The sequence below is a fragment of the Pocillopora damicornis genome, chromosome 14 (genome assembly GCF_964200805.1).
Source record: "Pocillopora damicornis chromosome 14, jaPocDami1.2, whole genome shotgun sequence".
NCBI lineage: Eukaryota > Metazoa > Cnidaria > Anthozoa > Scleractinia > Pocilloporidae > Pocillopora > Pocillopora damicornis.
Window position 1 is genome coordinate 17,061,361 of NC_142683.1, and position 116,388 is coordinate 17,177,748.

Consider the following 116,388-nt stretch of genomic DNA (forward strand, 5'->3'; position numbering starts at 1 on the left):
GCAGTTAAACGATTGCATAGGAGCCTTATTACATTTAGGACCGAACGTTATTTCATTTAGGGCTTTATTACATTTAGGACCAAATGTTATTACATTTAGGACTTTATTACATTTAGGACAGTTGTTACATTTAGGACTTCTACAACCTTATCATCCCAAAATCTGCATGGGCGGGCCCCGTTTCCTTACTGCCTTTCCTTGAAATGTAACGAATAGGGATAGAGAGCACAAATCAACCGATTTCGTAGACCTCAGACTGTGTGCTGGTATCCAAGAAAACAATGCCATATGCTTATTTTGTGCCTTCTACGTCAGTTTTTCCTGAGTTCCGCAGATAATGAAGAGGTTTAATACCCCGTGCATTTTATGTCGCCCTTGCGTCTGCACACAGTTGAAATTTATTCAGCGGATTTTCTATTTTTATTCTCACCAAAATCTGAGAACTTGAAGCAGTGGCAACAAGTTAAAGACCACGTAGTCCGCGATGGTAAGCTGAGGCCAAATTGTTCTTTTAAGAATAAAGGGTTCATTTAAAAAAAACTGCATTTTTGCTTCCACTTGCCCCCTCCTACACACACGCATCCCTCCACCTTATACCGTCAGGGATACGAGTTCATGTGATTTTCTCAAGGTTAAGGATACGGTGAATAACGCCCAGAAAAACGTTTCGGGTTTCCAATATACCACTCCGGGTTCCTTTACTACTCGCTTTAAAGTTCGTACTTATTTGTTATAATGAAAGGTATTTTATGTAATAAATTAGGCACTTTTTATCATAAATGAAGGCAGCAAAAAAGGTTTTATTTTTAGTTCATAATAAAGCAACAAAGATCAGGAGGGATTATTGATCTTTGTCTAAGTGTTGGTTAACTTTGATAATTATGTACCCAATTAATTTTTTTTAATACAGTTTACGTTATATTTATTTTGCGTCCTTGTCTAGGGCGTGATGTGTAACCTTCCAATTGCTGCAAGTACTCCTTGTTCGGTGGTAGCACATGACTTACTAGAGCAAGAAACGTCATTATATTTACCATCAACCCTCCTAGAAGAAACCGAGACAAGCACTACAGGAATGAAGTCGGAAGAACCTATTGACCACCTTGGCGCAAAGCCAAGCAAGCGGTTTCAGCTGTTCTTGGTGAAATAGCGCCTAATGATCTAGATCTTCTCTGGGAATCTATTATGTCCTCAGAACAAAATGAAACTGGAAATCACACTTGTTCTAGTGGTTTGGATAAAGAATTGATGTACACGCTGGCAAAACGCTACAAAAATGCAAACGAAAGGGATTCTCGCAGGCAGATATTGTCCATAATGGCTGATAAGGTTAGCTTGGCAACAATTCAACGGTGAATCCCAGGCCTGACAAGTTATCGGTTTAAGGTCGCCAGGCAGCATGATGCAGTCCATGGCAGTGGAAAACTGGTGCCTACCAATGCACAAACGAAGTTATTCATACCTGATGCAAAATTAGCGCATTTCCATTTCCGAGCATGATTTCACACCCATGAGTCGCAGTACACTGCTAAGAATTCTGCATGTTTGTTCCGCTTCGACTCGCAAGTCATTGCAAGGGTTAGATTACGTAAGCTGTTCTGGTGCGCAGGCATTTGAAGATCTTGTGAACGTTGTGCACCAGCTCGGGGAAAACGGAATGGGTCTTACATAGGCAAAAACACAAAAGGAAGCTTTAAAGGAGGCAAAGCGGTACCTCAAGACTGATTTCAAGGTAAAATAAGAAAGTGAAAAAGGGAAATAACTTTGTTGCGCGCCTGGCGTAGGTGTATTATGAATGTTACTCGACTGCCTACTACAGGAGTGCTCTCTAATTGGTTACTGCTCGCGTCTAGGTAGGTGAATAAGGGTGGATTCCCACTGTCGCGTAAATTTCACGTGCATACACACGTAGCTTTTAGGCGCGTAATTTAAATAGAGGCAATGTTTGAAAGGTCGCACGTAAACGTAAAAGTTGAGCGAGGTTTAGCTTTTACGTTTACTCGTGGCATTCCATACGTTCTTCTATTTTATTCACACCCTTAACCCTATTTAGACCGGGAAAGGTTTGAAGCCCCCTTTGCTTAAAAGTTGATCAATTTCGAAACCACTCAAGCTTTGAGCACCAAACCCAGCGACTTTTCCTAAAAATCATCTGGGGACATTTTAAAGTCGTCGTGACTTGTACGTCAGCATTGACGTTACCATGGCAACCGAGTTTTGAGAGCCATATTTTCCAAAACTTGCTGTTTTACTCATTCAATTATACCCTTACACTGTTCTCATACGCCGTCAAGAAATGCATTGTCATTATTGTGATTCCGTGACTGATCGACTCCCCACTATCACGTTTAGTCACGAAACAAAGAGTTTAGCGTTTCAAAATGGCCAAAACTCACCCAGTTTGGCTTTTCTATCTCACTCTTTAAGTAGAAACGCAACTTTGCAACTGTAAAACCTACAAGGATTAAGAAAAATGAGTATTTGGGGATCAAATATCCACTTTCATGGATTTCGAAACTGGAAGTGTTTACACAATTACCGTCGACCCACCATGAAAATTCCTTAACTTCGATACCGCCTTATAGAGATTCCTTCAATAACCCAAGCTAATTCCCAGGTATGTTTTAGATGTATGTCTAAATGTGGGATTTAACTAGAATGAAGTCAATTTGGAGTTATACCACATGTGCAATATTGCCGTCGAAAATCAATAACAAAACGGAGTTTTTGTTATCCATAAAACCTATTCCTCATTTTTGAATAATTTCTGCTCAGCGAGTGTCGCTTTTGCTCTAAAAGAATCTTCTAGTAAAAGAAGAACAGTGATTCTGTGGAAATAAAGTGTCCAAATTTCTCCGTGCGACTTTGTTTGCGAACGAGAGGCAAGTTGATGTAAGCATATTTCACGTAAATGATTAGCCAATTTTGTGACTCCGACCACAAAAACCGATATTCTAATTTTTCTAAAAAATAAAAAGCTTTTGGCGGGAACAATCCACATCAGGTATCTTATCTACCTAAAAGCTACTTATGGACAAAAAACGAAAGAAAGCGATTTTTCAACTCTTGCCACGAAATTAAGATTTTGGTCGATATTTCCTGACCGTCGCTCTTAATAGCTTCAAAATAGAAAAAAAAATGCATATTAAAGTTCTCATTATCTTACCAAGTTTAGAATGTGCAATAGCCCTGTTGTTGTGCAGTTTGGCCTTCAGTTCTTTGTCATTGCAGTTCATTTTAATTCCTTTGGTGTAAAAATGAATAGCATTGATGAAATCTCCTTTCTTGAAGGCCTCATTACCCTCATTCCTACAAACATCAGCTGTGGCTGCAAAGAAAAAATAGAATAATTCGAAAAAAAATTAAAAAATGGGTGTCAAAGTCTGTGGTCGTAGTTAATAATTATTCGTGTATAGTCAGAGCTGCCAAGATCTGGAGATTTCAAATCTGTAGATTTTCAATAGTTATGATAATGCTAACAATGTAGGTGACAACATGGGTAAGAATAATGATGAGAATTATAAGCATCACTCAACTTGAGACAAACCCCTAGAGATGAGGATTTTGGAGATAGGCTTCCTAAAATTCCTATTCCCTGGGAAAAATTAATAAAATTTTCAAATGCCCCACACAATTTTATATTGCATTGCACGGGCTCAATGGAAGAAAGCAAATCGTGTTGAAATTAGCAATTTCACTTTCAACTAGTTGATCAAGCTTTAAAAACTAATTGACCAAGCTTTAAAACCTAGACCTTGAAGCCTTATTTCTTCTGAGGCATTTGTTAGTGAAAGTGCACTATCTGCCTTAAACACCTCCATATTCAATAATAATTAACACTTGTACTCTACTGGAAATTAGATGCGACAGTTTTTATTCAAATTCCCTAACGCCAGGCAGGCAGGGTTAAACCCCCTCCCCCCCCCCCCCACCCTCTTTGGCTTGGATGAAGATCAAATGCCTGTGAGTTGCTCGAGGAGAAAGGAGGGAATGTTGAAGGTTTGAAAGTGATTATGTTTCATTAAAATAGAAAGATGATGGTGATGATGATGATGGTACCTATGATGCAAACTTACAATGGATTTTATATGATGATCAAATAAAGTCTTAACTTATTATAACTTTGTGTTATTGCTTTGAACTGTTAGAAAAGAAAATAGCAAAAGTTTCTGTGTCGTAGATCTTCTCAATGAACAGCATATTGTAATCATAGAAGAGAGTCATGACTGGTCAAGTATCCTTTAAAGTGGTCATACACTGTATATATCCTTTTCCACATCTGCTTGCATTCCTGAAACTGATCGAATAGAAATTGTTCTAACAATAACTGAAGCCGAAGTTGAACCTAGCTCACCTCGTAAAGTGTCCTCGTCAAAATCTGGTGCATTTTCTTTGTCAGGTAAGTCTTCATTTTCACATGGAACTTTAATTGAACTTCTTCCTGTAGCCATAGCAACTGTAAGAAGACTGACGCTTCTTAAAAAGTTGTTCTTTTAAGTCATCCTGGCCTGAAAAAAAGGTGATTGAAAATGGTTGTAAACATCAGCTCAACATATTACCCAGTTGCAAAATAAATATCTTTTCCCTCCTGAGAATGGGAGGGATACATAGACACAAAACCAGAAGCAAGTTAAGAGCTAATGTCAACATGCATCAGACAAACAGCGGCAAGTCGCCCAAATTCGTTTTCTCTCCTACTTTCATATTTTGTAGCCCAATATGTCCCGATAATTGTGGTGTAGGTTTTTTGTGAAAATATATTTTAGTTTTTGAGAAATGATTTTTTTCATTCGACCGCTCAAATATGCAAATTTTCGCTCTGAATAGTATCCGAGTTGTGTGACCTCATGTAACGAATTTACTCGACCTCCGGTATTTCTCTAGGCATAATCCTTTGTTTTATCATCTAAACTTAATCCCCTGACATTATTGAGGCTGGCAAAAAAATATTTATTTTTTGGTGAATATTTTTGTCCGACATACTTTTTCTATGTCGAAAAGTAGCATCAAAACAAAGACAGTTTTAACAATGAGCGATATGACAGAATCTACTGAGCTTCTAGCTTTTAAAAGACAAAAGGATGGTTGTAAAGTTATTGTAATATAACACTCTTACCTAGTTTATTTATGATTTTATAAGACCAATAAGCTGTTTTGGTCATTATATTACGCTTGGGTATTACTTTTTGCCGAGAGCCCAGGTTTTACGTTGTGTTTTCCCCTATTCCAGTTTTATCAGAAGCTAGTCACGCAATAATTGACACCAACACAAATGAATATTTACCCTATGTGAAGATTTTTGTTTATGTTGAATTGACAATATTACAACATGTTACTCTTGTGGTCACTAATCGTTGTTTCAGTGGCAGCGTAGCAGTTCAAAGCGGGTTGTTGCTTCAACGCTATTGAAATTTATAGTGTTCTGGCAGGAAAGCATAGCATGATGCGCTGGGAATAAAAACTCTTAGGCCTAGTTCAAACGTCGATCTTTACATGTACCGAACCTAATTGCAATTTGGGTCGACTCGAATAATTAAGAGCGACAGTTGATTCAAACGTCGATCCGAATTTAGTCGATCCTAATTGCAAAACTGAACATAACTCCATTGTAGTCAGCGGTTAATGCCTACCAAAATGGCGGAAAAAAATGCGGGAAGCACAACTTGTGGAAATGAAGAGCTTGTTTTTCTTGCAAATGCGATTAAGGAGGGTAGAAAAAGGCGACTCAAGATGCAGTTAGCATTAAACAACCTTGCTGCCAGGAGAAGACGAGTTTGAATTTGGCTTGCCTTCTATTATTGCTTATTTCCCAAAGGAACATCACAGTTCCTCGTCCAGTTCGTTCGTGTCGTCGACTGAAAAGAAATTCTGACTGGTGGGAAAATGAGACAAGAGGAGCACGAGCCTTCCTCCTTTCCCGTCATATTGTTTGAATGGTTCGAAGGCTTTCGCGCATGGCACGTAAGCGAACTTTCTTGAATTGTGGGTAAAACATAATTATTTTAACGTATGTATAATGTATACATTAAGTTCGGTACATGTAAAGTACGACGTATGAATCAATGCCGATCTTTTACCGTTCTATCCGACTAGCCGAGTCGGATAGAACGGCACTGTCGATCCGAATACAAATCTGCCGATCCTAATTGATTCAAACGTCGATCTTTACATGTACTTAATAGAAACGTTAGGTTCGGTACATGTAAAGATCGACGTTTGAACTAGGCCTTAGGGGCCTTTTACATGATATCGGAATGAGTTTTGTTCAAGAATGAGTTTATCTCGGTTGCCACATGATACCAGAATAAAACTATTCGAAACGAGTCATTTCTGAAGGAGTTTATTGAGGTTTTCATTCCGGAACGAAACACTAATTCTGGACGACCTTTGGTACCTGTGTAAAGTAAACGCGGTACGACACTCATATTTGTATGAATCCTCTTTAGGAGCGAGGGAAGCATAGAAAAGGGACGTAAATACTTGTTTTTACTACTTGTTTTTATAATCTAAATTATCTTGCATGTAAACGCGGCATGAAATTCATTTCATTTTAGAATAATGTAAAAGATACCTTATTGACGGACCATTAGATTTTTGATGCGGGGGGGGGGGGGGGGGGGGGTCTTTCGCCAATTGCACGATTTGTTTTCTTCCATTGAGCCCGTGCTCGATTTTTTCGGGGGTTATTGCCCAACATCCCAACAACCCCATTTTTTCCAGTGGGGTTGGATACTGCGGATGGAATACGTGATTAAATGCAAATTGTTTACAAGGAAATGACACGTGATGGAGTGAAGAAAAGTGTGGCAAAATTTGCAAGAACTTTGAAGATCCTTGAAGATCCTGGCGAGAAAATGAAAGATCCTTGAAGATCTTAAGAAGAATTTTGAAGGTCTTTAAAGGTTCTCATTAAGATCTTGTAGGTACGTTAAAGATCCTTCAAAGATTTTCACCAGGGATGGCACAACAAGGCGAAAAATATAGAAAACGCTCACCGCATCGGCACTTTTTTTTCGTTGTTTTGGTAGCCACTTTGGAAATTTAGCAAGGTATTTTATGGTAAGTAATTCAAATGTGATTTATCATAGTGTACACACAAATACGCTCGTCGTAAAATCAGCTGTCCATTGTTTGCAACTCTGCACAATTATCAAGACAATATGCGAAACTTTGTTCGACGATTTCCGCTTGCTGACAAGTCTTTCCACTTGATACAATTTTACCCCGGGTTTATATTTCCTATTGTCTTTAGAAGCACGATCTTTACTTCTTACCGATCGCGCCATGTTGTTTTTGAAACCAAACACCTTCGGGCATGCTCCGTAGAACTTTGAGTACACCACAGTCAGGAGGTATGGCACTAACGTAATGACTCGGATTAATAGTAATGTTTTCTTTCTTTCATATTGGACTATTTCCTTCTGTCATTTCAAACTAAACTAATAGATGAATATCCGCCTCCCAAAATGCCTTCAATGAAAAACTCGAACGGGTAGCACGTGATGTACTCATGATTTTATGTGGAACAAACAAACGCAATTAGGTAATCTTATTTCAAATTTTCGTCAAATTTTCGACTTGAGTTATGACGAACAAGAACGAGGAGCATGTGGTTCACTCGTTAATTTATGTAGGACAAAAGAAAGGGCAAAGAAGACGATCATTTATTCCAAAATCTATGTGCGAGTTGGATTTAGGCTTATTTTCATTTTCCACAGGTGTGCTGATAAATATTCAGTTACGCTGTGTTCTTAATATAACCTACATTTGTTCAAAAGAAGTCAAATGATGCGTTAAAGAATTCGTTTTTTGATTTGTCGCCTTAAATTTTTCTCTGACTGAAAATACCTGCCAAGTTTTTTATCATTTAATAAGCAAGAAGCGTTTTACATCTTCCCCTCGAAACGTGTTTATGACAACTGCTTCCTCTTTCAATTTCTATAATGCGAACAGGATGTAACACGTAGACGGTAGTTTATAATCAAAATAAAAAGGAAGAAGGCTTCAGATTATCTCGTAACACTCAGTTTTCTCGGTTCTCACTAAATATTCTTCTAAAAAAATAGACTAAGCAGGAACGCAGCACTTTAGATCGATAACATTTTCATAACTTGCTCTTGTCTGCGATCATATGGCCTGGTGTGTTGTTGCCGGCTCACTTTGCTGAAAGACCTATATGAAACCAAGACCCCACGCCTCATACCGGATTATCTATATTTTACAATGTAGAAAGTTTTTCTTTGTTAATACAAACTGGCAATGTTACTGATGGAACACTGCGAGTGGGTGAGACAAAAATCCACTTAGTTTAATTAATTATTTCAGAGCTTACCTTAAAACGACGTTTCGTCAACGACGGAGCGTGGAATTCGTCCTTAAGAACCTGATAAATTTGTAAAATTTTGCAAGACCGAAGATATTTTGATGAGTTCTTCAGAAGGTGACTGATAACAAGAACGGTGTCGAGAGGGTACTCTTTTCCTAGTACTCGACCGCGACAGGATGCAAATGACTCACTTTTTGTTTCACGACCATACTGATGTTTTTACCATTGCGTGACATTCTCAGGAAAACCAAAAGTTGATGATACATTGTTAACTTTCCCGAGGAAATGAGTCATGAATAGTGAATAATACCCGGGCGCGCGTAAATGTGAATTTGGTTGGTGGAATACAATTCAAGCACGTAAAAAATTGACTAATGTTCGTGTAGTGCAATGATTGGGTATGTTCTAGCGGACTTCGGACGTTGTTTTTATGGTACGTGATGGAACGTGAGTTGTTAGGCATGTAACAGAAAAAGAGCATGACTTTCAGACGGACGAAAATATCCCGTCACTTCACCTTGAGAGAAAAAAAAACTTAACTTATCTGAACTCAAACCACAGGCAGCCCAAGCTCCAGCCGTGAGATGATTATCTTGCGAAATAAGATTCAAGGTGATTTTTTCGGATTTTCTTTATCTGGCGGTGACATACCTGAGTATTTTTAGGAGCTTTGCCGTATTTTGACTTCCCCCACAGGCTCGTCGAATTCAAACAAGGAGTCAAAATACTAGGGAATACTACACACCAATGAATAGTCTACTAGGTTATTTATGATCCAAGTGCTTTTTTTTTTCCCGCCAAGTCTTTCTGCTCATTTCTCATAAGGCGAGAAAAGCAAAGTGGATAGAGAAGCGCAGCGTGCGCAGCCAGCCTGTTAAACGGATTTTTTTACAGAACAAAATAACCAACTGTACACATGTGGTATATACATATTTTCGCGTTATTTGAACTCTACCTTGTGCAGTTGGATTATAAAATCAAATTATCTCGTTGTACCCCTCACCGATGCAGCACCACAATTTCCTTAGAAACTAAACCCATTTATTCATACGTTGTTAATTACAATGCCTGCAGCTGGTGCGAGGCCAAAAGCAACCAAAATATACTTAATAGACTGCGCTTGGAGTAGAAATCTCCCAAAAACTTAGCATACTTCGTATACACATACCTTAACATTACTGAATACTTCTCGAGCGCTTCACATAACATTATTCTCTCACTTTCATACGATTTAATTAGCTATACTTTATGTAATTACTTTTATTATTTTGACATTTTTTCTCAGTATTTTTACATGTTTCCTTGTTACCCTAAACGCTTAACTTATGAAGTAAGTCTTAGAAACACAATCCACAAGCATTCCTCATGTTCGAAATGAGAGAAAACGAGTAGCTCCTAGGACGAGAGTGGGCACCCTGTGATTTTTCTTTCCTTCCAAAGTAATGCGGTTGCAAAGGATGTTCCTATCGTCATTGAAAAGCCTTTCCCAAAAGAAACTTATTCCCCAACTACGCTCCCTGACACAAATAAAACACAATTCGCTTTTCGGCACAGAGAGAAGTTTATTAAGAATACGAACGAAAAGTAAACAACAGCCAATGATGTGCTGAGTAAACCTCTCTGCCACCCTATGACATCACGTAAAATCACCGAGGGTGGTAGGGTAGGTGGGAAGAAAAACAAAACAGTACAATACAAAATATCTGGCGTTGGCTTGAGGTGAAAAATGACGTGAAATGAAACACAAAACTCCTGAAGCCTGATACTAGAGGGCGTGTGTTGCGTGTGAATTAAAGTCCTTTACCCTGCAACTTACCGGATTTGTTCTCGATTGCTCGAGCTCAACTCCTTGGCTGCACTTTGTCTATAGCCGATTGGTTTGCCTCCGGCCAATTGAGATTTTTAAACTCTACGTTTACCTGCATTGTTTATTGACAATTTGTGTCAGTGGACAAGAAGAGCCACCTCGTAGAATGTTTTACGGATCAGGTAAAATGAACCATGATATCCAAAGTGAAATACTTTCTAGAAACCTTTCCAGTTTTTGGAAGCTACGTACTCACTCCCAGCATCTGAAAATGGATGTTCATAACTGGTGCCCTGTATGTATTTCCATGCTTTTTGATATCGACAATTTGTTGTGATATCAAAGCTTCAATCCAGTTTAGTCACTTTTTGTCTTTTCATTGCCTGTCCTTCAAACTGTGTAATGAACTTGTGGCCAAAATTTACTTAATGGTCACTTCTTGTTGTCAAAGGTTTAATATCATCTCTTTTCTATCATTCACGGGTCGGATGAGCGAAGCTTACTTTTGGCGAGGAACGATCGTTAATTTATAGCCAAGTGGTTTCATGCTACGTACCAAGCAGAACTTAGCACTCATATGTTTCCCTCATTTTCATAAGTTCGCAAGCAAACTAAGCATCAACTACAAAGCAGCTTGCTTGAAGACTTGGCTTTCTTGCGGGAGGACGCGCTCTTTTCATCATTTCCAGAAAAGCTCCCGATCTTTCTCTCATTCTTCTCTCTAGAACCCTTCATTTGCGAGAAGTCTGTGTTAAATTTTCGCAGTCAGTGGTCAGCGCGTCGTGGTGGCCAGATTAACCGACAGCCCTACACTGGTTTACATGCGGAACGATGCACCCCTTTATTTTTCCTGATAAGCTCCCGATCTTTCTCAGTCTCGTTTCTTGGACTTGTCTGTTGCTTTTGCAATCGCTTTGAGTAAATTAGAGCCTGAGGTAGTCAATGGGCGAACGTTTATTAAAATCTGTCAATAACCTCCTCTCCAGCAGTCTGCACACTCGGGCATTTTCCCGCGCTTTCCTGAACCAGAGCAAAGGCGCCTGAAAACGAGGCAGAAGTTACGTATACTTGCTAATCTGTTGATTGTTTTATTATCTGGTTTGTTACGTCATCACGACGCGCGAAAATTACAACCTGTCATTATAACTTTCCGTTGGTTGGAGTTAGGCACTTCATAAGTCATTCGGAGGAAAATTCAAGAAAGTGATGGAAGCAATCAAAGAGATGAGCCCTGTAGACGTGAGTACTATTCGTTGTTCATTTTTTTGTACTTAGGGTGGTTAAAATAAGATCCTAGCTTTATTTCGTAGGACACATTCGGAACTTGTCGTGTGCCAGGCCTTTGGGCTCCTGCATACATAAAGTTGATTTGTCTTTAACTGAGAAGAAAAAGAAGTGTTGGAAGAGGAAGCCAAGAGACAAAGCGTAGGAAATGAAAGACCAGATGTAAACGCAAGGAAATTTGACGCCAAGAATAAATAGCTGAATAATGGAAAAGGGTTAGCTAAAAGTAATATATAATAATGTATAATAGATAAAATCAGCATTTTGCACGGTGTTTGTAATGTTACTTTTGCGATCACTTAGCTTCTCATTGAACAAATTCTATGCATCACGCAAATGTTTTCATTACTGTTTTTCGATTGGACTCATATCCCCAAAACTCAAGTGAAAAGTGACACCGTTTGAAATGAACACGGAGCATGGAAAAAAAACGGAGCTGGAGACCAAAAAAACTCCATAGGGCGAGCACCAAGGCAAGCGCAAGGAAATCCTATTCTTACTTATTGACAGCTACAGCCAACTAATAAACATAAACGTCTGCGAAATCAAGATGCGCAGGTCTTAGATAACCAAATTGCGTCTTTTGTACGAATAAAACAACAACAACCATGGCAACAACAACAACAACAAATACAACAGTCTTAGAGATCGACGGAATAGCACCGCTCCGGATGGCCTTGTTAGTAGTCCAAAATGGCGCATGGTCAGAACAAATCTGACTAGGTTTCGATCTTTCAGCGTTTTGTGTGGTTAAGAACCATAAGAATTCGGAAAGATTTTGTCGCGGCAAGTGTATCTTTTCACGCGTGAAATGAGAATAAAATGCGCGCGCTTCATTCATGAGCAGAGTTGTAAAAAATCTCGGGCTGCAAATGGAAAGGATACCAGGTAAGTTCAGACAAGGGATAAGCAGAAAACGAACTATTTTCAAGACAACATAGCACTATGGAAAACATTGCAAGATGGAATATCTGAACAAGGTTTTTTTCCTATTCGTGCAATAGTGCGGTATTTTTGCGCGCGCTTACAGGCTGGAGACTTATTTACTAGCGAGGTTTCGTTTATACTGAATTGCTAATCTCAGTCGTCATTATTTTTGTTTGAACTAACTTTTTCAACATTTGGGGATGATCGCCACCCTTTGCTGAAAAGGAATCTTCTCAAGAAAAGTGTCAGGGCACAGCGTGGATCCTGGTTACGAGTCAAAACACTGTCTTTACAGGGGAGGGGCAGGGAATAAATTTATGGCTAAATCAGGGCGAACTTTTCTAACGATCCCAATCGATCGTTTGGCAGACGTTATGAAAGGAGAGTATTAGAGAGTATTGGACAGAGTATCTCTGTCCAAAAACGTGAAGGAGAACTCTAAGTGATCGATAGAGAGGAAAGCAATCTTCAGCTGCTCGTTCGTTTTCTTCAAACGTTCTCTTTAGTATGGCGGCCGTTTCTTTGTCGAATTGCTTGACACTCAATTTATATGGTGAGGGTCTTATTGTCATAGAAATGCAATAATCTACCTTCTTTAAGAAAGAGCGCAGTTGGATTATTTTACACATTGCAATGGCGCACGTTTTAGCTTATTTTCAACATTTCCCAATTTGAAACTAACTAACCTTGTCTAAAGTGCACTAGATTCTCCTTATTTTCAAACCCTGTTTATCAAATCTCTTTGAGTCCACTATGCATGAACCTATAAGGATTTACCAGCTTTTGGTTTACCAGTCTGTATATTGTGACAGAACTCTAAAGAATTAAGATTTAGTGTGTGTATCATACATGAACTACTTGAACCTCTAAAGGAATCAAGACCAGGGTAATAGTTTCTACTTTACTTTTCTAAAGTGACTTTTCTCCTTTTAAATATGTAAAAAAAATTTAATTTTTTTCATTTTAAACCTGATGCATTAGCTGCCTTAAAGCTAGGAGCCTATTAAGTACCAGGTTCTTGAGTTTAAATATAGAATTATGTATGCACCGGCTGGCTTCAAATGGGGTTTCAAATAAGTGTAGTGCATGCTGTGCTTCAGGAACAATTTGTATCAAAAGAATCAATCATAACATGCAAATGCCTTTTTTAATGAATCATTGTCATTAATATTATAACAGCAAATAGGAAGTTTATTTATACTTTTCTCTTTTACAGTTTTTCAGCTAAGAAATGTAATGATTTATTACTTTCAGAATGCTACTCCCAGTTCTAGGGAGTCAATGAAAATCGGAGAACAGCAGCTCGACCTTTACATTGGGAGCATAATAGAAGCAGCCGCATCAAGCTTGCAGGACATTGTTGTAAGGGTATCAAGCAACACTAAACAGTCAGAGAAAGAGTTTGGTAATAGAAGTGCATCATCTTTAAATGTGTGTGGAATCTTGACATCATCCTATAGTGAAGTGACACCAAGTGAGAGTCTTACTGCAGTCTGTGAGCCTGAGGGAAGAACTCCAGTCCATGTCCCCAGTCAAGAAGGTAATTACTGCTGTTTCATGAGTATGCTCCATTGCAATAAGTTCAGCCATGTTTGCCATTGGCCTTTTGTAACCCAGGTGGAATATTATCCCAATCTGTTCTTACTTAGGATAGTTAACTTTTTGTTTTAATGCAGTCTTTGAGCCTGGAGGAGGAACTCCAATCCCAGCTCAGAAATACAAGGCCTCCCCAGCAATCAATGCCCCCAGTCAAGAAGGTAATTACTGCTGTTTAATGAGTATGTTTTATTGCAAGTAGTTCAGCCAAGGGCTGCAGTTAGCCTTTCGTATATTCCAGTTGGAATATTCTTTCAATCTGTTATTACTTAAAATAGTTAACTTTTGTAAAATTTGCCAGTGTTTTAACTCTTTAACTTAAATATCTGAATATTAATTCTCCCCACTGGTTGCTACATATTTAACCCTATAAGCAAGTAGTTCAGCCTGAGCTGCCATTAGCCTTTTGTATCCCAGGTAGGATATTCTCCCAATCTATACTTACTTAGGATAGTCAACTTTTTGTCTTACTGCAGTCTTTGAGGCTGAAGGAGGAGCTCCTAATCCAGCTCAGAAATATGAGGCATCACCAGTACTTGATGCCCTCATCAATTGCTGGTGATGCCCCAAATTTCAAGGTAAAAAGTTCTACCAGATAAGTTTGGGTATTCTCACTATCTGTTTGCCAGATGATGTGTGAATATCACAGGCAGAAGTAACATGTTAAATAGGGTTAAGCTGAAGAAGGAGTCATTTGCAATTATTATGCATTTGTAGACTCAGTGTAAACCTCGCCATGAGTGAAAATTAGTTGATGTTCTATCATGGGGAGTAATCAAGGAATTTTATGTGAATGTTTAAATATCTACTAAACATAAAAATAAACATTCAAATTGTCAACCATTTGACTTGTTCATAGTGCTTGTTCAGAAGAGCTCTGACCCCCCTATTCATCAACCTCCCCAGTCCCCATCATCATCTGAGCCTAGTGGAAAGAAGATTGTAAGTAGAAAGTTCAATGGAACTTCCATTTGGTATAAAAGAACCTTTGATTTATGTAATGTTGATATATTCATTCATTAAATTTAATTGATTTTATTTTCAACTTCATTTGCCAAAAGATGATGTAAGAGTGTCCTTTGGCAAGTGGTGGCTGTTGATTTTCCTTAGGATAACTAAAAACTAAACTAAATTAAATCAAAACTAAATTATCAGTGGGCACATCAACAGTCACCCTTGGCTTATAAGAAGGAAAATGTGTAATATAGAATAAATAATGTAGACAGTTAACCTGTTTAAAAATCAAGACAGTGGTTAAGAAGTTCAATCAACATGGGCTGATCATTGATTAATGATTAAATGATTTTATTCTTGAATAGAAATCCTGCTGGTTCACAGGGCAGCAAAAGTCTTCAGCAGTTATGCCAACAACAGAGGACACTGAGAAAGGTAACTTGTAAAATGTAACTTTATTTGTGGTGAAGAAATTAAGGCAATAACATTCTATCATGCTCAGGGTTTTACTGACAGTAAGCTCTTGTATCTGATGAGTATTTTCCTATGAATGATAGATACAATACCTTAAGGTGAAAGGTTTTTTTTGATGTTAACCATTTTGTATTGCATGAGACTTCAACTGCAAGGTGTGTGAAAAGTTGTGTGATTGTCTGGGTTGAGATAATTAATGTATAATTAATTTAAGGATTTCTTCTGATTAATTAACTACAGTTGAATTAAAAAGAAAATGTCAGTATTAAACAAAAATTTTTCAAACCATGCAGACTCATAGGTTGAAGTACATCGCACTACTTTTGAACAATCTCATCTTACTTGTGATTAATATGATGTCAGCTCTTTCTTCACAAAAAGTGGTGAGTGATTGAAATTCCAAGGGCATGAGTGTTTGGTTCATGTAGTTTAAGAAAATAAGTCTTAATAGTGGTATGATAATCTTTTCTGAAAGGAGTTTTCAATATTTCTTTATTCAGATCACTGTGATGAATCAGGCAATGATGTTTTCCTTTTGAACACTGGGAAGGTACCTTTGGTATCAAAACTGTTCTGGAGGTCAAAATAAAAGACGCTTACTGACAATCTCTGCTCGTAAGTGAGAGTATTTCTTTAATTCTATGTTAATGACTAAACTACTGTTTGAATTTTTTTTTTTTTCGTTACAGCCACTTGACTCTGTAAATGGAAATAAAATACAGAAAAATGATGGTAAGGAACAAGTTGCTTGCTCTCTAAAGTACTGAAAGTAATTTGTAACTCTCCATGTTTGTTATTTACTGTTGACATGCTTTGCACAGTTGTTGTGTAATAAGTGGAGAAGTTAACTGTATTTAAAGGGCATGTAAACCCAAAAAACGTTCATTTTCTTTTCACATGGATGTTTAGTAAATATATCAAGTACACCAAAGGTACCATTCGTTTTTTCTCAAAAGTCCATTTTCACTTTGTAAAAGCTCTTCCAAATTCGAAACATTCGCCATCTTGAATGGCGCCATCTTTCCTGTGACGTCACGGGTGGATCCTCCAAAGTCTCGTTTTATAATCGCGTGAGGCACGAAGGAGTCTTTTCTACAGCCGTTGTTTGCTGGTCTCGTCATGATTTTTTTACGTACAGTTTGCTTCAATATAATCAATTTTTTCGTAATGGTGAAGCGTTGAGCCGTCCAGTTTTGTACTGATTCAAACAAAACTGGGCATACAATGCAAATATTTCCAAATGACGCAAATTTGAAGCGACAATTTGTGACATTTGTTCAAGTGAAAATAGCCGATTTCGTCGAGCCGTTCGAATGTTCTGTTGTTTGTAGCAGTCATTTTTATTCCTGGTGCTGTACCGACGATTCAGGCCTCACCAGAAGTAAATTATTCGGAAGACGAAAAACGACCCATACAGTCGGCAGACGACGAGGATTCGGAAGTGGCTGACCAAACTGAGAAAGAAGTTGAGCTCTTCAAAAGTTAAAGGTCAACAGAGAAAGTACAAAATCGATTTACATGAGAACGTTTCGTTAATTAAACAACAATAGCTTTATTGGTTCTCTAAAAACATCTTTTTTCTCATTTAATGAAAGATTATGGGGAAGTCAGTTGTTTGGGAGCCAGCGCTGAGCCCGTAAAAGACACTGACATGTCTGAACCTTTGCCTGTCGAAACACGTATCAAAGAAAGAGAATTCGTTGATATCAGTGTGTTATAACGTGATCTGGAATTTTGTCGGTTCTATACAAAGAATTCTATACAGGATCCCATAATCAACCCTTATGTTCTATAAGAAAATCCATGCCAGCCCCACTTAGTGCTTCCTTTGAGAAACCCTGCAGAGAAACAGCAGAAGAATTTGTGTCACGGTTTTCACAGCAGTGAAAATACATTCAAAGGTCAGTAGGACAATATTCATCATTTTGAGTACAACTTAAAAGATCCTGATTTCAGCTTGCAAAACTATCTTTTCAATAATGCAAATCGAAGCAAACACAAACAGGGTTGGATAATTATGAAGGCCACACAAGGAAATGCACATGATACAACTTGTTTTATCGATGGAAATGCTTCTGAGATGAAGGATATTGTTACCGCACAAGATAGCACAGCGACCCTAAAGTGTTTGCTGAGATATCCCCAACACCAACGAACAAGCTATCTGTAGGCAATTTAGCGAAATTTCCTGCCAGGAAAGAAGCGAAAAACAACTAGCTCTAGTATTGTATTATTAAATCAATGGCAGAAACAACTCAAGTAAATCGATCTCAAAATGTAACAAAACAGATGAAACAGAAAATATTTAGCTTAGTCGTTTCTGGTGTGATTATCTGTGCTTTACTGCTGCCTGTAAGCGTACTTGGCCGTCTCCAGCACCCAGAAATCGAGGCAAATTGACTGAAAACCTGGATGCTCAGTGATACAACTTATCTGGGTTTCAGGCCATTTTGCCACAATTGCCCGATTTCCGTACAACAAACACTTTCATGAGTTTTCGGCATTGGTTGACAAGTTCCACACTCGCACTTTTGATAATTTTATATAAAACACTCTCAGAAGCTCAAGTTTAAAAAAATTCTGTTGCATTCCTTTAGATTGTACCCTCGCTGTATTGCATTTTCATGTTAAATACAAATAAATCACAAAGTAAATTAAATACCAGTCTGAGTTTCCGAGACTGTCGCATCGCTGTCGACATGTTCTGTACTGTCTTCGTGCGGATCGCTTCGGTGAACCCTACGCGGCTCATATTGTCAAGGACGTGGCCCAGACTCTCCTAAAGATTCTGGATTATCCCCAGCGCTGTCATGTACTAAGCTTAAGGCATTCGAGTCGCTACCTTCTGAAAAAACATCTTCCGAACTACCGCTACTTACACGAACTCCCACACCAGTTCTACTGGGGAATATGTGTTGCGCAATATTTTGGTTCCACCGCTTACGTCACGACTTCTCGCTATTGTTTTTACCGGAAATGGAATTTCAGTTGATAATGCCGATTTTCTCCTAAAATAAGTCGAATTGGACAAAACTAATTTCAAATTCGTTTTCTACGCCACTTGTTACATAGTATAAGAAAAACATGTATTTTTGGGTTTACATGCCCTTTAAAATATTAAATCACTTTAAACTGCATTGAAAGCTATTACTTTTATAGTTATAAAAGTGTCAAAGGTAACCCCTTGGAGAACCTTCCCTGGTTCTGTGTTAAAGAGGTGTCCACTAAATAGAGGTTAATGTATCAGGAAATGCGGGAAGAACAGTATGAAACTAAATGATGCAAGTTTCAGCCAGTTGAAGGTTCTTACTTTTTTTGTTGTGGTGCTAATGGTGTCTCAGTCAATTGCCAACTGAGTATTTAAGCACTAGTTGTGCTTGTCGATTACAGTATATGACTTTCCCTAAATGTTTTTTATCAGTGGAGCTAAAAGAAAAAGTTGGTGAGGCCATGCTTTAAAAAAATGAAAGGAAGGCCTTAAAAGGTTACTCAGATCTTTATAAAAATGGAGGGTTATTTTATTGGCAGTTACATGTAAAGATAGGTTGCCAGGGCCACTTACCAGGAGTAGGTTTATAAGTTAAAAATACTACATTTGAGGTCAAATTTTACACAGACATTATTCAGGTATTATGGAAATTTAAAAGCACATTCTTGTCTCATTCATAAGTGATGCTACATACTCCACAGGTGTCAATTTATTAAATTTTTATGTTCAAAAAATTACTGTTGGCCTTGATATTTCCAACATCATGTAACATTTAACATTATATAACATTACATATCATTGTTTCCAACAAACAATTAAATTTTTTAGTATTGATCTGAGTAATTAAAAACATTATTGTCTTGTTTCCAAGGTTTCCAAGGAAAGTTTCTTGACTTCATGCCTGGGTCCTTATGTACATTATTCAGTTTTTATGGAAAATAACAGTTAACTTGAGCAGGAAAACTCCAATCAGCCTAGAAAGGCTAGAAAATAATTGTGCTTAGAAATAACAGTTACCTCCAGCTGGAAAACAGAAAAGACAGAACAGCTCACAGGGGCTGGAAAATACAAGTAAGTACTGGAAAAGAATAATTATTTATTCCCTGCTGGTAATCTCAGAACAGCTGTGTGGGGCTTGAAATTAACAGTACTGGAATACAACAGTTGCCTCCTACTGAGAAACTGAGAACAGCTGAGAGGGGCTGGAAAATAACAGTGCTGGAATACAAGAGTTATCCACTGCTGGAATTCAGAAACAGGAAACTTTGAAATACTATCATGCTACAATACACTGAGCATGCAAAAATATTTTCCATTGCCTCAATTCCAGTTACTTGTAGAGAGGTCATCACAGAACCATTAAATAGGATCTGTTTTTCCAGTGATGTACAGTTTGCAATACATTAATGAAAGAAAAAATCTTAACCCTTTAACCCCTGAGAGTGACCAGCTTCTAATTTCTCCATACAATATCACCCCTGAATCAAGCATTAAAGTTACAAGAATCAAGGATATGACCAACAACTTATAAAGCTCTTGATTTTTAAACAAATTCTCCTCATCAGCACCTTAGGAAATGTATAGAGAACAGTATGGAGAATATGCATACTGATGTCAGAGTGTAAAGGGTTTATCAATATTTGTATGGTTAAGGTAGCAATCTTATATAGCTATTACTTATTGACAAGAACTTTATTTTATTTAGCAGATTGTAGCTTCAATAGATGCCAGAAATATGTTTATGATAAACTGGCAAATACTGTTTTGTGCATTGTGCTGGTGAAGACAGTAGTGCAAGAATAGGCAAAGATGGAATCAATAAATGTAGAACAGGAGTAAGTCCTAAAAAAAACCATGGAAGAGGTTTCTGCTGGTTTTGGTGTTGCTTTTCTTGGTAAGTATGAATCAGGGGATTTTGAGGAGGATTATGAAGATATGGAAGATGATCCCTCCTCTCCCCCTCCTCTTCCCCTTCCTCTCCCCCCTCCTCTTCCCCTTCTCTCCCTCCTCTCCTCCCTCCTCTTTCCCCTCCTCTCCACCTCCTCTCCTCCCTCCTCTTCCCCCTCCTCTCCCCCTCCTCTTCCCCTTCCTCTCCCCCCTCCTCTTCCCCCTCCTCTCCCCCTTCTCTCCTCCCTCCTCTTCCCCATCCTCTCCTCCTCCTCTCCTCCCTCCTCTCCTCCCTCCTCTCCTCCCCCCTCTCCTCCCTCCTCTCCTCCCTCCTCTCCTCCCTCCTCTCCTCCCTCCTCTCCTCCCTCCTCTTGCCCCTCCTCTCCTCCTCCTCCTCTCCTCCTCCTATCCTCTCTCCTCTTGCCCCTCCTCTCCTCTCTCCTCTTCCCCATCCTCTCCTCCTCCTCTCCTCCCTCCTCTCCTCCCTCCTCTCCTCCCTCCTCTCCTCCTTCCTCTTGCCCTCCTCTTCTCCTCCTCTCCTCCCTCCTCTTCCCCCTCCTCTCCTCCTCCTCTCCTCCCTCCTCTTGCCCCTTCTCTCCCCCCTCTTCTTCCCTCATTAGACATTAAACAATTGGACAAAGACACAGAGTTGTCAAATGAAAACAGTATTCAAGGTAATTAATATGTTGACCATTTTCACTCTTTGTCTCTTTGATTTTGCAAAATGAGTTTTTTGCTATATTGTTCCATAACTATTCATCTATATAAACCTTTTTGTTTTTTGTTATTTGCTAAAGAAAGCATTGTTTTGCTTTTTTACAGCCAGTGGACCAGATGATAAAGATTTTGTCTTGTATGAGCTCCTCAAGCCTCCCAAAGATGCTTCTTATTAGGTATGCAGAATTTGTGAGTGATTTATGGTTTTCTTCTGTTTAAGTTTTCTCTTACTTTATTGTTATTGTTATGATTATTATTATTAAATATTATTATTATTATTGTATACTATGCAGAGATGTTCTTGTAACATGTTAAGTAGTTTAGGGGAATATCATTATTATTTTCATTATTTTATAGTATGCAGAGATGTTCTGCCATCATTATGAAATGTGGAGAGACTGGAAATGGAGGCAACTTGAGGAGAAATACTTTTTTTAATTTTAAACAAAATCTGTAAGGCAAGCTATTTGGCACAGTGTAATACTAATAATTAACCCTTTCACTCCCAAGATCTAATTAGTAATTCTCTTCACTATCTGCCACACAATTCTTATGATGTTAGTTCAGAGAATTTGGTATTGGATCAACTAATAATCCTGTAATTGATTTTCTTCTCTATTCTCATCACCTGCCTGCTTGATATTGTATTGATATTGTAAGGAGAAATTCTGTCTTGGTCACTTGTGGGAGTGAAAGGGTTAAACACCTAATGGGTCATGTGTTCACTTGAACAGTTTTGACTGGGTTTTGAAGCATGCTTAATTCAAGTTATATCCAAAATTCCCCTGCTCCAAATTGTGAATAGTACCTAGACATGGCCATCAACATGTTAAGTATGTTCACACCAGACCCATGAATTTGTCTACAAAACCTCCTTTGGAATTGTTAGAGTTTCACATCAAGTGCATTTCCAGAGCAGTAACATGTTAAAAAAAACACAAACATTTGAATTGCAAAGAATTTGTTTAAAACCTTGACATTTACAGCAACCCATATAAAAAAGAAATCTTACCAACAATTACAAATGAATGGGTGAATAAAATAGCCTTGACTCCTCAATCTGGTGTCAACTGCTTTATTTTATTCCAAAGTATATAAGGGCAAATTGGAAGGACAGAAAGAGTTACTTTCTATAATCAGTGAAATAGTATTGAACAATTAGAGCCAAATAGTTGCAAGTAAATAAAAGATAGAATGGATTTATTGTATATTAGTGCACTGTGGTCTACTTTATATTTCACAAATTCCAAAAAATCACTATTTCACCTGAAGTTATTTGCTTGAATTATTTGTACTGAAGATGTTGACCATAGAAGTGTTGCATGCTCAAGTACAACTGGAGGAGTTCTTTTTTTTTTTTTTTTTTTACTATCCATTTTTTTTCGTTACATGAGCAATTTAGGCTTGAATTTTGAGTGAGATTAATTATGGTTTGCTAGTGCACCTGGTAATTAGAAAAAATATTTAACACCAATCACTCCTGCCTGAATGACACAAAAAAGTGTTAATTTGTTCCATACACCTACTTATCAAGAGAATTTGTCAACAAAGGACATCATACAGTAGCAGGATAAAGGTAACCAAAATTTATATGAAACATTTAAAAAGGAACAACTAGAGTGATTTTAATGAACCCATGAAACAGTATGTGAACAAACCTGTATGACACCAGCACGCATGTTTGATTGTTGGATCACCCCGTATTGTGTATGGAAAACATGACATAAACCAAAAATGTTTGTAATGCATAGTAGTTTATGACCAATTTCACTGGTTGGATAAAATCACTCTTTATCTTCATCTACAATATCTTGTTGAGAAATAAACTGTGACAAAGCTTTGACTTAGCATTAGCATGAATAATAGTTATTGCTCAATTGTCGTTCGTGATGCATGTTAATAATGACAAGAAAGTAATGCTTGTTAATGTTGTCTGTTAAAAATTTGATTAAATCTGAATAACCTGAGTTTGGTTTTCTTTTCTTTTCTCGTATAAGCATCCCACTTTTTGGTTAGATGTCTATCTTGAATGAGATCCTTTTGAAATGGCTTCTTTTGCACTCAACCCTTCAATTATTCTGTTGCGATGTTTTATCTAACGGTGCATAGTACCCGTAGGCCTCTGCGTAGATGTTCACTTTGCTTGTCAAGCAAAGATAAATCAATAGTTTGCCGTCGATATATGCACATGCATCTGCGTATTCAGCGACTTCTGGGAAAATTTCCCATTGCCTGAAAACATTTTTAACGCTAAATTGACTTAAATTCCAAGGGTGTGGGTAATATATGCAGACCCTTCTCAACAATCAGAACATCACAGTGGTGAAACATAACACCAAAACTTGTAGATTGATCAATATTTTATAGGGAAGGCTACATTCTCTTTTCCAGCTAATAATCTACATGGAGAAATTTCTCAGTTCTGATTGGTTAAGATAAATGCAGTTTTCAGGTAATTCAGTGCAGAAGAGGGTTAATTCATTGCAAAGAAAGAAACAAATCAAACATTCTCATTGGTCAATAATTAAAGAAACTCGCAGATAGCCAATCAAATGCGAGCCTTGGATGTCGCAACAAAATTTGAAAATTTGCGAGCGAAACAATGGCCGGCGTTTTAAGTAGGTTTTCTTTCGCCACCGCAGCTGATAAACAGCTTAAACAACGAAAATACTGTAAAAAGCACTGGTTTTTGGTTGTCGGTTTGGAAAAAGTGGTGTTTAGAGAAGGGAATTGCCGAGGAAATCGAAAATTACGAACCGACCCAGCTTAACACTTTGTTCGAGCGATCCAACGCCGAAATTAAAAACAAACATGGTAAAACCTCGGAAACGACGATTCCATTTCATCGAAAGTGATTCGGACATAGACTGAACAATTCCTTGAACTGTTTAGCCGGACTTTGAACGTTTTTGCACCTTTGAGATGTGAAGATATCATTACATACTATTGTCTTGATCGTACGCGGTTGTTTTGACCGAACGCTCGGTTTGAATAAATTATTTTTGCGCTTGATGTGCGCGCTTTGCTTATGTTTAATTACGATAAGCCATCTCGTATTTTTCTGAAAACAGGCTAAATTGTGTCCATTCATCTTAAAATTGGAATAAAATATAACTCGGGACATCCCTGATTTTCCGTTTTTTTCTAATTAATTCCAGAAAAACGGGTTAAATTCTGAGAATTCATCCCAAAAGTGGAATAAATTTTAAGTTTCCATATCCGATCTTAAACCCGATCCTCTATTTTTATTTCAATGAATTCCAGAAAAACTGACGGGGTAAGTTATGAGAATTCATACCGTAAGTGGAACATATCCTAAGTTGTCATATCCAATCTTCTTTACCCCGATTTTCCATTTCCTAATGAATTCATTCCAGAAAAAGAGGGTAAACTCTGAGAATTCATGCTACAAGTGGATAATACCCGAAGTTTCCAAATGCCATCTTTGCTCTTATTTTCCATTTTTTAATGAATTCCAGAGAACCGAGGTAAATTCTTAGAATTCATCCCACAAGTGGAATATAACCTACGTTGTCGTGTCAAATATTTCCTGATTTTCCTTTTTTTATTTTCCTTTTTAAATGAATTAAATTCAGAAAAACAGGGTAAAATCTGAGAATTCATGCGACAAGTGGATAATACCCGTGGTTCCCATATGCCATATCTATACCCCCGATTTTCCATTTCTTTTTTTCAGCAGTGAATTCTACGATTAGCGCGAATCGTTAGCCCCCCAAAATAAAGCAGTACGCAATAACTTAATATGTATTTAGGTGTTTTTTATGACACCCGCTTTCAGTTATTATTATAAAATAATTCGAATAGTACGCGCGCTCTGATTGGCCATAAAACCATTTTACATGAGCGTATGTAAACACAGTTTTCGTTCCTCTTTCATTAGTTATTTTATAAAAGAAATGTAAAATGGTTTCCGCGTTTACATTGCCTGAAGTAAACACTTGGGAGGTTGGGAGAACACTCGATAAGCTGGAAACCACTCTGCTTCACGACGTGGTTTCGCACGCTTATCTCGTGTTCTCCCATGCAACCTCCCGCGTGTTTATATCACGCTATGTAAACACGGTAACCATTTTACATTTCTTCATTAACTTCCATGGAAATTCAAAACTTAAGCACACCAACGTGCTATATAATATACTGTTCCTCTTTAACTGTAATCACTCCGTAAAGAAGTCTCAATTAAAGACGAAACGCGTCCGAGATAAATGAGAAACTTACAACTACAAGAAGTGTTTCTTTGTGCGGCTGGCCTGTCTTAGTTAAAAAATAAAAGATAGGAAAAATTACAAATTTTAAGAAAAGTGTTTTGGTGAATTCTAGAAAAGCGGGGTAAATTCTGAGAATTCGTCCTACAAGTGGGATAGATCCTTGGGTGCCAAATGCAATCTTTAACCCGATTTTCCATTTTTTTTGCAATGAATTCTAGAAAAACGGGATGAATTTTGAGAATTCGGCCCGCAAGTGGCTAACACACTAAGTTCCCATATGCCATCTTCACCCCGATTTTCCATTTGATCAGTGAATTTTAGAAAAACGAGGTAAATTCTGAGAATTCATGCTACAAGTGGCTAATAGAGGGTCTGAATGGGGGTACTTCGATAACACTAAACACTTATTTTTTTAGCTATATAACATTAAACAGTTAATTTTTAGCCATTTTAACATTAACATTAAAAAATTCTGTGAAACATTATTTTTTTCCCATAAACAAACAAACTACGCCATAAAAGGAGAAATATCTATGTTGGGCCTAGGTTTATTGCATCGAAGAAGTTTTTTTGGCCATTTTCCAACAGTTCGGGATTATTTCAAGACTTCCGAAGACTGAGAAAGATATCCGAAAGCTGCCGAAGATGTCCGAAAGCTGTCGAATATGTCTGAAGGCTGCCGAAGATGTCCAACACTGCCGAAGATGTCCAAAGACTGCCGAAGATGTCCACTGAGACTGCCAAAGATGTCCACAGACTTATGACCGACGATATTTGAAGACTACCGCAGATTTGGCTTCTATAACTCATAACAGTTCTATTCTTTAGCGCTTTTACAGCGAGGATACACCAACCGTGACCACTTAAAGAGAATATATCAGTAACAAATCAGATTACGATATTCAAATCAAACGCCAATGGGATAGAACATCGAAATAAAAAGTAACATTAAGCAAATTTACGGATTGTCATCTTTTGTATGAATACCTCAATATAATTGGTTAGCTTTGTGAGATGGTCCCAGTTAGGGTATCCACACTGTAAACAAAAAGAGAAAATTACAAGGAAAATGAAAGCTAACATAAATTAGTGTTTAAATTTGACTAGTAATGAATGCAATAACAAAATATTTCTTTTACCAATAAGATCGGCTACATTACTCACAATGTATAATGGTCAACAAAAATAACAGACATGTCACTCCATCCTGGCCAAAAACATTTAATCATATTCCATACCTGAATAGTCCTGATTGTCCTGATAGTCCCAATTTTTTCTAGAGTTCAAGGCGGAAATGAGCGCGGGTGGTGCGACCAAATCTGCTGAACGTTATGTCTGTATCATTGTCCGCATCGCTCTCCGAGTCGGTGTCGAATTCATCCTCTTGCTCGAGCAGGTCTGTCACGCCACCAACTGCGACAACTCCGAGCATGCTTTTGTCAACAAAGGTGATTCTCGGTACTTCGTTTGTAGCTCGTGGAATATTTGTATCTTGGTCGACTCGTTCTTTATTGCCTGTCCCTGGATCGTCTTGAACATCCTCTTGGAATGTTACTCTAGTACACGATGACGTACTGGAATATACAGCCAGCGGCAGGGCTCCCGCTTTGTCTTACCGTCCTTTGCCTGACAGGTCGATACCTGTTAACCAGTTCCTTCATGAATGCCTCAATGTTGGAATCAACGTTACCAGCTGGAGGAGGTTTCATCAAATCTACGTCCCGTAACTCCACACCGGATTTGGGCACTGGATAATAAGACTTCCAAATACTTGAGCATACTGAAGAGCAGTGAAAGTCTCGTTTTTGAAGTGGGAGACTGCATGAAGGTTCTCCACCTGAGTTGTTAACAGCGTACACAGGTCAATGTCACCAAGATAGTCCTCGTTTACATTCTTAACGTTATCTCGTAGCTGTTCCGTATCTCGTTCGAGAAGTACCAATGACTCCTGTGTTTTGCTGGAAACAGTTCCTTCAGGGCCATCTGTTGCTGCCGTTTCTTTCATCTTATAGTACTGCCTTACTTCAGCGACTGTGTTTTTAATATAAGCATTTACAGATGAAACATTGCATACAGCATCTTGAAGAGATAATTGGACCGCGTCGATCGTACGTGCACCAATTCCAAAACTATCATGAAGACATCCGACGTTGCGAAGAAAGGACACTGTGCCAGTAAGCCCCGAAACTAGTCTGATTGTTCTAGCAGCTATATCAGGAAAAAAATAGTGTTCTGCAAGGAACAGATTGCATGAACTTATGTAAATGAGCAGCTTTCTTCAGTTCCATCAGCGGTTCCTTCATGGCCAGTACCCAACAAGGTCTTGACTGTTGCACTTAAGGGATTAAAGGTCTTACCCTTGTGATCTTTGTTTTCGGTGAAAACGATGCTGCCCTCATAACCATACAGCCTCTTGATTTCCTTGCGAGAATCTGAAGAATTCCGCAAGAGTCGCTAAACATTGACAGAATCGAGGTTACAACCATATAACCCTCCAGCTGCACTAGTTGCAGCCAAGTATGCTGATTGCCGCAGAACATTAAGAGATTCAACACTTGTCACGTCATTGGGGTAGTTTATCTGTCTCAGCCTACTACCGATGATAGCCACTCCATTGTACTCTAATTCCAGCTGCATTATGCTCCTCTGCTCATCATCTGCACACAAGAGGATATCCTTACATGCCGCTCAGATGGAAGTTAGTTTACTTAAAGGTGGGTTAATCTGGACAATTTCTTTATTCTCGACTTGTGCAGCTAAAGATCTCAGATGTGTCGTCAACCGCTTCCGTAGAACTGTACCTGTACCCTCAAGTGACAAGCCGATACGACTAAGCTGCGAAAGCAAATCAGCTCGCGATTTTAGGTGTTCGGGTTTTATAAGTACTTCTCTTTTCAATTCAATGAAACCGATTGCTGATGAGCCTCTCTCTGCAACAAAGACTACGCCATTGGTAAAGCATAGGTCCCGCGCATCCTTGAATACTTCCTTTCGAACATTTACATCGACTGGTTGGTGTAAACGCAGTTCTACGAGGCGAGACTCTCGAGAGTCGAAATCGTAGTCTAACACCAGTACTTTGCCTTGGGGCCTAATTTCAAGCGCAATTGATCTTTTGCAAACACCACTTTGGATGGATTTCCAGAAGTGATACTTTTCAGGAACTATTGTGTGGATTACCAAACGTATTCCCTTAAGTACATCCAGTACTGAGGGTCTAGTAAGACGCACTATCAGTTCTAAGGACAAGAGCATTTCAGCTTTAGCTCATTGTTCGCGACTGATTTTCTTGATTTTCTTGCAGAATTTAAAAGAGCAGTCGATAAAATTTGAAATGCTAAAAAGACTTTGGGGTCTCCTTTCAAACACTAAACAATATTTTTTTTCAAGAACAGTAAACATTAAAAAAATGGCCAATTTAACAGTAAACACTAAAAAATATGGGCAAATAACACTAAACACTAAACCCATTAAGACCCTCCTAATACGCTAAGTTCCCATATGCCATCTTTACTCCGATTTTCCTTTTTTTTAAAACAAATTCTAGAAAAACGGAGTAAAATCTAAGAATTCATTCTCTAAATGGAATAGATCCCAAGTTACCATATCCAATCTTCAACCCGAGCCATTTTTTTTCAATGAATTCTAGAGAAACGGGATTAATTCTGCAAATTCATCCACAAGTGGCTAACACGCTAAGTTCCCATATGCCACCTTTACCCCGATTTTCCATTTGATCAGTGAATTCGAGAAAAACGGGGTAAATTCTGAGCATTCATGTTACAAGGGAACAATACCCGAAGTTCCCATATGTTATCTTTACCCAGATTTTCCTTTTTTTTTCAGTGAATTTGACAAAACATCGAATTCATCCGCAAGTAGCTAACACGCTAAGTTCCCATACGCCATCTTTACCCAGATTTTCCATTTGATCAGCGAATTCTAGAAAAACGGGGTAAATTCATCCTTTAGGTGGAATATATCCTATTGACTTGCCATAGCCATCTTTACCCCGATTTTCGATTTGATCATTGTGTGAATTTGTCGTAAACGGGGTAAATTAAGACAAATCCACCCAAAAGTGCAATAAATCCAACGATAATTTAGAAACAGTACTAAAAAAAGAACAGCTAAAATCAGCGGAACCGCAATAAAATCACATCACAATCTACTACTTCAAATTTTACGGAGGGCTCGGTGCGATATAGCAAAAACCTACAATATTCAAAATAAACAACTGAAGGCCAAACTTCTGTGATTGAAAGAAGACTTCGTGACGCAGACAAATTATCACAGCTTTGACCTCTCGGTAGATCTCACCTCCGGCAGATCAGCGAAGCGTCAAAAATATATAATTTTATGCCGACGAACCATAATCTATGATCTTCAACTATTAAAGAAAATAAAACAATTGTGATATGACGCCACATTGTGCTTTTGTCTCAGCTTGTGGGTAAAATGTTGTCAGTGGAGTCGCAAGTCGAACAATGAAGACAGTAAATAAAGCAAGACTGCAAATAAAGCGTGAACAATAAGGCATCCTTTGGTCGAAAGTCGCTTTGTTATTTACGTAGCTAGTTATTCTTCCACGTTTAGGTTATAACAACGATGCGATCACACGGCGCTAACGAAGGAACCGGATAGAACTTCAAAGAAAATAATGTGAGAGGCCAATGATCCGGTTCGCAATGATCATGCGAACAGCATGTTTTCTTGAGATCAGTTACCGGAAAATACTGGTCAAATTTTCCACTTATCCCGACCCCCCTTGAATGAGTACTTTTGCTTGAAAACATTACTACAACGAAGTCTCTTAACCAGTCCCGAGCCGCGTGTCGCTAGATAGATCACAGGATATGATTGGTCACTGTATCACATTACGTCAGAGGACATATCTGCAATAAGAGGACATAAGTGCAACGGTACAATGTGGATTGGCCTGCCGCCATCTTGAATTGGTGGACCCTGGGCGAGAGTTTGACCCATTCCCAATCAGATGATAGAAGAAGCCTTAATTTGGACATTGAGGGACTCGTTTCCAACAAAATGCACCGATTATGTGGTCGAGACTTGAAGGGAGCTCTTCCGCTTTAATTTATAACTGCTATTATGGTGAGAGGACTGAGGAGAGCGAGCACTGGCACCCTGTAGACTAGGAATCAATGGAAAGGAAAACTGAGATTTCACTAGAGATGACTTTAAGAGGACACCATCGTAAAGTGGACAAAATAAACATAATAACAACTACTCTGGGAGAGTAACGAGGTATATGAGTTGTAAGAAGCCAGACGTTGCGCGAAGATCGAGACGAATGAAAATTGAAACAGACAAGGAGATAGTCGCGTCCTATGAAGCGCGCAGAAGAATAAAGTTGAGGATAAAAGAGGTGCGCGTAAAGATGGGAATAAAGGAAAATTGCAACGAAAAAAAAGGAAGGAACCAGAGGAAGGGATGCGCAAATGTGAAAAGGTGTAAAAGCTTGTGTGAGGAAAAAGATAAAAAAAGGCGCAGACATGTAACAGTATGAACACGTCCGTTGGCGCTCAAAACCGTGTGGCAATACGGAGAACGATAGACAGTAAAAGAGATACAATCGAAGAGATGACGCGCTTTTGTTAAGTGGGCGGGAGTTTGAAACATGGAATGTTAGTACACTGTTAGCTGCACACAATTATAAACCTGGCGCGCGGGTCAAAACAAGCATTGAAGTCCCCATAGGATCTGCTTTCTCTTCATCTTACGTGCATCCTAAGAACATGGAGACAGACACTGTAAATCAACGCAGTTTTTGTATTTTATACACTCTATATTTCTCTTACACAAAGAAGTAAAAAAATAAGCACAATGGAAACTGCATTAAATCGTTCAAGGCATTAAGTAAAATACGCGCTAAACGGAGACGCTAAAATGAACCCATTTACTCCCAAGACTGATCATAATTTAAATTCTCCTCACGGTATTAATACACCGACAAACATGGTGTCAATAACAATTAGAGAAAATCCAAACTGGAGGATAATCTTTTACTAGAAACGTAATGTTACATCGAATTCTCGGAACAAGCGACAGCAAAGAGAAACACATTCTTATCAGTTGGGAGAATTTTTCTTCAGAACTTGGGAGTTCGTGAGTTAATTAATACAAACTAAGATAAATGAACAATTATCTTCAACTTAAAATAAAATAGCTTCAAAACACTTCGCACGAAATACACTGACATTATACAAACCATGTTTAGTTAAAAACTGTCCCAGCATGTCTTTAACACCCTAGTTACATTGAACCAAGTGTGAGGTTAACTATTACATTTTATACCAGCATTTACCAATGGTAGTTACAATAATCTGCAAAACTAAGATTTATTTTACAAAGCTTTCTTCTAAAACAGCATTGATACAGTATATCTTAAAACTTTTGACCACATAACGGGTTCTAATTACAAAGTGTGCTCTAAATACCAAACTATAAATTCTTAAACCTAACAAAGATATTATCTGACATCTTCAAATCATGCTGAGGGACATTTAAAGCGATGAAAAATTTTGAAGAGGTGATTTTCAACAATTAGAAGTTTTATCCTGAAGCCCTGAACCTTTTCAACTACGCACTAGGTTTACATTAATTAATGAGCCTTTTTACCAAAATAATTCCCATTGAGGACTACATGGCTTACGTTAACTGCTTCTCTCATTTATGAGCGTAAATATTGTCCTACTAGAAAAAACAAATTCCATGTCACATACATTAAAAGTCACATCTATGGAAACTTTAATTATAGTGAACTCTGCGTCCCTCTTTCCTAGTTTAGATTACATGGACAATTTCTAGCCTCTCTGTCGTCGTTCTTTAAAACAAACGGATCAATGTTTGGTAAAACGGACAAAAATTGGCCAGACTCGTTTGACTGAAAACAGGGTTGTAGCCAGCTTTTTGACTAATTGTAAGCCTCTTCCCTCACAAATTTCAATTTTTGTTTCAATATTTGCAAGAGTCATATTATCTTTTAGTAAAAGTCAAGCGGGCAGAAAACAATTGTAGGCCGGGCCTACGGGACTAGAGGCTGGCTACACCCCTAAAAGTAGGTGTAATGTCTCTAACATATGGTTAGTAAATTTAATAACATCATCTCTGATGTTTACTTCTTCAAAATAAGCTTAGAATGGCAATCTTGGCACTGACAGAATTAGATTGCATTAAAATGGATTGAGCTGAAAATGGTAATCAATTTTTTTTGTAAATATGAAGGTAAATTGTAACAAAGTAATTTAATATGTAGAAAACGGTCTAAGATCAATTCACATATTCAATTCACATACATATTCAATTAAAGTTTTGGAAATAAAAATTCGCCAACTTTTGCAAATGAGGAATTGTTTCTTTGCTTATCAAAAGCCTAGAGCATAAAGGTAATTAAAATCCGGTGGAAAAGCCCCTGGTTGGGTAAAGAAATAAACTTTAAATTATTTTCCATACAACTGATTGTAATACAGGAACAGAGCTGAGTGACATGTTGGTGGAAATGGAAACCTCGTTCATAACAGAGGCCTTGTTGCATTTCGTTCTCTTCGCAAGCATGTAAATTTGTTAAAGTAACAAAAAATGACAATTCCACTAATCAAAATATAACGAAATAGACTGGTTTATTTCTTCACCATAGTAAAGTTGCACATCTCAAGTTCCATTTAACAAAAAAATAAAAAGTAAAGAAAAATAGCCAAAAATTGTTTAAAATAGAGAAACATTCAAACCTTCCAAGTTCCTACTTCATTCTTTTGAGATGAAAAATAAAATTTTCTCATTTATTTGATTTTCTTTTCAAATTTTCTCTTTCCTTTGCCATGAAGTCAAACGTGAGGTCATCTCCAATCAGCATAAAGGGCGCCCAGTATTTGATTTCGTGGAACTCATCTGATTCTCTGAGGCTTTTCATGGCCAGGTTCAGTGACTTGCTTGTAGGTTTACCTTCTGCAAGGTGTTGATAAAAGCATTTCATGAACTGGAGAGTAGCCTCGTCATCAATCGCCCACAGGGACACCACAACAGACCGAGCACCAGCCCCCATAAAAGCGCGCGCAATGCCAACCACACCTTCAGCCTTGATCTCGCCCCGACCACTGTGGCAGCAACTGAGCACAACAAGTTTGGCGCGAAGTTGAACATTCAACACATCTCTAATCGTTAAAATATAATCCTCCTTCTCCGTAGGCACAGTAGATATTCGGTCTAGGTCAGGTGTAAGAGCAATTTCGCCAGTTTCCGGACATCCGTGTGCCGCAAAGTAAACTAAGGAAACGGAACTGAGTCTTTTCAACACCTCACGTTTCGTGGCTTGTCTGCCAGTGATTGGCGTGATATTCAGAATTTTTCCGATCATTTCTACTTCTTCTTTAGCACACGGAAGCTGCTCGAGGACTTTCTCTCCCTCGCTGTTAGTAACCTCGGATACCCACGGATCTCCTACAAGTAACGCACCACTGCTTTTGTGATAATCATCTGGGCAATCGGCAATGAGTCTAAGACTTGCTAACGATGGAGCGACTCGGATTGTGAACGATTCACACAGGTATTTAGAATTACCATCCTTCAATGCAGCGTAAGGAGCGATCCACAGGGGTCCATCAGGAATAATGAGTAGCTCATCCCCTTCAATCAAGTCAGCCACCGGCTTCATAACGATATCATACAAAGTGCTCAAGCATCCGTCTTGTTGGATGTGAGGTTGAGGGTTGGCTTCTTTGGTTTTCTCATCCACTTTTGAACGGCCCTCCCTCAAAGCATCTAAAGATCGATTCTCGCATCTCACATTAGAACGAACACCAAGTTGTGTATAGACACTGAGCATGAACGACTCAAAGGGCTGGCTAGATTCACTATTCTCTGAAACATAACCTTTGAGTTTACTTTGTCTTAACCGAACTTGTTTTCCTTCGGACACAACCCAAAGATTGACGTTAGCTTTGTCCACTGCCTGAAAGACAGTGTTTGATGGAACGTTTTTTAAAACTGCGCAATCTTCATCTTCTCCCTTGTGGTGACTTGTTCCACCACAAAAACTGGATTCCATGAGGTCGGTCAGAGCTTGAGCTCGTCCTTTCTCAGCAACAAATAAGGCTTCATCTACATTACCTTGTTCTACGAGAACTCTCCACAAACCCGTATACGCCATTTGATGCTGATTTCGAAAATTAACTTTCCACTCATCTTTAGATTTTAGAAGTACTCTCAAGGAATTGAATAAGTTTATGCTAGCTTGGTAATGTTCAACGGCTTTTGGCAGTCCACCTTGAAACTCAAAAACCCATCCTAATGAACAGTAGGCCATTGCCTCAAAGGATTTGTCTCCTACTTCTTTAGCTATTTTAAGATTTAGGTTGTGGTACTCTATGGCTTTTTTGAAATCACCCAGACTAAAATAAGCATTGCCAAGATTGCCATAAGCACCACCCTCCCCATGCTTGTCTCCTACTTCTTTAGCTATTTTAAGATGTAGGTTATGGTACTCTATGGCTTTTTTGAAATCACCCAGACGGTGATAAGCATTGCCAAGATTGCCATAAGCGTTACCCTCCCCATGCTTGTCTCCTACTTCTTTAGCTATTTTAAGACGTAGGTTGTGGTACTCTATGGCTTTTTTGAAATCACCCAGACTGTCATAAGCATTGCCAAGATTGCCATAAGCTTTACCCTCCCCATGCTTGTCTCCTACTTCTTTAGCTATTTTAAGACGTAGGTTGAGGTACTCGATGGCTTTTTTTAAATCACCCAGACTGTCATAAGCATTGCCAAGATTGCCATAAGCACCACCCTCCCCATGCTTGTCTCCTACTGTTTTAGCTATTTTAAGATGTAGGTTGTGGAACTCTATGGCTTTTTTGAAATCACCCAGACGGTGATAAGCATTGCCAAGACTGCCATAAGCGTTACCCTCCCCATGCTTGTCTCCTATATCTTTAGCTATTTTAAGACGTAGGTTGTGGTACTCGATGGCTTTTTTGCAATCACCCAGACTAAAATAAGCATTGCCAAGATTGCCATAAGCTTTACCCTCCCCATGCTTGTCTCCTACTTTTTTAGCTATTTTAAGATGTAGGTTGTGGTACTCTATGGCTTTTTTTAAATCACCCAGACTGTTATAAGCATTGCCAAGATTGCCATAAGCACCACCCTCCCCATGCTTGTCTCCTACTGTTTTAGCTATTTTAAGATCTAGGTTGTGGTACTCTATGGCTTTTTTGAAATCACCCAGACGGTGATAAGCATTGCCAAGATTGCCATAAGCGTTACCCTCCCCATGCTTGTCTCCTACTTCTTTAGCTATTTTAAGACCTAGGTTGTGGTTCTCGATGGCTTTTTTGAAATCACCCAGGCTAAAATAAGCATTGCCAAGATTGCCATAAGCACCACCCTCCCCGTGCTTGTCTCCTACTTCTTTAGCTATTTTAAGATTTAGGTTGTGGTACTCTATGGCTTTTTTGAAATCACCCAGACTGTCATAAGCATTGCCAAGATTGCCATAAGCACCACCCTCCCCATGCTTGTCTCCTACTTCTTTAGCTATTTTAAGATGAAGGTTGTGGTACTCTATGGCTTTTTTGAAATCACCCAGACTAAAATAAGCATTGCCAAGATTGCCATAAGCACCACCCTTCCCATACTTGTCTCCTACTGTTTTAGCTATTTTAAAATCTAGGTTGTGGTACTCTAAGGCTTTTTTGAAATCACCCAGACGGTCATAAGCATTGCCAAGATTGCCATAAGCGTTACCCTCCCCATGCTTGTCTCCTTCTTCTTTAGCTATTTTAAGATGTAGGTTGTGGTACTCCATGGCTTTTTTGAAATCACCCAGACAGCCATAAGCATTGCCAAGATTGCCATAAGCGTTACCCTCCCCATGCTTGTCTCCTATATCTTTAGCTATTTTAAGATGTAGGTTGTGGTACTCTATGGCTTTTTTGAAATCACCCAGACAGCCATAAGCATTGCCAAGACTGCCATAAGCGTTACCCTCCCCATGCTTGTCTCCTTCTTCTTTAGCTATTTTAAGATGTAGGTTGTGGTACTCCATGGCTTTTTTGAAATCACCCAGACGGTGATAAGCATTGCCAAGACTGCCATAAGCGTTACCCTCCCCATGCTTGTCTCCTACTTCTTTAGCTTTTTTAAGATATAGGTTGAGGTACTCTATGGCTTCTTCTCCCCGATTATAGAGATCTATGTCTTTCTTGACATCACCTGAACTTGCACTACCATGGTCATGACTAATAGGATCTTTTTCCTCCATGGACTTATTTCCCACTTCACTGACAGACTGAAGTCTTAATGACAACAAGATCCTATTGTTTTTGTCAATCTTTTTTATGTTAAGGGTAAAAAATGTGGAAAAAAACAAAAAAGATTATGTTTCTGATCATATTGATATGTAATAGTCCATTTTAACATTTGCGTGCTTGGTTCCCAAGCCTCTGAACAAGAGGGATGATAAAGGGTGACCTTGTTATGATAAAAACATTGCTGCTTTTTAAATGCAAACTACTTTGTTATTATCGTTTCTAGACAAATTTGGTCTGGAAATTAAAGGATTATTTAAACTAATGTAACAGTTATTGGCATGGATAGTAGAACTAAGTCAAATTGGCTAAAAGGAGTAATTTCATTAATAAGTCATGAGGTAATAACGTCTCCTATATTTTTAATCACACACACTTAAAGTATATGAGCTGACAAGTTCCCATCATAATTAATACCCTTCTTTGTATTTTCTCCCTTGAAACATCAAATTGTGGAAACTTTTTTTTTATACCCACGGTTAAAAATGAACGATTCCTTCAGAGGATACAACTAGTCCCTTATCACACCAACTGATTGCTTCTTCAAATCTCTTCAATTCAACACAAGCAGCGGCTCCTGTGGGCAACAACACAAAGAAACATACTAATACTGTAGCTCAATTCTGAGAAAAGAACCTGAAACCATTAAAATCATTACAGACCAGGGCTGGGTTGTTCAAAGCTGGGTTAAGATAACCCAGGATTAGTATAAAATTTGATTTAAGATCTGAAAGCTTGAAGAAAAAAATTCAGCTGAAATCTTTTTGTCTTCAATTTTTTGATTGAATGCTCTGAAAATAAATGGAGAAAATTATCCTCAAACAGCTTTTGAACAAAGAAAAATAGAAACCTAGATTAAAATTTAACCCTGGGTTAACGCTAATCGGCCTTCGAACAACTGGGCCCAGAAGAAAAAAAAAGACAAAACAAAACAAAACAAAGAAACTAAACGGAAAAGAAACTTCTTCTTTCAGTCGTTTATTACTTTCAAGATTTGCTAAAATCAGGACATAGGGCTCTTGTACAGAACAAAACAGTCATTAGCCTATACTTTGATCGTCTATTATCATTATCGCACAGTTTACAATAAGGAAACTGTAACAGGAGAGGAGATTTTAAAGTCACATATCGCCTGCTTGTTGACGTACAAGTTCCCGAGTGTAACAACTTCGGCTTTTCCATACCGCGCATGACGGGAAACTCTGCCCCCCTTATTTGATAGAAATAACAATAGCCCCATAAATTCATTAACTACGCCATGTTTCCAGAAAATAAGACTGGAAAATGTTTTTTCCACTTTCCCCCATCAAGAAATTCCACGTATAGAAATAGTATTTGTAGGGTTACTGCGTGACTTTTCATGAGAAGTAAAAATTGTTCATCTTTTTTTTTCAAGAAGATACTTCTAGAAAGTTCTTAATCCTTCTGTTATCTTATTTTTCTGTTTTTTGACTGCAAATATCATTTGCATTTGCTATTATTTTCGCTGATTGTCATGGCCTTTCCTGCGTGCACGTGCGAGCTAGTTCATATACAGGACTCTTTCGAGTTTCTCTGGGTGGTGTCGGGCTTAGGTGTGTAGGTCTGGCTCAAAAGATATCTGCAGGCTGCAACACGGCTTCCTATGTTTTCTCCTTTTTCTTCATTTGGATTTTAATTCTCTTGCTTGCATTATCACACATTTATGTTTTTTTATTCCCTCAGCACGTTCCCTCAGATTTGGAAGTAGGCCGTAAAAAGTCAATATTGACCAGAACTGAAATCCTTTTCTATCACTATTTGTTTCAGAGAACCCCCGTCATTTGTGACTTTATTTCTCAAGAAAATGCGTTTTTATTTGCTATTTATTTCCATTAGAACACGAAACTAGGTCCTGATAAGTTTTTTGTCTCGTGACTCCCAAAAACTGTGTTTGCGACAACATCAATTGAGAAATCAAAGGCAATTACGCCTGAGAAATTCGCTTGTAGCCTTCTACCCGCAGAAGGCAACTCCATATAGTAAAACGTTCTAAGACCTCTGTAAACTAGAGACATTGGGCGATGTTGAGGAGTGAAATATTTACACTAAATCTGTGACCCTCAAACGGATCACGTACTCGTACATGTAACGTCCGGAAAATGTCACGCATGTATAACACCGTAGGAGCACCTGGCGTATTCTATCCACTGACTTTAATAGTAAAGAGACAACTTATTTACTATTTGTTTATGAGCAAGCTTATTTACCCTACTTGAAAAAATCCTTGATGAAGTCTTCTATTGTCAGACGAAACGCGTGGGAGATAAATACAAGTTTTTACTTTCTCAGTTCGTGCAGTGATGCTCACTAGTTTGTTCCGTCAAAAACGCTTTTAATGTGAAGTCACGTCGACCTCGACAGAAAAATTAAGCTCACCCTGTCATAATCGATGGTTTGATACCGTAAGTACCAATTTAGGTACATCATTGGGCTTTGATCACAATGATAAAAAAAGTGCGTTTCCTTACGCTTGCCACGTTTGTTCTTTGGAAAATTATTTTACTGGAGGGCAATGTCCCTTACCTTGGTGCGTCTTGACTCTGGCCGACGAAAATTATCGAGGTGAACTCCATGAAATTCTAGTCAAATGTTTTAAAAACTTTGTCTACCCTTGATTTGGCAAAGGCAAATTCCGAACGGTATTTCAAAACATTTTATTCATTAGTCAATTTATGAACTGTTTTATAGCAGCCCGAGGAAAAAACAAAATTGAAACAACCGGCGTTTCGGTCAAATGAATTCCAATTTTTTCAACAAGGAGTTGGTAAGTTCATATTTCCTAGTAAATTTAAGTGGGGGTCATTTTTTTGTGACAGCCGATAAAAAGTAGACATCTCTGAAACGTCTCTGAAACTCTTTTTAAAAGGAGTTTACACTTCCAGTAATATTTTCCTCCTTCTCGCAACAGCGCAACAGACATTTTAATCCTATGTAGTGTAGGTGTATCAGTTCTATTACGTCTTCATAGTGATGCCATATAAGAAATCGAGTGTCTAAAAAGCCCTCAATTCAATCTAACACTCGAATTGATAAAGTCAAGATGGTGCAGTTGTCTTGTTCCTTTGCAACTAACTGTAGAACCAAATGTTGTTTTTCTCGCGCTGGACAGGGACGGCAACAGCTCATACCTCTAAATTCGTGGGTATACAGCTTAAAAAAAGCATTTGAGAGACGTCGGTGTATCCCAAACATGCGTTTCGTCCGAGATGGAGCTTATTCTAGCGCGTATTGGCTTATTTGGAGATTACGAAGGCCGCGATTTCACGATGTACCTCAAATATCGTGCACAACTTGGTGTGAGATTCCATCCTTCGGGTTCGTAAATGCCAGTATCCTCCTCATAAAAATCGGAGACATAAAGTGAGGGAGAGATGAATCTGCAGATGGCAGAAGAAATCAAAGCTGGTGGCGAGTCTTCCTGGTGGCGGCAAGGTGACTGTAAACCTAAATAGAACGCTTACTGTAGCTGCTATCTTAGAGTCGGCAATGAATAAGGAATTAAGAAGGGCAGGAAGAGCGCTTATCTGAACATCAGTTTTCCTAACTGGTGATTTGTGACTGAGATGAACTTTATATCATAATTATGATTGCAAGGGATACGCAGGTACTGTAGAGGTGCTCACATAGATAGAGGTGGGCGATCCTCCCTCAGACTTAGGAACTGCGACAAGTTTATAGCGCAGACCAACTGGCACGGTTTGAAGCACCTCAGGGTCTCACTAGGCTCATCACATAAGAAACCTTCAGCAAACTAATCGTAGAAGCGGGTGGTTATCAGCAACATGCACAGATTTCTGAACGTGGGTCATCGCGAGAACTATACCCAATCCGTCATAGACGGAACAAGAAAGCGAGATATTTTTGCTAAAAGAAGGATGTATCAGGACGTTTCAGTCATTGGCTTCCATCCAAATGTACCTTGACAAAGACAAACACAGTGAAGCCACAAAAAATTCCGCCTAGGATAAGATCAAGAGGAAATGGACTAACACCGGCTTGCCATTCTATAGGGTATGGCTACGTTCAAGGTCGGACCTCAGGTAAAAATTCTGACGAACAATCCTTAACTAGCCAAGTGCACTTTGGATGGGCTCTTTGGAAAACACAAAAAACAGCCACCTTTTCTCAGAAAGCAGAGAATTATCTCCTAGACGTGTGCTGGACAAGGGAGGAAACTAGTAAGGCAACCGCCTCTAATGTGATTTCCCAAATATCGAGAGAGTTTAAGAGACAACACCAGTCAGAAATGTTGTCTAAGACTGACCGGTTGATACAGCAGCAAATCGCTCGATACTTCAGCCGGTTATCTGCCGTAACAAAAATTGGTTTATTGATGAGGTCCCCCTCTGTAAATATGAATGAGGACGGAGAGGCCGCTGCCAATGATCTAGCTTCAGAATTCGAAACTGACCGAACAAGGCAGAAGATAAGGAGGGACCTTGCAACATTTAGACAAAGACTGCAGGAGAGGGTACAGCTGCTATTAAGCTAAAAAAAAAAAAGGCATTTGCATCTCACTTTTCTTTCATATTTATTGTCTTTGCTCACGAAAACAACTGGCTATGTCTTGGGATTTCATCAAGGGATATTTGCAGGAAGCCTACTCGTCAAATTACTGCTGGCTCATTCTTATTTGAAAATTTTACAAGTCACGCAATTAAACGCCGGCGACACTCGATCTAGAGAGATGTAGATTTATTTGTAGAAGTAGAATGCTTGAAAAAAATATGCAGATATTTTACGATCGAAGCAGGTAAATAATCATAGTGAGCTGCAGATTATTTTGAAATTGTTATCTAGCAGACAGCATGAACAACGCGCTTGAATAATTCCTACGGAGAGTCATCGGGTCACACAACAGATGTTAGCTTAGCGGAGTTCTGCATGTAAATGTTCGATGGCGGTAAGTGACAACGTCAACACTATTTTAATTTTATTTTCGGGATAGAAGCACAGTTTTTAGTCCGATAGAACTATTGATAGTTGCTCTCGAGCGAGAGCGCAGAATTTCTCGTCTGTAAAAGCCGAAGTTGTAGCACACTGGAACAATTGGTAATATCAACCAACACGCAGCATGTGACTTTAAAATCTCCTAAAATGAGCAATGATGATGATTAACAATCATATTATAGACTAATGAATGTTTTGTGCCGTACAAAAGCCATATCTGCTGATTTTAGCAAATCTTCAAAGTAATAAACGACTGAAGAAAGAAACGCTACGATTTTCCCATTGATTTTTCGTTTACATGCATCTCTCTAAAAGTGAAATTTTCCATTCCTACAAAAAATCTCGAAAGTTTTTCACATTTGTCACCTTTCTTGATCAATCATCTTGTATAAAGAGCTAAAAGAATATAGGTTTATTTTGTCAAGTGACCGCCTAGAGCAAGAATTGCGTGACAGGTGTAGTTGAGAGAAACTTGTCACAGTCGCAGTTTCTAAAAGGTATCCACGACAAAAATACCGCAGTGCCCAAAGATTTTTTTGATGATTTTCAGAGATGAAATGATGGGTTATAAAGGGGAATTAGGATTAGTGTTGTAGCTTTCTGGCAACGGGAGATATTTGACCTCAAAGTTGTCAAATATTTGGATAAATCGAAAAGTCTAAAACCAAAGTCGTATATTTGCCTCTGTTGATTGACAAGCCGTCGATCAAACTGACTGATACTCGCAGCAGACATTAACTAAGGATGTAAAAATATGTGTGCAAATCCTCAAAGTAATCGGTTAAATACCATCGCAGTGAGAGCTTCATACATTTTACCTATTTGAAGCGATTTCCTTGGTGAAAACTAAGAAAAACCGGGGGGTGGTCTATCTCCCCCCAGAAAAAAAACAAAACAAAAAAGTTTGTCTTTTGAGTTTTGGGGTAGACCCTTTAAACTGGCAAAGTTTCATTGAAATCGGTGAGATGGCATGTAGCACGACTGCCCGGTGCTCACGTGGACACGCTCTTAACATATCTGACACCTGTGACTCATTGAACTTAAGGAACTAAAATATTCATGCAGAAATTTTGCTTTTCATTCCGCATTGAGTTCTTCATCCCGTTCAAAATAATATTCTCATCATGATTAATGGAAAGTATTGGCGTAATAATGGCGTAGCAGTCAAGAACTGGATTTAAATGAACATCAGGGTGGTCTCGACCTCTTAATTAAAGTCAATTGAGACAAGATTGAACTCCATTTAACCTCATTTAACCTTAGAGTGTTGAGTTCTTTTATTATTATTATTATTATTATTATTATTATTATTATAGTAGAGCTAAAAAATATCTAACCTCTCGCAATTGCCTCAAGGAAAGTTGGATTTAACTCAATGGCTGCTTTTGCGTCCCTTAGTGAATCCTGGTGATTTCCTGTTATTGAAATAAATATCTTTAATTAGCCATACATGTTGCAAACCAACTACCATTACTATAATTTTGGGCAAAAATTGTGATGCTCATTGATATCTGGGGTAAGAGGTTACTTCTTTGTATATTTGATAGGCCAAGATAAGATCTAAATTTTTCCGGGCATGCATTCAAAATTATCACCTTTTTCAGAAAACTACTACTGACAACTCAATAGCTTCAAAATAGAAAAAAAAATGCATATTAAAGCTCTCATCATCTTACCAAGTTTAGAATGTGCAATAGCCCTCTTGTTGTGCAGTTTGGCCTTCAGTTCTTTGTCATTGCAGCTCACTTTAATTCCTTTGGTGTAAAAATGAATAGCATTGATGAAATCTCCTTTCTTGAAGGCCTCATTACCCTCATTTCTATAAACATTAGCTGTTGCTGCAAATCAAAAATAATTCGAAAAAAATTTAAATATAGGTGTCAAAGTCTGTGGTCGTAGTTAATATTTATTCGTGTATAATCAGAGCTGCCAAGATCTGGAGATTTAAAATCTGCAGATTTTCAATAGTTATGATGATGCCAATGATGTAGGTGACAACATGGGTAAGAATAATGATGAGAGTTAAGCATCACTCAACTTGAGGCAAACCCCTGAGCATTTAAATGTTTGGAGATAGGTTTCCTAAAATTCCCATTCCCTGGGCACAATTAATAAAATGTTCAAATGCCCCACACAATTTTATGTAAAAGGCGAAATAATTAGCAATTTCACTTTCAACTAGTTGATCAAGCTTTAAAAACTAATTGACCAAGCTTTAAAATCTAGACCTTGAAGCCTTATTTCTTCTGATGCATTTGTTAGTGAAAGTGCACTATCTGCCTTAAACACCTCCATATTCAATAATAATTAACACTTGTACTCTACTGGAAATTAGATGTGACAGTTTTTATTCAAATTCCCTAACGCCAGGCAGGGTTAAACCCCCCCCCCCCCTACCTCTTTGGCTTGGATGAAAATCAAATGCCTGTGGGTTGCTCAAGGAGAAGGGAGGGAATGTTGAAGGTTTCAAAGTAATGTTTCATTAAAATAGAAAGATGATGGTGATGATGATGGTGATGATGATCATGGTGGTACCCATGATGCAAACTTACAATGGATGTTACATGATGATCAAATAAAGTCTTAACTTATTATAACTTTGTGTTAGTGCTTTGAACTGTTAGTAAAGAAAATAGCAAAACTTTCTGTGTCATAGATCTTCTCAATGAACAGCATATTGTAATCATAGAAGAGAGTCATGACTGGTCAAGTATCCTTTAAAGCGGTCATACACTGTATATACCCTTTTCCACATCTGCTTGCATTCTTGAAACTGATCGAATAGAAATTGTTCTAACAATAACTGAAGCCGAAGTTAAACCTAGCTCACTTCGTAAAGTGTCCTCGTCAAAATCTGGTGCATTTTCTTTTTCAGGTAAGTCTTCATTTTCACATGGAACTTTAATTGGACTTCTTCCGGTAGCCATAGCAACTGTAAGAAGACTGATGCTTCTTAAAAAGTTGTTCTTTTAAGTCAGCCTGGCCTGAAAAAAGGTGATTGACAATGGTTGTAAACATCAGCTCAACATATTACCCAGTTGCAAACTGTAAATATTTTTTCCCTCCTGAGAATGGGAGGGATACATAGACACAAAATCAGAAGCCAATTGAGAGCTAATGTCAACATGCATCAGACAAACAGCGGCAAGTCGCCCATATTCGTTTTCGCTCCTACTTTCATATTTTGTATCCCAATATGTTCTAATAATTGTGGTGTATTTTTTTTGTGAAAATACATTTTAGTTTTTGAGAAATGATTTTTTTCGTTCGACCGCTCAAATATGCAAATTTTCATTCTGAATATTACCCGAGTTGTGTGACCTCATGTAACAAATTTACTTGACCTCCGGCATTTCTGTTGGCACAATCCTTTGTTTTATCATCTAAACTTAATCCCCTGACATTATTGAGGCTGGTAAAACGATATTTATGTTTTGGTGAATATTTTTGTCCGACATACTTTTTCTATGTCGAAAAGTAGCATCAAAACAAAGACAGTTTTAACAGTGACCAATAAGACAGAATCTACTGAGCTTCTAGCTTTTATAAGACAAAAGGATGGTTATAAGGTTACTGTAAAAATTTTCTTGTGTTATTGTGTTGTTCTATCGTGAGACGAACTCAAAGTCCGGCAAAATTTACTTGCTATCGACTTTGAAATATACATGGTGTGCCTACTTGTCGCCACCCTTTATTGGCATATCGAGGCATAAATCACTACAATTTGTAAAAAAATCTAACATAACACTCTTACCACTTCTTGCCGGGAGCCCAGGTTTTACGCTGTGTTTTCCCCTATCCCAGTTATATCAGAAGCTAGTCACGCAATAATTGATACCAACGCAAATGAATATTTACCCTGTATAAAGATTTTTGTTTATGTTGAATTGACAATATTACAATATGTTACTTTTGTGGTCACTAATTGTTGTTTTAGTGGCAGCGTAGCAGTTCAAAGCGGGTTGTTGCTTCAACGCTATTGAAATTTATAGTGTTCTGGCAGGAAAGCAAAGCATGATGCTCTGGGAATAAAAACTCTAAGGGGCCTTTTACATGATATCGGAATGAGTTTTGTTCAAGAATGAATTTATCTCCGTTGCCACATAATACCAGAGTAAATTATTCGAAACGGGTCATTTCTGAAGGAGTTTATTGAGGTTTTCATTCCAGAACGAAACATTTATTCTGGACAACCTTTTGTATCTGTGTAAAGTAAACGCGGTACGACACTCATAACTTTTCATGTGATGAAAGAATTTGGATATATATGTATTACTCGCGTTGTTGTTGTTGTTTTTTTTTACATTACCGAGCAAATTTCAAGTGATAATTTCAGGAAGTTAGAAGCAACAACAAAAGGATTCATATCAAAGCGAGGTGTCATTCTCAGTCATACCTGATCGGACACCTTGAAAACAAAGGATGACACGCAAGCAGTTTACTGCATATTTGACACGAAAATAATTCTGATGCCTCTTTGAAAAGAGAAAAAGGCTTGAACAGTAGACATCGCAAGATCTTTGGCTATGTTTCAAAAGAATACTTAATGCACTAGAAGTGCACACATCGAGTTCTGGATGCACTTGAATAGTCTGTTTAACAAATGCAGAAGTACAGTTATTTTAATCCCTACCAAATTATGTCAAGATCAACAAAACAAAAAAAAGTACAGCCGTCCTGCCTCGAAGCAGGACAGATTTTGTCCGCATAAAAATCTGACAGATAAGTGCCTAAAGTTTTTATAAGTAAATAACCAGTTTACGTGAATTTTACGAGGTGAGACTGACAGCTCGTGGTTGGCAAATCACATCTTTTGTTTTTAGGTGCTGACAGGGTTGGTGGGGGAGGTGGGGGAGGAGGCAATCGGAAATGGGTGAGGATGCTTGTCGTACCTTTCAGGGGTCAAAATCAGTGATCTGGTACCTTTTACGGTGTCTCAAACTTTACTAGCTGATACCTTTTAGGGTGTTTTTTCGCTCAATAAAATACCTGAAATAAGCATTTAATAAACACTAGGACGATTTTAATGATCTGACTTGAGCCTCTAGAACACATCGATAAAGAAGTTATCATTTTTGGGATTTTTCAATTTTTTTGTGTTTAAATTGGTACTTTATAGGGGTAGATATCAGTTGTTGCCACTCCCACACGGACTCAGGTACCTTTTATAATTTTATAGAGGTCGTTTTCGAAGTTCCCAGCGCGCATCCTCGCCCTCTTATATATATGGGTTCCCCGGGGGTTGCTGATACGTGCAGCACACTTGAAATTTAGCAAGGACAAATTTTGATGTGATTTTCGGTGAAGAGAAAAATGTTTTGTCAGCGCCTTGTAGCTACTACGGAAGGGCCCTTTACCACTGTGTACTTAATTACGCCTCCCGCCAGATGACAGGAAGCCTACAAAGTGCTCAGACATTAGTGTAGAAAACTCCACCTCTGTCTGGATTTTTGAAAATTTTTTTGAAACTCCGCCTCTGTCTGGATTTTTGAAAATTTCAAGATTTACAAAAGACAGCCCTAATTGTCTGAGATAAACTGGGCAGAAATAATCATCTGTATGTTGCAAGTTCATATAATTTTTAACAGCAGCAATTGAAATTATTAAACCAGAGGCTGTGATAGGTAGTTAGGTAAAGTCTGTATTTAAGAGTGGCCCATCCAGGCCCTGAGCTTATAATCCTGGATTCCTCACATGAAGCAACTAGGTATTACTACTCCTCCCTGGACATGATGACAGTCCACCCCATGGTTATCCCCCCCTCCCCCCTCCCTCTTCCCTCCTGTCATTTCATCAGGTTCCCCTGACTAATTTCTGGTACCCATTTATACTCCTGGGTGGAGAGGGGTACTGTGCGAATAAATTATTTTGCACAAAAACAAAACACATGACCTGGCCAGGTTACAAATGCAGATCTCTTGACCCTGACTCCACCTCACTAATCATAAGGCCACCATGTCTCCACAAGAGGAGAGAGTTTATGCTGAATCCTTTCTCACAAGAAACAACTTTTACAAAACCAAAGTAAAATTCTCTTATCTGATTTTTAAATAGGGATTACTGGTCAAAACTTACAAAATATGTAATTTTTTTATTCAATTTCCTCCAGTTGAACTGACATCCATCATTTTGTGCAGCTGGTAGTTAGTTCAACTGGACACTTATGACAGGAAAAACAATGAAATATATACACTAATGCTTGCTGATGTATGTTGATATGGATTTCAATTTGGTACAGGTGCTGATGTTTGTGGTTTACCAGTATATGTGTATTAAACTAATTGTTTTTTAAATTATTTCATGTTTACATTGTTTTGTGCACAAAATTGATTTGTCTTTGATGCTAACTTTAATTATCCTGATAATCAAGACTGGTTGTTTTTCAAATATCATAAAATCCTTGCTGGCTGTCTTCACTTACAAAAAATCTCAAGACATGTAGAGTAACATGGAAATCAATTGTTCTGGAACTCAAAATAGCCTGAGATACATGTACAGTGTTGATCATTTTTCCGAAACCCAGTACTCACTTCTTACTAACCATTCGAGCACGAGTCTTTACCAGGGAATATTGGCCCAAGATTACGGCAGTATAGAAATGTCATAGTGCCAATATTTCCCAGTACAGCACAAGAAAGCAAGGTAATGGTCATGCAGTAATGTCACTTACACTAATCTAGTGTATTGTGAATTTTCTGGCCTCCAAGTAAAAACATAGGCATGCGTAGCATGCAAGAGTTATTTTTCTTTTTTTTAACCGGGTGGGATGAGATGGGACACTTTGTGTACCTAATGTTTTCATTTTTGTAACAGAAAAAGAGCGTAACTTTATAAAAGATCGAAAATATTGCATTACTTCACCCTTAGAGAGAGAGAGAAAAAAAGGTAATTTAGCTGAACTCACACAGGTATCTTGTGGACTATTTTCTCTACTGTCTAAATACTTCTAAGCAAAAATAAAATGGATTGATGCCACGCTTACTGTTTTCTTCTTCGCAGCAGTTGTTTGGTCTCGTCACACAACGCCATCTATTCCCCGACGGAGAGAGAGCGCGTAGCGTGATGAGACCAAATAATAGTTGCGAAAGAGACCACGCTTACTGCCGTACCTCCAACAGAGAGAAAATCAAAATTATTCGTCTACAGTTAGATGCCTGAAAAATATAATTCTATGTAATTTAACCACGAAAAGCAAACTGAAACTTTATTGTATCTCCAGTAGACTCTAACCAAAGATATACTACAATCTCGACCAAATGAAGATACATTTCACAAGAGAAAAGGATAATATTTGAGAGAGGGCTCCTTGATTGGTTGTTGCCTATCTGGACTTTACCCACTGTGTGTGAAATACCTGATAAAATGCAGGTTGTTTACAAGGAATAAACACGCAATTGGATTAAGTCCAAGGTAGTTAAAAGCCGAGTTTATTCGTAGAAAAAGTCAGAACGCGGATGAATTGCGTTAAAAGTTCACTATCAGTAGCATTTAGTGGGAATTTTTTCCAGTGGGGTTGGATATTGAGGTAAGAAATTGTGATTAAATGCAGGTTGTTTACAAGTAAATGACACGTGATGGAGCGAAGTCTAATTTGGCAAAATGGAATTTAATTGGCGAGATAAAATTTGTAATCAGTAGACTAGGTCAGGGAAGCAAAAGAAAAAGAAATATACATATCCCAAAAGTCTGCACACCCCCTCCCCTACTGCCTCCTTCTACTTGCTTTTCTGATGGTAATTTCGTTTCTAAGTATGAATTTACTCTATTTAAGACGACAAGGTAGTTTTCCATTACGAGAAATCCGAGATATCGATCATACTTGACCTCTCCAGGCCTTGGCCAAGAAACAATTATTAAGAAATGTGTGGGATAAAAAATAAATTTTCAAAATCTTCAACGATCTTTCATTTTTACGAATCTTCAAAATTTTCCTGCCAAGATCGTTCAGGATCTTGGCAGGAAAGTAAAAGATCCTTGGAGATCTTGGCAAGAAAATGAGAGATCTTCAAAGATCTTAACAAGAATTTGGAAGATCCTCAAAGAATTTTCAAAGATCTTTAAAGGATCTTTAAAGTTCTTGTCAATATCTTTGGAGATCCAGACAAGATCTTCGAAGGTCTTGACAGGAAAATGAAAGATCTTTAAAGATCTTGGCAAGAAAATGAAAGATCCTTGAAATCTTGACAAGAACTTTGAATATCTTTAAAGGTTCTCATAAAGATCTTGTAGGATCGTTAAAGATCCTTCAAAGATTTTTACCAGAGATGTGTCACAACAAGGCGAAAAATATAGAAAGCGCTCGCCGCATCGGCCTTTTTTTTTTCGTTGTTTTGCTAGCCACTTTGAAAATTTAGTCAGGCATTTTAAAGTAGGTAATTCAAATGTGATTTATTATAGTGTATAGATCGTTTTCAGTCACGTGACCACTTTACAATTGGCCGCCATATTGGTGCACATGTAAACAGTGAACTCGTATCGCGTGAGCTCTAAAAAAAGGTTTTGTGTGCGATTTTTGGCTGTGGAACCCGAACTGTTCGTGATAAAGGAGTTTATATGGCAATAACTCCTTCAGTTGTAACGAATCAAGGCGACGAAATAAGAATTCTTAGCGAGGAAAGGCGAAAAAATGGATTTCTGCCATCAGCCGAAAAGACCTCACGGACAGCATTTTGGAGCACGGACGAGTCTGTGGTAGACATTTTATCTCAGGGAAAGCTGCAAAACTGTGGGATAGGTACAATCCAGATTGGATTCCAACCCAGAATTTAGGCCATAATAAATGTGATGCCGCAGAAAAGCTTCAAGCAGATCTAGAAGCTGCCGGGAAACGAGACGAGAGGGTCAGAGATCGTGAGATGAAGCGTGTTGCTGCAGAAAATGAAAAGCGGCTCAGGGAAGAAATCGAGGCCAAGCGACAAAAAATTGGCGAACCAGGGGAAAAGGTCAGTGACATTTCTTTCAATTTGGACTCAGCGATGGAAGTGGAAACTGAAACAGGAACAGCCACTCAAACTGAGGAGTTCGATTATTTATTTCACATCTCGACTGCCAAACCACCATTCGATGAGGCTTACTTCGCAAATGACAACGAGAAGGTGAGATTTTACACTGGATTGCCTGCTTATGATGTCCTGCAAACAGTTTTACCGTATGTTTCGAAATTCGTTGTAAGAAAGTCGCCAACTTTGTCACAGTTTCAAGAATTTGTTCTCACTTTAATGAAACTTAAACTGAACATGCCAATGCAGGATCTTGCTTACCGCTTTGGTATTTCCATTGCAACAGTTTCAAGGACATTCTCTGCATGGATGGTCGTCCTTGATGCTAGATTAGCCTTTCTCATAAGGTGGCCAGAGCGTGAGGACTTATGGCAGACCATGCCTCAATGCTTTCAAGTTGCCTTTAGCAACAAAACTACAGTAATTATTGACTGCTTTGAGGTCTTCATCAATAGACCGTCCAATCTCATGGCCAGAGCATGATGTGATGTGATGTGCGTGACTGTTGGCTTGGTGTTTGTTGTCATGTGCGTGACTGTTGGCTTGGTGTTTGTTGTATCCAAGACCATGCGCGCAGTTTATTGTTCCATCTTTCTCGGTAATGATCCAGATTGGAATCAAGGCCTCGTTCATCCGCTGAGAGTGCCGCACTTTCGCCAACACGACAAACTTTCTTGCGACCATATGCCCTTGCACGTTGTAAACAAACCCCGAAACCATTTGATTGTAAGCTTCCAGACTGCGAAAGGCTTTAAATTGCTTTTGCGTGTAAAAGCTGGTCTCAAGAACCAAATAACAGAGTAAATCTGTCGATTCAACCGGCGGAAGACAGTCAGGTTCGAAGTGTTTCCCCTCTATCAAGGCAGGATCGATTCCAATCGTCGAGATTTTCTTAACGTAGCGCTCTCTGACTTTCCCATCCAGCTTTTTAGCGTAATCAATCAGACAGTGGAATTTGAACAATATTGTCAGGATCAGACGAAGAATTTTTTTTTCCTCGGAAGCCATAATTTTCGACTGTGAACTGAGAAGAATTATAACTTTGGACTCTGTTTGCATATATTTCTTACTGAAACACGTGACTCGGATGTGCACCAACATGGCGGAAATTATTTCTGTGACGTCACGTGAAAACGATCTATACGTAAATACGCTAGTCATAAAATCAGCAGTCCACTGTTTGCAACTCTGCACAATTATCATGATGGGAAACTTTGTTCGACGATTTCCGCTTGCTGAGAAGTCTTTCCACTTGATACAATTTTACTCCGAGTTTACATTTCCTCTTGCCTTGAAAAGCAACAATAATCTACACGATATTTACTTCTTACCGATCGCACTATGTTGTTTTTGCAACCACACCTTCGGGCATGCTCCGTAGAACTTTGAGTACACCACAGTCAGGAGGTATGGCACTAATGGTAAATGGTATGGCTTCACCTCATTTGTTATTGTTTTGAGTGATTGCAAATCAAGGCTAGATCTCAGGTTTAAAGTGTTCATACTATGAAGCATCTAGTACGTTATGCCACTATAACATCATGTATTTTTTTCCCAGCAAAGTTTTACACCCCTTTGTATTAGTTAGGCTGTTAGATTTGAGATTATAACTGATTATTGTTACTGTTTCCCATTTACATTGTCATTAGTAATTTTATTCTTGGCATACTGAAATGTATAATAGTAACCAATTTATACTAACTGTGTTAAGAGTTCATTCCAAGTACATGAAGTTACTACAGTAAATCATGAACAGCAGTTTAACTAAAAAGAAGCAATCTGCAATACCACTTGGTAGGCTATGATTCCATCATGATTCCATCATGATCACCAGTTTGGAAGGTTGCATCTCTAGCTTCTTGCAGTGACAATTCTTGGTTATGTGTCAGAGTAGTAATTGTGTCAGGTACCGAAATTGCATAGTCACTCTGCATGTATTGAACATCTTTTAGTTATATAAGGTCACGCATAAATGAGTCAGGAAAGCGATGTATGCTGCACAACATCGATGTATGACATCCAAAATCGATGTATTCCAGATGAAATTGATTTAGTTTATTTTAAGACTTGCATTATAGCGCATAACAATAACGTATATATCCATGTTCGATATTTTGTCCGTACAAGAACCTCATAGTGCGAGCTGGATTTCAGCTTATTTTTATTTTCCACAGGTGTGCTGATAAATATTCAGTTACGCTGTGTTCTTCATTAAACCAATTAACATTTTTTCAAAAGAAGTCAAATGTGCGTTAAATAATTCGTATTTTGATTTGTCGCCTGAAATTTTCCTCTGACTGAAAATACCTGCCAAGTTTTGCATCATTTAATAAGCAAGGAGCGTTTTTCATCTTCCCTCGAAACGTGTGTTTGTGACAACTGCTTCTTCTTTCAATTTCTATAATGCGAACAGGATGTAACACGTAGACGGTAGTTTATAATCAAAATAAAAAGGAAAAGGCTTCAGATTGTCTCGTAACACTCAGTTCTCTTGGTTCTCAATAAATATTCTTCTGAAAAAAATGGAGTAAGCAGGGACACAGCACTTTAGATCGATAACATTTTCATAACTTGCTCTTGTCTGCGATCATATGGTCTAGTGTGTTGTTGCCGGATCACTTTGCTGAAAGACCTATATGAAACCAAGACCCCACGCCTCATACCGGATTGTCTTTATTTTACAATGTAAAAAGTTTTTTTTTGTTAATACAAACTGGCAATGTTACTGATGGAACACTGCGAGTGGGTGAGACAAAAATACACTTGGTTTTATAAATTATTTCAGAGCTTACCTCAAAACGACGTTTCGTCAACGACGGAGCGTTGAATTCGTCCTCAAGAACCTGGTAAATTTGTAAAAATTTTGCAAGACCGAAGATATTTTGATGAGTTCTTCAGAAGGTAACTTAACACGAACGGTGTCGAGAGGGTACTCTTTTCCTAGTGGTCTCACGACGTAGAAGTATTTGATTAAATTCCTCTGAAATTTAGCTCGCGGTAACGTAGAAGCAACGCTTCGAGCTTGCAACAAAAGATGTTCACTCGACCACGACAGGATGCAAATGACTCACTATTTGTTTACGACCATAATGATGTCTTTACCATTGCGTGACGTTCTCGGAAAAAACAGATGTTGATGATGTAATACGTTGTGGACTTTCCCGAGGAAATGAGTCTTAAACAGAGAGTAATACAGGGGCGCGCGCAGATGTGTATTTGATTGGTGGAATACAATTCAAGCACGTGAAAAATTGCCTGATGTTCATGTAGTGCTTGGATTGGGTATGTTCTAATGAACTTTGGACGTTGTTTTCATGGTACGTGATGAAATATGAGTTGTTTGGCGTTTGCGTTATGAGTAGTGGAGCGGTAACAACACGTTCAACTTAAAAATGATACAATAAATGAAATGCGAACCTTTCATATCCCGATAAATCTCGACCTTAATCGACGAGGCTCTTGCGAAGGCAACAAACCATTACACTTATCAAATGAGCCCAAAATTTCTGATTAATGTTATTCTTTGTGCACAGCCCCCTGATCCGTGACATTATTTTCAAGAACGCGGACATGCGTAGCATGGGTGGGTTGAGATGGAACTCTTTGTGTACCTAGTGTTAAATTTTTGCAACAGAAAGAGAGCATAACTTTCAAACGGACGAAAATATCGCATTTCTTCGCCTTAATTGAAAGAAAAAAACTTAATTTATCTGAACTCATACCACAGGCGACCCAAACTTCTGCTGTGAGATGATCATCTTGCGAAATAAGAGTCGTGGCGAAATTATAATCGTCTGTCTGACAATATTTATGACCACTCATGGGAATAAAAGAATGTTGTCCAAATTTTCAATTAAAATTTCACACCTTACTTCCACAGGGTATCGCTTGTTATCTGACCGCTTACTAAGTTAAAAAGGAACCCGTTTTAACGAGTTATCCATTTCTAAGTTTACTACGTCGTAGAAAGCCAGAGCAACACACTGCATGTCCGAACGCCCGTTCCGAGAAGCGAAAATCCAAGCTCAAAATGATCGGGCGGCCACAAATCCAACGCAGAATTCAAGCACATATACTATAGTTTCATTTCAATTTACTACAAACTCAATCTTCCCCGTGAAACCGATGCTAAGCCGCAATTTGCTTCAAATTCTCGAAATTACCTCTAGACTACCTTGCCATGTAATAATGAAGAAATGTAAAATGGTTTCCGTGTTTACATAGCCTGATGTAAACACGCGGGAGGTTGGGAGAACACGAGATAAGCGTAGGAAACCACGACGCGAAGCGGAGTGGTTTCCAGCTTATCGAATCAGAACGCCAGAATCAAATAAAAGTTAGCAATCTTCGTCAGTTAACTGCAGGAACGTCTACACTATTTTTATTTCACTTTTACATGCTCTCATTGGCACTCTTAACATAAAACATGAGAGGTAAGTCTTTCTAATATCAGAAACAAATTCGTCTCGGAATATATTCACAAAAATTTTGCTGCAACGTGAACATAAACTATTACTTATCTTATTCTCATTTTTTGATTGCATATCCTTTCGAGGACTTTAGAGCCCGGAGGGTAAGTGGTACCGCGCTGGTTCAGGAGATACGTTTCCAGTTTCTTTTCCTGAAAGGATTTCTCGGATTTTTTTTATATGGCGGTGACATACCTGAGTATTTTTACGAGTTGTGCCGTATTTTGCCTTTCCCCACAGGCTCGTCAAAATACAAACAAGGAGTGAGAATACTAAGCAAAGCTACACTCCAAAAAATCTAATAATTTATTTATGATCCAACTGGTTTTTTTTCCGCCACGTCTTTCTGCTCATTTCTAATAAGGCGGGAAAAGCAAAGCATAATGCTTGCCACTGTGCGAGGCCAAAAGCAACCAAAATATACTTAATACTTGGAGTAGAAATCTCCAAAAAACTCAGCATACTTTGTATACACATACCTTAACATTACTGACATACTTCTCGAGCGCTTCACATAACAGTATTCTCTCACTTTCATACGATTTGATTCGCTACACTTCATGTGATTATTTTTATTATTATTACATGTTTCCTTAGCACTCTACACACTAAACGTAAGAGGTAAACTAGAAACAAAATCAATAAGCATTCCTCGTGTTCGAAATAAGAGAAAACGAGTGGCTCCGGGGACGAGAGTGGGTACCCTGTGGTTTTCCTTTCTTTCCTCAGTCCAAAGGAATGTGGTTATGTTCCTACCGTCGTTAAAAAGCCTTTCCCAAAAGAAACTAATTCCCCAACTATGCCCCCTGACACAAATAAAACACAATTCACTTTTTGGTACTAAGAGAAGTTTATTAAAAATACGAACGAAAAATAAACAACAGCCAATCATATGCCAAATAAACCTCTCTGCCACCCTATGACATTACGCAAAATCACCCAGGGTGGGAGGGTAGGTGAGAAGAAAAACAAAACAGTACAATACTAAATATCTGGTGTTCGCTTGAGGTGAAAAATGACGCGAAATGAAATACAAAACTCCTGAAGCCTGGTACTAGAGGGCGTGTGTTGCGTGTGAATTGCTTTAATAAACAAACGTCACGACTCACAGAAATAACAGGTTGATCTTATGTGCCCGAGTGATTGAGGCACTAGGTTCCAGGTTAAATTCCTTTACCCTGCAACTTACTGGATTTGTTCTCGATTGCTCGAGCTCAACTCCTTGGCTGCACTTTGTCTATAGCCGATTGGTTTGCCTCCGGCCAATTGAGATTTTTAAACTCTACGTTTACCTGCATTGTTTATTGACAATTTGTGTCAGTGGACAAGAAGAGCCACCTCGTAGAATGTTTTACGGATCAGGTAAAATGAACCATGATATCCAAAGTGAAATACTTTCTAAAAACCTTTCCAGTTTTTGGAAGCTACGTACTCATTCCCAGCATCTGAAAATGGATGTTCATAACTGGTGCCCTACATATATTTCCATATTTTTTGATATCGACAATTTGTTGTGATATCAAAGCTTCAATCCAGCTTAGTTACTTTTTGTCTTTTCATTGCCTCTCCGTCAAACTGTGTAATGAACTTGTGGCCAAAATTACTTAATGGTCACTGCTTGTGGTAAAAGGTTTAATATCATCTCTTTTGTATCATTTAAAGGTCGATGAGCGAAGCTTACTTTTGGCGAGGAATGTTTGTTAATTTATAGCCAAGTGGTTTCATGCTACGTACGAAGCAGAACTAAGCACTCATATGTTTCTCTCATTTTCATATGTTCGCAAGCAAACTAAGCATCAACGACAAAACAGCTTGCTTGCAGACTTGGTTTTCTTGCGGGAGGACGCGCTCTTTTCATTATTTCCTGGAAAGCTCCCGATCTTTCTCATTCTTCTATCCAGAACCCTTTATTTGCGAGAAGTCTGTGTTAAATTCTCGCGGTCAGTGGTCAGCGCATCGTGGTGGCCAAAGAAACCGACAGCCCTACACTGGTTTACCTGCGGAACGACGCACCCCTTTGTTTTTCCTGATAAGCTCCCGATCTTTCTCAGTCTCGTTTCTTGGACTTGTCTGTTGCTTTTGCAATCGCTTTGAGGTAGTCAATGGGCGAACATTTATTAAAATCTGTCAATAACCTCCTCCCCACCAGTTTGCGCACTCGGGCAGTTTCCCGCCCTTTCCTGAACCAGAGCAAAGGCGCCTGAAAACGAGGTAAAAGTTACGTATACTTGCTAATCTGTTGATTGGTTTATTATCTCGTCTGTTTCGTCATCACGACGCGCGAAAATTACAACCCGTCATTATAACTTTCCGTTGGTTGAAGTTAGGCGCTTCATAAGTCATTCGGAGGAAAATTCAAGAAAGTGATGGAAGCAATCAAAGAGATGAGCCCTGTAAACGTGAGTACTATTCGTTGTTAATTTTTTTTGTACTTAGGGTGGTTAAAATAAGCTCCTGGCTATATTTCGTCGGACACATTCGGAATTATTATTTGTCTTGTGCCAGGCCTTTGGGCTCCTGCATACATAAAGTTGAGTTGTCTTTAAATTAGAAGATAAAGGAGAATTCATATGTGTTGGAAGAGGAAGCCAAGGGACAAAGCGTAGGGAATGAAGGACCAGGTGTAAACGCAAGGAAATTTGACGCCAAGAATAAATAGCTGAATAATGGGAAAGGGTTAGCTAAAAGTAATATTAAAGCGGAAATAATATATAATAATATATAATAGATAAAATCAACATTTTGCACGGCGTTTGTAATGTTACTTTTGCGATCACTTAGCTTCTCATTGAACAAATTGTATGCATCACGCAAATGTTTTCATTACTGTTTTTCGATGGGACTTATATCCCCAAAACTCAAGTGAAAAGCGACACCATTTGAAATGAACACGGAGCATGGAAAAAAAACGGAGCTGGGGACCAAAAAAACTCCAAAGGGCGGGCACCAAAGCAAGCGCAAGGAAATCCTATTCTTACTTATTGACAGCTACAGCCAACTAATAAACATAAACGTCTGCGAAATCAAGATGCGCAGGTCTTAGATAATCAAAATGCGTCTTTTGTACAAATAAAACAACAACACAACCATGGCAACAACAACAACAAATACAACAGTCTTAGAGATCGACGGAATAGCACCGCTCCGGATGGCCTTGTTAGTAGTCCAAAATGGCGCATGGTCAGAACAAATCTGACTAGGTTTCGATCTTTCAGCGTTTTGTGTGGTTAAGAACAATGAGAATTCGGGAAGATTTTGTCGCGGCAAGTGGATCTTTTCACGCGTGAAATGAGAATAAAATGCGCGCGCGTCATTCATGAGCAGAGTTGTCAAAAATCTCGGGCTGCAAGTGGAAAGGATACCAGGTAAGTGCAGACAAGGGATAGGCAGAAAACGAACCATTTTCAAGACAACATAGCACTATGGAAAACATTGCAAGATGGAATATCTCAACAAGAAGGTTTTTTCCTATTCGTGCTATAGTGCGGTATTTTTGCGCGCGCTTACAGGCTGGTGACTTATTTACTAGCGAGGTTTCGATTTTACTGAATTGCTAATCTCATTCGTCATTATTTTTGTATGAACTAACTTTTTCAACATTTGGGGATGATCGCCACCCTTTGCTTAAAAGGAATCTTCTCAAGAAAAGTGTCAGGGCACAGCGCGGACCCTGGTTACGAGTCAAAACACTGTCTTTACAGGGGAGGGGCAGGGAATAAATTTATGGCTAAAACATGGCGAACTTTTCTAACGAATCCCAATCGATCGTCTGGCAGACGTTTCGAAAGGAGAGTATTAGAGAGTATTGGACAGAGTATCTCTGTCCAAAAACGTGAAGGAGAACTTTAAGTGATCGATAGAGAGGAAAGAAATCTTCAGCTGCTCGTTCATTTTCTTCAAACGTTCACTTTAGTATGGCGGCCGTTTCTTTGTCGAATTGCTGGACACTCAATTTATATGGTGAGGGTCTCATTGTCGTAGAAATGCAATAATCTACCTTCTTTAAGAAAGAGCGCAGTTGGATTATTTTACATATTGCCATGGTACACTTTTTAGCTTATTTTCAACATTTCTTAATTGGAAACTAACTAACCTTGTCTAAAGTGCACTAGATTCTCCTTATTTTCAAACCCTGTTTATCAAATCTCTTTGAGTCCACTATGCATAAACCTATAAGGATTTACCAGCTTTTGGTTTACCAGTCTGCATATTGTGACAGAACTCTAAAGAATTGAGATTTAGTGTGTATATCATACATGAACTACTTGAACCTCTAAAGGAATCAAGACCAGGGTAATAGTTTCTACTTTACTTTTCTTAAGTGACTTTTCTCCTTTTAAATATGTAAAAAAATTTAATTTTTTTCATTTTAAACATGATGCATTAGCTGCCTTAAAGTTAGGAGCCTATTAAGTACCAGGTTCTTGAGTTTAATTATAGAATTTAATGTATGTACCGGCTGGCTTCAAATGGGGTTTCAAATAAGTGTAGTGCATGCTGTGCTTCAGGAACAATTTGTATCAAAAGAATCAATCATAACATTTAAATGCCTTTTTTAATCAATCATTGTCATTAATATTATAACAGCAAATGGGAAGTTTATTTATACTTTTCTCTTTCACAGTTTTTCAGCTAAGAAATAATTATAATGATTTATTACTTTCAGAATGCTCCTCCCAGTTCTAGGGAGCCAATGAAAATCAATGAACAGCAGCTTGACCTTTACATTGAGAGCATAATAGAAGCTGCTGCATCAAGCTTGGGGGACATTGTTGTAAGGGTATCAAGGGTATCAGCACTAAACAGTCAGGGAAAGCTTTTGGTAATAGAAGAGCATCATCTTTAAATGTGTGTGGAATCTTGACATCATCCTATAGTGAAGTGACACCAAGTGAGAGTCTTACTGCAGTCTGTGAGCCTGAGGGAGGAACTCCAGTCCATGCCCTCAGTCAAGAAGGTAATTACTGCTGTTTCACCAGTATGCTCTATTGCAATAAGTTCAGCCATAGTTACCATTAGCCTTTTGTAACCCAGGTGGAATCTGTACTTACTTAGGATAGTTCACTTTTTGTCTTAATGCAGTCTTTGAGCCTGGAGGAGGGACTCCAATTCCAGCTCAGAAATATGAGGCCTCCCCAGCAATTGATGCCCCCAGTCAAGAAGGTAATTACTGCTGTTTAATGAGTATGTCCTATTGCAAGTAGTTCAGCCAAGGGCTGTGGTTATCCTTTTGTATATTCCAGTTGGAACATTCTCTCAATCTGTTATTAATTAAGATAGTTAACTTTTGTAAAATTTGCCAGTGTTTTAACTCTTTAACTTAAATATCTGAATGTTAATTCTCCCCACTAGCTGCTACACATTTCCTTGTAAATTAGTTATGAGTATTTGATTAGATCAAGGTAAAAAGTTCTACCAGATAAGTTTGAGAATTCTCACTACCTGTTTGCTGGATAATGTGTGAATATTACAGGAAGAAAGAACATGTTAAAAGGGTTAAGCTGAAGAAAGAGTCATTTGTAATTATTATGCATTTGTAGACTCAGTATAAACCTCGCCATGAGTGAAATATAGTTGATGTTTTATCATGGGGAATAATCAAGGAATTTTCTGTGAATGTTTACATATCTACTAAACATAAAAATAAACATTCAAATTATCAACCATTTGACCTCTTCATAGTGCTTGTTCAGGAAAGCTCTGACCCCCCTGTTGATCAACCTCCCCAGTCCCCATCATCACCTGAGCCCAGTGGAAAGAAGATTGGAAGTATAAAGTTCAATGGAACTTGCATTTGGTATAAAAGAACCTTTGATTTATTTAATTTTGTATATTCATTCATTAAATTTTATTAATTTTATTTTCACCTTCATTTGCCAAATGATGATGTAGGAGTGTCCTTTGGCAAGTGGTGGCTGTTGATTTTCCTTGGGATAACCTAAATTATCAGTGGGCTCATTAACAGTCACCCTAGGCTTATGAGAAGGAAAATGTTTACTATAGAATAAGTTATGTAGACAGTTAACCTGTTTAAAAATCAAGACAGTGGTTAAGAAGTTCAATCAACATGGGCTGATCATTGATTAATGATTGAATGATTTTATTCTTGATTAGAAATCCTGCTGGTTCAAATGGCCATGAAAGTCTTCAGCGGTTAGGCCAACAACAGAGGACATTGAGAAAGGTAAATTGTAATGTAACTATCTTTGTAATGAAAAATTTGAGGCAATAACATTCTATCATGCTCAGGGTTTTTACTGACAGTAAGCTCTCGTATCTGATGAGTATTTTCCTATGAATGATCGATAAAATACCTAAAGGTGAAAGGTTTTTTTATGACTTTGTTAACCATTTTGTATTGCATGAGATTTTAACTGCAAGGTGTGTGAAAAGTTGTGTGATTGTCTGGGTTGAGATAATTAATGTTTAATTAATATAAGGATTTCCTCTGATGAATTAACTACAATTGAATTGAAAGGAAATGTCACTATTTAACCAAAATTTTTCAAACCGTGCAGACTCACAGGTTGAAGAAGATCGCATTGCTTTGGAACAATCTCATCGTACCTGTGATGAATATGATGTCAGCTGACTTTCTTCACAAAAAGTGGTGAGTGATTGAAATCACAAGGGCTTGAGTTTTTGGTTCATGTAGTTTAAGAAAATAAGTCTTAAAAGTGGTATGATAATCTTTTCTGAAAGGAGCTTTAAATATTTCTTTATTCAGATCACTGTGATGAATCAGGCAATAATGTTTTCCTTTTGAATGCTGGGAAGGTACCTTTAGTATCAAAACTGTTCCAAAGGTCAAAATCAAAGATGCTTACTGACAATCTCAGCTCATAAGTGAGAGTATTTCTTTAATTCTATGTTAATGACTAAACTATGTTAATGACTATGTTATCCAAAAGAAAACTTTTTAAGGTGGTAATTAGATGCACACTCTGCTCAGGATATTTGGGATCCAGTTGAAAGTGCAGTGTAGATACTCACATGATGGTTATATACAAGTCAGTTATTCCCTATCGTGCAAAATGCATTGAAATTGAGGTAAATTTTTTGTTTCCTGTAATCCAAGATTTTACATCTTGTATTACCAATCATTAACTTTAATGGGGGTTAGTCATCTTTGTTTGATCTCTGAATTCAGAAATGTAGAAGTCAGTGACAAGATTTTTCCTGATGTACTCAGTACATCAGGAAAAATCTTGTCACAAACAACTTCACAGTTTTTATCCATGGAAAGGAAGACCCAGGTGGAAATCTTATGAAGATCTTACTAAGATTCTTGTAAGTTTCTTACTAAGATTCTTATTAAGATTCTTAATTAAGAATCTTATAAGACCTTACAAGATCTTGTAAGATCTTGTCACAAGATTCTTACAAGAATCTTGTAAGATCTTACAAGATCTTGTAAGAATCTTGTGACAAGATCTTACCTAATCTTGTAAGATCTTATAAGATTCTTGTAAGAATCTTGTGACAAGATCTTACCTGATCTTGTAAGATCTTACAAGATTCTTGTAAGAATCTTGTGACAAGATCTTACCAGATCTTGTAAGATCTTACAAGATTCTTGTAAGAATCTTGTGACAAGATCTTACCGGATTCTACAAGATTCTTAACTAAGAATCTTGATAAGTATCTTAGTAGGAAACTTACAAGAATCTTACAAGATCTGGTAGGATTCCTGTGACAAGAATCTTAATTAAGTACCTTCACAAGTTTTCAAAAGAACTTGTTAAGATTCTCAACAATGTCTTAATGATCTCTAAAAGAACTTACAAGAACTTGTGAGATTTTCAAACAACTTACAAGAATTTTTGCAGAATCTGTAAAAATTCTTAAGTATCATATTTTTTTCAGACCATAGTAGGTAACTGATGGTTTATGCAATATTCAGTAACTGGATGATTGAGGAATGGAGATCACAACTAAGAAAGAATTTCTTCATCCAACATTAAGCAAAATTGGTAAACATGCACGATTTAAATGACAACTGTACAAGAAGAGTTCTTGTTCTTCCCTTTGGTGTGTTTTAAAAATTTAAAAAAAAAATTGTTTTAATTGTTGGAGTCATTTGACAGTTTGATTTGAACTACCATAGTTATCCTTACACAAATAAGCCATAATAACTAAAGGCATGTCCCAGTTTTAAATTGTTCTTCGTTTGATTCAAACTGCAATGGTTTTTCTTCTTTTAGAATAATTTAAGCATGAAAACAAAAAAAAAAACAAATAATTAGTTCAAAGAATTAAAGCTCTCTATCACTCATCTCAGTTGGCATTTTAGTCAATTTGACAGCTACTTGACAAGCAAATTTGCAAATATTTCAATTTGGTACAAATATCAACCAAGCTTTAGTTCATTCAACATTGCCCTCTACATTGTGAACTTTTCTCTTGGAATCCAAGCAATTTTTTTTATTCAAGTAGAGCCTTATTTGAGACCACCTCTTATTCATTTGGGCATCACCAAATTTCTGATTTATGGCTCCTGTGGGAAGAAAAAAAGAAAATAGTAATTTGTATACAGGTACAAAATATACTAAAACCTTGAGAGCGTATTTTTTAAAATCCCTGCCAGAGAGGAGTAATAGGAGCTTGGTTTCATTGTGAGGAGTACTTAGTAAGGTAGAGGGGAAGAGCTTCTCAATGGTTCTCCTTGATCACCATCATGCCTCATCTGTACGCAAAGGAAAGGAGGTAGTGACTATCTTTAACAAGAATTTATCATCTTGAAGAGCAAAATTTTTATGCACAGGTTCCCAGTTATGAATCTTGGCAATTTGCACTGCCCAACTCCAATCCAACAAACTTTGTTTACGCTTTGCACTGCTGAAACAGCTATTCCAAATTCCCACAAAAAGTTGATAAATGAAAAATTACCTTTTTACAATCAGGAGTTGCCACCCTTCTATCCCATTCTGTGCTTTTAGCATTAAGATGGGACTCAAAGTCTACTTTATTCAGGATAAAATCATTTTTACAGGTGATCCTATCTCTCCAGTTCTCCTGTGAATATGAATTGAGCAATCCCTCCACTGAATTAAGTTTCATTAACCTTTAGAACAAAGAAAATTGTGAGAAAGGGAAGCAAGGAATCATAACTCAGCATTAAATGAAAACCAGAAAAAAATACACACACATTCACAAAACAAAACAAATAAAAACTAAACAGAACCAAACAAAATACAAAAAATGTTGCATGGAATTAATACAGGTATAGAATGTGTTAGAGTAAAAAATTAACAGCATAACAGTGCCAAAATTCTGCCTTAAGCCATTTAAGTCAATGAAGTCTTGAAGGAGGGGGGGGGAAATGAACTATCATGCACCAACATTGAATATTTAGAGTTCTTACATCATCAGAAGAACTTCCCATTTTTTGGTAATTTTTGTTTGCTTTGGGAAGATTCCCATCACTGTGGACATGGTCGTGGTAATCAAACCCAGTTTGGCTTTCATCATCATCATCATCAGTGGAAACTTTTAAGTAGAACGTGGCAATTTATAATTCATTATTTGGGAATAAAGTAATTCCATAATCGATTTCGCGTTGTTATTGCACCCTTCTAGTTTAACTTCTAGTGGTTATTAGTAAAGCCGAAGACAAATTAATTGTTTATTGTGAACCATTTCCATGCGAGACGACTGGAAGCTACGATGATTCTGCCTACAACACTTAAATCCGGAACAATCTCTCTTTTAAAACTGACTTGAAAGAATTGCTACAAGTGCAGTAAGGTTAGCAGCCGCCGTTACGGGGTTTTGATGATCATAGCGTTACATCTCGTGTCAGTTTCCACTCAATTCTAAACAAAAACGCTTCCTGACGAAATCGAACCCTAACGAGATTTTATGATTTGCCTTATATAAAAATACCGTGGCCTTGCAATTACATAAACTTATCGTCACTTTTTTCGTCCATGCTAAAAGAATCTAAAAAGTGCGAGAAATAAGTCTATCGCATCACCTTCCAGATGTGTAATGTTGATAACGTGAACTTAATGAATAAAAGTCAGTAGCACTTACCTTCGGGATGATTTGCCTTCATTTGCTTCAGTTGCAGTCGTGCACTAGTTGCTTTTTTGGAAATCTTCTCAAGATACTTAAACTACCAAGACCAATGTGTTCCTTGAGTTATGAAGCGAGTGTCGTGCACAATCATACGTGTGCTTTCTATGTGCTTAGATGTGTAAACTATTCACCTGAGGCCACTTCACTTGACAGAATAAAACAAGGATATCGCAACCTTGAATGTGTAATCGTAGTGTTCTTTCACAAGAAAAGCAAAACGCGATTTATCTTCTCTGGTGTGCTGTAAACTCATGTTACTTACCGACTGCTTCATTTTCTGTATTTTAAGCGACAGTAACATTAGTGATTTTGCAAAGAACTTGGCTTGTAAAATCCTAATTCTCGAGATCATTATTATTCACCAGGGCTTTAGACACAATTAAATTTCGCAACGAGGTAGATAACACTCAACCAAAGTAAAATTTCTGTAGAACTTTGCCGAAACGAAATGGCGCGTGAACGGTTGACAACAACGGTCGAGTGAACAATTTGTAATTTTGCGCCGGCCGTAGCGGGAGACTGGGGAGAGCCTTAGTGAAAGTACAAAATGTCACGCAACTCTCGCAAGTATTTTGTAAGTAACTACCTATAAACTTTTTAAAAATACTTTTAATTTCTGTCATCTGACCGATCTGCAAATTTTCGATGTTTATTTGTTAGTTATTTTGTAAAGAATTTGGTCGGTAAAATCCTAATTCTCAAAATCATTCTTCTTCTTTAGGGCTGTAAGGCACAGTTAAATTTCGCAACCAAGCAGATAACACTTGACCAAAGTAGAATTTCTGTCGAACTTTGTCCGAAACGATATGATGCAAAAACAGCTAACAACAACGATCAAGTGTACAATTTGCACAACTGCATATGCGCTGTGGCGTGGAATGCCTTGGTGAAAGTACAAATTTCGTGCAACTTTCTTGAAAAGTATTTTTACAAGTAGTTAGCTATGAATTTTTTTTAAATACATCTTTTCATTCTGCCATCTGTCCGCATACTGCCATATTTTTTTTTTCTGAACCATATCAGTGAAAGTCTCTTGCTTGTGGAATGTGGTGACATTATCTATGGGTGTCTTTATGTTCAAGGCAAAGATGGGAAGGTTTAATCCCTTTCTAGACACTCCCTATGAACATGATTAGTGATTATTTAAACTAGCTGTTCAGTATATTTCATAATCAATCATCATATGTAATCTGAAAAGTCTGTCCAAATTTAATCTGTTGATACCACAATTCCAGTGGAACAATTACCTCGTTAGAAAGCAGCTGCATGTGTATTGTGTTCTCGGGTCTAAAATTTGCACACCATACCATAGAAGCTTACGTGACGTTATTTGATCCCCTTTTGGACATGGGATTTTTCACATCATGTGTGAGAGGTTTCAAGCCTTACGCATCCCCATGCTCTCTTATGAACGGAACAGGATAAGCATTTCAAGTTACTCAAGAATGTACTGGAATTAACTTGATAAAATCTTGTCAAGAACATTTAAATTCCTACTGATCTTAAAATTTTGATTCTTACAAAACTCTTAGATGAACTTTAGATGAAATCCTGTCTAGAATCTTTATGATGTTACATTTACAAATCTTACTTAATTATTAAGATTCTTAACAAACTTACCAAGATCTTGTCAAGAAGCTTGTAAGATCTTCCTTTTCTTAAAGATTAGGATTCTTACAACTGAGATTCTTAAGTGAACTTTATATGATGTTGTTAAGAACTTTCAAGATCTTAATGCCCATGTGTTGTAAAATTTTTTTTAGGATTCTTAAAAGATTCTTAAATAAACTTAATAAGATCTTGTTGAGAACCTTTCAAGATCTTAACCCCCATTTCTTGTAAAATTTTGTGAGGATTCTTACAAGATTCTTAAATAAACTTAATAAGATCTTGTTAAGAACCTTCCAAGATCTTAATCCCCATGTGTTGTAAAATTTTGTCAAGATTCTTACAAGATTCTTGTATAAACTTAATAAGATCTTTTAAGATCTTACAATGCTCAAACCTGGTTAAGATTTGTTCAAGAAATTTGGCAAGATCTTATTAAGATTATTAATTCTTAATAAGATCTTAGTAAGATCTTCATCTTAATTGCCATCTTATAAGATTCTTACAAGATCTGCCAAGATCTTACAAGATCTTCCAAGATCTTAATAAGATTTCCACCTGGGATGGTGCGAAGCTTTATTCATTATAACTATAATGTGGGTTAATCATCTTTTTTTGATCTCTGAAGTTCAGAAATGTAGAAGAGTACATCAAGAAAACTCTTGTCACTGACAAATTCACAGTGTTGTTATCTATGGAGAGGATGATGATGCAAACCTTTGTTCAATTCAATTGGCAAAGAAATTTTACAAACTATTAAAAAATAGGTAAGAGAAGTTTGTACTGATGGAAACATACCTACTTCAAATATTAGCAACCAAATCAACAAAGTCAGAAGTCAAATGATAAATTTGGTGAATTATACTGGTACTGGTAAAAAGCACCTTATGATGCTAATAACTTTTTATATCAGTGGATGTATTACAATTATTTTGCTGGTAGAGTACAGAATATGGTTTTATCTGACAGATTTTAGTAAATAGATGATATAAATTAAACTGTAATGTCTCATTCATTGCTTTTTTTCTGCAGGTTCTTTGAAGGATTGAACTTTTGCATCATTTTAAAGGCTATAAATTCACTTCGAAAGCTGTTTTCAAGCTTGCCAAACCATTCATCCTGTGAGTGTAAGTTAGAAACAAATAGTTTATTTTATAACTGAAAAACATGATACTGCTTGATTTGTGATATTCTTGTAAAATTAAAACCAAGTGGATTTAATAAAAGTGATTTTACTGCACCTGGTTTGAGTTCATAAAACTAAAGCCATTGACATTAAAAAATGCAATCAGAAAAAAAGCAGATTATCAGAAAAAAAGAGATTATCTGGTTTCATTAATGGGGTTGATAATGTCAATAGGTCTCTGTAAAGAAATTCTAAAGCTGATGTTTCAAGTGTTGTAGTCCTTTGTAAGAGCAAAAGAAGGAGTCTATTAGAACTGAAAGATAAAGCATGACTGTGAACTGCCTATAGAAGGGTTAAATGAGATTGAACACATTGTAATAAATTCATGTTATGCATGTGAATGGCTGACAGGCTCAAATTTCCATAGAGTGTATGCTAAGATTTTATGAATGTGAAAATATTTTTGGTATTAGACAATGGAAGTTGGTGTTTTCAAGTAACAGCAAGATTAAAAAGAAATTTTCATTGAAAAACATCTGTCAAAAATGGGAAGTTATTCTGTTTTACTATTAATAATAATGCCTGTCATTTGCTGACAGTGTTCATCTTTTTTTAGGAACAATGTGTGAAGCGAAAGATTCCTATGGTAAATGATGTTGGTGAACTTGTTGTGTTCCACTGTAAGTACTTCATTAAAAGCTGTACGAAGTATGCTAGAAAAGAATATGAATGCCTTTGTTTAGCATTTTCAAATATTGGAATGGCATAGCAATGAAGGTAATAACTTTGATGTTGTGATGTACTGGATTGCATTACATTCTATGACATTTAATTAGTGGGTACAAATTATGACAAGTGTCATTGAAAGTTAAAGTGAAGAAGAAGTGAAAACAATTTTAGATTCAAAACCCCTTGGAAAGCTTATTGTTATATTATTAGCATTTAATGTGTTAAATTATGAGTGTTTTTCAGTTGATTTCCTTTCTGTTTTGTTTTAGGTATTCTGGACACAATTCTGTATTATACATATAATGCAGAATTGTGTCCAGAATACCTAAAGCATGTTAGTTTCTACAGATACCATGGTGGGGTTACAGTACATAATGAATTGTCTACTTGGAAAAATTTGGTGCAATTTGTTCTACTGTATCACTATCAATTCGTGTAACAGCTGATGTTGTCTTCCCCAGCCATCTTGTTTCCTCTTTGGTTTTTTCTTATTATCTCTTGTATTTGCCTTTCAAAGAATATATTTTGCTGATTATATTTAATAATAAAACTCTGTGACAGTCAAAGTCCATCAAATAATTTGACTTCAGGTATGTCTCTTGAACCCTTTCACTCTCAAGATCTCCTTAGTAAATCTTATTACTGTCCTCCATACAATTCTTATGATGTTAGTTTGGAGAATATGGTATTGGATCAACTACAGAAGTAATTGCCAATTGATATTTCTCTTTATTCTCATCACTTGTCTGCCAGATATTGTATTGATATTGTAAGGAGAAATTCTGTCTTGGTCACTCATGGGGGTTAAAAGGATGATTTTCTCTCTGTTTCCTTTCAGCTTCCAAAAGCAAATCTAAGAGAAAGTTGTCTACAACTCTGAAACCCTTCAGCATGATGAAGACAAAATCAGAATCCAATCTTGCCCAGCGATTCGACTTTGTGGCAGTGGATATTCCTCTGGATGGTGAGCCAGAGCAGGAGAAGGATAAAGAAAATGAAACACAGACAACAGAGGATAAGAAAGATGAGCCAATTAAGCAGGATGAAGCACCTCCTCATTCCGGTCAAAGAGGAAGGCGGCCAAGTGTTTTTGAAGAGGGTCTAAAAGAATTTTATGATTCAACCACGACTGGAGAGAAGGTTGAAGCTAAGGAATCAAAGGCTCCAGAGATCACTCTGGAGGATCTTGATGCTGTTTCAGGACAGACAACAGAGTAAGTACAAATTAACCTTTTAAAATTCAAGATCTGATTGTTAATTCTCTCCTCCAGCTGCTACACATTTTCCTTTAAATTAGTTACAAGAATTTGGTTATAGATCAAGATACCAACTTCCACCTGATAGGTTTGAGGATTGAGAAGTGTTGTAAAGAAATGTTATGTAAAGTTTCTGAAGGCGAGGTTTGCTGCCAAAAAGAAGACAATCCTGAGTGTCAGCTGTTGGGGTTTGAAGAAATTGGCATTGGCTGGCTATTACAGTTTTTTTATGAAACCCTGAAAAATACAAAAATAGTATTATCTGTAATGTTGTGTCCTAGGAAACTGACATCTTTAGCAGGGGACAGAATGAAGATTAGACCTAAGCGTCACCACAGATCAACAGCAAATCCAGTGAAAAACCTACAGCAGAGAAATGATGTGCGAACAGAGACTGAGGTAAAGTACTGGCACATGTATCTGGCCTTGCTCACTTTTGAATTCTCTGTGGTTCAGTGGTAGAACAACAGAATCCAAAATTAATAGTGGTCAATTGTCCACTGTATTATTTATCATTTACAAAAATTTCAAAGAGTGATCTTTTTAAGAGTGCTGTCAATGAATGTTGCTGAAGGCTTTTTATTATCTGTGTTTACCAATCAACTTGAAGCTTCAACATCCCCTCCCCCCTCTGGGAAATCCATGGGCATTTTCTGTTGTCCATGCCTGGGGGAAGGGAGGTGGGAAATTTGAACCTTGCCTGGCTGGGGTGAGGAATTTGAACTGAGAGTGTCAAGTTTTTTCAGCAGAATACTGGAGTTGTATCTTGAACTATCTTATGGTAAATAGTTTACTTTTGGGAGCAAATGCTCAGTAGAAACGGTCTACAAGATGTAGGTTGTAAAGTTTGGTCAATATGTAGAAAGTCACAGTGGCTAAAATTGGCTGGGGCATTTGAAGACAGCTTTTTCCCTGGCAAAGGTGGAGGGGGGGGGACAGAATTTGAACAAACCAGTCCTCAAAAGTTCAAATGCCCAGGGGTCTGGTGAAGAGGGGGGGGGGAATTGAAGCTTCAAATTGATCAACACATGAGAGAAGGTCATTTGATGATGATGATGATGATGATGATAATAATAATAATAATAATAATAATAATAATAGTAATAGTTATTAGTAATCATTATTATAGCACTTGGATAGAATCAGTTCTTTTACTCGCAGGTTGAGCGACCGAGAATAGAAAAGAAACGGGTCACAAGTGAGCATCCTGTCATCAAGAGAAAGAAGAAGAAATACAAAGATCCTGACAACTTGTGTATGCCCTTTTTTCCTTCTAGCTGTCGAAGCACATTGTAAATTTCCACTTCTGTGTAGCATTTTAGGAAACTTGTCTGCCTTTTATCCTTGTGGATATTCATAGCATAGTAATGTGGAGAATCAATTTGTAAATTTTGTGGAAGTGGAATGGCCTTAGGAGTTTGGGGAAAACTGTATCATAGCACAGATGGCATGACCCGTTGTTAAATATGGCAGATTAATTTTGGAAGGCTTTGTTTGATATGAAGGCCATCTTTGATGTCAAGTATTATGGTAGTGCTCACTTGTCATTCCATTTCATCTCATCCCATTTCATCTCAACCCATTTCATCTCATCCCATTTCATCTCATCCCATTTCATCTCAACCCATTTCATCTCATCCCATTTCATCTCATCCCGTTTCATCTTATCTCGTTTCTTCTCTTCTATTTACATCTTATCTCATATTTTCTCGTGTTATCTTTCTCTTCTTATCCTATCTCATCCCATTTCATCCCATTTTGTCTCGTCTCATTTCTTCGCATAGGTATCCGGTTAGATCGCGCCATGGTTGGATCGCTCCCAGTTAGATCGCTCCAACCAAAAGTTAGATCGCGCCACTCGAAAGTTAGATCGCTCCATCAAATAAGTTACTTTGCTAACAACATAAGGTACTTCGCTCCATGTTGTAATGTGAAGTATTACTTTCCAATTATCTTTAAAGTTTTATAGGTGATGATGTGTCTTGTGACGATTCGAGTACATCGTCCTCACTTTGTCCTTCAGATTAGCCACTTAGCTACCGATGTATGATGTATAGCGATGATGGAATACATGATTGTGGAATAGATTATAACTTTATAGCCTGAAGTGTATTGATCATTCTAATACCAATACTGTCCAGTGTGGCCTTTTTTGCTGTTTGATGTAAGGAAACTGATATCTGCCATCTTTAGTTAATAAATTAGATTACACTTCGTGAGTCCCTTACATGAGGCTTCATTTGTTTTTTCTGCATAGCTCGGATTTTTTTCAAGCGCGCGCCAGCGATTTTAATCGATTTTTAGGTAAGATATACACGTCATTTAATGAATTATCAATTTAGATACCTTAGTTTTGCTACCTTAACCATGGAGCGAAGTAAATTATGTAGGAGCGAAGCCACTTACTTGATGGAGCGATCTAACTTGCCAGTAGAGCGATCTAACCATGGTGCGATCTAACCGTAATTCATCACATCATATCACTACACATAACTCTACTTTCACATAACATTAAAAAACCTTGCACCAACAGTACATGTATATGATGTTCTCTTGTCTACCTACAGGGAGGCGTCACACTCTCGACTTGGCGGCATCAGCATTAGCAGGTTTGGCCAGCACTGAAGATTTCACTAAAGTCAGATTGCGTAAAACTGCTGGGCCTGAAGAGAAGGAAAAGGATGAGTACAGAGGAATAAAACCCATTATGCTGATCCACATAAAAGGTAAATACAAAAATCTATGGATTTGGAAAATCACAAGAGTTTTTAACCCTTTAATCCCTAAGAGGGACAAGGTTCTAATTTCCTCTTACAATATCACCCCAGAATAAAAGGTTTAAGTCACGAGAATAAAGGAATGATCAGTAAGCAACGAAGCTCTTGATGGTTTTACAAATTCTCCCTGTTAGAACCTTGGAAATGTATTTAGAACAGTATGGAGAATATGCATGATGATGCCAGGGTGTAAAGGGTTAATTGTGAGGGAATATATGACAGGAGTTACATACATACATGTGGGAGACAGAGTGGCCTGATGGTCAGTGCACTGGACTCCGGGTCGAGAGGTCTGGGTTCAAGACTTGGCCAGGTTACTATGTTGTGTTCTATGGCAAGACACTTTTACTCTTCCTATGTCTCCCTCCACCCAGGAAGGAGTTTAAATGGGTACTGAAGAATTGTTAGGGAAGCCTGATGAAATACTAGGGGGTAACCTTGTGATAGACTGGCATCCCATCCAGGGGGGAGTAGTTACACTCCTTGTCGCTTGATGCTTTATGGAAACTGGGAAAGGCTCCAGCTACGTGGGCCAGAAGACTGGAGTACAGACTTTATCTTTACCTTTACATACATATATATTTATGTTAAGCCCTTTGTGTTTTGTGTACAGGACGGCGTCATCTTCAAGTACGTCTCGTTGAACCAAGTTTAAAGTCTTTAAATTCTGGAGACTGTTTTGCTCTTGTGACAGAAAAAGATCTGTTCTCCTGGATTGGAAAGGAATCCAATCCGTATGAAAGAGCCAAGGTTTGTAAATACATGTACTTCTGTAGGAATTGCTACATGCCGTTTTTTCTATTTCTACCTTCACCCCTATATCTATCATTGCTGATACAACTATTGTTACTGATGATACTGTCACCAATATTGCTGTTTCTGCTGCCTAGTTCTGCTAATGCTGTTTCTCTTGCAGCTAATACTGCTACTGATGGTGATTCTTCCTGTTTTTTTGTTCTTTTGCTTCTTCTGCTTCTTCATTACTTTGGTTTTCTGATATTGCTTGTCTTGTTTCTTCTATTGCTTCTGCCACCACTACCACCTCTGTGTCTGCTTCTGCTTCTTCTGCTACTCCTGCTCAGTTTCTGCCACCACCCCTGATACTGTGTTTGTAGATCTCATTTTGGATTGTAAGTCTTAAATAATAATTTTGACTTTTCCGTAGGTGACAGAAATTGTCTCCAAGATTAAAACAAAGAATGAATTGAACTGTAAGGCGCGAGACATTGTCACCATTGAAGAAGGAGACATGGACTTCAACGCTGCCTTGGACAAATTTGCAAACATTCTGAGTGGAGATCCTGGAAGTAATCCTGTTAAAGGTTGGCTAACATTTCTCTCACCTTTAACCCTTTACACTCGATCATCAGTATGTATTTTCTCTATACTTTTTTCTATGCATTTCTTTAGTTGGTGATCTTTTTCTTAATTCTTGTAACCTTACTGTGTGATTTAGGGCTGATATTGTAAGGAGAAATTAGACGCTAGTCACTCTAAGGGATGACTGGGTTAAAACTTTCTTACTACAAGTACCTTCTGACTGAAGCAAGAGATCCTACAAAGTGCCATTTGTATGTTTAACCTTTTGACTCCTAAGAGTGACTATCACAGGATCACCCCTGGATCACACGTCGACATCACGAGAATAAAGGAAATGATTACCAACTAAAGAGGTTCTTGATTGTTAAACAAATTCTCCCTGTCAGCATCATAGGAAATATAGAGAGAACTTTTAAGAGAATATGCATACTGATGTTTGAGTGAAGCAGATTAATTGCCATGATACCAAATGTTTCAAGAATGATTACCTCAGCTTGAATTAAGAGTGGTGTCCAAACCAATCAGTGCCTTCTATGGACAAACAGTTCCCTTTGGTTGACACTAAGTCATTTTCCCAGCTCTGTAGTTTTCCTTTGCCAAGGGTTTTTTCAATAATGCTGGCAGAACCGAGTGGAGTTATCGCAATGAGAAGTTTCAACCTGTCGACCCCTCGGAGTGACTTGCTTCTTATTTTCCTTTCAAGTTTCACCCTTGCATCAAATGTATAGGAAAATATCACAAATTTAGGAAGATTCTCATCGTCAAACAAATTTTCATGGTCACTGTTATAGGGAATGGAAAGTGAATCGTGTCGAGAAAATCAATACCAATGATAGGGGTATAGGGTTTATCTCAAGTGAAATCTGTAATTTACAAAATGAATTTTCTATGTGCTGAATCGAGTACAGCGGTTCACAGTCAGCACTATTATATTTTGTTTTGTCTACACTAAAATTCAGTTACCACTTATCCTCATATAGATGCTCAAAAAATGGCCAAAGATGAAGAATACGAGAAGGGTGTAATTAAGGGCAACATGGTTTATAAAATTCACTGGACAGATCCTCCAACTCTGATGCCAGTAGAGACTATGTGTGGACGAATTCCTCAGGTCTCCATTTTTGACACTAAGGAGGTAATTGCATTTTATTAGTAAAGCTTTCTGCTTTTTGCTGGTGACCAATTATTTGATCATCTGTGAATCGTGTTCACGTTGGAAATCCTGTTTCTGTGTTTTAAAACACTGAGTCGAAGGTGACAATCGCTAACGCAGTGGTCAAGCGTCCGCGCATGAGCGAACGTCGGAATGACCAGGTGCCAGTAGTTGGCGTGCATTGAGGCTGTCACAACCTAGATGTTACAAATAATAGCACAAGCCAGTTAGTCACGGTGTTTTGAAAGCGTATAACTTTTTCGGTAAAGCGCAAAGCAGAATAGTAAATCAACAGGATATCTGTAATTGAAAGAGCTTTGCGTTTGGAAAGTCATCAGTTTTCCTTTTCCCTGCTTTGTTTTCTTTGACAGATTTCAATGAAAATTTCAATCTTATTTCGTTTATTTTGCAAGAATGCGGTTGTTTCTTATGTTTTACAGTGAAATTTTACACACTTAATTGGCGCACGGCCGGCCAGTATTGATTCCTTTGCGCAAGCCCGACGTTTGGTCGGTTTTTCTGCAGATTTAGCGTTTTGTTTTGAGTTTTATCAAAATAGTTATACGGTTTTTTAACACTGCGCCATACTCGATTGCGTGGTTGTGTACAACTCTTGTAAGGCAATTTGGCGCACCACTCACATGAAGCCTATACAACATCCACAGACGTTCGACCGCTGTGTTGCCTAAATTGCACTCAGCCACACTTTTTCTCTCACAGTCTTAGTCAACACATTTTGTTTTTATTCAGGTTTTCATATTTGACTTTGGTTCAGAACTGTACGTGTGGAATGGACAACAGTCGTTATCAGGGCAAAGAAAGTCGGCCTTCGCTCTGGCAAAACAACTATATGAAGAGCCTTTTAAACCGTATGGAAAAAATTATGATCCAATCTACCCGTATGGCAAACCCGAAAATTGCACCGAAGTAGACAATAAAGTTTCAACTGGCAGACCACCGTGGACGTTATTTGCAAGACTTCACGAAAAGGCTGAAACAATCTTGTTTCGTGAGAAGTTCCTTGACTGGCCTGATCCAACCAAGATTATTCGAATGAAGGGACATCCTAGTACGCTTGAACTAGCACCAACGGTACAGTGAATTTTGATTACTGCTTATCATTAGGAAACGGAACTTCACTTCTGTTCTGGTTGGTTTGGTTATTGCTAACCCTTTAAACCTCAAGGGTGGCTAGCATCTAATTTCTCCCTACAGTTTGCCTCCTGAATTGCACATTTAGGTCATGAGAATATAGGAAATGGTCACCAGGAAAGGAACCTTTTGATCGGCAAACAAATTCTCCTTGTCAGCACCTTAGGAAATTTATCAAGAACAGTGTGGAGAATATGCATACTGATGTTGGATGTAAAGGGTTAAGGGAGGAAAAGGTCAAAGGGTTCTGTAGAGAGTTAAACTAAAGACGATGGTAAATTTTAAGCTTGGTCTTCAAAGCAGATTGTTGTTTAAAAGTGAATTATTCGCGCAAAAATTCCTTTGTGTCCTCGTCTCGAGCGTTTAAAAACTCGACTCGTGCCTTGAGTTTTCGAGGATCGAGATCGAGTTTCGAGGGACTGTCAACTTACTTTTGAGCGGTACTTTAAATTTCAGTGTGTAAAACATTCACAACACGAAAGACACGGAACAGTGTTAACAGTTTGAGAGTGAGCTTTGTTGTGAACAGTAATATCATGTTGGTTTTCTCCATGACTTTTAGCCTCCTCCTGTGGAACTGAAGCCCTGTGACCCCAAGAGCATGCTGAAAAGTCCACCGCCATTGCCAAGCCAGATGTTTGAAGGGACGAATGTTGGGCGTGGCAATGGGATTCCTACTGTGTGGGTGGGTGACGTTTACAAGGAGGGAAACCTTGTGACAACCGCCGGTCTAACAGTGTGGCATATTAACGAGTACAGACACTTTGAGGTACAGCCAGCACAACATGGACATTTCCACTCAGGTAAACACATCAATGCTGATAGTGTTATTTATTCTTGTATGATTGTTGTTTAGTAAGTGGTTGGCGTACGGGGCAGGGAGGACTGAGTACGAGCCATTGCCGAGTCTCTGTACCATTGTCTGAGGCAAAACACGTCAATAACTGAGTGCCTTTCTCCACGCTGGAGTTTAAACCTTCCGAGTGTTTGGCTTGTAATTTCTCCTTAGATTATCACTTTTAAATCAAATGTAAAGTTCATGAGAATAACAGATATGATCACAAATTTAAGAAGCTCCTGATTGTCAAACAAATTCTTCTAGTGAGTACCACAGAAGAAGTAAAGAGAACAGTGGGGAGAAAATGGATGCTAATTTAAGGTTGGAAAAGGTTAAATGAGTTGCTTGTGAAATGTTAGGAAAACTCGACATAATGCCCTGGGGGGGGGTTCAATGGATTAGGTGAGAGCAGACCTCCATTCAATGTCTTTAAGACGTTACTTCAATGTAGTATTTTGATGTTGCAGGGGAAGGCTACGTGATCAGGTGGGCCTACTTTGTGCTCGCCGACAGAATAGTCAAAGATCGGAAGTCCCGTTGTCGTTCAACCGTTGCTGGGCGCGTCCGCTGCGCTTACTTTTTCTGGCAAGGAAATGACTGTTCTGTGAATGAGAAGGGTGCAGCTGCCATCATGGCTGTAGAACTTGATGAAGAAAAAGGACCGCAGGTAACGATATGAAATGTGTATTAAAAGCCTTATCCTGACGTAGTTTGTGTGTGCCGTCCTGTCTCTGTTTGCCTTCTTGCTTGCCTAGTTCTCTCGTCTTTTCGTCTGTCAGTCAGTATCTTCTTCTTTTGGCTGTTTTGTCTTTTTTTTTAAATTTCTTTTGATTGGTTAGTTTTACCTCGATGTTATCTTTACAGGTAAGAGTGGTGCAAGGAAAGGAAACTCCAGTATTTCTAAATCTCTTCAAAGGGGGAATGATTATCCATACTGGCAGGTACACAGTTTGTGAACATCTAGTTTTGATCAGCCAGCAGTATTTGATTATCAGTAATATTTGATCTTGAGCCAAAATTTGTTCGAGTGATTGCCTTCTCGGTGGAAAAAAAATCACTCTCGCAGCGTCTCTCTTCACAGAGGAGTACAAATTGACAAGGAAACGCGAAAATTATCCGAGGTGGGATGATGAAGGGAGTATCTTAGGATGGATTAGCTGCCTGTCTTAAAGGAGTAGCAATAATTTTACTCACTTTATACTATGGAAACCGGGATATGCTTCAGCGTTTTGGGCTATAAAGCTCATGCGCAGAAGTTGTCTTTGAATAATGAATCTGTATTTCAGATATTTCCTCAAAAATGTCCTTCACTGGTCAAATTTTCAGCAACCCGCTGTCCATTACACTAACACAATGCATGAATATTGGACGTCAATTTTATCATTGTGTTGCAATCAAAGAGCAGAAATTCATGTTGGATGTTCTCAATCACGCTACCACGAACACAGCATTCGAGTGTGTTGATTCACTGGTAAACTTTATCATCAGGAGTCGAGATTATTCACGTATTCGTTGCATGTTTACATTAAATATGTCCCATATATCATTTATCACGATTTAATTTGAACTGAATTGCAGTTAGGCTACTTGACTCGAGAACAGAAGCATCTCTCATTCTGTGTGAATAAAAGAGCCGATGAAAACTCGTGTTGAGACCAGCCTGCGAGCAAGCCTCATTCTTAGCGCTGCAGGACGCGCGTTTCTCCTCTGCGGAAAGAGCACAGACGAGTTGGGGAGAGGTTTGCGTGGCTCAAGGCGTTGTACTCTCGCGCAGGCGAGGAGGTGCTCGCGCTGAAGCCCCAATAACGAGGGCCTGTTGATATTGGTTTCGGTGCGCGAAAACGCGAGTGATCAAGTCGCGATTGGTTTTTTCATTTTTGCATCCAATCGGCTGAGAAAGTGGATCGAGTTTTTTCGACCAATCAGAGAGCGAAGTATAGCAAACTGACAAGACAATTTCGGATTGCCTTCAAATGCTCACTTATAAATTGCTGTATCACGCTAGAACAAATCATTTTCTAAGCAGGCAGCCATACTAAACTTGCAATGGGAGATGCTTTTTTCTCAGGCCAAATAAATGTTTATCAATGATCGTGATAATGAACAGTTTAAAGGAACGATGTGTCTAACATTTTTTAGATAATCTACCGATCCAAAAAAACACACAGAGAAGAGAGGTCTAAAATCTGAACATGAAGATGGGAGAAAATCTGAGCTACTTTTTGACAAATACTATTGTTTATGTGAAATTTCACTTCATTAATTCTTTTATTAACAGCTTACCCAAGGGCTGGTATGACACAGAGACGTAAGTTTAGTTCTGATTTTCTAACAATAATATCCGCGTAAGGAATTATTTTAAATAATATCTTGGCAGGAAAACTTCCCCTACCTGAACCAACTTTAATTTCTTGGTTAGAGCAGTTTTTAATTGGGTGTAGTGAAACCAGAACCAAAATAATGAAAGTGACCAATTGGAACAAAGGTTTACATTATCATTAACCAATGAGAGCTCTAAGTGAAAACTTGCCAACTGCTTGAAGCGCGGGAAAACGCGAACGGCCGGGTCGCGGTTGTTTTTTAGTTTGCATCTGATTGGTTGAGAGGATGGTGCGAATCAAGTCAAGGATGGCGCGAGCAAAGTTGAGCGAAACGAAAGCAATCACGGGTTACTTTTGACACCCAGTAGAAAATTGCTCTTCTTTAAATAAAACTCTTTTTTGACGAGGGCGTTACTGACTGGCTTAAAACTCTAACTCGCCTTGAAAAGAAAGAACCAAGTTCTGAATTAACAGTAAAATCACGTAACAGTAAAAATGTAGCGTAATTTGGCGGGCGAGTGCTCATTATTTTCTCGGCGAAAATTATGACCGCCATCTTTGATTTTAATGGAAGCGGATGGCTGACGGAGGGAAAGAAATTTTTCCTAAGGGGTGAGCGAAAGTAAAGAAACAAGGAGAGGGGTGGGGGTGGGAGAGTTTTTTCGCTTTTCCCCGCTCATCCTCCCCCCCCCCCCCCCCCCACACTGTGGACTATAACTCCAAATCAAACATGGCTGGTTGAATAAACGATGGTTCGCTTCTTAGCGTTAATTCACCCTATTAAGACGCCTGCACTGCAAGCTCAAGAAAATTTTAATGTTAAAGACCAAACCCATAAACTTCCTGATGAAACCACAATAATCGAAAATAATTATTTCAACAAGTATGCTTTGGAGCGCAAAACATCACGGTAACCTAGGAGAAGCATAATTGAAACGAAGCTTAAAGAAAATAATTTTCATTTTTCCTGAAGTTAGTATTAAAATAATTCAAATTGTAAATGGAATTAACGTCTGAAAACTCATTTGTCAAATTTCATAATTACATGATTTCCTGTTCATGATTCCGCCTCACTGCCACTGCCACTGTCACCCGCACAGTATATGTCATTTTGTTTAGCATTTCATGTCTTCTCAGTGGACACTGTGTGGTCACTTACATGAGATTATTGGGGCCCTTAAGCACTACGGCGACGACGCCGACGAACGATAGGCCTGTTGGTTGTCACACAACGCCCCTCTCCTCTGAGAGGGGGCGTTGCGTGACACCCTAAAGAACAACTGCGAAGGAGATTAGTGATGGATTCAACGTGTTTTCAGTTTAAAACGCCGCGCGACCTCATCATCAGCATAACATGCGATGGCAGCCCTTGGTTTCAAAAAATTTTGAATAATTTGCCGTCGCTGATCCCGCCTCTAGACTTCGCTAATGTGATAATTTTACGCTGTTGTTTAGCAGAGGACAGCAAGGAAATGTACGAACTTTAAAACTTTCGTGCTGCGCCATGTAAGTGTTCCAATGTTGTTTGGCCTCATTCTTGTTGCCGTCGCCATCGTGGTTTACTTAATGTCCCAACTGTATAAGATAGACTCCTTTGGTAGGACGACAGACTGAACTTATAGGATGCGCAAGTAACGCACATACAGACCATCATTCCGTACACTCAGTTATTGGGTCGTCACCTACCGCACATAGACGCCTTACGTAGACAAACAAGGGGTAGGGGTGGGGTGGCTGACACTTGGAGGGGTGAAGGTGTTTCAAAGTAGACACCATCCTTAGTCAGGAGCATATCACGAGTGTGGTGGTTGGGCTCGTCTCTCTTGGTCCTTAGGTTATCTCTTGCGGAATAGCCGGTCGTTTGTGCTTATGTTAGAGGTGTTGAAGAGCAAGCACAAAGAACATTAACTGGTTCTCATAACTTGATACTTTCACTTGCTCAATAGGAAAAACATGGTAGACGAGAACACAGCGAAATTCACAGGTAGGCTTAACTCATTAACTTTGAGAGGAGATTTACTCGTTACTTCCTCTCCTCTCAGTGAACAGGTTATGAGTATGAGAATAACCTTCGTCATGTTATCTTGATGTAAAACTAAATTTTCAATAATAACAATAATACTATAACTCGCTTTCATTTGCTTTCGTTTTCTGCCAGATTCCTCTGAGACTCGTTTGTATGTGATTCGTAATGAAGAACCTGGAGAGGCCTACCTGAATCAAGTCAAAGCAAGGTAAAAGCTTACTGTGTTGTGATCATTTCACTGTTGTGTCACATTAGGCACAGTTTTAATCTCCTCACGCGATACGCTTGTCACGCGGAAAGTTTGTCTTTTCACGCGTCTTGAAATACTCTCGATATTTTGGAATGTTTTCTCACATAAAATACAGCTTGTCCCACCAAACACGCATTTCGCGCAACACGTTCTTCACGAAACGCGCTCGTTTTAGATACTCCCAGGTAATCATTTGATTAATATATCGCATGAACTACAGTTCTAGTTTCCTCACGCACCGCGCTTATCGCTCAAAACGGTCGTCACACGTTGGTCACGTAACACGCTCGTCTGGCTTGAATACCTCAGATGAGAGCTCTAAAGCAGACAAAGACGCAACTTTTATTTTTTTCATCTCATAGTTCATATTCGCTGCGATCAAGGACCAGTTTAGTTCTGGTGTCACGGCGTGAAGCTCACATCTACTTGTGGCATGGATGTAAATCCAGTGAAGATTCCCGCGCCACAGCCAAAGCAGCTGCCAAGAAAGTCCAGGAAAGGTAAGGCAGAAGTAAACAGATGCAAAACAGTTATGGCACAGGGAGTGTTGTGGGAGATTGGGCATTGGGTTTGCTTTACCAAGTTAAGGCAATTTTCAGTTGAGTCTCAAAAGTATTGTGGTGTTTTTCCTTCTGCGTTCTTTAAGTTTAAGTTCTTTTCTTGTTTGAGAAAACTCTCTCTATCCTTCAACCCCAAGAGAGGCAGAAATAATCCTACTTGTGACTTGGGTACTCTCGTTTTTCCTGGCTTCATGCAGTTGACGCGTTTTTGCTCGAGTTCCTATGGGCTCGTTTTGATATTTTCGTTCGTTATCATTGGCTGTTGTCACTACTGCGGTTTTGGTTGCCGTACAGTCGAATTTACACTACCACGCTCTTTGATTGGTCCGGCGAATCCGCGCCGCCCTCTCAACCAATCAGATGCAGACTTAAAAGCCATCGTGTCCGACTCACTCGCTTTTCCCGCCATTGAGTTGTACTCGATATGTGTTTTTAGTTACGCCTTTTTGATGTTCCATTGCAGGAAGAGTGTTGATTGCAATATGGCAGGGATTACAGCCTTTTCTCTCAGTGAAATCGAGGAAGGAAGCGAAACAGAAGAGTTTTGGAAAGTGATTGGAGGAAAGAAGTACTACTGCAGTTTGGCGCATGGTATGTAACTGACCTTGTTCACTCGTCGTGCTTATAGGCGCAGAACGGATAAATGATACATCAGCCCATATGAACGTGGAGTAGACATCATTAGAAAGTGCTTCTCAGGAGCTTTCATGGACTAGAAACAAACTAGGGTTTCCATCCGTAGCTTCCGTCTTAAGTTGGAAGATTTCATCCACAGACCTCAGCTAGAACAAACTTGTAAAGCAACGTCATCACACCACGTGAATACTGCTGAAAGGGTTTATTTTTTTTTACTGTGGGACTGTTCTAGTTTAGTGGAACCTAATGTTTGACGAACAGGAATAGAGTAAGGAAAGTTTTGGCTCATCCTAGTCTTTTTCGGCTGCCATTTTGGAATGTTTTGCGGAGGGTAGCATTGTGTGACGTCTGAAAAAAATGAATTAGGACAGGTTTCCTCTCGATTCTTGCTCGACTACGGTGTGTTGTTATGAGGATTTGTTTACGTGTTTATTTAAGAAAGATTTTTTTTTTGTCGTAGATCCATCCAAACACAACCACCAACCTCGACTTTTTGAACTAAGCAGTGCCACTGGAAAATTCGCAGCGAGTGAAGTTTTGTGTCCCTCACGATCGGAACCAAAACTGTGCCCGTTTCCATTCCTACAAGAAGACCTTTATACGGCCAAACAACCAGGTGCGGAAGCTAAGCATAGTTGTTACAAAACTGCACAGGGTAATCGCAATGTAAGGAGATTTGCGCGAGGAATAAGGAATGAGAGAGAGAGAGGCAGAGGGAGACGAGACGCCTTTTCCATTAACACTCCCTTCCCGGCCTTTTCCTCCCGCACCCTGCTACCCTGCTACCCCTCCCTGCTACCCCCCCTCCCCCTCTCCCTCCCCCCCTTCCCCCCCCCCCCCCCCAGAAGACAAGTTTTTCTAAGACACAGATTTTGATTATTAATTCGAAGATCATTTGCAGGGTTGTTTATCGTAGACGGTTACTATGAAGTCTACGTGTGGGAGGGTTGGATGCCTGAGGATGACGATGATGTGCGAACAGGCTCTGGAAGACAGCGCTGGGACAGAGACAGAAAACTCGCTATGGAAACGGCGCTGAGTTATGCTAAAGGTGTGCGATTTGTTTTTGTCCCTCTCTCGCTGCAAGTGATATTTTTGTCTTTAGGTGTATCGTTGTGTTTCTCAAGTCTATTAGTTGCGAAGTTAATTTCCAGTCATAATAAAATAATAGATAGCAACTTTTCTATCTATCATTAATTCCTTTCAATGATTTATGGTATTAATTTTTATTTATTTATTTATTTCGTATCCCTCAGAGGCTGGAAAGCGCGTCTCTCACCGTGTGTACGTGGTGTATGCCGGCATGGAACCAATGACGTTTAAAGTTCTTTTTCCTTACTGGAATGATACACCAGATGTCATCAAAATACAGAAACTGGTATGTACTATGTCGAAGCATGCAAGCAAGCAAGTTTTCCTTGGCAAGTTGGACTCCTTTTAGTAGAATTGAAAAGCCGCCCGTTGCTTCTTTTATCGTAATCAGTCATTCTTGTTGTCTCTTTTCTAGGACGGAAAGCAACCCAATACAAAACACTCTGCCAGCGACTTACTACAACAGTTTACAAAGTAAGTGACTATAGAATCATGTTTCCTGTCACACAGAGCTGTGTTCTTCTCCTTTAGCAGTTTTCATCAGTGCTTCTGGTATGAGAATTTCCAGACTGTGACAGAGGACGCACGCTTAAACATTGCAATTATGCAGAGTTTGCTTTAGTAAGCTCTGCGATTGGTCCAGACTAACGCACCATTCTCTTAACCAATCAGATACATACTAAATCGTTGTCGACGTGGTTGCCTGCATTTTCCCGCGTTTTAGACATTGTGCTTGTTTTAAATTTGGATGCCCATTGGCTCCACGTGTTTATTTTCTTTTATATGATTGGCTGATCTTGTTATTGTGTGTATGGTCTCTATCTTAACTACTCCTGAATTGCTTTCAAAGGGATTTTTACACACTGGCTGAACTTCAGAAGATACCACCACCCCAAGGAGTCGATCCAGCGAAACTTGAAGTTTACTTAAGCGATAATGACTTTAAGGTGAGTTCAGAATGAATTTAATGAGAAAGTGCTCCAACTTACGTTTGTAAGCGAACTTCAACATGTCACTGTGTGTCGTGGTGTTCTATATTGATATGGCCACCTTTTTAGGCGAGAGATTGGTGCAACAATTAAGCATTTTCCTTTTCTTTTTCTAGGAGATTTTTAAGATGGAGAAAGAGGCATTCAGTAAGCTCCCAGGCTGGAAACAAATCAATCTAAAGAAAGCTGTTGGTCTGTTCTAGAGCAAAAAAAAAACCTCGAAACTACATGGTGGTAACTCAGACTATTTATATCCTTGTCGACAGGTGCGAGAAGAAGGAAACAGTGGTTATTACTTATAAGATCTGATGCGCTAGATTGCCTCTGTCAACCTTTTATCTCCCAGAGTTGATTGACGTGTCACCTCTCCTTGTGATTCCACCGTGTTATTTTGCAAACATGTTATGAGAGCATACAAGGTAATCAACTGGGGGGTTAAGTCTTGATACAACACGAAATTCTCCCGTTTATTTTACGAGGAAATATTTGGCAGTCTGTAGGAAGAATTGCAAATATGATTCTGGGAGTTAAAAGGTCAGGGATACCTAACTTTGAGATATAGTGTGCCGGTAAGGAATGATAATAAGATTATTTTCTTACGCGTATTCCCGTAGCATTTAGTGTGCTGGGTGACACGAGGCAAGTTTTAAGGCAGATAGCTTTATGTGTAACCTAAAATGCTAAAAGATGTATGTTTTTTGTAATGATGAATTACCTTGTTAAGATAAAGCTATTGATATAATTTTTGATGTAATTTTCTTGGCGCAGCATCAGTAGGCTTAAAAATGAAATGTGATTTTTATTTAGTTCAAATTTTAGATGGTAATATGATAACTTAGGCGTTAGAATGTGTTTCACGTCAGTTTGGTTTCAATCAAATTGGCTCACCTTGAATTGAAAAGAGTTATTTCAATTTGAATTTCAAGAAATTGTTTTGAGTCAAATATTTTTATAGTCGAGAATTAGATTGCAAGTAATTTGCGGTACTTGATAATATTGATTTTAGAGGAAATATATTTTTGAAATTACGCAGTTGATTTTAGAGAAGTGTTCTTCGGAAAAGGTTTTAAAATTCACAGCCATTATTCTTTTTCAGACGGAAAATCTCGACAATGTCTTCTTTATACGTTCGTTTCTTCATATTTATTTCTTCGCATAATTTATTTCTGTATCTCAAAGATTTCGTTAGAATTCTGCTGGGCGGATGTAATAGATTTTGCATTAATTGTTATCATATGTAAAGATTATGTTTGTTGCATATTTTTCATTTCAAAAAATACCATGACTAAACTTGAGTGTTAAATACAACGATTACAGTTCCTTTCGGCTAATGATTTCGTCAGATGACTTGGGATAAGTTGGAGCGCTTTTCGATTGAGTGTCTTGAAACGGAAACCAAAATAATTACACTGGCCAATCAGGAGAGGAAAATATCTTGAAGAACCAATGAGAACTCAAAGTAGAACCGAGAAAACTGTCTAAAGCGCGGGAAAACGAGGGGGGCCAAATTTTGATTGGTGTTTGTTTTGCATCGGATTGGTTGAGAGGGTGGCACGATATTTTTTTGACCAATCACAGAGCAAATTAGAACAAGACCATAGCAATCCTGGATTTGTTTTGACACGTACTATTGAATCGAAGATTGCGCTATTCGTAAACATCGGAAGAAGTCAGAGCTGGTAATATTTCTTAGGCAATGGACATATCTCGACCCAGGCAACGAGCAATTTTTTTCCCCATATTTCTTTTCATATCGAAAGCACTGATTGCCAGGGTCGAATGAAGTTGGAATCATTTTGAGTTTCCTGCAATATGATTGGCTAAGTTTCTTAAGAGCAGTTTTCAATCGACTGTCGTAAAACCATAACCAGAATAATCACAACAGCCACAGCCAATCATAACAAAGGTTTTGTGTCATCGTCAGCAATTTAGGACTCATAGTAAAAACTGAAAAGCTACCAAAAGCGCGGGAAAACGACTAAGACACGTAGTGTTTCCTACAATTCTTTATGTTTTAATGGTTATAGCAAATTATTGTTAATCTCAGATTATTCAGTAAGCTTAATGTATTATAAGAATTGAGCTAAATTGTTTTCGTCAAATTGAGCAGGAGAAGGTTGTATATACAGAGAAAATTATGAAAGCTGAAATGAGATTAAATTTATGTTCTATGTTAATCCTGATGTGATGTACATAGTAATAAGAAGCTTTGCGTCAGGTTTTTATGCAGTTAAAAAAATATTACTTGATTGAGTGTGTCCTGTGCTTCATGCGTTTACCTTGCATTTCATTTGTTCATACGCCCTGTCTCCCATGCATTTGTTCATTTTGCTCGTTCGCTCTTTTATTTGTTCGTTCGCCCGATCTTTGTTCGTTCAATCATCAGTTTGCTTTCTCTTTGTTTATTCACTCGTTTGCTTTCTCTTTACTCGTTCCCTTTTTCTTTTTCTTTTTTTACTCACTCGTTTCCTCTCTCTTTCTCTTACCCATTCATTCCTTTTCTCTTTCATTCTCTTTGTTTCAGTCACCCTTTCGCTGTCTCCGTTCTTCACTCACTCGTTCCTTTTCTCCTGCATTCTTTGGTTACCTCGCTCTTTTGTTCAAATTTTTCCAGTCAATATTTCACTATCTCTCATCCTTTTTTTTTTTTTTTTTTTTTTTTCCTTGTCACCCACGGGTCGTTCCCTTTTCTCTTGGTTTGTTGGCATGCCTTTTCGTTCGCCACTCCTTCGCTTTTTGGTTTCCTGACCCCCTCTCCCCCTTCCTTACCCCCTCCCCCTCAAGTTTTTTCTCTTCTTCTGTCCTTCTGTCCTCTCCTCTCTTCCTGTTTGCTATTTTTTCGTGTTGAACTCGCAAAGGAACGTATCACATTTCAATCCTTCAAAAGGATGTTTTATTGAAAAAAAATTTTTATAAAACTGTGTATTCGTCATACGTTGTCCATGGGACTGCTTTTCGTGTTTTTCTATCTCATCTTTACTGTAGGAGGAAAGAAACCTTGCATTGGTGATCATTTTCACATTTGACTTAAAAGTTGACTCGCACAAACTACACACACTCCCACCCCCTGGTTCAATCGGTTTGCTTTTTCTCACCGATCAATTGATCGAATTATCCGGGACCCTGGGAACGAGATCGACTCATTTTTTTCTTGGGTGCAGTAATGACTGATCATTCTCGTCTTCAGGTCTTCAAATTTGTACTATCTGTTGTAAATGACGATGTCATTGACACAAAATAACTGAGTGACCGAGAATGAGTCGCACGAAACTATTCCATGTATAACACGAGACATGGACCGCTTTGTTCTCGTCCCTATGTTTTCTTACGCTGTCACGCGCACAAGTGACCGAAGGAAGCGATAATTCTGAGAGCCAGGATGAGCTGTAAAGGAAAGCAAAATTTTTCCAAGAGAAGTGTGCCGATCTTGTGCATGCGCGTGAAAATTTTAAAGGCTACAAGAATTAGAATTTTTGAGGCAACTTAACCGCACGTCGTTGTGTGTTAGGGTTTAGAAATTTCTCTACAGGGTTCACTTACCCTTGACGTCTAATGCATTAGCAGGGAAGTGTTTCCTCAGGACATGTTAGAGATATTTTCGGCGTAAGGACCTAAGTCTTTTGGTTTGGAGCATCTGGCATCGGAATCGTAAATACATCCTTAGAGTTATCTTTGGACACACTAAGGACGGAAAGCGAGGTAGTTAACTATGGGACTAGGCAAGAATTTGCATAGAGTTATACGAGTGCATTGGTACCGTCAAGAGAAAAAGGGAAATTTACCAGGAAATTCTGAGAAAAATTCACGCCACCGCATCAACCTCGTTTTCAGGATCCCTCTCTGATCCTTAGAACGAGGCTGAACTGCAATTCCACTTAATCGGGCAGGCTGCCGTGATTGTCACTTAGCCCCAATTGCTCTGTGCCACGGAGGTATTGTTTTCTAGCCGTTTGGTCTTTTGGTTTTTATTTTCAAATGAACAAGCTTTTCCTCCGTGATAAATATCGCCAACACTTCGAGAGGCCCCGTACTGATAATTTTTCGATTTTCGGGGGCCGATTATTTGACATTTTGGCCTTAAGGTGGGCGCTTATTCAGGGGAGGGTGCTTATTCGCGGAAATACTTTATATTTTGTATAGCAATCCCACTTAGCCCAAATGGATAGCGATAAAAATTACTATCCTAGGGTTTGGATCTGGAAGAGGAAATTGTAAAAACTACCTTTGGTAGGGATTACTTGCCAACGCTGTACTTGAAAGATGAGCATCTTCCGCTGTCATGCCAAACTCCTTTCGAATCAGCGTGCGTTGTCTATGAAACCAAACACGTTTGTCACATAAAAGAAAAGTGTCTTGTTCCCAACAACCTCAAGCCGGAGACTGTCGAAAAAGCCTCTCGGTGTTTGCGGTAGTACTTCACCAAAGACTTGTCTGCTTTCATTCTCCTCAAGATATTTATAAAACACGTGAAGAGCATGTTACATCATTATTGAGTGATTGAATATCTCAAGTCTAAAAAGAACTTCACCGGGTTACATTACTCTCAGAAAAAGGCCAATTGAGCCTCTCGAGCTGATATATAATAAATATTTTTAATAACCTCGTTTTCTCAATCCGTATTGTAGGTTGCAGGACCTCGTTTTTTCCGCCCGGATTTATGGCCCGCGAACTTCGCATTGCGGGCATAACTTTGAGCGAAAAGAAAAAACTCGAATTCGGTTAGTAAGGGTTACCTTTTTTGGACAAGATGTATAAGCCACAACATGATGGCTCCTGAAACAATTGCGAGTAGCGACACCACTAGTGCCAAGGTAGAGATCTTCATTGGTGTTGGAGATGCAGGATGACCGACGAGACTTCCATGATTAACTTTTATAACAGGAGAGCTTGAAGTAGTAACCGCTGTAGATAACATGCAGATAACATGAGGGTAACGGTGGTCTGCGCAATATTGGTGACGCAAATCTCGTTAGCGAGCTAAGCATTATTACTAATAGGTCATTATGGAATTTAGTATCCACTGTGTAATGCAAGTCACAGCAAAATGAGAATTGTGTTGTTTGTCACTAAAATTAGAAAAGTAGCGAATTTTGAGCCGATCACAATCGCTTTGTCAAAAGCTTGGAAAAATTAAAAATTCTGAATGCTCAACGAAAAAACGATGCTTGTAAAATGTAGGTTGTTCAAAACGAACCAACAGCATATTATATTTGGTAGTAAAATCATTATCAATAAAGTTTTTATCGAAAGGTCACAGTACAACATTTTGTACACGAGTCGACGTATCCTGGAAATAGTAAGTCAAATGATACAAGACAAGAACTGAAGATTAATCCATTTGTGATACTTACAAGTTGCATTGTTCCGACCCACGTCTCTGTAAACAGAACTTGCGCTGTTAGCTGCAGCAGAAGAAGACAAAATTTCGAAACTTAACAAAACTGTATTTTAGAGAAGCGACAATTTTTGACTGCTAATTGAAAGATCATTTTTCAGATGAGTAAACATTGTAATACACCTGAGCAGAGCCTGGAAGGTGTCATCACAGTGTTTTCGTAAAACGAAGATTTGTAAAGCGAATGAAAACAATGCGCAAAATGTCAGTGATCTAAAACGCTTCTACTCAAACCTTTTTGAAGGAGAAATAGGTTGACAATGGATAGCAAAATAATCAACTGATGCTTTGGTAGCATTGGTAGAGATAACGAATTCGTAACTTTTTTCTAGTTGATTTGTTTCTTGACTTGCACACGGAAGACGTCCAAGGCGTCGCAATGAAATATTTCTGCTTTGAAAATTCTTGCGACTTCTTTTTTAGCGCGAGGTGGTGTTTATGACGTGCAGAACCGCTTTTGATTGGTCGAAATCCGTGACATGCGCGTGCTAAAACACGCTTACCTGCGATAAATTTACAAAAGAATGGATCGCTGTTTACTATGCTAACTCAATTAGCATTGGTAATTAGTCCCTAGGGATTTTGGATATAATAGTGTTTTGTATCACTCCTTGTCACTTCACTTGAGGCCTTAGGCTGTGTACTGCTTGAAGCGTTCTATAACTTTTTTCGACGGATCAATCCGACATGGCGGAACAAGTTCCCCAAGCCGTTGCCGGTGGAGCGATAGCTCAAGTTGTTCAAAATCCTCAACCTGCTCAAGGCGAACCTGCCGTGGCGCAGCAAGCTCAGGACCAACCTTTGGCACAACAAGCTCAGAATCGAGAGGTATGCATCTTTTTCTTTTTCGGATACCATGTGGTTGATTATATTTCAGTGGCTAATTTTTATCGGTAGAGTTTAGATTTGGTTTACTTTCTGTAGATGTGAAATTGTGTCAGGCCTGCGGGGCCGTGAAAGTTTTTTCTTTGCCTGCGGGGCCGTTAAAGTTACTTGCCTGCGAGGCCCTGAAAGTTTTCTTTGCCTGCGGGGCCGTGAAGTTTTTTCTTTGCCTGCGAGGCCGTGAGAGTTTTTCTTTGCCTGCGGGGCTGTGAAAGTTTTTCTTTGCCTGCGGGGTTGTGAAGTTTTCTTTGCCTGCGGGGCCGTGAAAGTTTTCTTTGTCTGCGTGGCCGTGAAAGTTTCTTTGCCTGTGGGGCTGTGCTGAAAGTTTTCCTTTGCCTGCGAGGCCGTTTGGATTTATTTGCCTGCGGGGCCGTGGAAGTTTCCTTTGCTTAGGAGGCCGAGAAATTTTCTTTGTCTTCGTAGCCGCGAAAGTTGTTTTGTCTGCGGGGCTGTTAAAGTTTTCTTTGTCTGCGGGGATCAAAGGTTTTTTCTTTGCTTGCGAGGCCGTGAAAGTTTCTTTGTCTGCACTGTCATTTAAATTTTTTGTTTGTGCTTCTGGGGTCGAAAATAGTTTCGGTGTTTTGCTTTTTGGAATGAAATGCTTTATGTTCACCTCCGGTTGAGGTAGTGTGATGCTGGCGCGCAAGAATAAATGTTTTCTCCTTTAGCCTTTTTTGTTTTTGTGGCTTGAATTTTACTTTGTAGCCCCTCGTTTAAGAAATTGCTTGCTGATGTAGAAAGTTCTGTTGCCGTGCTTTGCTTCGTTGGAGTGTGATGCCTGAGCATCAGTCGCCGTTCATTTGCTTGTGCAAGCTTACGTGTAGTAGCTTTTAGTTGTACGGTATGTAAAAAAGAAAAAAAAAAAAAAGCGAAAGACTGCTCTGCCGTTGTGTGTTTTTAAAACAGTTTTTGGCCTGTGAGGCTAGGAGCGTTCATCGTTTTTGCTGTAAGTTTGAGGTTTTGATAATTTAATTTAATTTTTATTTAATTTAATCTAACCTAATGTAATGTAATATTTCATAACTTGTAATCTAATCGGTGTTGTTCTTCTTCAGCCTGTATTATACTGTGCTCGATCAGTTATGAGATTGAGTAATGGAAAGAAAGGGAATGAATGGATCAGTGATTTTTTTTTTTATCTTACCTTTTGAAATCTGTTATATTGGAGGAGGGTGATCTTGCTCGTGTCTTAGAGAGACTTAAGAAGTTGGAAGATTCCCAAAAGCAATCTGTTGAATCAGTGTTGGAGGATTTACAGCACCTAGTACGTTCTCCGTTGTTCCAGAAGGACCAGGCAATTGATTACCTAGTGAATCTGAAGATTGTGGCCAGGGAAACAAAACACGCGAAAGCTGGATTTTATTCTGCAGTGCTAACAGCAATGCAAAATAAAATGTGGGCCTCAAACATGCAATTTAAGCGCTATCTTGAAGCCCTCTTAGGAGATAAGGAGGATGAAGTGGTACTCAAGCGGATTGCTGCCGTAGATAAAGCGTTGCGAGTGCCTGGAGTTGGTGCAAATCGTTTCATGCCAAGGGGGAGAGGCAGGGATAGATCACAAGTCCAGTGTTTTCAGTGTGGCCTATATGGGCATTATCAGAGGTTCTGTTCCTCGCGTCCACAGCCAGGTCCTCAGTCTAAGAGGCCTCGCCTTTATAATCAAGGGGTTGAGGCACCTCAAAAACAATGAATGTAGTGACAGGATTAAGGCGTTTTCCCAATGTTTTTGATCAGTTTCCAGTATTTATGCCGTGTGTTTCCCGGCATTAAAGGCTCCCTTTTCATTGTGTCAATCGGTGTCTGTTGTTGTTTCAATTTTTAATTCACTTTTGTAAGTTCTGGATCGGGGTAGAGTAGCTCCTGCTGGTTCATCACATATGGTGACCACCAGACGACCTGTTTTCAGGCGAATTGAGGCTGCTCCCTCCTGATCGGGAACCCCAGGTCTTCCCATGGGTGATCTCTCTTTTTGCCATCTTTTCCTTAGATTTTGGGTGGTACTAAGCGTAAAGCTGCTGTGGATAACTTTTACGTTCTTACGGAATTTCAACTACAGACAACGGCAATTAAGCCAAGAAACGAGACCCTATGGGTGGATATGACTGGGGTTCCCGTTCAGGGGGGTGCAGCTGTGTGTTGGGAAAGTGTTATCTCATCTGGTAAGGTTCCGGATCTGGGGACTTTTTCATTTAAGGGATCCGGATTCCTTTGTGGCAGGTGGTCTTCACCGTAATTCAGCCGCATGGGAGCTGGTACTTGAGAGTCTTCCGTGAGGAACTGTATTCTAGATTGGATTAGAAATAAAGTCGACATCTTAAGTTTTTCAAGACCTTTTGCGGGAGTTTTCAAGAGAGCTAAATATTCGTCTACTGTTCCACCTAAGAAGATTTTCCCGAATCATGTAAACTATAAAATTTTACGGAATTTATATCCAAGGAGATTCGGAATCGTGTTTTAACCGGCGCGGTTAGAGTCTGGGGGGTAGTGGGTGTCGATGATCCCCCCCATCTTGTGTTGCCACTCACGGTCGAACCTACGAAGCCTCGACTTTGTATTGACGCGAGGTTTCTAAACCTTTGGATGAAAGATATGCCGTTTTCCCTGGATAATCTGAGTGAAGTGACTAGGTATGTTTATCCCGGATCGTTCGTGACCAAGTGCGACGACAAGTCCGGGTATGATCACGTGATGTTGACAGAGGCCTCGCAATCATACTTTGGGTTTAGTTTTGGTGGCCTGTGGTTTGTTTGTACGACTCTTCCGTTCGGATGGAAAATCTCCCCTTATGTTTATCATTCCATTGGTCTGGCCGCCACAGGTTTCTTGAGTGCTCAAGGGATTCCTTGTTCTCTCTATATAGACGATCGCTTAAATGGAGAGCTTTTGCGACCGACTGGGTCTTGGTCCATATTACCAGCGGACAGATCTTTGCCATATTCGTTGTCCTTTCTGTGTTGGTTGATCTCGGTTATACCATTGGTATCAAGAAGTCGGTTCTTGTGCCGGTCACATCCCTGGGGTATTTGGGTCTGATCGTGGATTCCGTTCGACAATCGTTTTTGGTGCCGCGCCGTAAGATTGAGTCCTGGGCCTTAATTAGGGAGAAATTTCTTGCCTGCAAGAAGACTGTTTGGATCAAAACTTTACAACGATTTCAGGGGAAATGCATATCTTTCTCTTTGGCTGTTCCAGCCGCGAAATTGTTTATTAGAGAAATGAGTAGAGCGATCGCTTCTGGCTTGTATGATGGGCAAGTGTCTATGACCGACGCTTTGAGGGAGGAAATTTCGCATTGGCGTTACCTTGACGACTGGAAGGACACTCTTCCGTGGAGAGACGAGAAGCATGTGCGTATTGCGATTTCTACCGATGCTTCCGGTTATGGGTGGGGTTGTGCGGTTCATTCACCTTCGGATGATCAGATTTTTCGAGATTATTGGGAGAAGGACACGAGTTCATAGACAGGATTGTCACACCTGGGGAGGTAATGCGGGGCTAGATTGTGAGTGCCCTAAACGCTTGGTATTTGGGACTATAGATTCACCGATTGGCAAGTTGCGTGCTATATTTGCAGAGAGTGGTCGAGGCGCAGAATGGTAGTCTTTGTTAAGTGTAGGTAATCCAGCTTCTTGTAGGTCAGTTAAGACTTATTTGAGTAATGTGCGGGAAGAACAACTAAAGGCTAGGGTAACTCCACGCCAGGCAGAGCCTATCTTAGTGAACGATTTGTTGATTATCTCTGACTACATTAGAGCCCTTTTGTTGCATTCTTCGACTTTGCGCGCAATTCAGATTTTTATGTATGCCCGCGATCAGGCTTTATTTAAGGCATTATTTTTTGCTGGTGATAGAGCAGCTGATTTGTTACAAGTAAAAGTATCTGATGTTTTACGTTTCTCGGATAATTCTGGTTTGTTGTTCAATCATGTTTGGACAAAGTCTCTCAGGTCAGGTGACGCAAATGTGTTTGCCTTTAAGCGGGGATCTAATCCTTTGATTTGTCCTGTCCGGGGTTTGGAAATGTATTTTGATGTGTGTAAGCTGTTACGTATTAACCTTGCGCCAGGTTTCCTTTTTCGCTCTATTTCAAAATCTGGCGGAGTTTGTTTCAGCCATTTGGAGTCTTCGGCGGCTCAAGCGCGTTTGAGTATTTATGTTTCCGCGCTAGTTGGGAAGTTATCTAGTAGTCATTTAACAGGTCATGGGTTTCGCAGTGGGGCGGCTGTATCTTTAGCATTGCGAAGCGTAAGTCTCAGTGAAATCATGGACCACATTGGCTGGAAATCTAGTAAGACGGCGCTTCACTATATCAAGCTTAAGCAAGTAGTGAATCCAGCAGGCGTGGCGGCTAAACTAGCGGATCTCCCTTTACAAGCGGGGCAGGAATACAAACATCAGGATCATCTTGTGGGATTCTCCCAAGCTTTTTCATGTATTTATTTTATTGAAGTTTTGAACTATTATAGTATAGGTTATTGTTAATGATTAGATATAGTATGTATTAAGTAAGGATTGGAAAGAGGATTAAAGAGTTCTTTGTGTTTCTTTTCTTAGGGTGTGTGATTGTTCATTTCATATGAGTGTGGGTGTAGGCTTGGGAAGGCCAGAGCGATTCTCCATACCTTATTACCATCTCATGAATAACAATTCCTAGGGAGAAATATTACACTATGCTAACTCAATTAGCATTGGTAATTAGTCCCTAGGGATTTTGGATATAATAGTGTTTTGTATCACTCCTTGTCACTTCATTTGAGGCCTTGGGCTGTGTTCTGCGCATCGAAGCGTTTTCCCACCCACCCCACCCCCGGTCGGATTGATCCGTCTCACCATCACCCCTTCGCCTGGCTTGGGCTTTCCCGGCCAGAGCGATTCTCCATACCTTATTACCATCTCATGAATAACAATTCCTAGGGAGAAATATTACACTATGCGCTGTTGCTGTCATCCCTTAACAAAAAGCTTTACAATCGTTTGAGGTTTTGTTCCAGTAAACAACTATCTTTTGTTTTTTCTTAGAAATAATAATCGTTCGATCTCCATATGTAAATTTTTCACCTTGAATGTGACGCATAATTTATCTTTTACAATACTGTAATTTGTACGGAGGACGGAGGAATAAGCTGAACCTTGCTCCCAGCTTTTTTTTCTCTTTCGCCTCCTAAACAAGAAAGAGCCCTGGGGACGAATTAAGAAGAGAATGGGTGGAGTAGCCTTTTCACAAGTTTAATGAGACGACTACAGAGGCCCTAAGGTAATCAGCTTTTTTTAATGGTGCCTCGATCTGATTGGAAAGTGGTAAAATATTTTTTTTGCTTTACCTATAATTTGTTTCGTCTACAATGGTATACACCGTAAGGAGGTAAAACTACGCCGACACAAAATTCAAGGGAAATGAAAAATGGATCGAGATTCAAATAAACTGAGTCATGATGGAGAAATATCATTCAAGCAAAATGTCTTATTTGCTCAGGTTCATTCAAGTTCGACTAAGTAGCCCTACAGATACAATAAGACCACACTCGTCATCATATTTCGTACTACAACTGAACGAAACTGACGATGACTAGACGATGATTTTCAGTCCACCATTCAAAGTGGGAAAATTAATTTGAATTTTAAATATGCTCAAAATTAATATTCATAGCTATCAATCAGTCTTGCACGTGGAAAGAGCTTACGAACTGCAAGAACATTCAGCTTCGTTAGCGTTATTCCAGGGCCTGAAAACACTTTACTTAAACGTCATTTCCTTCAGATATTGTTTATTCTGTCAAGGCAGGCGTACGTTTCTCCGAGGTTACTGAATTGAGAGATATTTGTGAGCTCCGCGTTGAGGATTTATAAATGTCACTTTAGGACTGATTTTCTCAAGGTAAATAAACCACGTTTAAAGACATTTTTCACAGAAATGAAGTGTTCGGAGTTTTGTGCTGGTGCACTTAAAACTTAGATGAGTTTGATGCTGAAAAAAAAATGAAATGTAACGAACAGCGCAGCGTGAGACAAATCACTAAGAATGACCGCCACGACAGTCCTTCAATCACGTGACGAGGAATTTGTGCTTTATTGACAACATGTAAATCTCTTATTTCTGTACCAATTCATTCATTTATTTACTCATTTTAATATCTGTCCTCTGTTTTATACTGTATGAAGTCGTTTGTTTGTCGAAGGTAAGACACTGGTATCAAAGGAGTACCTTGTCATTGTTCGTATTATAATCACCATCCTTCTATCTCGCAAAATTACCATAGCAACAGTTTAATAAGTGGATTCAGACCCATGGAAAAGTTAAAATGTACTCTGTGTTCGCGTTCATTTGTTTGCAAAATCAAATTGTCTGTAACATTTTTCAATTAAGGAAATTGACATTGTTTTGTTAAATGCGGGGGCTTACATTAATTTTTCGATCCGAATATTGATCTTGCCACTTTAAAAAGTGAAGTACCAACATAAACAAAGGTTGAGGGGCGCGGCCACGACTTTGAAGGAGGGGCCACAATGTGTCACACCCAGGCTACGGTACCTACCCGACTGTGATGTCGACATCCACGTTGTGTTTGACTAAAAGTTACATTTCATAAGATGAGCAGTGAGTGAGTAACACATACTGTGTAGATTCTCCAGATTCACTCTTTTTAACCGCTTGAATTCTATGCCTCTCATGTTCCCCAGGTGACTGTAAAAAAAAGCGTCACTTCAAAAAGAGGTGAGGGGCATTTGAACAGGCCAAGGTCACCCCCGAGCTACATCCCTCTTGTTGACATTTATGCCAAGATTACCCCGAGCCACGCCCCTGTCGTTAGCATGTATCCCAAGGACACCCCAAGCCACGCTCCTGTTTGTGCCTTGTATTCCGTGAGCCTTCTGAGTTACGTCTCTGATGATTGCGTGTGTTTACATTGAATTTCTCTTTTATTTTACATTCCAGAAAGCGTCAGGCAAAGAATGTCTGGAGATCAAGAAATTCAACGAGGGAAAAGACGGATAGCCTCTCAGGAGGTTAGTTATATATCTTTTTTTTTCAGAAACGAATTAAGTAATTATTTGCGTTTAGAAATCTGGTCTACACTAGATGCTTAAACCTGCATTTGAAGAATGTCTGCAATTAAGACCAGACCAGAGTCGACAATGAAGGAAAAAAGCAAGCAAATGAAATTTTCTTTTTAAAAAATTGACACCAATTTCTCTCAATGTTTTAATCTTTCAATCCTTCTCAGACTAAGGTGTTTTTCAACAGTTTCGAGCCCTGTCGTTTTGATTAGTTACTTAGTGTCTGTTAATGTAAACCGCTTTAGTTATTTTTTACGTAGTGCGTGAATCCATCTGCCTATCTAGGTTACCAAAGCAACGATTTAGCCCATCAAGTACTCATCCCATTTCAACATTAAGTGCTAACAGCACTTACAAAATAATTACAAGTCTTTAATCAATAGATTTCCTTTCTGCCGAGGGAATGACTTAAGACTGACTTATCATTACAACTTGTATTCACATTGTTAATCCAAGCTATTATCTGATGACATGGTAGTATTCGTGCCAAAAATATTGTCGTAGATAATCGAAAGAGTTTAGGCGTTCATTCGATGGCAAATTTCTCCAATGAGCTCATAGAAGCTTAGCAATAGTAGAAAGTTTGGACAGAACTGTCAAACCTGTCCCAACTACTTAGGCTATAATAAATATCCGACGATTCTTATCTATAAATTAGAAATCGTCCCCTTAACTCACCAACAAACTTTAAGATTCATTGCTGCGTGTCGTAACTCTTGAGGCTGAACTGAATTCCTCATAAACAAGATTTTTTCTTGTCTAATATTTTGGTTTTATTTCATTCACAAAAACGGCTTAGTTTTGGAGCGATGTAGCCCTTAAGACTGAAAGCAAACAGTTAAAAGAATACCTCAAAAATAGATTTTCAAATGATTTTTTTAAACAAAAATTCATTCCTGAACCTCTTTAATATTGGATTGTCTGATGGTTTTGTTTTGGAGCCTATTTGCTAAATATTGTAGCTCTTAAGTCTGAGACCAACTTTTTAGAGAATTCTCTAAAAATATAAGTAGATATTTCTCTTAAGCTGACTTTTGTTGAAAATCTCGACACTTTTATATTTATTTAAGAAAGAACAGGGAACTTTTTCTACCTTTTGAGAATGAAAACTTTTTTTTTTTAAGCCTGTTTGCGAAATATCGTTGCTCTTAGAACTAAGACCAACTTTTTAAGAGAATTATCGAAAATACGTAAAAACTGTTTTTCTCGAAACATCCTTGAACTTTTTCTTAGATACCAGAGAGACTTTTTTCAATATTAAATAAAGAACAAGGAACCTACTTTGCCTCTGGGAATTAATGTAAAGTTAAATCACATGTCACATGTATCATCATTTCTTCTATTTCTGAGGACAATTTGGTTGAGAATTCATTTGAATTCCGGATGAATTTTTTCAATTTTATCAAACAATTCCTTTTACTCCAAAATTTGATAGTTCGAAAATTTTTTCACGACAGTCGTTTTTGAGATTTTTATAGAGATTTATGGTCTGGTTTCATTTTCCTTTCATTTGATATATAAAAGAAAAGAAATTTAAAGCGATGTAACCCTCGAAACCGAACGTAACTAACTGAATGAACGACTCAAAAAAAGATTTTCAAGAGTTTTATACTATGCCAGTTTTTTATGGAGCCTATAACGTAGCTCGTAGAGCGTAGACCAACCCTTGAGAGAATTATCGAAAATTGATAGCTGTTTTCCTTCAAATATTTTGGATTTTATCAAATTCTAAAGATTGTTTTTTAGAATTGAGTAAAGAACAAGGAGCCAACTCAGCCTCCATGAATGAATATTGTTTTTTGGAGCCTTTTGCTAACTATCGCAGCCCTTAAGACTGAGACCAGCTTTTGAAAAAAATTCTGTCGAAAGTCGAAAGCTATCCTCGGCAAAATTTTTGTTAAATCCTGGATAAATTTTTTCTGTGCCTTTTTTATTTACTTTTCTTTGCTTTTTTATCATTCTGTAAAGGGATAGGTAAGATAAAAAAAATGAGTTCAAGGAAATTGTAGGGATATACAAGTTAGGACGTTAGAGGAAATTGTTGAATACAATGATTTTTTTTGGTTGTACTTTTTTAACAAAGCACTAAAAATTTAAACAGCATCCAGTTACCTTAATCCATATTTAGGAAAGAAATGTTCCATCGTGTTCCCAAACACCTGCGAATTCTAATCTGTTCTTACAAAAAATGCCCATGATTCAAAGGTGTTTTAAAAAAAATTTGTCAAAGTTACAGATCACTTGAGTAGATTTTCAGGACTGCTTATTATATTCGAGTTTTCCTGCAAAAACGTCTCAGCTGAAATCTTTTAACAGACATGCTCTTAAAATTTCGATAACGTTGACATGGGGAAACAAAAAAAAAAAAAAGATAAAAACCGTAAAAGCCCGATAGAATCGAAATTTATAAGCATATCAAGCTATCTCTGACTACATGTCTGGCAGTAGAACAATTTTCACAGAATTCCCACCGAAAGATTCTCTCCAATTTAACGAGAGGATCAGATGTTGTTTGGAAATTTCAAGCAATTCCCAGCGATTCCAAATATTAAAAATTAAGAAATTAAATGCTAAGGCCGTATGTCTACTCTTTAATATGAACTTGAAATCTATTTACATTTTCCTGAGACAAGTTTACTGTAGTTAGGTGCATTTTAACTAAAGCTATTTTTCAGACATTTTTTCTAAAAATAGTTGTTTACCGAAAAACAGATTCGTTTCGACGCACAGGGACATAGAAATTGTTATTCAAATATTATCCATTGTTTTCACGCTACCACGCTATCTTTTGCAAGAACAATTGAACTCTGTGAATATTTTGTTTGTTTGCTTTTTTTTCTCGTCATAAATACAAAGACCGCGAATTTTTTTCCCTTCCCTGCAAACGATAAGAAATGCAATTTAAACCAGAAGAAATGTGATCTATAGAGTTGCACGAACTCTGTTGTGATCTCAGAGGAATTGTCAGCGAGAATTGAGACTAATTGTATGTGGCTGCGTAGAAGCAAATCATAATTTGTTTGCTTAAAAACCTAAATAACTCGACCCTGAATACCGGATTCAAATTTAACTTACTTTTATTTCGACAGCAGCAACACATTTTATGAACTACGCCACAATTTATCAGCGGTTGTAATGAATTAATCGGTAAATCTGGGTTGCGTTCATTATCCTCGACACTTTAGGAATTGAATGTTGATTGAAACTCTTCCGACACTATCACGAATTTTATGGATCATGAAAACATTTATTAGCGATTTTAATGAATTCATCGTAAATCCAGGTTTCGTTCATGTTCCTCAACACTTTAAGAATTGAAACTCGTCTAAAAAAATTATCAAGAACGTGTCTTTTTTGCAAGCAAACCGCACGCACAATCAAAATCCTTTGAAACAGTAATTTTCGAGGTGTATTGCATTTATTGATTCATCGTTTATTTTCATCTCTTGCAGATCAAATGGTAGATATCTTTTTTTATTGTTTTTTTAGAGGGCACGGTAACGAATCTTGCAATCTGATTGGTTCTTTACCCGGTCAGTATTTTCCTATCTCTGCCCACGGGCCACGGTAACGCTTTCGTGAGTCGCCGAGTACATCCCAACTTTCGTTGTCATTTTTCATAAATATACCTCGTTTTCCGGCTGGGCAGTATTTTTAAGCAAACACGTCGGTCACTACCTCAAGCCGATAAATAACTTATGAATCCTCTCTTTTCTCTCTATCAAATCACTTTGGTTGACAGAAAAATATTGGTTTCAGAATGAATTTGTATAAACAATAGTGTCATTACGTTGGTTGACAAGCGGCCTAAAAACCGTCTGCAATTAATTTTTATCGTTCACAAAAAGTACCCAGAAAGTTGAAACGTGAGGTATTTGGTTACAGTTAAACTGAACGATGGAACTTTCATTCATTTAGTATCTGAATTTTCTAGAGCAATTTGTTCATAGTAAAAAAAAAAAGCGAGCGAAGTTTTAATTAAGCTCTACAACAAATATACGCTCCTGGTGAGTCTTTCCAATTCCGTTCAATTTGGACATTTGTACCTTAAATTGCACAACAGAAATTGAAGGAATTGAGAAAAGGCTGCATTAAATTCCCTTGTGTCTCGTTGGAGTGTGCCGTTCGAATTTAGTTTTTGTGAAGGAAAGATCAGAGTTAAACACGCCATTACAGCAAACAAACGAGCAAACTCTCACAACTTCAAAATAAAAAATTGAATTTACTCACAATTACTTTCCTCGCCGTTTACTTAATGAACAGAGGTAAATCTTCGTACATGAATGTATGGTCGATGAGAGTAAATAATACTTTCCGTTAGATCATTAACTGATTTTTAAGAAAACAGTGTCGTGACAGTCCTTGCCAAACTAGTTCTGTTGGTTTTCAAATGTTCCTACGATTTTTTTTTTTTCTTGTGCGCTCTCTAATTGACAGGTGTCAGATTGTGACAGATACTTGTAAAAATAATGTTTCAAAGTTTGTTTGGAAGCCTTTTAAATCACCTTTATCGTTACGGAAATGAAAATGTTTCGCTGAGGTATCTCTCTTAAATTTGCATCACCTCTATTTCAACTACCATTTACTCACTCAAAAATTGTTCAATTTATGGAAGATCTTGCCGTATTTACGGCCATAAATCATTCGGGTTCTTTCGGAAAGAATTTCGTCAAGTTTAAAAACAATAAATACGTTATTTACCGGCTAGGGGTCGGTCCGTATGGTGAAAAACTGTGACCTCGGTCTTGAAAATGCTGCCCTCGGCCTACGGCCTCGGGCAGTATTTTCAAGACCTCGGTCACAGTTTTTCACCATACGGACCTCCCAGCCGGCAAATAACATATATATATATGTAATGCTCTAAACACGAATTAAATAGGAAAGCCCATGATCAAAGGGAACATTAGATTTTTGAGAGGTACAAAACAGATGCAGCACACATCCCACCAAGAATACAGTGATTCAGAGCTTGAATGAAGCAACCTTGTTTTGCAGTTTTGTTTAATTCTACCAAAAACCTATGTTAAGGGCTGTTTAACAGTAAAATTTCCCGCCAAAAATACGGGTGCTTATGACACGCATGCGCCGATTTTCTATACTTATTCTGTAAGTAACATCTGTTCAGATGAGGTGAATTTTTATTTTCCCGCCAAAAGACTTAGAAAAATACGGTGCTCAAAATACGCATGCGCTGATTTTTTAAAAAAAATTGTTTTGTTGATATCATCTACATTGTCAATAAAGGTAATATTTTCTCCTTTATTGTCTTATCATATTTTTAAGTCAATTAAATGTTGTTTTAAATTGTAGTAAAATATTTTATTTTCTCTCAATAAACCACAAATATTTGACTGATCAAATTATTTTATTGTTATTGGTTCTCTCTAATTGTAAGTTAATAAGATGAGTAATTATTGATTAAATCAATCAAAAGGCGCACAGGGAAAAATTTCGCGTTTTTACTAAGACTTTTGGCGGGAAAAATTTGGATGAATTTGCACAGAGTTTCCCTTGGCAACTTTTAGCGCAAAAAACTTTAAAAGGTTTCCATAAAAATTTCTCGCCAAATATTATTGAAAATCTTCTCATGCAAAAAAAAGGAATGGAATAAAAAGTTCAATTCAGTCCTCGACGGCAAAAAATTAACAATTTTCCGATGTCGAATTTTTTTAGGTAAAGTTTTTTTGCATAGGATGATGTTCAAGAGTGTTTAACCATGTCGGCATCCTGGCAAGTTCTAGATTCTTCAATCAAAATTTTTCTACCGAAATCTGTTTTTACTTTTATGTCCATTTAACGTTTTCAGGCTACAACTTGCCATGACCCATTCTCAGGATGAAGATCAATTGCCGAATGTAACACAGGAAGATTGCAAAACATCAGTAAAAATATTCAAGATATTGACATGAATTGTAGAAGCAATTTGATGACTAACATGCAACAAATTTTTAGAGTTAACTCTGATTTTCATTTCAACATCTTCAGCGAACAAGTTCCCAATTTTTCCATTGAATTTGATTTTTCCAGATTTTTTGTGGAGAAAATTAATGTTTCTGCATAAGTTGAGAGATCGGTCTTTATTCAATGAAACTAAAAATAAATATATAGAGAAAAAAGGGGGAACTTGAAGATTAATTCATCAGATTTTGAAAAAATGTTTTTCTCTATATTCCTGTGTTACATCGAATGACAGCACAAAAGATCTTCACTCTACAGTAAGAGTTAATAAACTTCATAACAGTTTAAAACAAAATGCCTGATACAAAGAGTAAAATAGTGATATGTCTTGTAAAGTCAGACCTATTTAAAAAATTTTCAAGAAAACATGGAGGTTCAATTTGACGAGGAAGCGTTTCGCAAACCAGCCAAAAAAATAAACAATTTTGACTCTCTCGTTCGCTGCACCCGCTCGTTCGCTGCACCCGCTCGTTCGCTGCACCCGCTCGTTCGCTGCACCCGCTCGTTCGCTGCACCCGCTCGTTCGCTGCACCCGCTCGTTCGCTGCACCTGCTCGTTCGCTGCACCCGCTCATTCGCTATTTTGATGCTTCGCAACTCATTAATAAAAATCGTTCTTGCGCTTTAACCATGGAATAATCTCTGTTTACTCAATAAAGTTTGAATTACCGAACTGTTATAGTTGGTTTTGAATGTTTTACAACACCAAAGTATTTCTACACAAACTCGTGCACACGGGGCAAGATTAGTCCAAAAATTCTGGGCCTTTTTCGTCACGATTAATAGGTGATGACGTTTAAGAGATAAAGCTGCAGCTAACGAATTTTCTGAAAAGATCCAAATTTCGTGCGAACGTGGTGTCAAAATTTTAAAAGCAAAACGCTCATTAAAGAATTAACCACCAAATGAATATACCTCTTTAGCTATGTGGTCACATCCGACATGGGTAAGAAACAGTAGCAGCCATAATTACTTTACTGCGAAGCAAGAAGATTTTTCCAAAATTGTTTCGTTCATATCTTCTATGATAATTCTCCAGATTCGGGTTTGTCTTCTCACAAATTCCCTGAGGATCCTAAGCTTCAGAAGTTAAGTATCCATACTGTGATTCTTCAACATTAGTAGCACAATACTGTAGTTTAAATTTGCATGAGTAAATACTCAATTCACTACCTTTGTTACGATAGTTCCACTGACGCGTATGAGGAAACTTTTCACTTTTCAATAGAGCTTCGACCTAACCTAACATCACTAAATCGCCAAAAATTTCTACGGAAGTGGTAATCCACTCCCGTTTCTGTTTCTTTCATGAATTTTGGTGATCTTTTGAGATCGTTTGTTCACAAGTTTGTTTTTCAATAAAAGCTTTAATTCGATTGGCCACTTAATTAACCTTACTTTGCCACCGATTACTTTTATTACCTTAATGTTTTAAGTGCTGATTTATCTTTGAATATGACAATTTTGGCAAGAAAAGAAAGGATATTTCTTCTGTAAGATGTCGTTCACTACACAAGCTTGAGCATCCATTTTGAATCACTCTTTACCCCTTTTAAACCACGTGACCACATAGCTAAAAAGGTGTATTCATACGAAAGATCATAATTTATGCTTCTCCGTCCGGAATCGATTGTAGATGGTTTATGTAACAATACAGTGCAACTTGATCGGGTAACTAATTAGTCGTGATCAGGCATTATAGTTTTAAAGATGTAGCTTTGAGAACATTGCAAACGTTTCAGGAACAAAAAAAACAGAAGATTAATTTTAAAAAAAAACCAATAAACAAATAGAGAAAATTATATCTGATTTAACACAGTGGAAAATAGTATGAATGGTCTTGAAACGTCAAAGACAATGTTCTCTTGCAAATTGAAACCCACTAGTTCATAGGACAAAATGAAAAATACAAGTTTTAAGATGGCACTGTAGTTATTTTGTTTTCAACTTTTCACAGAAAAAAGGTGGAATGACAAGAAATGAAAAGCCTCGTCGTTGAACCAAATTAACTCATCAATTCAATTCCTGATGATGATGATGAGATATCAACAAATCACCTTGGTTTTCATCTGGTAATTGTTGCTTAAGGCTTTTATTTTTGTATCTAAAATTTATCTTTGAGTGAAAGCGTCGCTCGTGTAGTGTTTCTGTCGCAGTGAAAATTCTTAAAAACTGGACCAGATAGTCTTCCGTGATGTCAATGTACATGTAAGACTAAGAAATCTTTTGGTGTAAATGTCTTAATGACTCTCTTCAGAACCGTTGGTTTGTCAATGTCTAGTCACTCTGTTGTCCCAGTCATTAGCGTGGCTTGTTGGTCAACGGTATGTGTTTTGATATGTATGCATGTATGTATGTATGTATGCATGTACGTACGGTCAACGGTATGTATTTATAGTATGTATTTTGTTGTAAATCAGTTATGAGATAAATTCTTCTTTTTCTTGATTTGAATAGTTCAATTTCATCTAGTCTTTTTTTTTTAAAGTTTTAAAGTTACAGTGCCATCCAAAACATGTATCATCTTCTTGCGACATCAACTTGGATTTTACTGTGATACTAACCGTTAAGCAAACAAAATACTAGCGATCAGTCCAAAAACATCAACAATTCAGTTAGTTTCAGCTTTTTTTCTGTTCATTTTTATAGCGATGTTTAGTTTCTATATCTGCCGCTGCAATATCAAAGATAAGGTACATCAAATGAGAGCTATCAGTGGGAATATGAAAAAAAAACACATTATCGCTCAAGGTTTGCAGAACAATCCGTATCACTTTAAAATAACTAAAAAAAAATGGTGGCTCAAAATATTTTTACTCACCAATTGATTATATTTAATTCGGAGCACATCTTGAATAACATCAGGCAATTGGTGTGTAGACGTTGAGTCTTCTCACAGAAATACAATAAATTATGGAGCCACCATTTTTTGCTTCTGTTACTCGATAACTTCAAAGATCTTATCTTTGCAGTATCCTTTTTATTATTAGTGATTCCAATGTCTCCTCTTGGCCATATTCTTTCATCCTTCCATTCGTCTGAGAGCAGCACTTCCTGAAAACAAATTATTGAATTGATTAGGGATTGTTTGTTACTCTAAATATACTGGAAGGTTGGATGACAATGCTTACGAACATATGCAATCAAGAGAATTTTTAATGACAAAACGGGTATCATTTCTTTGCTCTAAAAAAATTCAGTGAGAGATGGATTTGGGAAAATAAGCCTTCAAAAGTACACGTGGACGCGTTTAACTAAAGGTTCACGTCGCGAATCAATTGAAAATGAATCGCAATTTTTGCGGTCGACTTTCGAGATAATTTTGAATTTTACCCAAAGTTTTTTACAATTATGCGTTCTGCGTCTGCAGAGGCTGACACCCTTGCTCAATCGAACTACGAGTTGAAGAGCTGCTTAACCAAACAACTGACACGTGTTCAGCTAAGATTTTGCGGCTTGTTCAGCTTTGTGAAGGATTTTAAAGTAACATTTTCTCAAGAATACGAACTCACCTTCTTCGAGAGAAACAAGGACAACTATCCGTTGTTCCTTTCTACACTTTAAGCGACTTCTTCCTTACAATTTACAATTTCATATTCAGCAAAGGAACTGCACGACTTCACTTGCCGGCGGACAGCGTAGTCTGCTGAAAATTCTACAATTTTAGATAAACGCACGTGAAAAGAGAAAAAAATCAACAGAAATACATTGTTGACACCATTCTGTGAAAGGAAAGGATCTTGACGCTGGAAAAGACAAAAATTTCGCTGGTAGGCTTTGTAACTAAACGGTGTCTTTTTGTAAAATAAAATCTAAAATCTGAAAAAAGGCGCAAAGCCTTACTTTCAACATCGCGTTAAAAAATAAATATTAAGGAAAATGAAAAAGACCTATTTTCTTACGGAGGAGTGATAGATATGAGGAACGCAATATTGGTGACGGAGCAAAGTTATTTTCCCTGAAAAGGGACATAACAAATTAGCAAGATCGGAACTCATTCCCAAGGTCTTCCTGGTTTTCAAAATGGCGGCGGGCCACCTCAAAGTCTTGTGAGGATTTGGAGAAGGAAGTATAATTCATAGCACACACCCGCGAATGTATACTGGCATCGGTAACCGGAAAACATGAAAAGGAACGTTGAAAATGATAAAAGGGAATCTTTCACATGTGTTCCTGTGCCCGTCCTCATAGGATAAACCCTAACCCTAACCCTAGGCTTTTTCTCGTGTTCCCCGTTCGTCCTTATACCCTTCTCCTTAATGCGTTTCGTCATGCACTAGTAATCGCATTTTCATAGGCGCTACCATGCTTTCCGCCAAAGCAGGTATTTATTTTACGAAACTCTTTCAAACTTATGATTTCCATTATTTTTCACACGTTTCTTTCTGGGACTTAACTGTGTCTTGCTTAATGAAGCAACAGACTGTCACGCACTAACGTAGCCACTATCGTTTTCAAATGTTCACTAAAATACAACAAGCGGCGTGTTGATTTGTCGTTGCACTCAGGCGGCGATTATTTCACAGCGTTCAAAGAATAATATTTCGCCGTTTAGAGCAGACTGATGGAAATGTAGAATTTCTCCATTAGCAAAGAAATTTTTATTAGAATGCAACCATTCAAATTTCCGTACGTGGGAATCGCTTTAGGAAAACAAACGTCACGACTCGTAGAAATAACAGCGTGATCTAGTCTCCTTCGTAGCCCTTCTTAGACTCGTCACGCAACGCTCCTCCTTACTTTAAATTCCTTTCCCGTTGCGTCACGATTCTATATGTTAAGGGAACATATAAGAATTAACTAACAATTTCGCTGGAGACACGAAAACACAGAATATTATGCCATGTGCATTTCTAACCCGATAGATAGGGAATAAACTATTTACAATTCGTTGGAGCAATTTTCTCTGTCGTTCGTATAGAGAGGAAGTTATAGAATTCTTAATAGAGCATTTCGATTGAGTGTCTTAAAACCAATGCCAAAGTTATCATATACATCGACCAATCAGAGGTAAGAAAATTATCTCAAAGAACCGATAGAAATTCAAAGTAAAACCAAGCAAAACTGCAAAAGTCGCGGAAACACGTGAGGGTACGAGTTGCGATTGGGTTTAGAGTTAAATCTGATTGGTTCCGAAGGGAGCGAGAGTTTTCTGGGCCAATCACAGAGCGTGGTGAAGCAAATCTCCGATTACTTTCGACACTCAATCGAAAATTGCGCCAAATGGGATAAGAGGCCGTCACTCCCACCAATCTATACACTCTCTGTTTTACTGCTCTATCATCCATGTTATCACTGCAAAGGTGCTTGGTTAGAGAGAATATTCTTATCATCAATGAAAAGTTTCTGCCAAAAGAAACTCGTCATTTTGAATCTGAAAGTGGTTGTACCAAAGTCACGCAGAAGATCATTTATCATTTCAAAATACTCCGAGTGTTGTGCTCCCATAGACCGATGCACCTTATGAACTTGAACAGTAAGTTCCAAAATGGTGGCGAGCAAGTTCATCAGAGAGATGGCAAATAACACCAGCACGGAAAGCTTTGACAACACAAAGATATAACTGGGATGTTGACGCTTCAGAAAATTCAACTGCGTATAATTCAAGTAGCCAACAAATATAGTTCTTAGAATATAGTTAAAAGCCAAACCCATCAATATCATCCAGGAATTGATGGATTTGGCGGATATAGCGAGCTTGACGTATCTGGTCAAGGATACAAACAAAAGAATCATCAGAGTCCAAACCCATCAATATCATCCAGGAATTGATGGATTTGGCAGATATAGCGAGCTTGACGTATCTGGTCAAGGATACAAACAAAAGAATCATCAGAGTCCAAATCCATCAATATCATCCAGGAATTGATGGATTTGGCAGATATAGCGAGCTTGACGTATCTGGTCAAGGATACAAACAAAAGAATCATCAGAGTCCAAACCCATCAATATCATCCAGGAATTGATGGATTTGGCAGATATAGCGGGCTTGACGTATCTGGTCAAGGATACAAACAAAAGAATCATCAGAGTCCAAACCCATCAATATCATCCAGGAATTGATGGATTTGGCAGATATAGCGAGCTTGACGTATCTGGTCAAGGATACAAACAAAAGAATCATCAGAGTCCAAATCCATCAATATCATCCAGGAATTGATGGATTTGGCAGATATAGCGAGCTTGACGTATCTGGTCAAGGATACAAACAAAAGAATCATCAGAGTCCAAACCCATCAATATCATCCAGGAATTGATGGATTTGGCAGATATAGCGGGCTTGACGTATCTGGTCAAGGATACAAACAAAAGAATCATCAGAGTCCAAACCCATCAATATCATCCAGGAATTGATGGATTTGGCAGATATAGCGAGCTTGACGTATCTGGTCAAGGATACAAACAAAAGAATCATCAGAGTCCAAACCCATCAATATCATCCAGGAATTGATGGATTTGGCAGATATAGCGAGCTTGACGTATCTGGTCAAGGATACAAACAAAAGAATCATCAGAGTCCAAACCCATCAATATCATCCAGGAATTGATGGATTTGGCAGATATAGCGGGCTTGACGTATCTGGTCAAGGATACAAACAAAAGAATCATCAGAGTCCAAACCCATCAATATCATCCAGGAATTGATGGATTTGGCAGATATAGCGAGCTTGACGTATCTGGTCAAGGATACAAACAAAAGAATCATCAGAGTCCAAACCCATCAATATCATCCAGGAATTGATGGATTTGGCGGATATAGCGAGCTTGACGTATCTGGTCAAGGATACAAACAAAAGAATCATCAGAGTCCAAACCCATCAATATCATCCAGGAATTGATGGATTTGGCAGATATAGCGAGCTTGACGTATCTGGTCAAGGATACAAACAAAAGAATCATCAGAGTCCAAACCCATCAATATCATCCAGGAATTGATGGATTTGGCAGATATAGCGAGCTTGACGTATCTGGTCAAGGATACAAACAAAAGAATCATCAGAGTCCAATAGGAGGGAAGGAATTTCAGCTGATGTAGGATGGCTTTGTATCCAAGAAAATCTGGAACTTTCTGCAGTGCCAAGATGATGATGACTGTGAAAACAGAGAGTGTAGCAAGCCATGTTATCACCAGTTCTTCGGAATATGGAAACACTGCGCCTTTCTCACAAAAATAGACAGTGGAATTGTCTTTGAAACAATTTACACTGCGAATCATGTACACACATGGGCCGCCAACATGACAGTAACAGCAAGGCAAAGCCTACAGCCCACGGTTTGATGAATCTTTTCTTTTGCCTGTCTTCTTGTGGAAGAGGCAGGTAATAGCAGTTGAGCGGTGCAGGAGTGATGCATGCTCGTGTATGTCCACACTGGTTGTCATCATAAAATCTTCCATAAATATTCGTTCAACACTTCGTTGTTGAAACACAATATACTGATCTCTCCTTAAAAACTGTTGATCCTTTGATCAATACTGAGGGATAAAAAAGAATCAAAGCAGAACTTTTTAGATGTACGTCGTAAGTTTCGCTTCATAGTAAATGGGAATGTTGTTTTGATAGGCGCGTGTTATTTTCGGCACACAATTATTAAGAAGCACTTAACAACAACGATTCAATGCTGTGTAGTTTAGGAATTTTTAATGACAGTAAGCCGTGAAGACTACAACACCATCGTACTGAATGAAAAAGTTATGAAGTAAGAGGACTTTGAATTTTGAGAAAGCAAAGGTGCTGAAAGTTTATTGCGTAAGAGATCTCTGTGTTAAACTGAGAAAAAAAAATAGAAAAAGGTCAGCTGATGCGAATTCCTACCTGATCCGGTAAATAGGGCAGTCCTAGCTGGGCCAGTTATTTTGCTAAAAAAACACTAATCCTAATGTCCCAAACAAACTTATCATTTTAAAGGACGAAGACAGACGAGCAGCGAAACAACACAAGAAGCTCAACATGAGTTCTGTGCGGAAGCTAGAAATAGTTTTCAATTTTTTAAATGCCGTTTCAGGGTAAACATTACAGAACTGATCACTCAAATCATACAATAATTACTTTCTAAATATTTAGTCATTATTTTAGAGAGCAAAGCCAAGGTTATTTCGTCTTTATTAGGAACATTCAGATAGAGATAGATAGATAGATAGTTTATTATCAAGAACCTTGCAGCCACAGGCTGAATTACGTTTGATTTACAAAAACAATATATACTACAAAAAATACATGGCTAAGAAGAACTAATTAAAAAGACAAAAATATATAATTAAGAGGAAACCAATATTACATCATTGCTTTATGGACATAGTGATGGATAAAACTATTTCGAGTACGAATGGTGTGGAGGCGCCGTGTAGTAAAAGAGTGCTGACTCCTTAAATTGACTTCGCACTCATTCTTGGGAGGTAGTAAGCTATAGAGCTTGTGCGAGGGATTAGACAGGATGGAATTAAAAAGCTTATCACATAAGAACTCGCGGCGGTTGTGTAAGGGAACTAGACCAGTCAAAAGAAGTGCCTCATTGTACGAACAATCTGGATAGATAATACGTAAAGCTCGCCTTTGACATCTCTCAAGATCTACTGAAAGGTATTGCGGGAGGCTATGATGATAAACAGGGCATGCATATTCAGTGACAGGCCTAATACAAGTCAAATAGAAGAGCAAAAGTTCCTCCGACTTGACCTGTGCACGCTTAAGCTGACGCAAAAAATACAGGCGCTTGTTTACTTTCTTTACAACTTCGGATACGTGATTATTCCACGTAAGATCGCAAGATATCTGCAAACCTAAGATCTTTGCTTGCTCTACACACTCTAAGTCCTGATCATTAACCTTAATTGGATCAAAGTTCTTTCTAGAGTGACTGAATGTTATGCGCAGTTCCTTGCACTTGGTTTCATTTAATTGGAACTTGTCAGCAGAAGCTTGCGTCGCGAGTTCGTCAACCGCTTGTTGGACTTTGCTGACCTCAGACTTCATGACTGTTTCAGAAATAGTGGAGTCATCGACATATTTCCACATGTCTGTACCCGGGATGATGAGGTCGTTTATCATAATAGTAAATAACCAGGGCCCAAGTTTTGTGCCCTGTGGGACCCCTGATGGGATGGCCCCCCACTCCGAGTAACAGTCCTGACTAAGTTTAACACGCTGTCGGCGACAGGACAGAAAGTCCACTATCCAGTTAATTATTCCGCTTGGAAGATCGTATGAAATGAGCTTCTGAACTAGGATCTGATGGTCAATAAGGTCAAACGCCTTACGGAAGTCAAAGAGGATGGTTCTGACAGTTGCACCGTTCCCATCCGTAGCACTAAGCCATGAGTGGACCATGCTTATTAGTGCTTGTGTCGTACTGGAACCTGGCACAGTCCCAAACTGCCGTACATCCACTTTCGCCAAAACAACAGGCTTGAGGAAACTCTCCACGACGAAATCTTCAGCAACCTTAGAAAGCACGGGAGTTAGGGATATTGGACGTAGATGTTTGTTTACATCGTGTATTGGATTTTGCTTTGGTACTGGAGTGATGTTAGCGTCCTTCCAAGACTGAGGCAACCGTGCTTCCTTAAACGAACAGTTAAGGATATCAGTCACAGGCAGTGCTAGTAAATCTGCATTCTCTTTAAGAAGCCAACCGGGGATTCCGTCCGGACCGGTTGCCTTAGTTGGATTTAAGGCGGACAGCTTCTTTAAAACAGAGAATTCTGATACCTGGAAAGCACTCTCCTGGTCAGAGTTGGTTGAGGTGTTAGGTGAAAGGGGGGTGAAGACGCGCATAGGAGCCAAGAACGCCTGGTTGATGGTGTTAGCAATGTCTATCGTGCTTGGAGGCGAACCTCTCTGACCACAATCAATATGTTGGTAGAGGGTAGCTGGATTAACGCCTCTAGAAGCTGCGTCTGACGTACCACTGAGCTTCTTTACCTCACGCCACCAAACTGCGGGCTTACAGTCCTTCAGATGTTCAACCTTGGAATTATAGAACTTTGCACGGCATGCTTTCCTCTCACGATTAACGCGATTTCGTAGGGTGCGGTACTGCTCCTGGTCGCCTTGAGCGAGGGCCTTTTGGCGGCTGTGAATGAGACCCTTCAATTGTCACTGCACTTATATGGCAAGCCAATTGTAGCAATATTCAATACTAAAATTCCATTTCAATTCAATGAAATTCAATTTCAATTCAATGAGATTCAAGTTCAATTCAATGAAATTCAAGTTCAATTCAATGAAATTTAATTTCAATTCAATGAAATTCAATTTCAATTCAATGAGATTCAAGTTCAATTCAATGAAATTCAAGTTCAATTCAATGAAATTCAATTTCAATTCAATGGAAATTCAATGGAAATTCAATGGAAATTGAATTGAAATTGAATTTCATTGAATTGAACTTGAATCTCATTGAATTGAAATTGAATTTCATTGAATTTCATTGAATTGAAATTGAATTTCATTAAATTGAAATTGAATTTCATTGAATTGAACTTGAATCTCATTGAATTGAAATTGAATTTCATTGAATTGAAATTGAATTGAAATTGAATTTCATTGAATTGAACTTGAATTTCATTGAATTGAACTTGAATCTCATTGAATTGAAATTGAATTTCATTGAATTGAAATTGAATTTTAGTATTGAATATTGCTACAATTGGCTTGCCATACACTTACAAGTGTGTTTCAGAAAATTCAAAAGGCTTCATTAAAATCAAAAATAATTTTTTTTCTTACCTTGATATTACTCTAATGTTGTTTGTTTAAGCGAAAATCTTCAGGTCTCTGCAGTTTTGGTGAAACTTTTGCAAGGGTCTGCTCAGGATGATGCTTATGACCACAAGTTCTACGTTAGCAATGACCGAAAAATCAGAATGACCAGTAATCGTCCGTTGTACCTTTGCGGCTTACACCAGTCATTGCCAAGATTTGTGTCACAAAATGCGTCCCTGTTTCATGAATATAATTTCAGTTGCTGACGCATTGAGAAATGAGAAATTTAAGGGACTAAAATAGCGTCCACGTTAATCATCTGACAGCAGACTTGTAGTTCAGTGAGCTGAGCTTAAAGAAAATCAATTTTGATTTCAATGCATTCATTCGCCGTTAAGCAAATTCATAAATCTATTCAGCTGGTGTCTACAAATCTTCATTTAAGGTTTAACAGTCAAACTGTCGAACTGAACTGTCAAATCGAAATAGAAGTCAAGCTATCACACGAACGAAAACGGATTTGAAGAGAATTTTGGCAGCTCGTTGAGCCCGTTAAGAGCGTCATGTGGAAGAAAATGTTTAAACGGTTAGTGTTTTAAGTACGTGGTATCTCTGGTTTGTTGTGGTTCATTTCATAAAAAAAAAATTAATGCAAAGTTTCATGTTGACATTAGCATTCTTATGCAAATATGATACCACTATTAGGATTGGAATCGTTTAAAATGAAGAAAAAAAGAAACAGTTTGCTGATCTTAGCTGAACGTCACGTTAAATGTGAAAGTAGGTTACTGGAAAATGTCGAATCCAGTAGCACGAATTCCTTGGTATATAGGAAGGTCTTAAGCGCGGTTATTCTTCCGCGATTATTCCACCTTTGTGATAGCATAGTTCTACTGAGGATGAGGATGGAGATTTACAACTGTGTAGCTGTGTCTTGTTGAAGGTATTGTTCAGTGTATTGATTTCTTTGTATGATTGGCAAAATGGGAGTAAAATTTATTATCTAAAGTAAATGTAAATCGAATTTACATTAATCAGAATTAATAGTGATGTTCGTCAATGATTTTGTTTCAGAAATATTTCCCGCCTTTAAGAGTTTGAAACTTAAAGCCTCAATCAACTCGCCATCTCTGTGTCTTCACGTCAGACGAGTCATGACTGCGCTGGAAAATGCTGTGTTTTCTTTAAACGACGCAAAGGTTTTCATCGAGTATTTAATGAACCTTGGAGAAAGACACAAAGCATGGCCCGAGAGGCTGGAAAATTTCGATGTATGTATTCTGTTATGCCGATCAAGGTTACTTAGGGGTACATATTGTTGTATAGAGCTGTATTGGGATGTAAACTGCAGTACCGAGAAGTATAATGCTATTTAGGGGTAGATATTGTTGTATAGCGCTGTATCGTGATGTAGGGCGCAGAAGAGGGAAGTACAGTGGTATCTAAGGGTACCTATTGATGTATAGCGCTGTATAGTAATGTAAACTGCAGAAGAGAGAAGTATAGGATATATGTTGTTTTATAGC

At 38.4% G+C, this 116,388-nt stretch overlaps 3 protein-coding genes, 3 long non-coding RNA genes and 1 pseudogene across 23 annotated transcripts in view; 2 read left to right on the forward strand and 5 right to left on the reverse strand.

Moving 5' to 3' along the window:
* The window catches only part of LOC149034780 (uncharacterized), a 6,558-nt gene extending 3,405 nt beyond the window's left edge, over positions 1 to 3,153 (forward strand). Inside the window, exon 2 of the long non-coding RNA XR_016183081.1 lies at positions 944 to 3,153. This is a non-coding gene — a long non-coding RNA (uncharacterized LOC149034780). The remainder of the gene's footprint in view (positions 1 to 943) is intronic.
* Positions 3,154 to 12,648: 9,495 nt separating this feature from the next.
* On the forward strand, positions 12,649 to 87,046 carry LOC149034781 (supervillin-like). 15 transcript variants are annotated; one of them, XM_089194345.1, is made up of 31 exons: positions 12,649 to 12,897; positions 59,623 to 59,913; positions 60,039 to 60,119; positions 60,639 to 60,753; positions 61,071 to 61,140; positions 61,475 to 61,566; positions 61,684 to 61,802; positions 67,677 to 67,771; positions 68,387 to 68,450; positions 69,338 to 69,713; positions 70,037 to 70,154; positions 70,917 to 71,010; positions 72,323 to 72,481; positions 73,146 to 73,282; positions 73,698 to 73,854; positions 74,833 to 74,987; positions 75,756 to 76,097; positions 76,720 to 76,960; positions 77,463 to 77,662; positions 77,860 to 77,936; positions 79,274 to 79,303; positions 81,263 to 81,300; positions 81,475 to 81,550; positions 81,955 to 82,092; positions 82,616 to 82,743; positions 83,249 to 83,404; positions 83,690 to 83,839; positions 84,045 to 84,166; positions 84,296 to 84,354; positions 84,731 to 84,827; positions 84,986 to 87,046. In XM_089194345.1, the coding sequence occupies exons 9-31, from the start codon at positions 68,414 to 68,416 to the stop codon at positions 85,070 to 85,072; spliced, it is 3,174 nt and encodes a 1,057-aa protein (XP_089050471.1). In that variant the 5' UTR covers positions 12,649 to 12,897; positions 59,623 to 59,913; positions 60,039 to 60,119; positions 60,639 to 60,753; positions 61,071 to 61,140; positions 61,475 to 61,566; positions 61,684 to 61,802; positions 67,677 to 67,771; positions 68,387 to 68,413; the 3' UTR covers positions 85,073 to 87,046. The 15 variants fall into 15 exon arrangements, with proteins under 15 accessions (XP_089050471.1, XP_089050473.1, XP_089050476.1 ...); XM_089194347.1 differs by having other exon boundaries at positions 67,677 to 67,765; XM_089194348.1 differs by lacking the exon at positions 12,649 to 12,897 and adding an exon at positions 58,635 to 58,916 and having other exon boundaries at positions 61,071 to 61,152.
* LOC149034782 (uncharacterized) lies at positions 16,901 to 18,486 on the reverse strand. Its single transcript, XR_016183102.1, has 2 exons — positions 17,466 to 18,486; positions 16,901 to 17,206 (listed from the first exon to the last, which is right to left on the reverse strand). It is a non-coding gene; the product is annotated as an uncharacterized LOC149034782 (long non-coding RNA).
* On the reverse strand, positions 26,747 to 27,195 carry LOC149034783 (uncharacterized; annotated as a pseudogene).
* Positions 30,967 to 54,128, reverse strand: LOC149034784 (uncharacterized). Its single transcript, XM_089194458.1, has 6 exons — positions 53,280 to 54,128; positions 44,319 to 44,472; positions 43,165 to 43,326; positions 42,826 to 42,903; positions 37,027 to 37,094; positions 30,967 to 36,540 (listed from the first exon to the last, which is right to left on the reverse strand). The coding sequence occupies exons 2-6, from the start codon at positions 44,413 to 44,415 to the stop codon at positions 32,986 to 32,988; spliced, it is 3,960 nt and encodes a 1,319-aa protein (XP_089050584.1). The 5' UTR covers positions 44,416 to 44,472; positions 53,280 to 54,128; the 3' UTR covers positions 30,967 to 32,985.
* On the reverse strand, positions 63,243 to 65,425 carry LOC149034785 (uncharacterized). 4 transcript variants are annotated; one of them, XM_089194430.1, is made up of 3 exons: positions 64,321 to 65,425; positions 63,846 to 64,020; positions 63,243 to 63,642 (listed from the first exon to the last, which is right to left on the reverse strand). In XM_089194430.1, the coding sequence occupies exons 1-3, from the start codon at positions 64,434 to 64,436 to the stop codon at positions 63,583 to 63,585; spliced, it is 351 nt and encodes a 116-aa protein (XP_089050556.1). In that variant the 5' UTR covers positions 64,437 to 65,425; the 3' UTR covers positions 63,243 to 63,582. The 4 variants fall into 4 exon arrangements, 3 of the variants coding, with proteins under 3 accessions (XP_089050556.1, XP_089050558.1, XP_089050557.1); XM_089194432.1 differs by having other exon boundaries at positions 63,244 to 63,642; positions 63,846 to 63,971; positions 64,321 to 65,421; XM_089194431.1 differs by having other exon boundaries at positions 63,256 to 63,453; positions 64,321 to 65,413.
* Positions 87,047 to 88,422: 1,376 nt separating the features above from the next.
* On the reverse strand, positions 88,423 to 90,803 carry LOC149034786 (uncharacterized). Its single transcript, XR_016183092.1, has 4 exons — positions 90,221 to 90,803; positions 89,603 to 89,771; positions 89,092 to 89,181; positions 88,423 to 88,550 (listed from the first exon to the last, which is right to left on the reverse strand). It is a non-coding gene; the product is annotated as an uncharacterized LOC149034786 (long non-coding RNA).
* Positions 90,804 to 116,388: the final 25,585 nt, after the last annotated feature.

Bases quoted from the DNA above. Each gene is read 5' to 3' on its own strand.
- LOC149034784 (XM_089194458.1), bottom strand. From the start codon at position 44,415: ATGGCTACCGGAAGAAGTCCAATTAAAGTTCCATGTGAAAATGAAGAC. The intron at 43,327-44,318 runs GTGAGCTAGGTT...TTTGATTTGCAG, and splicing joins TGACGAGGACACTTTACGAA to CAACAGCTAATGTTTATAGA. The intron at 37,095-42,825 runs GTTAGATATTTT...TGTTGCCCACAG, and splicing joins CCTTGAGGCAATTGCGAGAG to GAGCCGCTGCTTGTGTTGAA.
- LOC149034785 (XM_089194430.1), bottom strand. From the start codon at position 64,436: ATGATGATGATGATGAAAGCCAAACTGGGTTTGATTACCACGACCATG. The intron at 64,021-64,320 runs GTAAGAACTCTA...TTTGTTCTAAAG, and splicing joins TGGGAAGTTCTTCTGATGAT to GTTAATGAAACTTAATTCAG. The intron at 63,643-63,845 runs GTAATTTTTCAT...CTTTGCGTACAG, and splicing joins CAACTCCTGATTGTAAAAAG to ATGAGGCATGATGGTGATCA.
- LOC149034781 (XM_089194345.1), top strand. From the start codon at position 68,414: ATGGTAAATGATGTTGGTGAACTTGTTGTGTTCCACT. The intron at 73,283-73,697 runs GTTTGTAAATAC...ACTTTTCCGTAG, and splicing joins ATCCGTATGAAAGAGCCAAG to GTGACAGAAATTGTCTCCAA. The intron at 81,301-81,474 runs GTAGGCTTAACT...GTTTTCTGCCAG, and splicing joins GAACACAGCGAAATTCACAG to ATTCCTCTGAGACTCGTTTG.